General features: G+C 42.3%; 1 protein-coding gene across 4 annotated transcripts; it reads left to right on the forward strand.

The window, feature by feature from the left end:
* The first annotated feature begins 9,284 nt into the window (after window positions 1–9,284).
* On the forward strand, window positions 9,285–81,489 carry FBRS (fibrosin). 4 transcript variants are annotated; one of them, XM_070944581.1, is made up of 19 exons: window positions 9,285–11,298; window positions 19,195–19,380; window positions 21,842–21,877; window positions 22,639–22,668; window positions 24,043–24,091; window positions 26,921–27,326; window positions 28,430–28,665; window positions 30,935–31,128; window positions 31,589–31,633; window positions 31,781–31,876; window positions 32,453–32,521; window positions 32,608–32,637; window positions 32,830–32,901; window positions 33,204–33,336; window positions 33,734–33,814; window positions 33,910–33,993; window positions 67,196–67,264; window positions 78,015–78,234; window positions 79,526–81,489. In XM_070944581.1, exons 1-19 carry the CDS (start codon window positions 10,921–10,923, stop codon window positions 80,241–80,243), a joined length of 3,132 nt encoding a protein of 1,043 aa, XP_070800682.1. In that variant the 5' UTR covers window positions 9,285–10,920; the 3' UTR covers window positions 80,244–81,489. The 4 variants fall into 4 exon arrangements, with proteins under 4 accessions (XP_070800682.1, XP_070800683.1, XP_070800684.1 ...); XM_070944582.1 differs by lacking the exon at window positions 67,196–67,264; XM_070944583.1 differs by lacking the exon at window positions 32,830–32,901.
* Window positions 81,490–144,179: the final 62,690 nt, after the last annotated feature.

Here is a 144,179-nt window from a genome sequence, read left to right on the forward strand (position 1 = left end):
TGAGCTCAGCTGGTAAATAAAATAACGTAGTGACATTCTCTCCCCCTTTCTCTCCCCCCTCTCTCTCATTCTTTCTCCCCTCTTTCTCTCTCCCCCCTTTCTCTTTCTCTCTCTCATTCTTTCTCTCCCCCTTTCTCTCTCCCTCTCTCTCTCTCATTCTGAGTCTCTCATTCTGATTCTTTCATTTTGTCTCTCTCTCTCATTCTCTGATTCTCTTTCATTCTGTCTCTCTGTCTCTCATTCTCTCTCTCTCTCTCTCTCTCTCCTGATTCTCTGTCTCTCTCATTCTCTCTTTCATTCTGTCTTTCTCTCTTTCATTCTTTGTCTCTTTCTCTCTCTGTCTCATTCTGATTCTCTCTCTCTCTCTCTTTCATTCTTTGTCTCTTTCTCTCTCTGTCTCATTCTGATTCTCTCTCTTTCTCTCTCTCTCTCATCTCATGGGCCAGCCAGTGTCTTGGGGCTGAGAGGAAGTCAAGCATCTCCCTAAGAGACTGAGGGCCGGAAGAAGTGTGGGAGCGAAGCACTACTTGAACTTGTGCGGCATGAGCATTCGCCTTGGTATATTTGCGCCAGCCAATGGCCAAGGCAGCCCTCATCTCTCCGCTGTAAGTGCGGCATCAGGATTCTGCCTTGGTATATTTGCGGTGCAAGGCAGCCTTTGTTTCCTGCCGCTTGGGACTTGTAGCGGTAAATAGCGTCTGGTTCGGGGAGCATCCGGATTTTGCTCTCCATTGCGGATGCCAGATCGGCCCCCTGCAAGCTCTCGTCTCTCGAGGAGCCCAACCAAAGTTTCCCGCACCACTTCAGGGAGCGCTCCTCGAGAGACGAGAGCTTGCAGGGGGCCGATCTGGCATCCGCAATGGAGAGCAAAATCTGACTGCTCCCCGGACCAGTCACCATTTACCGCTCCAAGTCCCAAGCATCAGGAGATGAGGGCTGCCTTGTGCCGCAAATATACCAAGGTGGAATCTTGATGCTGCACTTACAGTGGAGAGAAGAAGCTGGATTTTGCTCTCCATTGCAGACACCAGATCGCCCCCCTGCAAGCTCTCATCTCTCGAGGAGCCCGACCAAAGTTTCCAGCCCCACTTCAGGGAGCGCTCCTCGAGAGACGAGAGCTTGCAGGGGGCCGATCTGGTGTCCAGATTAGAGAGCAAAATCCGGCTGCTTTCCGGATCAGACGCCATTTACCGCTCTGAGTCCCAGGCAGCAGGAGATGAGGGCTGCCTTGCGCCACTGGCTGGCACAAATATACCGAGGCGGAATGCTGTTGCCGTGCAAATGAAAGTAGTGCTTCGCTCCCGCAGCTTCCAGCCATCGCAAACGCTGCTTCTTCCCGCTTGTGCCGTCCCCTCCCCCACCGCCACAACAGCACCATTCATTCCGGATGGCGAGGGCTGCGCTCCTTTTTCCGTATTGCACCACCCGCAAAAATGCAAAAATAGGAAAATTTCTCCGCAGACCACCAAAGGACCACCGGTTGGTGACCACTGTCTTAGGCGACCCCTGTGAAAGGGTTGTTTGACCCCCAAAGGGGTCGTGACCCACAGGTTGAGAACCACTGCTGTAAAACAATGTGCCTAATTCAGTAAATTTGGATAAGCTTGCTTTTGAGGTCCCAGTTTTAGCTGTCTGGTGCCAGAATGGGGAGCAACCTCAGCACTTTTTAAAAAGGGTGGACTACAACTCCCACAAACCCCCACCCAGCTCAGGAATTCTGGGAGTTGCAGTCCACTCACCTTCTAGATGCAAAGATTGGGAAAAAAAACAGCCCTGAGGCACCCGAAGCAGGGGTGAAACCCAGCAGGTTCTGACAGGTTCTGGAGAACCGGTAGCGGAAATTTTGAGTAGTTCGGAGAACTGGCAAATACCACCTCTGGCTGGCCCCACCCCATCTATTCTCTGCCTCCCGAGTCCCAGCTGATAGGGAGGAAATGGGGATTTTGCAGTATCCTTCCCCTGCCACGCCCACCAAGCCACGCCCACAGAACTGGTAGTAAAAAAATTTGGATTTCACCACTGACCCGAAGCAAGAATCAGTGAAATGGGTCAGCTACTGATGTTCTATTAGGAAGAATCGCATGGAATCATTCCATTGTTGAAAGATGGGATCACATGATCGTTTGATGACGTCAACTGGGTGCTTGTCATCGGCGAGCTGCCACTCAGCAAGGCGTCAATGGGCCTTTCCTGTCAAACTAGTTGTGATCGCAACTTGAGGCAGCTATGACGTCAATGCGCGCGATTGCGGAGAGGAAGCCATTCACTTCCTCACCTTACGTTCCCCGTCAGGGCTGTGATGTCACCCCACACACAGGACGGAAGTGACTCCGGCGGGGGTTGAAATGTTGCAGGAAATGAGACGGAACCAAGCCAAGCTCTTCGATGCAGGAAAAAGTTTATTGTGCATGGTTCAAACAGTCCAAAGACTAGCAAAGGGTCTGAACAATGATGGCCTCTTCTGGTCACATATTTATACAGATTAAAGGCAGAGTTATTACAGAGAGTGAGACATTTCACACGTAGAAGCTGCCCTTTTATCTATCTATAGGAAAGTAATAACAATCCTGTTCCCACAGGCTCAAGTTCTCAGCTCCAAAGCTCAAGACACAATAAAAGAGGAGATAAGAGGTTTGAAGACGCCTCAAGGGCAATAGAGAAAGCAATATTTCTCATCTTAGGATATACATGACATTTGGGATGCAATAAACAGTAAACACCAGGATGTATCTGTTTAGGGTCAGTTTGCCCCTGTTACAATTCTGTGCTTAGGTCAAATACCTTTTGCCATCTCAGCACCTTGGCACGGAAGAGGCACTTCTGTCTTGACCAAAGATTTGGAATTATAATATTTGAGTTTTATCCCAATATTGGATCTTAGCCTAGCTCAGAAAGACGTTGAGGGAACGACCTCCCTCCTCCGCTCTCTATGAAATGGGAGTTTAATAGGAGGAACTACCCTCCCCTTGTCACTGCGTTATTTGATTTACCAGAAACAATTCATTATTTCTGGACTGTCAGACTCTCCGTAGCTTTGCCAACTTCTTATCAGTAAGCTACGTGTTTCCGTATCCACCCACATTCCTTCACTTGCTCTTCTCACACTTTTTCCTTTGTTCTCTTGCCAGAGGTCCGGCTCAGATAGCCGGCAAGAATTATTTTCAAAAATGTAACAATTAACTTTTCTTAGTTAGTGAGGTGTTTTATTTTCTTTATAACAAATAAATGAGTTTTATTAGGAACCTTTCTCGCGTTTCTTTTCAGAATATTGAAAACAAGGATAAGCCTCGATTCATCTACTCTAAACCAGGGTAATTAGTCCCAGAGCCAAACATGGGATTAATAAACGCCCTGACATTCTGATAGCACGAGGATGGTCTGATTTATGGCTTTTTCCTTGTTTTGTTACTTCTGATAAGAGCGCATAGGCAATTAGTTTTTAGCTACTGAGGTACGCTAATTATATTGCTAAGATGCCGAAACAGAAGAAAAAAGGCAAAGTGAAACCAAGACCACTCTTCGTAAATGATTTGATTGATCTTTCCAACGAAGAGGTGGCAGACAGGAGATTTTCAGATTTCCAGCCCCTTACTACAGCCACACGCCTGGAACAAGAAAAAGCCGTGGGAACAGAAATGGACGGAGATAAGACAGAAGCTGTTTTTGAAGATGATGATTTACGACTGAGGTCAGTAACATTTTCTTCTGATCTTCCAAGCTCTGAAAAAGTCTTCCCAGAACCTTCTGAATTTGTAATGCTCGATGCAAGGCTGAAGCACACTGCTGAGCAAAATTCCTCCCACGCAGAGAGAGAAATAATTCATTACTCTTCTCAAAGCCCTGAGCTCACCCAGCGTGAGGTGGCTATGAAAGCCTATCGTGACCGTATAAAACTCTATGAACAGCAGCTATCCCAGGCAAAAATGGCTATATCTATGCTTGAGCAAGATAAGGGAAATAACTTAAATTTTTCAAAAAGCGCCATATTGTCTTCTTGCTCAGAGCCAAAGACACTCCCCCTGGTGGATCCTGTGTCAGGCCAATTAAGGCAAAGAGCACTGCATACGTCACATGAAAGTCTCCCTGATCAAGTTACACATGTCTTACATAACCACTCCTACTCTAAAGCATACAATGCCACGTATGCAAAGCTGCCCGAAGCCAAAGGTGCAGCACCATCTGCTGGCAAAAGTAATTTACTACAGGAAGCTGAAATGCCACAAGTGTTTCCACAGGCCCAAACTCAAACACCCCCTGGTGGTGTTGGTGTCCTTTTAGATGGAACACAATTAAACTTTATGCAGCAAAGGCAAATGACTGCATCTCCAGCAGGTCATGCCAATATTGCAGATCAAGCACAAATGGCAACTGGAATACAGCAGATTCCAGTGCATCAGCCACAGCAGCTACAAATGCCTGCATATGTGCCCCAGCCACAAGTGCAAATAGGGCCACCTCCTGGCCCACCTCCAATGGCACAACCAAGACCATTTTTAGGTCCACAACAGGCACAGCAAATACCACAGGCATTCCTGCCAGCACAGCCAGCATATCAAGTGCAGGCTCCTTACCAGGCATTTTCTGTCTCTCCACTAACTGGTGAGTCAAAACTAAAAATGTCTGAACTCCACGGTTCGAGATTGAAACCTGGTGAACAAATTGGAGGACATTTGACCAAACTGAAAGGTCTGAGAACAGAATTGAGAGAAAGAGGCCATAACATTGAAGATATTCAAATGATCAGCATCATTATTAACTCTTTGAATTATGAATGGAAAGATGCTGTTACAAAAATTAACCAAGTCCCTATTGCTCAACGCACAGTGGACAATGTCTGTAGACTTTTAATTGAAGAAGAGGCATTCATGTTGGCCACACCACATTTGAGAGGACCACCCGCATCAAGAGCTCCAGCTAGGCGCCCCTTCCGAGGAAGAACCTACGCTCCAAGGATGCCAAGATGCAACACCTGCAATCGTGTGGGACATGCCACCCGGGATTGTCCCCAACGAGTTCCAGCTCCTGTCACATACCAGCCCAGAGGAACAGATTCCAGAGGCAGAGGCGGAAGACAAGGTCGTCGTGGTCCCCGGCGTGATCCACAAACTCCACTCGCCACACTGGCTTTAACCAATGATCCACAACCTCAACCAGAGTACGACAGACGACTCCTGTGGACTTTGGACAGTGGTGCAGCATTGCATGTTACCTACAGAAAGGAACTTTTCACAGAAATGCACGAGCCAGAACCTGAACTACGTGAACTTTATTCTTTTTCAAATCATCCTTGCCAGGTCAAAGGAAAAGGAACTGTTTATGTTGAAGAGCTCGATGCATTCATTCCTGATGTTTATTACATACCAACAGCAACCAGTAATTTGCTTAGTCAGTATCACTTGTCTAGAATGTTAAAGTTCCAAGTTCACCACCTTGAAAAAGCAAGTTACATAGTTAAAGATGGAGATATTGTTGCTGAAACCATATTAATTGGTGGTGTTTATTACTTAAAGCCAAAGCCTAAAACACAAACACAGGCAAATATGCAAACTCCAAAAAGGGAAGGCACAGGCCCAGATAGAGATGCTCCAGAGAGAGATCCTGTTGCTACCCCTAAGGCTCCTAAAGCCAACAAAAATAGAATTGGTAAACAAGTTGCTCAGAGCAAGCCTGAGGTTCCGCATAAAAATGTTAATGTTGAGAATTCACTAACTGGTAAACCTTTGCATTCCAGGTGTATCCACAAATGGCATAGAAGATTGGGGCATGCCAGTTTCCGTGTTCTTAGGAAGATGCCGGAGTTCGCAAAAGGTTTGGATCTAAAGGGGTGTAAGGTGTTTTTGGATTGTGCTGTATGCAAGAAGGCCAAATCCAAAGCAGCAGCCATTCCCAAACGCGCTACACGCCTGTCAACACGCATTTTTGATTTGGTTCACATTGACATAGTTGGTCCATTCCCGCCATCATTTGGTGGTAGAAAATATTTTCTAACAGTTGTTGATAATTACTCTAGATATGGATATGTGTATCCTATGAAAGAAAAATCAGAGACCTTTCAGATCTTTAAAGACTTTGCAACCCTTGTTTCTACCCAACACCAAGTTCGCATCGCCAGAATCCAGAGTGATCGTGGTGCCGAATTCATGTCTCAGCGTTTCCAGGACTGGATGCGTAAGAATGGAATTATTCATCAGACTTCACCCCCTGACACATCGGCTCACAACGGAGAGGTACTGCAAACCATGATGCGTTGTCTCCTAGAAGACGCCAACCTTGATATGATATACTGGGGTGAAGCTATCAAGTACGCAAATTACATTGTCAACCGTACTTGGAGCAGTGTAATAAATCAGACTCCTTTCTTCATGTTGTATGGCTACAAGCCCGATCTTAAAAACATCCATATTTTTGGTTCATATGCTATGGTGAACATTCCCTTAGCTCAAAGAAGAAAAGGAGGTCCAGCAGCAAAAAGACTGAGATTTATGGGTATTGATGATAATTCAAAGTGGAACAAATTTATTGACTCTAAACATGCAATTGTGATTTCCCAATCTGCTAATTTTGAAGAAGATATTGACTGGTCCAGGATTCATTCCAATGATCCTGGAGTTTATTTTCCCAGAGATGATACTGCTGATGCTACGCAGATTGATGATCAAGATTCCACTGATTCTTCTCAACCCGATGTTCCGTCTTCGCAAGCCGCGGATGCTGACGCTAGCGACGAAAGTGAGGACGAGGACGAAGCAGAAGAAGACTGGACAGTTGTCCCGAGACGTTCCAAGAGGGCCACAAAAGGAATCCCTCCACAACGATATTCTTGGCAACTGACAAAAGCACCCATGCCTTTGATTTGCAATGTTACACTTCCACCTGATAATTTCACACAAATCAAGCAGCTCCCTGATTCAGAGCAAGACAAATGGTATGAAGCAATGCAGGTTGAAATGGACAGTCTAAAGAAACTTAAAGTATTTACACCTGCAAAACCTCCAGCAGACAAAAAGATCATTGGCACTCGATGGGTCTACAGAATCAAAAAAGAAACCAAATGGTGAGTCACTGTACAAAGCCAGACTTGTAGCTCAGGGTTTCGCTCAACGTTATCCTGAGGACTACACAAATACTTACTCACCGACAGTCAGAACTGAGGGTGTAAAAATTGCTTTAGCAACTGCAACTATCCTTGGTTTAGAAGTTTTCCAGTTTGATGTTGACACGGCTTATCTACATGCAGACCTAGACGAAGAGATCTACGTGAGAAGTCCTCCAGGATTCCGACAGCAAGAAGGGGATACCTGGTTCCTAAACAAAAGTCTCTATGGTCTGAAACAATCTGGTTTAATGTGGTATTTATGTCTTACTGACAAACTAAATTCAATGGGCTTTATTAAGTCCGAAACTGATGAGTGCGTGTTCACAAAAAGATCTAACAATGCATATGAGATAGTTCTTGTTTATGTTGATGATATTGTTTATATTGGTCCAAATAAGCAAATGAGTGAAATTTTTGCCAAAGCTTTGCAGAGATACTTCACATTGAAATCATTAGGTCACATTAGCACTTATTTAGGTGTTCAGATTGAAAAAACACAGAAGGGGTTTAGTCTTTCACAAGAAGATAAAATTGAACAAGTTTTGCATCATTGCAACATGAAAGATGCTAACACAACAAAGACACCCATGCAAACAGATTTTCACAACTTGACACAAGAAGAAAGTCCTGAGTTCGAGGATCAAACACTTTATCGTTCAGTCATTGGGTCACTATTGTACATTAGTAGTTGGACCAGACCCGACATTGCACTTAGTGTTAATCTCTTATCACGACACGTAGGTAAGGCAAAACAGTTTCATTGGACATGTATTAAGAAATTATTGAGATACCTAAAATACACTAAACACTTGAAGTTATTGTTAGAACCAACACATACTGATTATGCAGAATTATGTTGTTATGCAGATTCTGATTGGGCAAGTGATAAGAAATCACGCAAAAGTACTTCAGGTTATATGATGTTCTTAAATGGATGTCCTGTTTATTGGCAAGTACGTAAACAGAATTTTGTTTCTTGTTCATCTACTGAAGCTGAATATGCTTGTGTTTCAGATGCATGTAATTCCCTAACTTGGTTTGATGCTTTAGTCACAGATATCTGGACACACCCGATCCGACCGATCACCGTGATGGAAGACAATGAATCGGTGGTTTATATTTCTGAATCTCATTTCACAGGTTCTAGGTCCAGACACATTGACATTCGTTACCAAAACATAAAACATTTAGTGAAAAAAGGTTTTGTCAAAATGCAATATGTTTCTACACATGATCAAATTGCTGATATGCTCAACAAACCACTTCCAGCAGCTCAACATGAGTATCTGCATAAGAAGATGTGCCTTATTTGATGATGTACTGATATTCGCTCAACTGGCAAAAGAAGGGGAATGTCACTGCGTTATTTGATTTACCAGCTGAGCTTCATTATTTCTGGACTGTCAGACTCTCCGTAGCTTTGCCAACTTCTTATCAGTAAGCTACGTGTTTCCGTATCCACCCACATTCCTTCACTTGCTCTTCTCACACTTTTTCCTTTGTTCTCTTGCCAGAGGTCCGGCTCAGATAGCCGGCATGAATTATTTTCAAAAATGTAACAATTAACTTTTCTTAGTTAGTGAGGTGTTTTATTTTCTTTATAACAAATAAATGAGTTTTATTAGGAACCTTTCTCGCGTTTCTTTTCAGAATATTGAAAACAAGGATAAGCCTCGATTCATCTACTCTAAACCAGGGTAATTAGTCCCAGAGCCAAACATGGGATTAATAAACGCCCTGACACCCCTCCCCCGCTCTCTTCCGGCGGAGGGATTCCGTCGCTTTATCCATTCACTCGGTAGCGGAAGGATATGACGCTGTGGGCGGAGTTGCGTGCCGTGCGCAGAGAGGAAAAAGATCCGGCAGAGACAGCTAGGGAGAGAGGAAGTCTGGGGGGCAGCAGCTGAGACGAAGCGAGGAAGAAAAGGCGGACGGGACCTTCCCCGCCACCGGGGAAGGGGATGCAACGCGACCAAGGCAGCTGCTCCTTCTGCGCCGCTGACCCTACAGGCCGCCGCCGCCCCTCCCCCATTCTTACCGCTCCGCCTCGGCAATCAGCTGGAGGGGCGCCAGACGAGCGGAGGAAACCGGCCTCGCTGCCCGTCAGGCGTCAGAGCGGGGGCGAGACGGGCGGCGGCAACTCGAAACTACCCTCAGCAGTCGGCGTTCTTAAAGGTACAGCCCGGGGGTGGGGTGGGGGGGACAGCGAGAAGAGGGGACACTTTTCCGCCGGAGGACAAGAAACCCCTCAAACCTCCAGCTCCTGTCAATGGATTTAAAGGGAACTCGGCCTTCGTAAAGGGGAAGTTTGTCTTCGGGCCTCATTGTGACTTAAGAGGGAGGGCCGGCTCTTAAAGGGCCGCCGGAGGATTTTGGACGCCGGATGCCCAAAGGGGAGCGCGAGCTGAGCCGAGGAAGCGCTTGGAGGCTCTTTGATGCCGATGGTGGAGGAAAAAAGTGGCTGTCTGACGAGAAGGACTTTAAAAATAATAATTTAAAAAATCAAGGTGCTTAAAGGCGAACCCGTACTTCGACAGGAAATGTGTGGCGGATTTTTAATCGGACGTTCTTAAAGGGGATGGAATGAAAGGAAGCAGATTCTCTAGCCTGGACTTTTAAAGGGCAAGGTCATACCTTTTAGGAGGAATCCGGGAGATCTTAATAATATTTTTAAAAAACCCGTAATATTTTCAAAAGGGAACGTGGCTTCGAAAGGAAATGCTGCCAGGGGAATAATTCTGGGAGCCCTCAGTCCTCAAAGCGAGGGGGAAGCCATTTGCCATTGTTGGCAGAAAAGCTGCATCTGCAGTCTTAAAGGGGAGGCTCTTGAAGCGCTTATTAGCCCTCTCTGGGTAAATGTAAAAAGTCTTCTTCCAAGCAGAAGCCCTAAGGCTAGATGATGCTTTTTAGAAACACATAAACATAAACAATATATCTCTTTAAATAAATACAGGCACTTAAATCAGAAGCTTCAAGGGAGAAGCAGCGAACTGGCAAGTACTACAAGTTGATTGGAAGGGATTGTCAGTTTTGTTGATTTCAAAGGATCCCATCTCTCCATTATTGATTCACCATCGGAGGGATGTAAAATTCCGATTAAAGCAAGGTTTTTTGGTGTTTGATTTCTTCTTCTGGACCCAAAGGTGAAGTTGTACCTTAAAGAGTTCTGTTCACCGGCACAGGCTAATTTCCTACTAAATTAGATCCATTTCCATCTTAGAATTTTCTTTCAAAAATATTTAATTTTTTAATTGACTAGTCTGGCCTTGAGGAAGTAAAAAAAAAAAATAAGTTGCCATTTGTATTTTCCTTAAGAGAGAATTAAACCTGAGCAAAAGAGTTACTTCCTTGACTTTCCATAGCAAAAAGGAACTTTTTGGCTTTTGAATGGGTTTTTACATGTAAATCAAGGAAAGTTGCTGACAGTTCAGCTATAGGAGCCAAGGACTTCTTGTAAAGCAGGGGTGTCAAACTTGCATCGTCAGGGCGGTGTCACATGACATATCGTGACTTCCCCCCCTTTGCTAAACCAGGTGTGGGCGTGGCCAGTGCGTGACGCATCCAGGCTGCAAGTTTGATAGCCCTGTTGTAAAGGAATACAAAATTTACTTTTTTTTCTCTCAAAAGCAATATAAAGGAGAACTACTTTTTCATGAGCATGGTGCTTTTCTCCCTGGCTTCCACAGAAGAGCAGAAAGACAGCAGGGACAGCTGCAATGCTTCTGGCTGGTGAGGGGTGAAGGGTGTCTCCCTTCTTTTTCGCGTGCCTGCAACAGCCATTGGACACAACACAATTTATTTTCTGTACCTCAGAGGGGAGCATAATGGAAGGAACAACAGCAGCTCCTACCCCATGTTGGAGTGGGGGAGGAGGCAGCAGTAGCCGAGCACGGAAACAGCGACGTTGCTCACGGCGGGACCGTGAGAGTCGCTGTGCACGCCATAGAGGAAGCCGTCTTGGAGACCCTCCCCATCAGGGCTTGTCCTCTTCCTCATCTTCAGCATCAGACAGTGAAGGCCCCTCTCCACCTGCCCCTGTGGCTCCTAGCAAAGGACACTCCCTACAGCAGCAACGGCGACGGCCCCTCCGACGGCGGAAGAGAGTTTCTGGATCATCTTGCAGTCGTGAGGAGGAGGAGGAGGAGGACGACCTCATTGATGGCTTTGCCATTGCGAGCTTTGTCAGTTTAGAGGCACTTGAGGTGAGGTGGTCCACAGCCTGTTCCAACAGAGGGTCATGTCCTTTCATGCATTATATGGTTAAAATAATAGATTGGTACTTGCCCTTGTCTTTGGGCCTCTGAGATGTGATATAGGAAAGAAAGAGAGTAAACTGGGAATCCACCTGTTTTTGTGGAGCTGTGCAGATAACTAATAATTATAACAGATTTTTCAGAATGATGTTTGTGAGGGTGGGTCATTTTGGAAATGAAGATTTATTTTTTCTTAATAGCAAGTAATTTTTAATGTCATATTTTGCTACCATGGATCTTCTAATTAAAGGAAACTTAAGATGATCTCAATTGTTAGTAAGAGATACCAGATGAAACTGAATTGTTGCTAAGTAGGGGTATACTTATACTCCTCAAAAAGATTGTCAGTGAAATCTCTAAGAGCAAGGCAAAATGAAATTTCCAGCTGTGATTGGTGAAGTTCAGAAATCTGAAATTGTTTTTTTTTATACCCAGACGATCAAGGGAAGATATAAAGAGAAAACATGCACATTTATAGTCTGTGGTTTCTATATCCTTAGTTATGTGACCAAAGGTTAATGCTTTTTATTTACTATGATTCTGCTTAAGCAGAGAAACACTAAGATTCTTGAGGTGAGATGGAATTAGCATATATTTTCTTGGCTAAAATAGAATCTAGACCATTCAGGTGCAGTCAGACAAGTTTCCATAATAAAAGTTGTAAGATGGTCTTGACTGACCGTGTACGCTTAGCACAATATCAGAGCTTGTTTGCAAAATCCTTGTTAATATTCTTGACAAGGTCCAGCTCACAGTAAGGATGTATCTTAATGTTCTTTCTGAATTTGTATTGTGGGCATAGTCTGTGCCACAGGACACAAAAGTGTATTATGAACATAAAGCCTGAAAATACTAAATTATTTGAGATGAGCTTGTTTCTTCCTTGATTGGGTATGAGGAACTGCCTATTTATTATGCTTGGTGAAAGAGATGTATTTTTAGGTGCGAGTTTCAGCTTACCCCTCCCAGGCATTTTTGTAGGGCTGGGATCTGTCTCTTTAAACTACATATTTCTTGGGAGGGGTTAATCAGAGGATTTCAGTAAGCAGTGCAGTTATTGGATGATATGTAAGGCCCAGCTTCTTTACCTGCTGAAGCAGAGAGAAAGCATTCCTGCTTTACTCAGGAATGTTCAAGGCTGAGCATGTAGACTAGTTTCAGACTGGATTTGCCAGTCTTTCTGGCTAGGCAGGATTGGGTGAGGAGTAGGGTGTGAATCCAGGTGTTTTTACCAAACTCTGAAGCAGTGCAGTACACTGCCAAGAAACATTACTACACCGCACACAATCAAGCATACCATTTGAAAAGTATGCAATAACCTTTAATGCAATACCCTGCCATCCAGAAATATACCATTGCTTCTATGATTTATCTTTTCTAGAGCTCTTGCCCTTCTCTGGCATCCTTCAAACGGTTGGTCTCTTCTTTGAACCAGAGGCCTTTCACAAAAATGACTACCCCTCCCAGAGAAGTGTTGATCATTATGGTTTAGGACAGCATTTGTTGCAGTGTTGCTTTATGAGTCTGTTAAATAGTTATTGACAAGCTAGCTCTTTTTTTTTTTTTTTTGAAAAAAGTTTTTTATTTTTAAACAAAACATAAAACATCCATCATCCATTTCAATTACAAGTAGTGTGTCGGTCGGTTACAAATCTTTTGTGCTTTGTCTCATATTCATCATTACAAATTCTCTAATTTCTCGCATTATCAATCTAACATATATCTTTATATCAGTATTCTCATTTGTCATTCATTTAACAATGGCATTTTCATCCCATTAAAATCATTTCCATAAATTGTATTATAACATCTATTTCATATTTCATATTTCATTTCCATGTTTTATTATCTAGCCATTGATAAAATAAATCCCATATCTTATAATATTGTTTATCTTCCTGTTCTCTAATTTCAAATGTCAATTTGCTCATTTCAGCACATTCCATAATTTTTCTAATAACTTCATCTTGTTTGGGGATTTCCTCATTTTTCCAATTTTTAGCAAACACAATTCTAGCCACTGTCAATACATTCACAATCAGGTAACTCAATTCTCTATTATATGTTTCTGGTAAGATCCCTAATAAAAAAATCTCTGGTTTGAAGTTGATGTGCTTTTTAATCATTTTTTCCAACCATGTGTGGATTTTAGTCCAATATCTTTTGGCTTCTACACATGTCCACCACATACATATGGTAATATGAGCCCGGTGTCTGATGACATTTCCAGCACTTTTCCAATTTGTTCTTGAACATTCTGGCTATTCTCGTTGTGGGTAGATGCCACCTGTAAAACATCTTATACAAATTATCCTTATATGCTGTTGACATTGTCATTTTATAATTTTGCAACCACAGTTTTTGCCATTTCTCTAAATCAATTCCATGACCAAAGTTTTTCCCCCATGCGATCATTGTTTCTTTACCTTGTTCTTCTTCCAATTTTACCTCTAATAAATAACCATATAATTTCTTAATTACATAGTCATCAGAACCTGTTAAAATTTTATCCAAATTAGTCAAATTATTATAAAAACCTACTGTTTTACAATCTTTATCATATCTAAAACATGTTTCTATATAAGAAAACCAATTCATCTTAAAACCTTGTTCTTCTAGTTCTTGCTTTGATTTAAGTTCACCCTTTTCATTCAGTAGATCACTATATCTAACAATTTGTTCCCTTTTAAATGTTATTGAATGTGAAAATGCTTCAATCGTCGACACCCAGACTAGAATTTTCAAATAGTGATATTTTTTGATCTTCTCCCAGTTTAACAACAAAGCCTCTCATATGTAATGTCTTCTAAAATACCCCCGTGTTTTTGTTCCCTTATACCATAAAAAAGCATGCCACCCTAACAACAAATCATGTCCTTCTAAAGTCAATAATCTAGTATTCCTTAACATTATCCATTCTTTAATCCACATCAAACTTGTTGCTTGATAGTATAGTTCCCAATTAGGTAAACCAAAACCTCCTCTTATTCTAGCATCTTGTAACAATTTTAATTTTATCCTCACCTTTTTTCCCTGCCATATATATTTTAACACTATTTTATTCAATTCTTCAAAGTAATCTTTCCCCAATCTAATTGGGATTGTCTGGAACAAATATCAAATTCTAGGCAATATATTCATCTTAATAGTTGATATCCTCCCTATCAATGATAATTGTAACTTCTCCCATTTCGCCAAATCTGTACCAATTCCAAAGTATTCCAAAGTGTCCAGAACTATTCTCATATTGTCTCTAATCTGTCTCTTCAGCAGAAATCCATTTTGATCAGAGTGTATAAAGTTGTTTAAATATCTTTTGAGTCTTTCTGCCAATATTGAAGCAAACATTTTATAGTCTGAATTTAGCAGGGATATAGGTCTATAATTTTTGATTTGTTATAAGTCAGTATCCTCCTTTGGAACAAGAGTAATATATGCTTCTGACCATGACTTGGGTATTTTCTTCTTTAACATAACTTCATTCATAACTTCTAACAATGGAAGACTCAACGATTCCTGTAGTGTCTTATAATATTCCGCTGGCAATCCATCCGGGCCTGGCGCCTTCCCATTCTTTTGTTTTTTAATTGCTTCTGTTAAGTCCATCATTATGTTTCTTTCTAGCATTTCTTCAGTATCTTTTGAAATCTGGGGTAAATTCGTCTTTTGCAGATATTGTTTAATATTTTCCTCTTCTATATTTTCTTGTTCATACAGTTTTCTATAATAATCTTGTATAATTTTTTTCTTCTCTTTATTCCCAAATCTAATTTGTCCTTGGTCATCCATTAGCTGTGTTATTTTTCTTGATTGTCTTTCTTTTTTCAATTTATATGCTAACCATCTACCTGGTTTATTAGCATCTTCAAAATAATTCTCTTTAGCACTTCTAATTTTTTGTGCTAGATCTTCTTTCTCCATTAATCCCATTTTATGTTTTATTGTATCCATTTTTATTTTAATGTGTATAATCAATTATCAGACCTCTGGCATAGGCTTTCATTGTAACCCAAGTATTTTGCATCAATGTGTCTTCTTTTCTATTCTCTTTAAAGAAAAAAGCCAACTCTTTCTCCGTTTTCTGTACAAAGTCTTTTTCTTTTAAAACAGTATTATTTAAAGTCCATCTAGATCTTCTTCTTTGTCCTTTCCATTTCATTGTCACAGAATTATGGTCTGCCCAGGTATTTGCTTCTATTTCAATTTCTTCTATATTCGAAGTCACAGAATTATGGTCTGCCCAGGTATTTGCTTCTATTTCAATTTCTTCTATATTCGAAGTCAATTCCATTTTTGTCCAAATCATATCTACTCTAGACCATGACTCTGTCAGAATAAAAAGTGTATTGTCTATTTTTTGCATTTCTTTCTCTCCGTGTATCTTTTAAATTTATTTCCTCTGTCATCTTAAAAAAAGATTTTGGCAGTATCTTTCTACTGTGTTTTATAATCTAATTTCTCATCCACTATACCATTGAAGTCTCCCATCATGCAAATATTTTCATAGTCCAGTTCAATTATTTTCTTGTGTAGCTTTTTATAGAAGTCGTCTTGGTTGTTATTTGGAGCATATATTGCTATTAAGAATATTTTCATATTATTATCTATTATTTCCACCATCAAAATTCTTCCCTCATCATCTGTGTATATTTGCTCTGCTGGAATTGTGTTTCTAATGTATAAGACAACTCCCCTTTTCTTACATTGTGGCAATGAAGTAAAAATTTTCCCTAGTTTTGGCTGCACCAGTAACTGTTCATGTTGCTTTTTAATGTGTACTTCTTGCAAACAACTTATATCAAACTTTAATTTCTCTAATTTATGAAATACTTTTCTTCTTTTAATAGCTAAATTAAGTCCATTTATATTTATTGAAATCAATTTTTTCTCTTCCATATTCATATTTTATAAGAAGGATTTGCTGCTCTAGTAGATCTCAGCTTGTGTTCTTTGTATTCCACAATACCCCCTACTGCTCCTTCTGCTTTTTCAATCATTACTAGGTCTTCTTCTTGGAGTTCTACTATTTGCTCTGCCTTCTTGGATTCCATTTCTTTCTCTTTGAGAAATTCTGTGTAGAATGCTTTAGCTTTATCCATTGTATCAAGTCTGTATCTTTGCTGTTGCCACGTTAAGACTAATCCTTCTGGTATCGGCCATCTATAATTCACGCCTTTTTGAAGTAATATTTTAGTCAAAAATTGATATTCTCTCCTCATCTCTCTCACTCTTTTCGGTATTTGCTTCAGAACCACAACTTCTTTCTCCTTGTATTTCAATGTTTTTTCTCTAGCCATCTGCAGTATTTGTGTTTTGATCGATTTCTTAGTAAACCTTATATGAACTTCACGTGGGAGTTTATTACGCATTGCATATCTTGTATAAACTCGAAATATCTCATCAATGCCTTCCATCATCTTTTCTTTAGTGACTTCTAATGCATCTGCTAAAATTTCTATCATCACTTCTGCCAGATTTTCTCCCTTCTCTTCTTCTATATTTTGAAATCTAAGATAGAATTCTGATCTATCCATCTCCCATCTGATTAAGCCACTCTTATCTCTTTCAACTTCATCCAATCTAGTATCGATGTCTCTGATTTTTTTCTCTCTTTGCTCTTCCTTTTCCTCAATTTTTTGGAGTCTATCTTCATATTTCAACATCATTTGTTGTATGTTCTCCACTTTCTCATCTGTCTTCTCTGTTCTTTGTTCAATCTTCTGAACTACTTGTAGTATCATCTGTAATGTCGTCTCCTTTTCCTTCTCCTTCTCCTGCTGTTGCAACATCGTCTGTATGGATCATTGTCCTGATGGTGATGAAGAGGGCGTAGTTGTGGAAGAGCCAACAGTCGTTACTTTTCTACTCATCCTGTGGATTGGTCATGAAGGCTTTGAACTAATAGTAGAAAGAAAGAAGATAAAAAGGAAAAAAGAAAGAAAAAAAAGAAAAAATATATTATTCAGGTTCTTCTGTACCTTAATCCAATTGTGGATGAAGCAAATATTACTTCAAATATCTTCAAATATCAATAAAAACACAAAGTCAAAAAAGAAGAAAAACAAAAAACCATTAAACAGCTGAGTAGCAATCTTCAGGCACTTGTATACCTTAATCCAATTCAATAAAAAAAAAAAACAGTAAAAAGGAAAAAGTTAAAAGTCCTCCATCAACTCTTAGTCAAAATAAGAATACTTACACAGGGGAAGAGTACAGAGAGCCATCACTTATGAAATGAAAAAAGTAAAAAATGAAAAGAGAAAAGAGAAAAAGATAAAATGTCCAAATGGGAATCACTTCTATATAAAGTCCAAAGAAAAAAAATTTTTATTCCCCTTTTGTTTGAGTTCCAAATATTATTTACTGTTCTCTTCCAAAGTCACTGAAATCCTTCTCATTCAACAGGCTCCTGCCTTTGATAGTTTCCTGAAGAACACCTGAATAAACAATTCTACTGGTAGTTTTAAATGTTCTTCCCACTATCTCATGTATGAAAGGGCACAGAGTCCTTGAATTGCAACAATATAACACATTTGTTACTTCTTTTATTAACAAAAAGATACACAGTTCCAATCCGCTAGATGGCAGTGTTACATACTCTCCTCTTCTTCCCCTGCTATATTCAATAAACTTTAAAAAAGTCACGATAACCAAAAGGAAAAAATATAATACAAAATAGAAAAAACAAAAGCAAAAAAGAATTATAATGAAAAGGCACTAAAAGTTTAAAATGCAATAGACAATTCTGTAATCCAAACCAATCCAGTCCAGGTTTAAAAAAAAGGAAAAAACACAAATGCAGCCAGTTTAAAAATAAAAAGGAAAAAATAAAATACTTTAGACTCAGGCTTAATTCTGCCGCTTAAAATTCTTCTGTCTTCTGTTTAGTCTTACTTTCAATCTCAGGGTGCTCTCATTATATAGATTATGGTTAAAAATTTCTCACCGATTCGACACGCTTCCTATCTTCTTCCATTCCGGAGCTGTCCCAACTTCAGCAGCTGCAATGGCTGCTGCCCCACCGCTGGAAAAAAGGGCTTCTCCTGGATCAACCAGGGACTTTGCGATGTCCCTGGGATCGACAGGATGTGCCCTCCACTATCACAGTCTCAACAGGACTGTGAGGTCCAAAAAGGACCATCCAGCAACGGGGATATCGGCGGTGGTCCTGGAGCCCCGGGATCTTCTGTCCGTGCCGTAGCGATGTCAGCTGCTCCTCAACAAGCTAGCTCTTTGATGTACATTATCTAATTGTGGAATTTGGGACATAACTGACCAGATTAATTTTTTTTGCATGTATCTGTCCTTTTTTTAAAGGACCTTAGAGCAGTGTACATAGCTTCTTTCCCTTCTTTTTGCTTCTCTTTTACCATCCTAGAATGTTAAGACTTGAAAGAACAGCAATCCCGAGTTTAGGCTGTGGACCTAAAAGTTACATATGGATTTAAACCAGGTGTCCTAGCTCTTGCCTTTTAACAACTACTTCTTACTGGCTTTCAATGTGAAAGTGTTTTTATAATATTTAGGATATTATTATACAAATAACTGGGATTCCAATTTTTTTTCTAAGATGTTAGGATAATTCATTTGTGCAGTATCTACAATGCAGTGCAAAGAAATGTAAATGTTATTTCTGGATCACAAATAAATAATTGTTAGTACTGATAGGCTAGATATTTTAATTTTGTCCCAAAGTTTTGTATCACGTTTTGTAAGGTGCTTTTCCAGTTTTTATATTTAAACACACATTTCTATATCCTATAGCAGCAGCTGCGATATCATAGCTTTTATTCAGAGGGTAGATTGTCTACAGCCATTATAATGCCCACCTTGTCACTTCTGCAGAAGGATGCAACCTTGAAGACTCCAGAGCGATTGGCACTTCGGCTGAAGCATTTGGGAAAGAGGAAACGAGGTGAGGGAAACAATTCTGAGCCTGAAGATGAAGATGAAGGCTCAGAAAAACATCGCAGCCAGGGTTGTGGAGGGGAGAGAGCACTGAGGAAACGAAGCAAGAGACGGCACAAAGAGGTGAGGACTTGGGCTCAGGGAGTGGGGCAAAGGGGAGGAAACTGAAGCAGGCAGAGGTGTGTGTGTGATAAAGTTTGAAAACAGCTCAATTGAACTGGGGAAACTTGCGGGCTGGATTAAGTTTACAGAGACTTCTAGAAATCTGCTTCCGTGGAGCACCTCAGTTTCTCAATACTGTCATGTGGAAAATTACAGGATGGACAACGGGCCAGTATCACTCGCTGCATTGAAAGGTTGTTTCTTGAAGTATTTGGAAGATCCTGAGGAGCAAATAGACTGTGGCAACAGAAGGCCTGTAGCCTTCTGAGCCAGTAGGTACAGCAGCCGTCATGGGAATGAAGCCTTGCCTGTTCATAACATTGGCATTGTGGTTATTATAGCCTGTCACAAATCAGGCTATAATCACTATAATTTCAATTTCCAAAGTATTAAATGTGTTAAACACACAAGTTTGTAATATTGTTCTGTTCACAACAATGTTTAGTCACAGCTGCCAATTCTTTAGCTAGTATTGGCCTACACACGCATCAAATTCTTCCTAGGATGTCATATCAGAGTAGTATACGTGCGGATCCAAGCAGCATGGCCTTCTGCAATTGTCAGATGGTAACTTGTTGATCCACAGATTTTCCAAGTGCCATCCAAGATTTTTTTGGTATGGCACAGTTTGCTGATAACTACTGGAACCACCATGGCTGGTTTATGCCATAATCTTTCCATTTCAATTTTCCAGATCTTGATAGTGATTTTCTCCCAATTCTTTTTCTGTATTTTGCTATCCCCTGGTGTTGCCACGTTAATTACCCACACCACCTTCTCAATCAAAGTTAAAACTAGTGTATTATGAGCGCAGACTTTATTAATCTATATTTTGAAATCTCTCAATATTATTTCTGAGTATACTTGTGGTGCCGATGTGGATCCAGATGCATATTTGAAAATAAAAATAGCTTTGGCACCTGATACTGTATTTTGCAGTTTCCCATTTGTTTTTTTTTAAATAATGGAATTAAAAAGATTAGGTTCAGGTGAAGCAAGGGGCCTTGCAAATACTAAGGGTGAGGAGTGATGTGTGGCCGCCTGTGTCTAAGCAGTGGAACTACATGCTGGCAGTGCTTGCATAGAGCCAGTGCAGTTTTGTACCCAAAATGATGTTCCATTGGGGTAAACAGTGGCTTGCTCATCTATTATAATTTGCCATGCAAGGGACATAAGGATTAATACTCAGTAGGGGAAAAGCACAAAAGTGCAACGTTGACAGCAGGAAACCATCATTCTGCTCTATGCAGAATCAGAGCAGGATCATGAGCAATGAAGCCTATGACTCGTAGTCTCAGTGAAAGGAATATTATACAGTTGCAATATTTACATAACTCTCATTAATACACACACACACACATTAATATACATGCATAAAATTTGCTAAGCTTTTATTGGAAATAAGACAAAACAGCAGTTTGGGACAACTCAGGACACCTGTAGTCTTCTTGAATTTTTCTGTTCCTTTGCATATTTTTTATTTATTAACACGTTCAAAACAGCTAGTTAGTTGAATCTCTCATCATAAAATGAGTTGAATCCCAGATTTTTTCATTATGTAGTTGAAGTAAAACCAACAGCAATAGAGTTTGGAAAAAATAAAGGACAAATTGGAGAGAGTTATGTAAGAATTAAAAAATGCTTTTATAACTTTGCTTTACAAACAAAAATTGAAGAGCAAAACCAAGAAAATACATAACTAAATCTAAAGGACAGCTTCCTGAAACCTATATAATAAAAGACATAAGGTCCACTGTACCTGTACTAGGATGGCTGCATTAGCTGTTTGAATGGCATGCCAGATACATTCTTTAAATGTGGGTAGAAAGAAAATTAACTTTAATTCACATTTACTTTTAAATATTTTAATTTAAATTATTAATCATTTTCCATTATTTTATAACCATTTCCTTGTTTCACATTAGCAATTGCAGTTTTGGAGGCCTTTTTTGAAGAAGTTTTCTGGCTCCTCAGACTGTGTTCCTCAAGTACAGACAATTGGGTTTCCCTTCATGGGAGATTTGTTGTTGTTACTATTGAGAGATTCACAAATGCAGTGTTTTCTGCTTTGTAACTGAATCTGCTAAATTGTTTATACAGGAATAATCTTAGCACAATCATCAGTATGTCGTCATATGCCCAGCAAAATAGAGCAATGAGTGGAGCAGTTATTTTCCAAACAGGCTCTATTGACCTTACAGCCAACTTACAAATCAAGGTTGACCTATTTTAGAAATACTGGTCACATTTTTTGAAAGTAGGCATCTTATTTTCAGTATAGTTCTAATTTCATTAGCCTCTCAGCAAAACGAAACTTGGTATCTAGAGTTCTGGCCTGTTTGCTCCTGGAGTTGCAAGCCTCATTATTGTGAGTCTAATCAATTTCTCTCTCTCTTTTCTCTTTTTTAAAAATCAAATTTAGTCCTCTCTCCAATCTTACCTGGAAACTGGATATATAGTAAGTGGGTAGTGTGTGAATGTTCTTTCCTCAACTCTTTCAAAACACGGTTCTGCAAGACTGAATTTTAATCGCCCAAAGATTCCATCAGTGGAATTCTTTCCCTCAGACTAAAGCAGGCTTTAATTGAGTTACAAATGCCTTCCCCAGAAGAGCAGAGAAATCAGCTCCTCTTAATGAATATACTAGAGCACGAGTGTCAAACTCAATCGTATCACGTGATGTATCGCAATGTTTTTTGCCTTTGCGGAGCCGGGATGAGTGTGGCCCGCAGGATGCCAGTTTGACACCCCTGTACTAGAGCAAGTGATGGATTGTGTATAGGACAGCTAGAAGGTGCTAAAAATGCTCATTCACTCCCTTAGTTATGGTTAATTCTTGCAATGATGCCAATGTGCATGCTTTGATTTTTTTAATGATAGATTCCAATGCATTTTAGGGTCTCTTGGGGGTATCCTGACTAATTTCCTAGATTCTGTGTATAATAATAGCACATCATTCTTCCTGTGTTCTACAATTTTTAAGAATGTTTTTGTGTTCTTAATACTCTTCAAAATATATTTTGTATTGGATACAGTAAGACCTAGCTTGCTGTCACACTGTAAAAATCTCTATAGAGTTTATAGTGGATATATATATGTGTGCGTAGTGTGTGTGTGTGAATTTTATACACACACACATACACAATAGCAAAGAGGGATATTTTCCATTATATTGCTGCTTTTCACATCTGTTTCTTTTTCTCCATTGTTCTTTGACAGTGTGATACAGAAAGTGACCCAGAGGAGCAGGTAGGTAACTATAATTTTCTGGGCCTAATTTATGACATGTTCTCAGTCCTTAGCAATAGTTGCATGCTTTTCTAGAAATGACTTAGGGGCAATATTGCGAGAAATTCTATTTTATTAAAAGATATTAAGGTTGTTTCTATGTAGGTAAACTGCTTTCCATGGTTTCATTCTGCACAAACAGTGTGTGAATACTTCAACCTTATACCTTTTTCCAGAATTACACCAAAATTCCAGGCATGCACAAAATAGTCAAAACTTGAAATGGCTTTTATTAGTGTTCACAGCTCCAAACAAAACACCCCATATTTTGAGGTTTTGTGCTGAGCTGGGGACAAAATGTAGGGCTTTAGTTTCATTGTTTTACAGTGTGGAGAAGAGAAAGTAATAACAAGCGTTTGCTCCTAATTTCAAAGAAATAATTGGGTGGTAGATCAATTGACCAAAACTTTTGACCTCTCTTACCTAATCCCAATCGTACAACATAAGCCATTGAGAAAATTGTAGAAGATAAAAGCAAGGGCTTTAATCAGCATCTGGAAGTTAATAGCAAGTGAATGCAGATCAGTGGTAGTGTACATTGCAGGTAGTCCTCAATTTACGACCCCAGTTGAGCCCCAAATTTCCCTTGCTAAGTGAGACAGTGGTTAAGTGAGTTTTGCCCCATTTTACGACCTTTCTTGTCACAGTTGTTGAGGGAATCACTGCAATTGTTAGGTTAGTAGCACGGTTGCTAAGTGAATCTGGCTTCCCCGCTGACTTTGCTTTTCAGAAGGTCACAAAAGGGGATCACATGACCCTGGGACACTGCAACTGTCATAAATGCATGCCAGTTGCCGAGCATCTGAATTTTGGTCATGTGACCATAGGGATGCTGCAACAGTCATAAGTCACTTTTTTTAGTGCCGTATCTTCGAGTGATCACTAAATGAATGATTGTAAGTTGAGTTACTACTTGTAACTGTTTTCCAATGGATATTGTTCTGGAAGAAATATTGCCATATTATATTCCAGTTATGGTTATCAAGAGATATCACTGATGGCCTGGGTCAAAAACATTTCAATTTTTGTTTTGAAATGCAAAAAAGAATTGTGATGAATTAAGAGTAGTTTGACTTGGTTAACAACCATTCCTAGCCCAATTACCTGTCCTGGAAAGCAATCAGTCCTACATTAAAGATACTCAGGAATCAATCCTTCCTTGTAGGAAAAAAAAAACTTACCATGCTTCTACTTCCAAAGGAAAAATACCTGGGTCCTTGAAAAGCTCTCAGGTAGCTTTTCTGCCTGTTCCAAATAAATTTAGAAGTAGGGTTTTTTAAAAAAAAAGTATTTGTGGAGTATAACGAACCCCCTGTGTTTTTTGTCTTTCTACAGGCCTCCATTGATGACCTTGAACAGCCATTCACTGTCTCAACCAGCAAAGGTTGGGTGTGGACAAATGGGTGTGGGGGGGTGTCTGCTTGTGGTTCTGTGCACTAAAGAAAACATTGCAGCATTTCTCAGTGTGATTTGAATGAGCCCGATTTTTGGTTCTGTGGGGAGATTGGTGCGTTGTGGTTCTGTTTTACCTATACCAAGTACTTGGTCCATCTGATTTAAAGAATTGGTTAGCAAGCAGGGTGGAAAATCTTCCTCTGCCTTAGATGGTGGAGAACTGTTGTGTGTGAGAGCTACAGCTGGCAAAAGTAGCCCCTTCCATCTATGTGAGTATGGCAGCTTCCAGAATTCTCAACCTACCTGGTTATTTATCATGCCAGCTGAACATCCTTTGTTGCAATCTTCAAGGCAGCTTGGACAAACTGGGCTTGTATGCTTTAAAAAAATGAGTTTTCTCTGTTCAGTTTAGAACATAATTCTAACCAGATTTATAATAACATTATCTTCTCATCAATAAGGAATACGAAAAAACTGACTCATTTCAGAGCCTATACTAGGGTCTTCTGTCTCCTGATGCTTGTAATTATTTATTTATACAATTCATAAATTGTCCAACTCCTAATGTCTTTGGGCAGCTTACAGTTAAGTAAAAAAGACAAAAAACAAAAGAAACCAAATAGTCCCTCAAAATCCATCTAGCAGGGCCTCATCCTGCACTCTGCCCCAAAGCTTAAGAGGGAAACTAGGGCTTTAATAGGTTCCTGAACATCATCAGGCTGGGAGCCCACTGGATCTTTGGATTAGGAGGAACAACTGAACAGAAGACAGAATATACTTAAATGGGATTCTGTCAAAAAGAGGGAAGTAAGCAGTTTTTAGTTTCAGAAAAGTTTGCTTTCAGTAGTATTAAGTAGCCCTGTGCAGAACACCACTTTTTCAACACGGCAAAGAACCTCGTAGACTGGAACCACCGTGTCTTTGTGAAAAACTTAGCCAGGATCGGGGAGGGTGATGTGCTTCGTTTGGTAACTTTGATTGCAGAAATGGCTTCTCTACATGCATAGACAATATGACTTTTGCTAAGCGAGGTGTTAACACTCCCAATTAAGATGCAGGGCTCTGTGGTACCTCCATAAAGCGCTGTGAGGGAGCATTTCAGGGGTGAAATGCTCCCGGTTCGGACCGGATGTGCTGATCTGGTAGTGATGATGGTCAGTGGTTCGGAGAACCGGTAGCAATGGCAGCTCAAGGCTCCGCCCACCCGCCCAGAAGTCATTAATTCATGGTTTTAACCAGGAAGTAACTTGGTTTTTTGAGCCTCTGCGCATGTGCAGAAGGTTTTACGCATGCGCAGAGGGTGCAAGCGTATGTGAACGCCTGGTTGGCCACGGCCCCGCCCACCCGGGGTTCACAGACTGAGGGAAGAATGGTAGGCAGGAAAATGCCCCTCCCCATTTTCCTGCCTTTCATGAAAAAAGCTCCCTTCCAAACCTTCAGCGTTGCAATTCTGGGATCCACTGAAGGTTTGGAATGCCTCTGCTTCAGTGCAGAATGACTTTCACCCGTCTCTTTCTGGGCGCGTCACTTCTGCCTGTTGGGCCACTTCCTGAAGCTGGCAGCTCCGCAGCCAGCCGCTTTGCTTTTTCCCTCTTTTTCCTCATGGGAGGCTTGCGTGGTGGCACCAGCAGAAGGTGGAGGCAGAGGCATGGGGGAGGAAGAGGCGATCTGCCTCAGAGGCAGATCCCAGGATTGCAGTGCTGAAGAAGAACCTGCAACGCCCGGGCAAGGCCAGAAGGGGTGAATTCTCCAACTCCGGTTCAGCCAGCCAGGGACGGGACGTCAGGCACGGGCTGTTGCAAAAGACCAGGACCAAAGACACACACACACACACACACACACACAACCCGCACACACAGCGGTACTGGTGAGGTTTTTAGCGAGCAGCTCAAGAAGCTAGACTTGCCTTCGCAGCTACAAAAGCTTCCTCCAAATGGAAAAACTCCAGGAGCAAGCAAGTGCTTCTTTTTGCACTTGCTCCTGGCGTTTTTCCACTTGGAAGATGGAGAGGAGGAAGAAGATGAAGAGCAGGAAAATCCACAGCAGGAAGCTCGGGGTGAGTGAAAAGGGGGAGCAGCTGACCGCTTTGTTTCTCTCTCTCCCTCCTCCCCCTCCGTCATCTCCCGGACTGGGTGGCCAAGGTGGAAAGGCAGGTAATCTTCAGGGCTAGGAGGCAGTTGGGTCTGGCTTGGTGAGGTCAGGCTGGTCAGGTGCTAATTATCAGAACTTTTTTTTTTTTACTTTTTAAAGCATTTTTTTTACTAGTTACTTTAAAAAGTTTTTTAAAAAGTCACATGACCAAGCCACGCCCACCAAGCCATGCCCACAGAACTGGTGGCAAAAAATTTTAGATTTCACCACTAGAGCATTTGCACAAACCATCAAAGCAAAGTACTTCATAGTGTGGCCATGCTGATAGGTAAAGGAGTTCTTTGCTTGAAAGTTACTGCAAAAGTGTTCCTCAGAACACTTTACAGAAGTGCCACGGTATTCTGCTTCTAACTGGGGTTGCAAAGTATCAAATATGATATTCTTGCTATGACAGAGTTGCCACCTCTGTTGCTGAAAGTGTTTTGATTCATTGCGCCTCTGCTATTTTCATGAAAATTTTAAAAACATGCAATGTCAGTGGAAACTTACCACCACCACCACCCCTTTAGTTACTGTGGTTCTTGTGTACAGCAGCATTTGTAGCTGACAGATTTGTCCAGCCAGTGAAATGGGGCTCTACCCCAAAAGTTTTAAAATCCAACACAATCTGTTGGGCCTTTTCCAATAGCCTGATCCCTGTTTTCTCTGTTTGCATTTTTTCTGGCAGCCTCGGGACCCATTGGTGCATTAAATGGAAGCTGTGAAGCCAAACTCTCTGTGACCCCTAAAGTCTCTGGCCTGGAACGGAGCCAGGAGTGTAACTATGAGGCTGACTGGGACTCCCTGCTAGTGCCTTTCCTGCCTAAGGAACCCCCTTCTCAGGCAGCTACTGCCCCTATTCTGGCTCAGGCCTTGCCTCAAAGTCCTCCTGCCCCACCACCTGTCAAGACTCGGGCTCAGACACCTAACACTGTTCGTGGGACGCCCCAGCCCAAAGGCCAGCTGCTTCCAATGCCTCAGGGTGGAGCAGTTACCCACAGCCTTGCCCAGAGCCAACTGCACATGAAGGTGCCACCCTTTGCCAGCCAGACACAGGCCCCATACTCTGTAGGGCTCGACCTCAGCACTGGAGGGTGAGTCCCGATGCCCTCTGGCTACAGAGCTCTCTCTGGTTATTGGGGGGGTTTTTTACTCACTTTATCCACCTCTTTCAAGCTTTTCTTCTGTCCCCATGTTAGTCTTCTGTCCTTTTGTTCTTCGTTTCTTCTACACTTTCATTGTTTTTATTTTCTTTAACCGCTGTTGCTTCCTCTTCGAGACATTTCCCTCCCTTTCTTTATGTCTTTCTTATTAATAACTTGAAAATTTTGAGAGCTCTTTGTATATCCTTACAGCAACTCCATAGATAGTTGTATATTGTTATAGCTACATTGAAGATGAATTAACTACTTAAAATGGAGAGAATGGCCTGACTTGCTCCTTATAGTGAAGTTATGACAAGGATGAGATTGGACTGGGGGTTTCTGGCCCAAAGTTGAAGTGACTACATCACGTATTTGGACTGCATTTTCTTACAATGTTTTTCTCATCTCTTTCTTTAGAAACAGGTATATATATATATATATAAAGTTTATTCTGAGTTAGATCAGGGGTGTCAAAACTTGATTTCATTGAGGCCCACATCAGGGTTGTGTTTGACCTCGGGGGGCCTGGGTGGGAGTGGCCAGCTCGATGTCACTCATGTTGGTGCCTGTGGTGGCCCGAGTGCTCTGTCAGCAAGAACGGGCTCCCGAGCTCTGTGTTCAGCTGCGACGGCCTCCTGCAACCGTCTGCCAGCAAAAATGGAGCTCGGGAGGGCCCTCCCGAGCTCCATTTTCACTGGCAGAGGCACTGTGGGCTGGTCTTTCGCTGTTTCCAGGGCGGCCCTGCAGGCCAGATCTAAGCACCCCACAGGGCGGCCTTGAGTTTGACACCCCTGGAGTAGATAGTACCCTGGTTTGTGCTGATAACAATTCCATGAGACCTGCCATCATTGTTCCCTGTATGCTGTAACTAAGGACATGATACTGGATGAAGCTTCTAATCCAAGACATCCTAGTTGAGTCCATCACTGAACTGAGATGGAAACCCATCTCCCTTTCAGAGCCTAATGAACGGCTTTCTTGAGTGTCTCTGTTTCCATCATTATTGTCTCTTCCTGACCTAGGCATATATTTATTTTTTCTCCCTTTTTTAGGTGCAGCCACGGTGCAGCTCACCCCAAGCCCATCCTCCCGCCCTGCTCCCCCTCTTCTCAACTCCCCCATCGGCCCTCCACCCCCTCACTGGCCCTGCCCCCCCACGCCTTTCCCTCCACCCTTCGGCCCCCTTCCCACCACCACCCAGGCATGTTCACCCCCTCGCCTGGCCTCCCACCGCCACCCCCGTTGCTTCAAGTTGCTGGTCACCCAGCTGCAGCCGCTGCCATATCTGGTAAGAGAGAATTCAACGGAGGGGAACGATAGGGTGTGACAAATGCTTTGGGAAGATTAGCAGGGGCTAAATTGAAGAGAAGAAGGGAGATTGAATAAAACAGATTGAACTGTTTATGACCCATGGGTGTCCAACCTTTTGGCTTGCCTCGGCCGTATTGAGTGAAGAGGAATTGTCTTGGCACACATGTGAAGTATATAATATAGTTAATGTATATAAATAACAGAATAAGGTTAAATGTTTACTATCTTGTGGGGCTGCATTACTAGCTGTCCAGGGCTGCATGTGGCCTGCGGGCCGCTGGTTGGACATGCCTGGTTTAGCCTACATTGTGTATGTATTCAGGATACAGGATACATTTTGGTGAGAATTGTGTCAAAAAAATCAACATAAAAATGTACACTGTACAGGTAGTCCTCAACTTACAACCATTTGTTTAGTGACTGTTCAAATTAGAACAGCACTGAAAAAAGTAATTTATGTCTGTTTTTTTTACATGGCCATTGCAGCATCCCCATGGTCATGTGATCGAAATTTGGGTGCTTGGCAATTGGTTCATATTTATGACTGTTGCAGTGCCCCGGGGTCATGTAATTGCCTTTTGCAACCTTCTGACAAGCAAAGTCAATGGGGAAGCCAGATTCATTTAACGATGTTACTAACTTAATAACTGCAGTTGATTCACTTAACAGGAGGCAGGAAAGGTTAAAAAATGGGGCAAAACTCGCTTAACAACTGCCTTCCTTAGCAATGGAAATGTTGGGCTCAGTTGTCATAAATTGAGGACTACATGAATGGATGGAGAATATTTAATCTCATAAGTGTTCTTGGCCAAATTGTGCATATGGTTTAGGGAGAGGAGTACAAGCACTTCGGAGACACAAAGGTACATTTGGTATTTTGAATTGCATGCTGGAGATTGAGTTCAGGAAATAAGCATGAGAGGAGTGGGACAAAAACTAACTTTGTTTTGATATATAACTTTAATGACAGTCTGATTGGGTTCTTTAAAGACAGTTAAAGTAAACATTTCATTTCGATTTAATAATTGCACTCTTTTACTAAGCTAAACAATTTAGTGGCAACTTTGAGATTTGCTCTAGGAACCAACCTAGTTGTACAACCTGGCTTTAAGACTCTATGCAGTGGGTGTCATAAAATTATTTTAAGGAAGCTTAGAGGAATTTCTAGTCCCAATTTTGAAGGAAGAGTTTGAATACAAACTGGCAACAGGAAACAAGAAGAATGGGGGAAATCTACTTTCAAAGAGAAACTAAAATGAATAATGTTATCAGAGGATATGTGGAGGCTGTAAACTTAGAGGACTGTTACAGCCTTGGAAAATATGATAATGAATTATGGGAGAAAGACCCTGGCAAGATACAAAATCTGGACTAGTTGAATACTTGTAGAAAAATTAGGAGCTACTGTATAGGGCAGAGATATCAATAGTCCTCAACTAACAATTGTAATTGAACCTGGAATTACTGTTGTAAGTCATTGCAGTTGTAAGTCTAGGTATCAGGTGACTAGATTTGAAATTATGAGGTTTTTTTACAAGGGTGGTTAAGTGAATCGTTTCTCTCCCCCCCCCCCCCCCCCCCCCCCCGGGCCATTTTTGCCACAAACCAGAAGTAAATGCCAGAAAATGGCAAAAAAAAAAACAAAAAACAATTGCAAATCATGGTCATGTCACCACAGAACATTGCAAACAGCTGTAAAGGTGAAAGAGAGTGGAGGCAAGGAATGTTGCGGGATCCAAAAGAAGGGCCTTCTCTGTGGTGGCTCCTTCCCTTTGGAACATCATCCCCACAGAAATTAGACTTTGGCAGTCTTTCAGAAGGCCCTGAAGACGCGGTTTTGCCACCGGGCCTGGAGAACCCAGAGTGTAATTGAGCCCATCAAATGGCTTATTTAATTGTGTGCTGTTGCTGGGGGCGGGGGGGGGGGAGTATTGTGTTATTGAGCAAGTAGGTGGCTATATAAATGTTCTAAAATAAATAAATAAAATGTGCCAAAAATGTGATCACATGACCCTGGGGTGGAAGTGTGCAGCCATGTAATTCTGAAGATGGTTCCTAAGTAGTTCTGGGGTGGTCTGTCCTAACTTGATCATTAAGCAACCGGTCATAAATCAAGGATTTCCTGTATATGGAGAGATGGAGAGTTGTGGTGATGGGGGATATGAGTTAACTCTTTTCTCTCTTTTTCAGCATTGGTTCCTTTTTCTTGTGACAGTTGGCAATTATGGGTTGTTCTGTCTCCTCAGAACAAGAATTAATCCGCCAGGACTTGAGTTCCCGATTCCTCACGACGCAAGACGGGGCCGACATGGGAGCTACTGCCATTCGCCCTCTGGCTTTCCAGTTCCACCAACACAACCACCAGCACACCCACCAGCACACCCACCAGCACTTCACTCCTTTCCCGTCAAGCATGGTGCCCACACCCAGCCCAGCCATGGTAAGTGCAGTATAGACTTAGCAAGGTGGCAGGCAAGACTTCATGGCTTGTGGGTCTTGCAGCATGTAGTAGGATCAACCTGGTCTATCAGAATTTAGAGTTTAGTTTAAAAGGATTCTTGTGATGCAGTCTAGAGAGCTGGATTGCCAGGAGGGAGGAGCACATCCCAGAGGAATAAGAGGCAACTCAATCCAAATATTTTGTGTGAGAGAAAGGGGGTGAAGACAGGCCCTCCCTAATAGTCTCAGAGTGTATGCTTGATGTAGAGAATAGAGGGCTTTAGTTCGACAAGGTTCTGTCTATAGGTAGGGAACTATAAAGAACTTTGCTTGGGATAATCACCATGTCTCTTTCCTGGTCTTGGGACTTGAAAATTTTCTTTTCTTTCTCTCCCTTCTCCTGGGACCTGCCTGACCCGTTTAAACAAGGGTCTTTTCTGATTTCTTTTCTCTTTCTGCAGTATGAGAAGTACCCTGGGAAAATGGATGGGCTTCTGAGACATAATGTAAGTGCATTCATTTTGGAGGAGGGGGCTGGCCTTTTAAACGTGCACCAATGAAATTTATCAAACTGCATCCTGAGAAAGGAGCAGAACCCTCTCCTGCCTCAATTCTCTGGGTGGCACTTCCATTGCTTTCTCCTCTTCTTCCAGTTTTATCCTGCCTACCCCCCAACCGTGTCGGGGATCTCCCCAGTCCTGCCTCCTGCTGTGAATTTTGGCTCCCTGCAGGGGGCATTCCAACCTAAGGTGAACCCTCCAAACCCAATAGACCAATGGGATTTTATGGAAGTTTGAGCAGAGGGAAAACTTTAAAATTGAGAGCTTCTGGCTTTTCTGCTTACTTTCTGGTAATGGAGGCCTTTTTGCATGTTATAATGGGGGTGGGTGGGTTTGAGGACTGTGACACTTGAGTTTTCTGCACACAGTGAGTTTGGTGGGATAGATTAGGGTTGTGGAGAATCATGGTGATCCAAAAAGAATGCAGATCAATGGGTCTGAGCATGAGAGGGCAAGTCTTTGACATGCCAATTCAGCCATGAACTTTGAGAAAGAACTCATGTTTTGAAAAAAGCTGTGGGGTTGCATATGGTTCCATAGAGTGGTGCCATTTCATGTCTGCCAATAATTTGGTAGGTAAAAAAAGGAATTACAATTCCTTGGCAACTGGGTGTGAAACTAGAATATTTCAGTGGAAGAAGAGCTGAAAGCTTCGTGAACTCTGCAGTTGGAGGGGGATGATTTCAAGACGGTCTATGCTAGGGAATGCTAATCAACTGATTGTGCTTATATTCAATGGTTTGTTTTGTTTCCTTTCTTCCTCAGAGCACTAATCCTGACCTGCCTTCCCGGCTGGGTGCTGTCCCGCCCAGCATGTCCCAGAAAGGTGCCCAGGTGAGTTTACTCTCAATTCAGGAGAATGGCAGGGACAGTGGGGAGAGGATTACCCATCCCCATGTGGTTTTTCTGTCTCCTTGCAGATCACTGATCCTTTCAGAGCGACCTTGAGAGTGAGTAACATTGGGGAGACTCTTTGATCCCACTACAAAAGGGTGGATACGTGAGGTGAAAGGACTAGAAGTGGCGGGAGGGGGAGATGCACCCTGGAGTGGGGAGAGTGAAGAAGTCAGGGTATAGGGCAACACGTGCCTGGCCCTCAGGGACATATTGTGCAGAGCTGATGGTTCCCCCTTCTCTCGCAGAAGCCGGGGAAGTGGTGCGCCATGCACGTCCGTGTGGCATATATGATCCTGCGGCACCAGGAGAAAATAAAGGTAGGGTGAGCCTGGGCCACCTTTCCCCTCCACCTGCCATGTACAGTGTTGGGGTGTGGCACAGGAGGTCCCTGCAACCAAATGGAGAGGAAACCTTGCTCTTCTGATGTCTCCCATGCTGGATGCTGGATCCAAGTTGGGGTTTGTGGTGCTGGGTTAGAGGTTGGAGAGCGGAATCACGAGACTGTTCTGAGCCAGAATAGGAGAGATCTCTGCCAAAGTATATAGAGTGAGGCCATTTGGATTGACTTGTGCCTGACTGGTTGCTTACCAGGACTTCTTGCTCTTCTGTTTCCTCACAGCTGATGCAGGGCGATCCCCATAAATTGGATTTCTGGAATGACCTCCTCACTGGCTTGCCTGAGACCGGAGCCTTTGGCAGTCTGCCCCATAGCCAGGAGCTGGCACGCCCTGCCACCCTTTTCACGGCTGCTGGTCAGTGTGCTTTTTGCAAATACTGGAAGGCTTTTCCTTGACGATTAAATAACTGAGACTTGCTAAAGCTCACCCTGCCCATTTTTTTGCCACTGCTAATTGTGCCATCTAGCTGCTGTGGCACTTGGTGTTTTGATAATAAGAGCCATAATGTTAGTTTTTATGCTTTCCTCAGTTTTCTGTCTGGAAACCTGAACAGGCAGCCCTTACCTTAATACAGGGGTTATGAGAGAAAACTAATCAAGGCACTTAAAAAATGTGGTGCTTAAATTACATTTTACTCGGGAAGTATTTTTGTTTTGAGAGTCATCATTCTTTTGATGTGAAATATACTCATCATTCTCTCCCCCCCCCGTTCTTTTTATTTTAATCTATTATCCTGTCCTCTCTCTTGCAGGTGTTGTCCATCCACGCAATGCCCCCTCCTTTGGTCCTGCCACTACTCCTCATGGCTCTTTCAACCCCAGCCCCCACATTGGTAAGACTCGATGCCCCAGTGTAACGCAGCCAAGAGAACAGGATCCAGTAGCTCTCCTGTATGATTGCTCACTTCTCCACTGATTTCTTTTCCAGATCCCTTTGGCAGGCCTCCTAGCTTTGCCTGTCTGGGCACACTCTCCAATGGGGCATTTGGTGGCCTGGGCAACCCATCCTTCAGTGAGTATTTTTAAGAGAAAGGGCACAAGGCAGCTTTCTGTGGGTTATCAAAACGGCTAAGCAAAAATGGGCCTTGTTTGCGTACCACCATTTTAAAAGGTGGGGAGGGGGAAGCAACCAAGGACTATAAACTCCCCCATTATTTACTTGAATGTTAATTATTCATTCCAACCGCTGAGGTTCTTGTGAAGTCTTAGAGAACTATAGGCTCTGTTGCCATTTCAGTTGTCATCTTTCCCCTGTTCTGCAGTGGGTATGGGTGAAAATAGGACAGAAAAAAGATCCCTTGACTGCATCCGCAGTAACACTGACCCATATCATATTACTATGATTGTTTCAGCTGTAGTTAAAAAATTAAAAGGGCAGCAAAGGCTTCCTAGTCTCTGCAAGCTAAAGATGACTTGAAAAATGGCAGCCAGGATGACCGGCAGACACTGCAACTCAGGCACAGCTGGAACACAGTTAACTCTCCAGCTGCAGGGTTATCTTGGTCAACTCATGCTGCGTGAACACCTTCAGGGCCACAGTGTCATGAATGTTTAGATTAAATCTCTTTTGAGATTAGAGCATCCTTCATTTTCTTTTCTTTCTATCAAGCGCTAGGAAATTGTAGCTTTGATTTCCTAGTCGGCTGTTGCTGAATCTTGGAATTTGGCCCTTGATTTCTTTTCTCTTTTTTTTTGTACTAAGTTTTTATTTTATTTTATTTTATAACATACAAAAATTCTAATTTCAATTGAACAGTGTGTTGTCTGGGTACAAATCAATTTAGGAATAATAAACTGTTCACAACAATATTCTTTGCATTAATATCAATAATAATCATAATAATAATCATAATATTTGTTTAACCAAGTTAACATATCTTCCTTATATCACTGATCCTTCCCTATATTTCCCTGTTTCTAGCTCCTGTTTTTGTCAGCTAGCCATTGATAAAATAAGTCCCAAGTCAAAAAGTATTCAGTTTCTTTCTTTTCCTTAATTGTAAGCATTAGTTTATCCATTTCTGCACATTCTAATATTTTTCTAATCACATCATCATCTCCTGGGATCTCTTCACTTTTCCATTGTTGTGCAAATACTATTCTCGCTGCAGTTAATACATGTAAAATCAAATATACCTTCCCTTTGTTATACTTGTCTGGTAAAATGCCCAACAAAAATGTCTCTGGTTTAAAATCTATATGTTGTTTTATCATTTTTTCCAGCCATGTATGTATTTTTGTCCAATATTTTTTTGCTTTTTGACATGTTCACCACATATGAGTATGAACCAGGTGTCTGATGACATTTCCAACATTTTGCAGATTTATCCTTGAACATCTTTGCTAACCTTGGTGGAAAATGCCATCTATAAAACATTCTCCCTAGAGCTGGATCAAGAGCATGCAGAGTGGGTAGTAGCTCTATGTTCTGCATGTAGACTGAGCATGTGATCTTCATTTGCATTCCTGGTCACTCCTCCCTCACCTGGTGCTTCCCCAGTTCGGCTCAGTCTGCACTACAAACAGACGTGATCGAAGAGCGGCTTCACCTTTTTTCTCTGTGATCATCTAATCGTGAGATTGACAATAATAATTGGAGGATCACTTCAGCGATCAGACCGCTAGCTGGTCTGCCAGCTAGCGGTCTCGTTCCGGCTTCAAAGCCGAAATCTCCGCCACCGCGCAGCAGCAGTAGGGCCTCACTGGCATCGATCAGAGCCAGGGGGCCAGGCATTCCCGCCAGACGGCGGAGGAGGATTCCTGGCCAGACTGCCTGGCCAGACTGTGAAGCGGCGGGAGTGCGTGGGAGGGCTAATTTGAGCCGTGGCAGCCTCAGCTCTTCGCGAGTGGCTTGCCTTTATTAAATGGGTAATGGCGTCGCACACGCCTTCCACCAGCCAGCAGGCCCAGAAAGGGGACAAGAGGGAGCCTACTTCCTCCCCGGGCCAGAAACAAGGGGCTTACAGCCAGAGAGCTGCAGCCAAAGGGGCAACTACCAGGAGCCAGGCAGCCACTTCGTGTGGCAAGAGGGGCTCCAAATCAGCAATGCCTGCACAGTTGCAGCAACTGATTTCTCAGGCTATTACTCAGGGAATAGCCATTGGTATTGTTGTGGCCTGTCAGGTTTACATCAAAGGGACCAAACTTCTCCAGGGGTTCCACTCCATCAGCCTCCAGGCTTGCAACCTGTTCTGCAAGAGAATTGGATGGTGCCTCAAAGTATTCCATCTGTGGCCCATTCAATTAGAAGTGGAGACTCCTCGGCTGAGGAGGAGGACCTGATGGCCCTTTCTGAGGATGAAGGGAAAGATTCAGAACCTTCTCCCTTTACAGGCCTTTTCAACCCGGATCTTTTCAAACCCTTGCTTTGCAAGGCCAAATCCATTACAAACATGGAGTCTGAGACAGTCACAGAACCTGACCCCAACCCGGGGGGTTCTGGTCATTTGCTCTTTACAGAGCCAGCAGTGGAGGCTGAGGTGGTACCATCGCCCAAACTATTTTCAGACATAGTTAAACGGCAATGGCATAATCCAGGGGCAGGACTACCCCCTTCCAGAACTGAACAAAAGCTATACAATGTAGCTCCAGATTCAGCTGACATTTTGCAGGTACCCACAGTGGACAAGCCAGTGGCAGCACTGACATCAGTTGCTCTGATTCCAACGGATGCAATGGACTGTCTGAGACCTGATGACAAGAAAGCTGAGGTGTCGTTACATAAGTCCCATTAGGCAGCTGCCTGGGCAGTGAAGGCTGCCACTTCGGCTTCATTCTTTAATCGCGCCAGCTGCAGGAACGCATTCCACCAGAAGATCTGAGGGTACACCAAGATATAAATAAATTAATTGCGGCTGCTGAGTTCTCAGCTGATGCAACATTGAATGCGGCTAAGTTCGCTTCACGGTCCATAGCATCATCAATTGCCACTCGTCGCCTGTTCTGCCTTAAGCACTGGCAGGCCAACAATAAGAACAAATGGAAATTAGCCTCAGCTCCCTTTACAGGTGAAAAATTATTTGGAGAAAGTCTGGATCCCATCCTAGTGGACACCAGAAGGCATGGCCATGCCTTCCCTTTATCGATGGGGGGAACACAGGTCTTCCCCTTATTATAGGAAACAGCCCTTTCGGGCCCCTGAACCTGGCCATGACTATCAACACTTTCAATGACAGTACCCTAACCGACAGAGACAGATCAGAGTTCAGGAACCGAAATCAACCTCAGGGCAAGCGGCCCTTTTGAGGGGCAGGAAGTCGTCCTTACTGCCGTACAAAGTGACTGCAGGACCGCACCACCCATAGGTGGTCGGCTCAGCCTCCATTTCCAACAGTGGGAGGCCACAACTTCAGACACATGGGTTCTAAATATGATAAGATCAGGGTTGGCGCTGGAATTTCTCTTCCCCCCCCCCCCCCAACCTTCTTTCTCAGTTACCCTGTATCCAGGGACTCTTCCAGGCAGCGCCTGATGGAGAAAGCAATCCAGCATTTGCTGGAAATCCAGGCGATCAAGCCAGTTCCTCAAGAACAATGCCCTTGAAGTGATGTCCCGGTGCCTGGAGGCCGTACGGATCTGGATGGGGAGGAACAGGCTCAGGCTCAACCCATCCAAGACCGAGTGGCTGTGGTTTCCGACGTCCCGATATAGTCAGTTGACGCCATCTCTGACTATTGGGGGCGAATCACTGGCCCCCACGGAGAGGGCTCGCAACTTGGGCGTCCTCCTGGATTCACGATTGTCTTTAGAAGAGCACTTGACGGCCGTGACCGGGAGGATTTTCTATCAGGTTCGCCTGATTCGCCAGTTGCGTCCCTTTCTGGATCGGGACTCGTTACGCACAGTCACTCATGCCCTCGTCACCTCCCGCCTGGACTATTGTAATGCTCTCTACATGGGGCTCCCCTTGAGGAGCACCCGGAGGCTCCAACTGGTGCAGAGTGCGGCCGCGCGGGTGGTAATGGGAGCGTCATGGCGCTCCCATGTGACACCTCTCCTGCGCGAGCTGCACTGGCTCCCGGTGGTCTTCCGGGTGCGCTTCAAGGTTTTGGTTACCACCTTTAAAGCGCTCCATGGCTTAGGACCTGGTTATTTACGGGACCGCCTACTACCACCAATAGCCTCCCACCGGCCAGTACGCTCTCATAGAGAGGGACTCCTCCGGGTGCCGTCAGCCAAACAATGTCGGCTGGCGACCCCTAGGGGGAGAGCCTTCTCTGTGGGGGCACCTACTGTCTGGAATGAGCTCCCCCCAGAGATACGGAGGATCCCGGATCTGCGCACCTTCCGCCGCGCTGTGAAGACTCTTTTATTCCATCAAGCAGGCTTGGCCTAATCTCCTCCCTCTTTGAATATATAAATTTTAAATCTGTTCTTAAATTATTGGGGTGTTTTAATTTGTCTGGGCCAAAATGATTTAATTTGATTTTAACTGGTTTTTTAAATTTTTGTATTTATGTATTTTATTGCTTGGCTGTTCACCGCCCTGAGTCCTTCGGGAGTAGGGCGGTATACAAATCAAATAAAACATAAAACAAACAAACAAGAACAGCACAGACAGGGATTCTATTTGATCCTATTTGTGATCCAAAAGAATTTGGGGGGATGGAGGGCAATTTTGGATTTAAAGCGCCTGAACCAGTGTCTGGAGTTCAAACAATTCAAAATGCAGTCTCTCAAATCAATAATAGACAGCACGCGCGAGGGCGACTTCCTCTCCTCGATAGATTTAACAGAAGCATACCTTCATGTTCTGATCAAACCAGCACAGAGACAGTTCCTTCGTTTTGCCTATTCAGACAGACATTATCAGTACAGAGCCATGCCCTTCGGCCTCTCATCAGCACCGAGAGCCTTCACGAAGATTTTGGCAGCTCTGATGGCCCATCTGCGCTTGGTCCCAATAAGAGTCCAATGCTATTTGGACAACATTTTAATCCAGTCCTCTTTGGCCAGTCAGGCGGAGAGGGATCTATGGACCACAATAAAAGCGCTCCAGGACCATGGTTTCTCCATAAACCACAGGAAGAGTCAACTTTCTCCAATGACCAATCTGCTTCATCTGGGAGCCCTAATAGACACGACAACATGCCAAGTCTTCCTCTCTCCAGAGAGGCACAACAGCATACAATATCTAGTCAAGAACATTATGGCCATGAGGACAGTTCCTCTATCGCTCCTGTCACAACTCCTTGGCAAAATGATGTCATGCATCGCCATAGTTCCATGGGCGCGACTACACACCAGGACGCTGCAATGGCTCCTATTGCCATTTGAAAGATCGGGCAGGAGCAACACTCAGGACAAGGTAAGACTCCCGTCAAACGTGTGACGTTACTTACAGTGGTGGACATCAACAGCACTCCGCAAGGGTTGCCTGTTCAAGGAACCCGTCCGAGTCACCCTCACGACCGACACCAGCCTCTTCGGTTGGGGAGCACATGGCCAAAAGATGCTAGCCCAGGGCAGGTGGACCCAGGGGGACCTGACCCACAGGATCAATTGGCTGGAGCTCAGAGCAGTTCATCTGGCTCTCAAAGCCTTCATGGGCTCAATCTCTGGTTGCCATGTGTTAGTCCTAACAGAAAATGTGATGGCCAAAGCATACATCAACCATCAAGGGGGGGACATATTCCAGGTCCCTCATGGCAGAAGCAGGTCAGCTGGGTCGCTGGGCAGAGCAACACCGTCTGTCGTTGAAGGCCGAGCACATCTCAGAGGGGTTCTGAATGTACAGGCAGACAGGTTCAGCAGGGAGATGGTGGATCAAGTGGAATGGTGATTACATCCCTCGCTGTTCCAACAACTATCAGATCAATACGGGACTCCGGTCCTGGATCTGTCTGCATCCCTGGAAAATTCCCAGCTCCCTCGCTTCTTCAGCATATACCGGACACGGGGAGCAGAAGGGATAGATGCCCTCCGCTCCCCTTGGCCTCCAGGTCTTCTGTATGCCTTTCCGCCTCTTCCCCTGATTCCAGCATGTTGAGGGTAAAACTGCCCTCTGCAAAGTGGTGCAACGGACCAGACAGCGAATAGATACATTGCTTAGCAAAACACACAGATACTCACAGACTCTGAACGTTTAAAGAAAAATAAACAGTCTTTACTTGTAGTAAAAAAAAAACAAAACTTGGCTTCTCAAAACAAAGATAACACTTCTTCAAATAATCACGGTTCAACACAAAAACATAGTTTGCTTACAATTCCAGTTCTCTTCAGTACCACAGACACAGTTCCTTTCAGCAGTTCAACCTTCTAATAGCAGGAGCAGAAGTGAATGAACTTCCTGCTGCCTTTTATGTCTCCTTAGCACAGCCAATTAGTCATCTTGTAGCAGTTAAAGTTACAGAACATAGTTTTCTATATATTGCCTACCCAACCGTAGGATAAGCATCCAACATTCTCCCCTTTGGGTAGACTAATATATTTACAATCTTAAACCATACTGTTTACATGTATCTATATGTTTCCTACTTCCCTGTGCTTTTGTGAAATGATCAGCCACTTTGTCTTCTGATGCACAATATAGAAGTTCTATCATCTTGTTCATTATACATTCTCTTACATTGAGATACCGAAGATCTGTATGTTTTGTTCTAGTCTTTACAGCTATATTTGTCGCCCTTTTTATCGCTGCCTGATTATCTTCGTATACTATTATAGGATCTTGTATATCTATTCCTAAATCTAGCATCAGCTGCTTAATACTAATCAAATCTGTACATAACAAAGATAAACAAGAAAACTCTGCTTCCATTGTAGACATACTTAAATGTTTCTGTCTTATTGAACGCCACCATATCAAAGATTTTCCCAGAAATACAGCGATTCCTGAGGTTGATTTTCTTGTATTCACATCTGTTGCGAAACTAGCATCCGCATAAGCGGTTACATGCAATTCTTCTGATGGTTGTAGATATAATGCATGATGCATGGTATATTTCAGATATCTAAGAATACGTTTTGCTCCTTGCCAGTGTCTTTCTGTAGGTTCCGTGTTGAATCTAGCTAATTGGTTCACGCTATAAGAAATATCGGGTCTAGAACAATTGCTAATGTATGATAAACTGCCAATCAATGATTGGTATATCCCTTTATCAAACAACGGACTTTGCACATCAGTGTTGCAATAATCTTGAACCATAGGTGTCTTTGAAGGTTTACACAATTCCATTCTGAACTGTTTTAATAGATTATTAATTTTATCAGTTTGGGATAATTTAAATCCTCCCCTAGTTTTTTCGATCCTTACACCTAGGTATTGTTGTATCTCCCCTAGATTTTTAATCCTGACATGAGCTTTTAATCCATCAACAATCCTGTTGGCCTCTTGCTCATTCTTTGTAATCAGAGCTACAGTCAGGTCCAGAATTATTGGGACATCGACACAATTCTAACATCTTTGGCTCTATACACCACCACAATGGAGTTGGAATGAAACAAACACAATGTGCGTTAACTGCAGACTGTCAGCTTTAATTTGAGGGTATGTACATCCAACTCAGGTGAACGGTGTAGGACTTACAGCAGTTTGTATATGTGCCTCCCACTTGTTAAGGGACCAAAAGTAATGGGACAATTGGCTTCTCAGCTGTTCCATGGCCAGGTGTGTGATATTCCCTCATTACCCCAATTACAATGTGCAGATAAAAGGCCCAGAGTTCATTTCAAGTGTGCTATTTGCATTTGGAATCTGTTGCTGTCAACTCTCAAGATGAGATCCAAAGAGCTGTCACTATCAGTGAAGCAAGCCATCATTAGGCTGAAGAAACAAAACAAACCCATCAGAGAGATAGCAAGAACATTAGGCATGGCCAAAACAACTGTTTGAAACATTCTCAAAAAGAAGGAATGCACCGGTGAGCTCAGCAACACCAAAAGACCTGGGAGACCATGGAAAACAAGTGTGGTGGATGACCGAAGAATTCTTTCCCTGGTGAAGAAAACACCCTTCACAACAGTTGGCCAGATCAAGAACACTCTCCAGGAGGTAGGTGTATGTGTGTCAAAGTCAACAATCAAGAGAAGACTTCACCAGAATGAATACATAGGGTTCACCACAAGATGTAAACCATTGGTGAGCTTCAAAAACAGGAAGGCCAGATTAGAGTTTGCCAAACAACATCTAACAAACCCTTCACAGTTCTGGAACAAGATCCTATGGACAGATGAGACCAAGATCAACTTGTACCAGAGTGATGGGAAGAGAAGAGTATGGAGAAGGAAAGGAATTGCTCATGATCCTAAGCATACCACCTCATCAGTGAAGCATGGTGGTGGTAGTGTCATGGCGTGGGCATGTATGGCTGCCAATGGAACTGGTTCTCTTGTATTTATTGATGATGTGACTGCTGACAAAAGCAGCAGGATGAATTCTGAAGTGTTTCGGGCAATATTATCTGCTCACATTCAGCCAAATGCTGCAGAACTCATTGGACAGCGCTTCACAGTGCAGATGGACAATGACCCAAAGCATACTGCAAAAGCAACCAAAGAGTTTTTGAAGGGACAGAAGTGGAATGTTATGCAATGGCCAAGTCAATCACCTGACCTGAATCCCATTGAGCATGCATTTCACTTGCTGAAGACAAAACTGAAGGGAAAATGCCCCAAGAACAAGCAGGAACTGAAGACAGTTGGAGTAGAGGCCTGGCAGAGCATCACCAGGGATGAAACCCAGTGTCTGGTGATGTCTATGTGTTCCAGACTTCAGGCTGTGATTGACTGCAAAGGATTTGCAACCAAGTATTAAGAAGGAAAAGTTTGATTTATGATTATTATTCTGTCCCATTACCTTTGGTCCCTTAACAAGTGGGAGGCACATATGCAAACTGCTGTAAGTCCTACACCGTTCACCTGAGTTGGATGTACATACCCTCAAATTAAAGCTGACAGTCTGCAGTTAACGCACATTGTATTTGTTTCATTCCAACTCCATTGTGGTGGTGTATAGAGCCAAAGATGTTAGAATTGTGTCGATGTCCCAATATTTCTGGACCTGACTGTATATCGTCGGTAAAAAGTAATAATGATACTATACCATCCCTTTCCATTTTAAATAAACATGGATCTGCTAATCCTGCTTTAAATTCGATATTCTTCAATGTTTTTACAATGCACTGGTTCCATTCGTAACCTGACTGTTTTAACCCATACAGACTTTTCTTTAATAACCAACAGTCAGCCTTCCCATTTTCCTCAAATCCTGAGGGTTTCTTTAAATAAATTTCATGCTGTAATGGTGCATGCAGATATGCGGTTTCTACATCTAAATGGTTAACTATATATTTATTTTTAGCTGCCCATACCAACGCTGCTCTTAATGTAATGGCTTTTAAGCTTGGAGCGAATACTTCATCGTAATCATTAGGAGACTGATTAAATCCTTGAGCTACCAGCCTAGCTTTATATATTGGTATCCCATCTATCCCAGTCTTTAATTTATATATCCATTTACTACCGAGTATAGTTTTCCCTTTTGGAATTGTTACAGACTCATACACTTTCAAATTCTGCAAAGATTGTAGTTCTTTAGTCATTGCACCTCTCCACACTTTCTGGTCTTCAGGTGGAAATGTGGTCAACTCATTAAATGTGGTAGGGACTTTATTTACTTGATAGACTGTAGTTGCCTGATACCTATCAGGTGGTCTTGTTACTCTACTCGACCTTCTTGGGAGTTCAGGACTTACAGATTGCCTCTCCACCTTTACCTCTTCCTGTACTACGTCTTTCTCTACCTCTTCGCTCTGGATCTCTGGCATTTCATTGGTAGCTTCAGTCTGAGTTTCGATGATAACCTCATTTTCAGTACCTAATTTATTCCACCCTACATGTTCCATAAACCTGGCATTTGCACTGTTAACTACTGTTGCTGTTCCTTTTACCCAAAATCTGTAGGACCTGTGGTTTGAATTATAACCAACAAATATTAATTGTTGTGCCCTACTCTGGCCCTTACGCCTTAACTGCACTGGAATATGTACCCATGCAGGTGATCCAAATGTGTGTATGTAGCTCAAATCCAGCTTCCTTCCATGCCATACGGTATATGGAATTTTGTTAGTGGTTGTATTTATGGTGTTGTTTAAGAGTGTATTTGCACACATAATTGCTTCTCCCCATAAATTAGCTGGTAAACCTGCATCAGCTAACATTGATCTCATCATTGCTTGTAGGGTTTGTCCTCTCCTTTCAACATATGAGTTACGTTGTGGTCTATATGGAGCTGAACATTTGTGCTTTATACCAGCATTATCTAACACTGATTTAAACCTTGTGTTTACAAACTCAGTACCATTGTCAGTTACAATGGTAACTATTTTTTGATTTGTTTTTCTCTCCACAAACTTAATCCATTGAACAAAATACCAAAAAGTATCTACCTTAGTCTTCAATAGGTAGCAAAAAACATACCTGGAATAATGGTCAACTATACTGAGAACATAGCAAGCACCCCCTAAACTAGCCTTCATTGGCCCTATTAAATCAGCAAATACCACTTCCAGTGGTCTCTTTGTTTTAAACCCGTCAAACCTATTAGCAGGGATTGTTCTACTTTTCTGCTGATTACAAATATTGCAATTTAAATACTGGTTACATGGTTTCAGCTTCAACCCATCAACTAATTTTACAGTTTTCTGTAACATCTTAAAACTGATATGCCCCATATGTCTGTGAAGCAAGTGAACACATTCATCATGTGGTTTGACATTTGAGTATACAACATTTGTAACATGGTTACTAGATAATACATATAAACCATCTTTCAGTTTTCCAACAATCTTGGTTTCACCTTTTTCAATTAAACAATCATTGGTTCTAAACATTACTGTATATCCTAGCTTAACCAATACTCTAACCGAAATCAAATTAAAGTTTAGATTTGGAACATATAACATATGCATTTTTTCTTTTACATATGGACATATTGCCGTTCCCTCACCACATGCCTTTAGCTTCCACCCATTTGCTAAAGAAACCTTATTATTACTAGGCAACATTTTCACAAAATAGTTTTGTGTTCTGAAAATGCATAGCGACGCCCCACTTTCAATAACCCACGAATCGTGGTTAACTGGTTTCTTATCAGACATAGCTACATTACATTGTTTTTTATCTTTAACCATGGTTTTTTGTTTCAGCCTTCTGCAAAACTTGGCTATATGACCCTTCTTGCCACAATTAAAACAATGTTTCACAGCATATACATGGTTATTTGCATTTACATTTACATTAATCGACTCGGGTTCGTCCCTTAGTTGTTTTCTTTCTTCTCTCCTTCTGGCCTCTTCTAGGAGTCGCGAGGTTACATTGGCCAAAGTTAGTTCCTGCTGTGTGAGAATTTCAAATGATGTTACTACATCATCGTAGCTCTCATCTAGCGATGATAACAGTATATAAACCTGTTGCTGCTCGGAAAAAACCACCTCCTTCTGATGTAGCTCTCGAAAAATGCTTTTTATGCAATTCAGGTGTGTTAACATGTCACCACCCTTAAGGAGTCGTGTGCGAAACAACCTTCGTGTAATGTTAATTTGCGCCCCCACAGTGTCACGAACATAAAGACGTTTCAAATTGCCCCAGCATCTTGCAGCAGACTGTTCCCCCTCGATGTGAACAAGCTGGGTATCATCTAGAGACAAACCAATAATACACAATGCACTCTCATTTTTCCTCTGGAACTCTGCTCTCTTCCTGGCATCCTCGGCATCGTCAGCATTCCAGGAGGCCACATCTGGTGGATTCTGCACTACATCCCATAGCCCTTCTTTGTGCAATAGGAGACTGCACTTGGTGGACCAGGATTTGTAGTTGGTGCTATCCAGCCAGGTAACCAGCAATCAGTTGGGAGCTTGACCTTGTGCCATCCTCACCAGGATATTAAATATGAACGTCTGGAGCAATAATGTGTGTCGCAACTCTCTTATTGCTGTAACCGGTACACACACACTGGTACTGGGCCCATAACCAGTGTTGACGGTAAAACTGCCCTCTGCAAAGTGGTGCAACGGACCAGACAGCGAATAGATACGTTGCTTAGCAAAACACACAGATACTCACAGACTCTGAACGTTTAAAGAAAAATAAACAGTCTTTACTTGTAGTAAAAAAAAAACAAACTTGGCTTCTCAAAACAAAGATAACACTTCTTCAAATAATCACGGTTCAACACAAAAACATAGTTTGCTTACAATTCCAGTTCTCTTCAGTACCACAGACACAGTTCCTTTCAGCAGTTCAACCTTCTAATAGCAGGATCAGAAGTGAATGAACTTCCTGCCTTCTTTTATGTCTGCTTAGCAGAGCCAATTAGTCATCTTGTAGCAGTTAAAGTTACAGAACATAGTTTTCTATATATTACCTACCCAACCGTAGGATAAGCATCCAACACAGCATTCATCAGGAAGCTGTTGGAGGAAAAGGCAAAGGTGATCCTCCTGGCTCTTCATTGGCCCAGGAGGTTCGCTGATCTGATGAGTATCGGTAGAACGGCCTTGGAGAATTCCGGACGACAGAATCCATCTCACTCAAGGGGCCTTGAACTACCCACAACCCCAGTGTCTACAACTGACTGCCTGGCAGTTGAGTGGCGGGCCCTGAGGAGCAAACATTTCTCTCCCAGGGTTATTCACACCATTCAGGCATCCAGACGACAATCCACATCTAGAATATACAACGCGACCTGGCGGTCTTTCTGCACATGGTGCTCCAGGCTACAAATTGATCCATCGAGAACCTCGGTGGCCCAGGTTCTGGAGTTCCTCCAGGAGGGGTTAGATAAATGGTTGACACCCAACACCATCAAAAGACAGGTTGCAGTGTTGTCTTCCGTTTTATCCCTAGGAACACGGGAATCACTTTCTAGACATCCCACGGTATGCAGATTTCTTAGGGGGGCCACTAATTTGTGCCCTCCAGTCATCCACAGGTATCCCACCTGGGATCTGACTATGGTCCTGCAAGCCCTCACTGGCAGCCCCTTTGCACCTTTACGGTCAGCCACACTGCGTTTTCTAACACTCAAGGTGGCGGTCCTCATTGCCTTCTCCTCAGCCTGCAGGATCTCAGAACTGGCAGCCTTATCAATAAGACAGGACTTATGCAACTTTCACCAGGACAGGGTCGTACTGCGGCTGGACCCTTCTTTCATACCCAAGGTTAACACTTGGTTTCACAGGGCGCAGGAGTTGGTCCTACCAAACTTCTGCCCAGAGCCACGACATGCCCTTGAACACAGGTGGCATGCCTTGGATGTCAGAAGGGCCCTCCGTATTTATATCAAACGTACGGCTTCATTCTGACGGACAGAGTCATTATTTGTTTCATTCCAACCATCAACATTAGGCAACAGGGTCACTCCTGCAACAGTGGGTTGGTGGCTGAGGGCCTGCATAGCCTAGGTGTATGAGGTACAGGCCCTCCCAACTCCCAGCCAAATAACGGCCCACTCCACCAGGAGTGTGGCTACCACAGCAACATGGGCGACACAGGCCTCTGTTGAGAAGGTGTGTCGAGCGGCCACATTGTCCTCCCCCCACACCATTCATTCGGCATTATAAATTGGACACCTTCGCTTCGGCGGAAGCGGCCTTTGGGAGGAGGGTCCTCCAGAGGGTCCATAATGCCGGGGGGACTTAGGACCAGATGCTACCCACCCGTTAAAGGGACAGGCCGGCTTTGGTATGTCCCACTCTGGATGCTCTCGATCTAGCTCTAGGGAGAATGGGCGTTGTTCCTACCTGAATGCCATTTCTAGTAGAGCTGGAAGAAAGCATCCAGCCCCACCCTTACTAAGGTCTGGTCCACAGTCTGGGGGGGGCTCCTCTTTTACAGGACACAAGTCTATGCATCGCTTGACCTTCGCCGAACTGGGGAAGCACCAGGCGAGGGAGGAGTGACCAGGAATGTAAATGAAGATCACGTGCTCAGTCTACATGCTGTTCTGCCCCAGCTACGGACCACAAAGAATGCAGCACACACAAAGTCCGTACAAACCTTAGTTTACTAATTAAGGACTACTAATGAGCTTTCTTAGTAGTTGTTCAAACACAAGTACAGTTTAAATCAGTCTTTTCTGAACAAGGGCTGTTAGTTTAACTTCATTAACAGCCGACAAGAGTCCAAGAAATAATAACTCAATTCTGAGGTACAGTCTTTCAGATAACCGTAAGCTTACTGTGGTTGGCAGAATGCCCAGAAGCAATTTGCAGGAAAAATGACAAGAGAGAAGCAAGAGCCGATCAGACGTTTCTGGAGTCAATTATTTTTATTTATTATTTATTACATTTCTATACCGCCCTTCTCCCGAACGACTCAGGGTGGTATACAGCCATGGTAAAATAATACCAACACAAAAATTAAAAATTTAAAATAATTTAAAGCATTGGCCGTATTTAAAACCCCTAGCTAAAACCCCTTTAAAACCATTAAAACCCACTTAAGTTAATTCATTCGGTCAGGCTGGCTTGTTGAAACAATAAAGTCTTCAGCGCACGACGGAAGATGCGGAGGTCGGGGATCCTTCTTATGTCTGGGGGCAGCTCATTCCATAGGGCAGGAGCCCCCACAGAGAAGGCTCTCCCCCTGGGGGTCGCCAGCCGACATTGTTTGGCTGACAGCACCCTGAGGAGGCCCTCTCTGTGGGAGCGTATCGGGCGGTGGGAGGCATGCAGTGTCAGAAGGCAGTCCTGTAAGTATCCCGGTCCTAAGCCATGGAGCGCTTTGAAGATGGTGACTAGCACCTTGAAACGCACCCGGAAGACCACTGGGAGCCAGTGCAGCTCACGCAAGAGAGGTGTTACATGGGAGCGACAGGTCGCCCCCATAACCACTTGCGCGGCTGTGTTCTGGACCAGTTGGAGCCTCCGGGTGCTCCTCAAGGGGAGCCCCATGTAGAGAGCGTTACAGTAGTCCAGACGGGAAGTGACAAGGGCATGACTGACCGTGCATAAGGCGTCCCGATCCAGAAAGGGACGCAACTGGGAAATCAGGCGAACTGGATAAAAAGCCCCCCTGGCCATGGCCGTCATATGATCGTCTAAAGACAGCCGCGTATCCAGGAGGACACCCAAGTTGCGAACCCTCTCTGAGGGGGGTAAGAACTCATCCCCAATAGCCAGCGATGGTACCAGCTGGCTATATCGGGGCACCGGAAACCACAGCCACTCAGTCTTGGAGGGGTTGAGTCTGAGCCTGTTCCTCCCCATCCAGATCCGCACGGCCTCCAGGCATTGGGACATCACGTCAAGGGCATCATTGGGGTGGTCCGGGGTAGAAATGTACAACTGCGTGTCATCGGCATACAGTTGACATTTCACCCCAAAACCACGGATCTCACCCAGCGGCTTCACATAAATGTTGAACAGGAGGGGCGAGAGGGCTGACCCTTGCGGTACCCCACAAGTAAGGTGCCTCGAGGTCGACCTCTGCCCCCCTCGTCAACACAGATTGCGTACGGTCGGAGAGAAAGGAGGAGAACCACCGCAACACAGTGCCTCCCAGTCCCCCCAACCGACGCAGCATGATACCATGATTGATGGTATCAAAAGCCGCTGAGAGATCTAGGAGGACCAGGACTGAGGAGCATCCCCTGTCCCGAGCCCTCCAGAGATCATCGACCAATGTGATCAATGCCGTTTCCGTGCTGTAACACGTCCTGAAGCCCGACTGGCACGGATCTAGTTAGACAGTTTCATCCAGGTATTGAGGAAGCTGTAGCGCCACCACACTCTCAACAACCTTCGCCGCAAAGCGGAGGTTGGAGACCGGATGGTAATTAGCTAATATAGCCAGGTCCAGGGAGGGCTCCTTGAGGAGGGGCCTCACCACCGCTTCTTTCAAAGCGGCTGGGAAGACACCCTCACTCAAAGAAGCATTAATAATCCCCTGAAACCAGCCTCGTGTAACCTCCCGGGAGGCCAGCACCAACCAGGAGGGACACGGGTCCAATAAACATGTGGCAGCGTTGAGTCTCCCCAAAATCCTGTCCACGTCCTCAGGAGCCACAGGGTCAAACTCCCAGTTAACACTCTCAAGATCCGCCCCTATCATCCCATCCGAGGCTACCCAATCGGAGTCCAGGCCGTCCCAAATCTGAGCGATTTTATCATGCAGATATTGCATAAAATCCTCAGCTCTACCCTGCAAGGGATCATCCCGCGCTCCCATCTGAAGTAGGGAGCGGGTCACCCTAAACAGGGCAGCTGGGTGGTTCTCTGCAGATGCAATAAGAGCGGAAAAATAATTAGATTTCGCCACTCTTATTGCCACTAGGTAGGACTTGATATAAGACCTCACCAGTGTCCGGTCGGATTCAGTGCGGCTGGCCCTCCAATCACTCTCTAGGCGTCTTTTCCGGCGCTTCATCTCTCTCAGCTCTCGGAAAACCAAGGAGCTGATTGAGATCTGCACCGGGTCAGAGGCCGCAAAGGCACGATGCGGTCCAAAGCTCCAGCAGCTGCTCTATCCCAGGCGGCTACCAGTTCTTCAGCCAAGTCGTGAGTCAGAGCCTCTGGGAATGGCCCAAGCTCCGTCAGGAACCTGTCCGGATCCATCAGGCGCCTGGGACGGAACCACCTGGTCGGTTCCTTCTCCCTGCGACGAAGGGGAGCGGCCTGAAAGTCTAACCGAAGGAGCGAATGATCTGTCCATGACAAGGGCTTGATGACTAACTCCCCTAATGGATCATTCATCCACTGACCAGAGGCAAAAATCAAGTCCAGTGTGTGTCCCCCAATGTGGGTGGGGTCATGAACTAACTGGGTCAGGTCCATGGCTGTCATGGAAGCCACAAACTCCCGAGCTGCTTCTGACGTCTCACCGACGGATGGCAGGTTGAAATCCCCCATGACCATAAGTCGGGGGGTATCCACCGCCACCCCGGCTATTACGTCGAGCAGCTCAGGTAGGGCTGCTGCCACGTGGCAGGGAGCCAGGTACGTGATCAGCAAGCCCACCTGCACCCCATGACCCCACTTCACAAGGAGGGACTCACAGCCGGCTACCTGAGGAACAGTGGCCTCCCTCGGACAAAGACTTTCCTTAATAACCGCTACACCCCCCCCGCCCCTTCCCTGAGCCCTCGGCTGATGAAATGCGTGGAAACCTGGTGGGCACATCTCCACGAGGGGAACCCCCCCTCCTGGCCCAACCAGGTTTCCGTAATCCCTACCAGGTCCGCACCCCCCTCCTGAATTAGATCGTAAATGAGGGGGGCTTTATTTACTGCAGACCTGACATTGCACAGCATCAGCCGGAGGCTCGGGCCTTGAGGCTCTGCACAACCAGGGTTACAGGAAGCGCCTTGGGCGCCGGAGCACGCCACCGCTCGCAAATAGCGGGTGCGTACTCCCCGAACATGATACGGCCCCCTGCGCCTGCCATATCTGCCCCTCCCACCCACTGTAGTGATGGAATGGCCCTACGCGAAAGAATATGAACGAAGTTGCTTTCTGCAAATTGCCTCAGTCGTCATCATTCCTTAAATAGGCTAGGGGAGTGGCCAATTAGCCCCAAGCCTTACTCTCAAGGAGACCTCCTCCTGAGGAGCCATTCCTGCCTTTTGGCAGCTCTGCGCGCCCGTGCATTGAGCTCCTCCTCTTCTTCCTCTTCACTTATGGGAGCTTCTGGAGGTTCTGAAGGCCCTGGCTGAATCCCCGCCTCTGGCACCAACTCTTCTTCAGCCTCCTCATTCTCTGACTTGGGTGCCAGCTGCACAGGCTGCTGGCGAATCACCACACCAGCCTCCTCGCTGTCGGAATCAGCTACCAGCTGCACAGGCCACTGGCGGGCCACAACACATGCAGAACATAGAGCTACTACCCACTCTGGATGCTCTCTTCCAGCTCTACTAGAAATGGTGTTCAGGTAGGACCAGCGCCCATTTTATAAAGATTTTCTTTGTATGCAGTAGACATTGCTAATTTATAATTTCTATCCCATAATTTCTGCCATTTTTCTAACTCAATTTTCTAACATCTTAATACTTAACAAATAGCTATATATTTTCTTTATTAATTTTTCATCTGTCCCTGTTAATATCTGATCTAATTCTGTTAATTCTTTATACAAACCATACATTTTAACATCCTTCTCGTATCTAGATTGTATCTGCACATATGACCACCATGTTATCTCAATCCCTTGCTCACTCAGTTCCTGCTTAGTTTTAAGTTTCCCCTTTTCATTTAAAACATCTTTATATCTGGTAACATTCTCTATATCAATAACCTTTGGGTAAATCAGTGCCTCCATTGTGGAGAGCCAGACCGGTATTTTCAAATAATGTTGTTCTTTAATTTTCTCCCATAATAATAATAATGCATTCCTAACATAGTGTCTTTGGAAATAGCTATGTATTTTGTTTCTTCCATAACATAAAAAAGCATGCCAACCTAATTCAAGAGCCTTGGTAGTACAGGGGTTTAAGGCACCCTGTTATTAAGCTTATTAAGACCAGCTGCCTGCAATTACTGCAGGGTTCGAATCTCGCCAAGGCTCAAGGTTGACTCAGCCTTCCATCCTTTCTAAGGTAGGTGAAATGAGGACCCAGTTTGTGGGGGCAATAAGCTGACTTTGTATAAATATACAAAAGGATGAAGGCTATTGCTGAGCACATTGTAAGCCGCCCTGAGTCTTCGGAGAAGGGCGGCATATAAATCAAATTAAAAAAAATAATAAAAAAAAATAATAAAAAAAAAGATCATGTCCCTCCAAGGTCAATAGTCTTTTGTTTCTCAAGCCAATCCATTCTTTCACCCAAGTAAGTATCGAAGCCTGGTAGTACGATTCCCAATTTGGTAGCCCAAAACCACCTCTATTTTTAGAATCTTGCAACATTTTCAAAGTTATCCTTGTTTTTTTCCCTTGCCAAATATATTTTAATATTGCTTTATTTAATTCTTCAAAATATTTTCCCCCCAATTTTATTGGTATTGTTTGAAATAAATATAGTAATCTTGGCAAGATATTCATTTTTATAGTGACTACTCTTCCCATCAATGATAATTGTAGATTTTTCCACTTCTCCAAATCCATTTTAATTTGTTGTGCCAATTTATAATAGTTATCTTCTTTCATCGTTACACACCTTGCCGTTAATTGAATTCCTAAATATTTAATTTTCTTAACTATCTGTATACCTATTTTCCTCATTAGTTCTTTTTTCTGTATGTCTGTAACATTTTAAACTATTGTTTTGGTTTTTTCTTTATTTATTTTCAGTCCTGCAACTTCACCATATTCTTCTATTTTCCTAATTAGTTTAAGTCCATTTTCTTGTGGGTCTTCCAAGATAAAGACCAAATCATCTGCGAATGCCTGTAGTTTATATTGTTCCTTTTTTATTTCCATATCTTTAATTTCTATAATTTTGTCTAATATTTCTATTTAACACTTCCAAGGTCAATATAAATAGTAAAGGAGATAGTGGACATCCTTGTCTTGTACCTTTTTTTATATTAAAATTCTCTGTCGTATCTCCATTTACCATCACCTTTGCCATTTGTTTATTGTATATTGCCTTTATCATGTTAATAAATCTCTCACCAAAGTCCCTTGGGAGTTGGGCGGCATAGAAATGCGACAAAATAATAAATAAATAATAAATAAATAAATAAATAAATAAATAAATAAATAAATAAATAAATAAATAAATAAACTTTAGTTGTGACAGCATAAATTGACAATTCACGTTGTCAAATGCTTTCTGCGCATCTAAGAAGATCAACTCCATTTGTTTTCCAGGATGTGCTTCATAATATTCCAACGTATTTAAAATCATTCTCATATTGTTTTCAATTGTTCTCTTAGGCAAGAAACCATTTTGGTCTGGATGTATAAATTCATTCAAAAACCTTTTTAGTCTCTCTGCTATTATTGAAGCATATATTTTGTAATCAGCATTCAATAAGGATATGGGTCTATAGTTTTTTGTCTGCATTAAATCTGAGTCTTCTTTCGGAATCAGTAATATTTGCTTCCATCCACGAATTTGGTACCTTCGCATCAATCAGTACTTCATTATAGACTTCGAACACTGATGGGCCTAGAGTATCTTGTAAACATTTATAAAATTCTGCCGGTAGCCCATCTGGTCCTGGTGTTTTATTGTTCTTTTGTCTCTTAATTGCTTCTGACAATTCCATCATTGATATTCATTCATTTAACATAGCTTTCACTGTTGCTGGTACTTTAGGTAGTTCCGCTTTTTCCAAATATTCTTTAATTTTCTCTTCTGGAACTTTCTCTTGCTCATACAGCTTTTCATAATAATTTTGAATTATTATTTTTTTATCCTCATTTTGGTAATATAAAGTTCCTTTCTCATCTACCAGCCTATGTATCAATTTCTTCTCTTTCTCTATTTTCAATTTATATGCCAACCATCTTCCTGGTTTATTCGCATTTTCAAAAAAATTCTGTTTAGCATTTTTGATTTTTTTTTGTGCCAATTTTTCTTTAGTAGATTCATTTTATGTTTTATTAGTTCCATTTGATTTTTTAAGATCCTTCTTGTTTGGTTCTTTCTGTAATTCTAATGCCAGTCTCTTGTGTTCTTCTGCTAACATCTTTTGGTTTTGTTTCTTTTTCTTGTTTTTTTCCCCTGTATATGTTATAGCTAGTCCCAGTGGTGGGATTCAAATTTTTTAACAACCAGTTCTGTGGGCGTGGCTTGGTGGTTAAGTGACTGGGTGGGAGTGGTTGGGTGGTCATGTGATTGGGTGGGCGTGGCCAATTTGACGTCACTCACGTCAAGGGGTGCCTTGCCTGGCCTCTCCTTGCCTCAAAGGCCTCAACGAGATACAGTTTCCCTGTCTATTTATTTACTACTACTGAACATCCAAAATACACTATTTAATCCTATGTATATATGCCATATGCGTACATACATATTACATAGTATAGACTGTGTATAGGCACACAAAAAGATAAATTATCTACTATATATACTGTATGTGTATGGACACACACACACACACGCGCACAGAGCTCTTCTAAAACTATTCAAATTCAATCTCACTGCATTTGGAAAAACACACCCAGAGTCCACTTTCTGCCACAGATTTAACTATAACTTTTTTTTTAAAGTTTTTTTTTTTTATATTGTTTATACATATCAATGCGTGAATAGCGTGATATCTGGGTATCATACATTTCAAAACAATAAACATAATGTTATTATTCCTTACATTTCATTTTCATTGTTTCATATACAGGTGAAACTCGAAAAATTAGAATATCGTGCAAAAGTTCATTTATTTCAGTAATGCAACTTAAAAGGTGAAACTAATATATGAGATAGACTCATTACATGCAAAGCGAGATAGTTCAAGCCTTGATTTGTCATACTTTTGATGATTATGGCTTACAGCTCATGAAAACCCCAAATTCACAATCTCAGAAAATTAGAATATTACATGAAATCAATAAAACAAGGATTGTACATAGAACAATATCGGACCTCTGAAAAGTATAAGCATGAATATGTACTCAGTACTTGGTTTGGGCCCCTTTTGCATCAATTACTGCCTCAATGCGGCGTGGCATGGATGCTATCAGCCTGTGGCACTGCTGAGGTGTTATGGAAGACCAGGATGCTTCAATAGCAGCCTTCAGCTCTTCTGCATTGTTCGGTCTCATGTCTCTCATCTTTCTCTTGGCAATGTCCCATAGATTCTCTATGGGGTTCAGGTCAGGCAAGTTTGCTGGCCAATCAAGCACAGTAGTCCCATGGTCATTGAACCAGGTTTTGGTACTTTTGGCAGTGTGGGCAGGTGCCAAGTCCTGCTGGAAAATGAAGTCAGCATCCCCATAAAGCTCGTCTGCGGAAGGAAGCATGGAGTGCTCCAAAATCTCCTGGTAGACGGCTGCATTGACCCTGGACTTAATGAAGCACAATGGACCAACACCAGCAGATGACATGGCTCCCCAAATCAACACAGACTGTGGAAACTTCACACTGGACTTCAAGCATCTTGCAGTGTGTGCCTCTCCATTCTTCCTCCAGACTCTGGGTCCTTGGTTTCCAAATGAGATGCAAAAGCTGCTCTCATCAGAAAAGAGGACTTTGGACCACTGAGCAACAGACCAGTTCTTTTTTTCTTTAGCCCAGGTAAGACGCTTCTGACGTTGTTTGTTGTTCAGGAGTGGCTTGATGAAGAATACAACATTTGAAGCCCATGTCCAGGATCCGTCTGTGTGTGGTGGCTCTTGATGCACTGACTCCAGTCTCTGTTCACTTTTTGTGAAAGTCCCCAACACTTTTGAATGGCCTTTTCCTGACAATCCTCGCCAGGCTGCAGTCATCCCTGCTGCTTGTGCACCTTTTTCTTCCACACTTTTCCCTTCCACATAACTTTCTATTAATGTGCTTTGATACAGCACTTTGGGAATATCCAACTTCTTTTGCAATTACCTTTTGAGGCTTTCCCTCCTTATGGAGGGTGTCAATGATGGTTTTCTGCACAACTGTCAGGTCAGCAGTCTTTCCCATGATTGTGATTCCTACTGAACCAGACTGAGAGACCATTTAAAGGCTCAGGAACCCTTTGCAGGTGTTATGGCTTAATTAGCTGATTAGAGTGGGACACTTTGAGCCTAGAATATGGAACCTTTTCACAATATTCTAATTTTCTGAGATTGTGAATGTGGGGTTTTCATGAGCTGTAAGCCATAATCATCAAAAGTATGACAAATCAAGGCTTGAACTATCTCGCTTTGAATGTAATGAGTCTATCTCATATATTAGTTTCACCTTTTATGTTGCATTACTGAAATAAATGAACTTTTGCACGATATTCTAATTTTTCGAGTTTCACCTGTACATATATCTTTTACTATCACCCTTCAATTCTAAACCATCCTTTTCTTCTTTCATATACTTTCATGTCAATTTATCTATATATCTATATTTATTATTATTCCCCTCTTGTTTCTATCTCAATTTTATTTTGTTTTTTCCCCCTTCCAATATCGCTATGATATTCAAAGTCGTGGTTTTTTTTCACTTCCTTTAGTTAACTCTTCACATCAATTTATAGCAAAAATTCATCCTTCAGTCTTTCATTATACATTGCCTCAATATACACTCCTAGTACCAATCACAATCATTAATACATAATTCTATAGTATATTTATTTATTTATTGTTTATTTATTTATTGGTTCAATTTATATGCCGCCCTTCTCCGGAGACTCAGGACGGCTTACAATGCATTAAGCAATAGCCTTCATACTTTTGTATATACTTGCTTAGTAGGGCTTTCGCCGCCCCCCCCAGCAGTGTTCTTTTTTATACAAAGTCAGCTTATTGCCCCCACAATCCGGGTCCTCATTTTACCTACCTCGAAAGGATGGAAGGCTGAGTCAACCTTGAGCCTGGTGAGATTTGAACTTGCAGTAATTGCAGGCAGCTGGTGCTATTTAACAGCACTTTAGTCTGCTGTGCCACCAAGTATAGAGCAGGGGTCGGCAACCCGCAGCTCCGGAGCCACAAGCGGCTCTTTGGGCCCTCTGCCGTGGCTCCCTGTCCCATCACTGGTTCTCCCCACACTTCTTATTTCTTTTTTGGCTGCCCGCCCCGTGCACGCCTTTCCTGAGCTTTGGTGCTTGCTTGAGGAGGGTCTCCCCATGCGTGTGCACACTCCCAGCTCAGCCACAGCTGGCCCGGGCAACCTGAGAGGAGGAGGGGGAAGAGGGTCACCGGAGAGTGCAGGAGTGAAGCTGCCCTGTACCTGGCTTTGCGCCACATTTGCACATAAGGCAGCCTTCGCTTCCTGCCACTTCAGGCTGGAGTCCAAAAAAGAAATGAGGGGCAGGGCCAACCAGTGATGGGACAGGAATGGAAACTCCTCACTTTGAAATGGCAATACAAATCCCCAAGGTAATTACTATTTATGTTGTATAAGAGAGAGGGTAACATATTGCTTTGGCAATTCACATGACTTCCTAATATGCAACTATTACACATCCACATGGACTTTTCAATTGCCTCAACAGAGTTAAAGTTACTACCTCAGGAAAGACACGTGTGTTCTCTCTCTCCGCGCTCAGCCGAAGAGCTGCCGAGGGTAGGCGATGACATGGCAAGGCGATGGCTGGAGCATTAGTGCAGGAGAGAAGCCGCGTCCTGTTAAGACCCTCCTGAAGTGAGTGGCTGCCCACCCCGTGCACGCCTTTGCTGCGCTTTGGCACTCGCTTGAGGAGGGTCTCCCTGCGCGTGCGAACACTCCTGGCTCAGCCACAGCCGGCCAGGGAGTTACGAGAGGAGGACGGTCACCCGAAGGGAGGGGGGAGAGAGAGACACACAAACACACATACAGAGAGAGAAAGAGAGACATAGAGAGAGACACAGAGTGATACACGGGGTGAGAGAGAGACATAGAGACACACATACAGAGTGATACATAGGGGGTGAGAGAGGGGAAGAGAGGGAGAGAGAGAGACACGGAAGAGGGACAGAGACAGATACAGAAAGAGGGGGAGAGAGACAGAAAATAGTTTTGTGGCTGGATAGGTGTGACTAGGTGGTCATGTGACTGGGTGGGAGTGAGTGACATCGAGTTGGCCACGCCCACCCAGGTTTTGTGGCTCCCGGTGTGTTTTTTTTCTGTAGGAAACGGGTCCAAGTGGCTCTTTGAGTGTTTAAGGTTGCCAACCCCTGGTATAGAGTATAGTATAGAGTATAATTCTATTAATTTGTTGTTGTTAGTTGCGAAGTCGTGTCCGACCCATCGCGACCCCATGGACAACGTTCCTCCAGGCCTTCCTGTCCTCTACCATCCTCTGGAGTCCATTTAAGCTCACGCCTACTGCTTCAGTTTCTCCATCCAGCCACCTTGTTCTCTGTTGTCCCCTTCTTCTTTTGCCCTCAATCTTTCCCAAATCTCCGTTTTAAATGTCTCATCAATAATCCAGTCAATCCAGTCAATTTAAATTCACCAGAGGGTTATCCACATCTCTTCAAGTAATTTTTATCTGTTCAATAGTATTCAGGGGTCTCTTAGCTGAAATTCTTGTTTAATATTCAAATCTCTAGTGGTCTTAGGGCAGATACTTATCCAGCAAATAGTTTCTGTCTCTTTAAATAGTTAGTTCCCTTTTCATCAGCAGATGGCGCTCTCGCTTCAGTCTCCTCAGCCTCTCTGCTATGTTATTAGTAAGTATGATTTAATTATTTTAAATTGTAAGTCCTGCAATTGAGCCAATGGTAGAAAGATAAAATTTGGGATTGTAATTCCAGCATTTTAAAAATGCCTCTTCAATGCCACGTCTTTAATTTTGAGAGTCCAAGTTTCTATTCATTTTAAAAAGTAATTTTTCATCTTAAATCGTTCGGTATTTTCCCAAGTGCCTGGTATGCCACGTCACCAAATAGTTCTAAATGTACTTCCCCCTTAGATTTCTTGGGGTCCAATTTCAACAAAAAATATTTTCTCACCCAGTTCACACACCATTCACTTTCTCTGCTCCTACACTGTCTTAGTTTTTCAGACTGTTCCCGACTTCATGGCAGCCATTTTGACTGCCGCTGCTCTTCATCTTCGGAGGGGGCTTTCCGAGTCAGGGAGGAGAGATGCGGCTCTCCTCGACCTGCATGGCAGTCCCCCTTTACTTCGCCTCCCCTCCAGGAAGGAGGGAAGTATAACTTCTGTACATTAGAACATTACACACTCCTTCAGATTTTCTTCCCTAGCTTGCACATGACTGTTAGAGCCAGGAAATGTCATGGATTGAGTAAAATGTGGTGAAACTCACTTAACAACATTTTGGGCTCAATTGTGGTCATAGGTCAAAAGCTATCTCTGCCTTTCTCTGCATGGCAGCTTTTTCCTAGTAAACTCCTTCTCCTTTCTGGCAATTTTCCTCTCTGTTAGAGGCACCAAAATAATCCAGACGATATAGGTTTTCCTGCTGGAGCAGGGGGTTGGACTAGATGGCCTCCAAGGTCCCTTCTAACCCTGCTATTCTATGATTCTGTATGGATCTCCTGCTGGAGCAGGGGGTTGGACTAGATGACCTCTGAGATCCCTTCCAGCCCTAGATTGCTGTGCTGTTTCAAAGCATCTTCTGAAGCCACGTCTAGTGCCAGGGTTTGTGGTCCTTCCTTCCTCTCCTTTTTTTCTCTCTCTCCGCCTTCCTTCCTTCCTCCCTCCCTCCATGTATCTATCTATCTATCCATCCATACATCCAAGTATATCTCATTCACTTTCCCCTCCCCCTCCCTCCCTCTTTCTTTCTCTTCTTTCCTTCCTTCCCTCCCTTTCTTGTCTAACCCTTTTCTTTCTTTCTCTTTCTTTCTCTTTCTTTTCTTTTTTTGTCTCCTCTCTCTTTCTTTTCTTTCTTCTTTCTCTTCCTTCTTGTCTTTTTTCTCTTTCTTTCTTTCTTTCCTTCCTTCCTTCCTTCCTTTCTTTTTCTTTCTCTCTCTCTCTCTCTCTTTCTCTCCCTTCCTCCTTCCCTCTCTCCTTCTAAGGCTAGGAGACCAACCCGACCCAGCCGAGGACCCAGGGGAGGGGTGGGGGGGGTGGCGGTTGTTATCAGGGAGGCCCATGATCCGCGGGAGGTCACTGCTCCTCAGATAGACGGATGTGAGTCCCTCCTCATGAGATGGGGACCGCAAAGTCAGTTGGCCCTGTTGATTACGTACCTATCTCCCAGCTGCGTATCAACAGCCCTGCCTGGGCTGCTAGACGCCATATCGGGGCTGGTGGTTGAGTTTCCCAGACTCATTGTGCTGGGGGACTTTAACCTACCCTCACTGGGGGAGGTGTCGGGAGCTTCCCGGGAGTTCATGGCTTCCATGGCAGCCATGGACCTGACCCAGATAATACAGGCCCCGACTCATCTGGGGGGACACACGCCCGATCTAGTTTTTATCTCGGAGCAGTGGCGGAGTGAGTTCGGTGGGGGTATGCCAGCTATTTACCCCCTGTCATGGACCAATCACTATCTCCTTAGGCTGGGCTTCCATTATGCCACCCCCCGCTGCTGGGAGGTGGAACCGACCACCTGGTTCTGCCCCAGGCGCCTGATGGACCCTGAGCGGTTCCAGACGGAGCTTGGGACTATACCTCTCTCTCTTTCCCACGCCCCAGTCGAGACTCTGGTGGATGCCTGGGAAAAGGCGGCTGCCGGGGCTCTCGACCGGGTTGTGCCTTTGCAACCTCTTTTTTTTTTTTATTGAAAAAGTTTTACAAGTACAAATTTTCCCATTTCCCCCCCCTTCCCTCCCTAACCCTCCCTAGCCCTCCCCTCCTCCCATGACTTCCGCAAGGTGAAATCCAAATCCACATCCTATTATATCATACTTTACCGCCCTTCTAATCTCCCCCCTGTGTACTATACATTTCTACATAACATTAAACTGTTCTACCCCCTATATACTATACATTTCTACACAACATTCAACTAAAAGCTATCTGATACTTCCTCGGTTGGTATTTATTCTGGACATAATCTATCCATTTCTTCCACTCCCATGCATAAGTCTCTTGAGTCCGGTCTTTTAAGTATGCTGATACCTTCGCCATTTCTGCAAAACTGGCCACCTTCAAAGTCCATTCTTCAATAGTAGGCAAAACATCCCTTTTCCAATATTGACCAATCAATAACCTAGCTGCTGTCACCATGTACAATATCAATTTTGTTTCACCCATTGAAAAACCCTTAACTATACCCAATAAAAACAATTGAGGAGAAAATTGGAGTTTTTTCTTCAAAACATTTTGCATAACCCACCAAATTTTTATCCAGAAAGCCTTCACTTTCTTGCAAGTCCACCATATATGATAATATGTAGCATCCAAACAATCACATCTTCAACATTTTGGTTGAACATTAGGATACATGCATGACAATTTCTTAGGATCTAAATGCCATCTATAAAACATTTTATAAAAATTTTCCCTCAAGTTCTGTGACTGCGTGAATTTAACATTCTGAACCCATATTTTTTCCCACGTTTCCATCATAACTGGTTCTGCAAAATTTTGCGCCCATTTTGTCATACAATCTTTAACCAGTTCATTTTCTGAGTCTCTTTCTAACAAAACATTATAAACCCTCTTGATATCCATTGGGCCTTTCTCTTTTATCTGTCTAACCAATTCTTCTTCATGCAACATTAAACCAATTTTTTGATCTTCTCTCCATCTCAGTTGAAGTTGATTATACTGTAACCAAGTTAAATTAATCCCTTCTTCCAACAGTGTGTTCAATGTCTTTAGTTGCCATCTGCCCCCATCATTAAAAAGTACTTCTTTGTATAAAACCCCCCCGAGTGACTTTATATTTATATTCCGTATGATATGACCAAGATCCAACCACAACAGTATTTTATAATCCCATTTGAACCGGTGCTTCTTCCATACTCTCATCAAGGAGTTTCTAAGCATATGGCTGTTAAATACTTTATCCACTTTATTTTCATAGAATAAATATGCATGCCAACCAAATTCAAGATCATAACTCTCTATATTCAATATTCCAGTCTTTATCCTTCCAAACCAATCACTTGCTTGTGTCAACGCTGCTGCTTCATAGTACAATCGCAGGTTTGGAAGTTTAAAACCACCCCTTTCACGAACATCTTGCATAATTTTCAATTTCACTCTTGGCTTTTTCTCATTCCAAACAAATTTATTCACTCCTTTTTGCCATTCCATCAACTGTTTATCACTTTTAAGCACCGGAATCATTTGAAACAAAAATAAAAATCTAGGTAGAACATTCATTTTAACTGCTGCTATTCTTCCAAGTAGAGACAGCTGCAGTTTTTTCCAAGTTTCCATATCCTTTTGTACCTTTCGCCACAACACCTCATAATTGTTTTGGAACAGTTTTATATTTGAATCTGCAACTTGAACTCCTAGATATCTCACCTTTGATACTATTTCAAAGCCTGCCTTCCTTTCAAGTTCTTTCTTTTGATCAACTGTCATATTTTTAACTATCATCTTGGTTTTTTTCTGATTCAGTCTAAATCCTGATACCATACCATATTCTTCTATAATGTCTTTCATCTGAATTATTGATTCCATCGGCTGTGTTAGGGTAACAACCAGATCATCTGCAAATGCCCTTGTTCTGTAGTCCTCTTGCCTTATAACTATTCCATTCAAAGTACTCGAGTCCCGTATTGTATTCAACAAGACTTCTAGAGTTAAAATAAACAACGGGGATAATGGACAACCTTGTCTTGTGCCTTTTTCTATACTGAAGTTTGTAGTTAAGCTTCCATTAATGATAATTTGTGCCGTTTGCTCTTGGTAAATTGCTGAAACTGCCTGCACAAACTGCTCCCCAAAATCCATCTTTCTTAAAATCTTTAATAGAAAGTTCCAGTTCACTCGATCAAAGGCCTTCTCCGCATCCAAAAACACCAGCACTGCAGAGGTCTATTTATTCTTCTCAAGATATTCCAATAAATCTATAATTTGCCTCACATTGTCCTTCATGTATCTGCCTTCTATAAATCCTGCTTGATCATGATGAATCACCTCTTGAATAACTGGCATTAATCTGTTGGCTAGTACTTTTGCAAAAATTTTATAATCCGTATTCAGGAGAGATATTGGTCTAAAATTTTCCGGTTTTGTAGAACCTGCTTCCTCTTTCGGTATCAAAGAAACAAAAGCTGCTTTCCATGAAGGGGGTATTTTACCCCCTTGTTGTATGCTACAAAATAAATCTTTAAGATGTTCAATCATTTCTACTTGTAAAGTTTTATAATACATTGCAGTTAAACCATCCGTTCCTGGAGCTTTAACTGTTTTCAATTGTTTAATAGCAGCAATAATCTCCTCAGCTGTTATTGGCAAACTCGTTCTTTCCTTTTGATCACTAGAAATTTTCATAACTCTCCTTTCTTCTAGATATTTATAAGTTCATTCTGTATATCATCTTTGGCATATAATTTGGTATAATAATCTAAGAAGGCTTCTTTAATTAGTCTTTGTTGAAGAATTTCCTTCCCTCCATACTCAATACTGCCAGTAGTCCGATTACTCTGTTGTTTCCTCAGTGTGTAAGCTAACCACCTGCCCGGCTTATTAGCGTTGCAAAATGTATTATGTTTCGCAAATTGTAGATTAGTTGCTGCTTGTTCCGCTGTAAGCATTTGAAATTGGTCTTTCAAAAGTTTTATAATTCCTTGTAATTTTTCATCTGTTGGATTTTTTATAAGCATCTGTTCTTTTTTCTTTATCTCTCCTTCCAATTCTAATCTTTTTCTTTGTTTGTTTGATTTATGTTTAGAATTCATATGGATCAGTACCCCCCGCATATACGCCTTACTCGCATCCCAAACAATTTCAATAGGGGTACCCTTATTCAAGTTCATTTCAAAAAATTCCTTCATTTGTTTTTTAAGTTCATTTACATTCTTTTCATATCTAAACAAGTTTTCATTTACTCTCCACGATCTTCTCTCATTCTTTCCCATTTCTATTTCTATCCATACCGGGCTATGGTCAGTTAAAGTCTTCGGAAATATCTTTGTTTTCTTTGTTTTTAAAAGCAAATCAGCCGTAAGTAGAATAAAATCAATCCTAGAGAAGGATCTATGTCTATCTGAATAAAAAGTAAAGTCCAATTCTTTTGAGTTATGCATTCTCCATATATCTTTCAATTCCAAATCTTCTTTCATATCAAAAAAGATCTGTGGTAATTTAACACATGACTTTGCCAAACTCTTTTTATCTTTTTTAGGATCTATTACTCCATTCCAATTTTCCATAAGTAAAATAGATCTGAAGTCCCACTGTAATATTTTAGCCTTTGCGACCTCTGACCCGACACAGATCCCGGTTGGCCCCTTGGTGTACTGAGGAGCTCCAGGAGATGAAGCGTCGGAGGAGAGGCCTGGAGAGCTGTTGGAGATCCAGCCGTTCCGAGTCTGACCGAACGCAGTTGAGATCCTTCACTCGATCTTATCTGGTGGCGATGGAGGTGGCGAAACGTGTTCACTTCTCCGCCCTCATTGCGTCCGCAGATAATCGCCCGGCCGCCCTGTTTAAGGTGTCTCGCTCCCTTCTGAATCAGGGAGCGGGGGATGACCCTATGCGGGGACAGGCCGAGGAGTATATTCAATATCTGCAGGACAAGATCGCTCAGATTCAGGATGGGCTGGACTCCGACTGGGCAGGGTCGGTCGGGGAGGTGGTGGCAGGACTGGTGATTTGGGACGAGTTCAATCCTGTTACTTCCGAGGAAGTGGACAGGATCATGGGGAAGCTGAGTACCACCACGTGTTTGTTGGACCTGTGTCCCTCCTGGCTCGTTTATTCGGCCCGGGAGGTTACACATGGCTGGATCCAGGCAGTGATTACTGCCTCCTTGGGTGAGGGGAGTTTCCCAGCCGCCTTGAAGGAGGCGGTGGTGAGACCCCTCCTCAAGAAACCTGCCTTGGATCCAGCTATTTTGAATAACTTTCGTCCTGTCTCCAACCTTCGCTTTATTGCAAAGGTTGTTGAGAGTGTGGTGGCACATCAGCTCCCGTTGGTGCTGGATGAAACACTATATCTGGACCCGTGCCAGTCGGGTTTCAGGCCCGGGTACAGCACGGAGACGGCATTGGTCGCACTGGTGGATGATCTCTGGAGGGCTCGGGACAAGGGATATTCCTCTGTCCTGGTCCTATTAGATCTCTCAGCGGCTTTTGATACCATCGACCATGGTATCCTACTGCGACGCCTTGAGGGGTTGGGAGTGGGAGGCACTGTTCTACGGTGGTTCTCCTCCTACCTCTCCGGGCGTTCGCAAGCGGTGTTGGCGGGGGGACAGAGGTCTGCCCCGAGGCCCCTTACGTGTGGGGTCCCTCAGGGGTCAGTCCTCTCTCCCCTTCTGTTCAACATCTATATGAAGCCGCTGGGGGAGATCATCCGTGGTTTTGGGGTGGGGTATCATCAGTATGCTGATGATACCCAACTTTTTATATCCACCCCGAATCAGCCCAGTGATGCCCTCGACGTGATGTCCCGGTGCCTGGAAGCGATGCGGCTCTGGATGGGGAGGAACAGGCTTCAGCTCAACCCTGCCAAGTCGGAGTGGCTGTGGATACCGGCATCTCGGTTCCAAGGGAATATTCCATCGCTGGTTATAGTGGGTGAGGTGTTGCCCCCTGTTGATAGGGCGGGCAACTTAGGCGTCGTCCTGGATTCACGGCTGACTCTGGAAGATCATGTTACAACCGTGACCAGGGGGGCATTTGCCCAGATTTGTCTGATGCGCCAGTTGCGCCCCTACCTGGACCGTGATGCCTTACGCACAGTCACTCATGCGCTCGTCACCTCCCGGATCGACTACTGCAATGCTCTCTACATGGGGCTGCCCCTGAAGACCACTCGGAGGCTTCAGCTGGTGCAGAATGTGGCCACGCAGGTAGTGATGGGAGTGTCCCGACACTCTCATGTTACACCCCTCCTGCGGGACCTCCATTGGCTACCAGTTGCCCTCTGGGTGAGATTCAAGGTGCTGGTAATCACCTATAAAGCCCTACATGGCTTAGGCCTGGGGTATTTGGCGGACCATCTGCGGACAGCGACAGCTCCCCATCGCCCAGTGCGTTCCCACAGGGAGGGCCTCCTTGGGGTGCTGTCAGGCAGACAATGTCGGCTGGCAACCCCTAGGGAGCGGGCCTTCTCTGTGGGCGCACCTACCCTGTGGAATCAGCTCCCCCTGAAGCTCCGGGTGGCCCCTGACCTTCGCTCTTTCCGCCGTGGCCTTAAAACATGGCTATTTCGCCTGGCCGGCTTGGACTGAAGGAGTTTTAGAGCGGATTTTAATGGTTTTTATAGTTTTATTGGGTATTTTTTTAAAAAAAAAAAAATTGAACTTTGTGTGTTTTATTGTTGTGAGCCGCCCTGAGTCCTTTTGGAGATAAGGCGGCATATAAGTCCAAATAATAAATAAATAATAAATAAATAAATAAACCCGAAACAAAAACTCCTTTGGATGAAACCGGCCATTGCCATTAGGCGTATTTAACCCAAGACACACACACATACACACTCCAACAAACTTCTGTGATGTCTTCCTCTCCATTGTCACAGCGCCGGGCTGCAAGGGGGGAGACCTTAGGTGCGCACGGACACCCCCCCTCCCACACACACACATACACACTCAAACAAACTTCTGTGATGCTGCTAGGCTGCAAAGTGCAAACTACCGGTAACTCTTTTTTTGCAATGCTTGTTTTCCTCTCCATTGTCACAGTGCCAGGCTGCAAGGGGGGAGACCTTAGGCGCACATGCACACACAGACACACGTGCACCGGTTGGAGAGGTGAGCTGAGAGTCACACAGAGATCCGTCAGGCACAGAGGCAACGACAGGGTAAGGGGATCAAAATGGGAAACCTCCCCATTTAAAAAAAAAAAAAAACTTGCGGAGCTTCCCTTTTTATTCACCCTCCCCTCCATTGCCTCCATGCCTGATGCCAAAAGGACAGTTCTGCTTCCACCCCCAACCCCTGCAATGCCAGAAGCCGAACGCCACCGCCGTTTGCCTTCCACTTCCCCCCCAGAGCCCTTGCGGCTTGCGATCTCCTATGGCTACTGCCCATGGCGCGCTGGCAGACAGAAGCCCCCTGGGTCCCATGCCCTCTCCTTCCTACCTCTTTCTTCCTCCACGCACAGGTAGGGACGTGACTTTCCCACGTGGGGGTGGGGCAGTCCTAGGGAAAGGCCAGCGAGCAGGGCATGGAGGCACTGGTGCCACCCGTCCCGTGGTCAGCCTTAGATGATCCACGCTGCCACCTTGGCCCCACCCCCTGGGCATGAGCACAGGAGGCTCAAAGCGCACGCAGGCTGGGCTGGCATCCTGGGTGAAGGGCAGCACTCAGCAAGCAGTCCCCAGGGATGCCAGTCCCTGCGTGCTCGCCACCTGTGCACATGCTGGGTGAGGTGCCTGGGCGAGGAACCAGAGAGCAGCTGGGCCACGGGCGTGACTCTAGGCCAGCAGCCAAGGCAAGATAAGGAGTGGCTAGGAGGGGCCAGGCAGGGTGGGTCGGGGCCAACCAGTGGTGTGATCAACCGGTTTGCCGAACTAGGCAAAAAGTTAACAAGGGGTTTGGCCGAACTGGACATAACTGGCTGAATCCCACCCCTGGCTAGTCCCCGAATATATGCCTTAGCCGTATCTCATACATTTTGTAATGAGGTTTCTTCTATTCTCTTTGGAGAAAAAAGTCTCTTTTTCTCCAAAGAGAATTTCTTTTTCCATACTTTGTATAAATTCCTTGTCTTTTAGTATTGATTGAGTCAATGTCCATCTCCATTTTCTATTTTGTCCTTTCCACTTAACTCCAATTGGATTATGAACTGCCCAAGTGCGTGCTTCTATTTCTATTTCTTGCACATTTGACTTTAACTCAGGTGACGTCCATATCATATCTATTCTTGACCATGACATGTCTATTCGAATAAAATGAGTATTGATTTCTTTTAGGATTTATTTCTCTCCATACATCTTGAATACCTATTTCTTCCACCATTTTAAAGAAAGTTTTTGGAAGTGTTTTTCTAGCTTTTTTACTTACTTTATTACTTTTATAGTCCAATTCTGCGTGTACAATTGCGTTGAAATCTACCACACAAATATTTTCATATTCCAATTCAGTAATTTTCTTATGCCATTTTTCATAAAAATTTTCTTGTTTATAATTTCACAGAAGATAACGTTGAAAAGGCACTACGCAGACTAAAACCATCTCTATCTATCAGACCTGATGGACTACAGTCATGGCCGTAAATGTTGGCACCCCTGAAATTTTTCCAGAAAATGAAGTATTTCTCACAGAAAAGTATTGCAGTAACACATGTTTTGCTATACACATGTTTATTCCCTTTGTGTGTATTGGGACAAAACCAAAAAAGGGAGGAAAAAAAACAAATTGGACATAATGTCACACAAAACTCCAAAAATGGGCTGGACAAAATCATTGGCACCCTTTCAAAATTGTGGATAAATAAGATTGTTTCAAGCATGTGATGCTCCTTTAAACTCACCTGGGGCAAGTAACAGGTGTGGGCAATATAAAACTCACACCTGAAAGCAAATAAAAAGGAGAGAAGTTCACTTAGTCTTTGCATTGTGTGTCTGTGTGTGCCACACTAAGCATGGACAACAGAAAGAGGAGAAGAGAACTGTCTGAGGACTTGAGAACCAAAACTGTGGAAAAATATCACCAATCTCAAGGTTACAAGTCCATCTCCAGAGATCTAGATTTGCCTTTGTCCACAGTACGCAACATTATCAAGAAGTTTGCAACCCACATATCTGTGTAGTGGGAGATTTTAATGCTATAGAGGATAAAAGCAAAGATTATACATCTGGAAAGAGGAAGCAGGAAGGGGGAAAGAATATGGTAAAGAAAAGGTTGCCTTCTATCTGGCATCAAATACAAGAAGAATTTGGACTCAGAGACATTTGGAGGGAAAAGCACCCAGATGATAAACAATATACATACTTCTCCGCCAGGCACTCATCTTGGTCGCGGATAGATGCGGCGTGGCTGTCAGGGGAATTGAGTCAGGGGATACAGAAAGCAGAAATAGGCGTCAATGAGTGGGCAAACCACAACCCTCTTTGGATAACATGGGGAAGCCGGAAAATAAGGCCTAAGTGGAGACTGGACATAAGAGTTTTTAAAGATGAGTTATTTTTAAAACATTTAAAGAAAGATATGGGGTTCTTTTTTCAGGAAAACAACAGGGAGGATGCAAGCCTTTTCAACGTATGGGACACAGCGAAGGCTGTGTTTCGTGGTTTGGTGATCAACTATATGGCAGGGAAACGAAAGAAGGAAAGGGCTGAGCGCAATAAATTATTGGATGACCTGGTAAGAAGTGAGGCTATGTTACAACAGGATCCAAGCAATATAGGACTTAAAATGAACTTGAAATTAGCACGACACCAAATTAATTTATTAGATCAACAGGATTTGGAGAAAAAAATAAGGTGGATGAAGCAAAGATACTTCGAAAGGGCAAACAAACAAGGGAGGTGGCTCACTTACCGTCTAAATAAAAGGAAAAGAATAGAATCCATAACTTGAGAGATGGGAAAGGCAATTGGATTACAGGGGAAGAAGGGGAGAAAATAATTGCACAGGAATTTTATTCTAACCTATATTGTAAGGAAGATAAGTCTGAGCAGGAAATAATGAAATACTTAGAGGAATCAGACATACCCAAAATACCAGGTTTATCTAGGGAAGTATTGGATGAAGAAATTACGGAGGGGGAAATCGAAAGGGTCATGGGAAAACAAAAGACAGGGAAAACTCCCGGTACAGATGGCCTACCGATTGAATATTACAAGCACTTTGGGAAATACTAGGTACGCATATGACTGAGTTATTTAATGGGGTGATTCGGGAGGGACAGACCCCGAAATCATGGACAGAAGCACTAATAACTCTTTTGCCAAAGGACGATAGTGACCTATCTCAGATTCAGAACTATAGGCCCATCTCGCTCCTTAACGCAGATTATAAATTATTCGCAGCAGTTCTAGCAGAGAGACTTAAAGGGTTTCTTAATCAATTTATACATGAAGACCAAAATGGCTTTTTACCAGGCAGACAGATTAGAGACAACGTAAGAATAGTTATGAATGTTTTGGAATACTACGAAACCCATATTGATAAACAACTGGCCCTGGTATTCATGGATGCACATAAGGCCTTTGATCGTGTGAACTGGAGCTTTTTAATAGGTTTACTGCAACACATATTGCTGAGCACATTGTAAGCCGCCCTGAGTCTTCGGAGAAGGGCGGCATATAAATCAAATTAAAAAAAAAACAAAACAAAAAAAACATGCAATTTGGAGAAAGATTTATTCGGGCAATCCGTGCAATTTACTCGAAGCAGACTGCTAAAATTTCAATTAATGGTGATATATCCGGTCAAATTGATATTGAGAAAGGAACTAGACAAGGATGTCTGCTTTCCCCGTTGTTATTTATCTTGTCATTAGAACCCTTACTGAGGGAAATTAGACGTAATACGGGGATAAAAGGTCTTTATATCCAAAATCAACAATATAAGGTGCAGGCTTACGCTGATGATTTAGTATTTATATTAGAAGATCCGTTGATATCGGGACCGTGTCTGACCCAGGAAATAGAAAAATATGGTAAGGTGGCGGGATTAAAAGTCAATAGGGAAAAAACTAAAATTATTGCCAAAAATCTGACAGTAAAGCAAGGGAAAGAATTAGAAGCGAATTTGGGGTTCCAAATTGTAAATAAACTAAAATATTTAGGTATTATTATATCAGCCAAATGCTCCACGATTAAAGAAGACAACTATCTGAACCTTCTCAAGAGAACAGGTCAGGATCTAGAGAAGTGGAAGAACATGCAGATATCCCTACTAGGTAGAATAGCAATTATAAAAATTTACATACTCCCGAAATGGATATACCTATTCTATACAGCACCAGCTAGATTGGATAATAATTTTTTTAAAAAACTAAATTACTATGTCCTTAAATTCATTTGGCAAAACAAAAAACCCAGAATCAAACTTAAAATGCTTCAAGAGCTTAAAGAAAGAGGAGGATTTGGTGTTCCAAAATGGGAATATTACTATCAGGCTGCAAATTTAGTCTGGATCAGGGATTGGATATTGTTGAGAAGAAGGAGGTTGTTGATCCTGGAAGGTGAGGGGCTACATCAAGGTTGGCATTATTTTCTTTGGCAAAACAAAATCCCAAAGCACAGGTGCCTTGCAGGACATTATGTGAGGAATATTCTAATTGAGTCCTGGAGGAAAATTAAGGGCAAATTTTACTTTTCAATCCCCGCTTGGCTGGTCCCACTCGAAGCTATAACGTATAGGCCTCTATATAACAAAGAAAATCACCTCCCTTACCAGGAACTTTTGGACCCCCATGGTAGTCTGAAATCAAGAAATGAGTTGGAGTTGCAGGGAAAACAACTGGATTGGTGGGTTTATGCCCAAATTTGCTCGAAATTTAAAAAAGATAGGGAACAAGATGGTATTAATTTGAATCAGCATGATCTGGACAATATCATTCTAGGAAAAGAGGACAAAATGTTATCAAGGATATATAAACTTTTAATAGACTATTGGATAGGGGATGAAATAGTTAAAGACTCTATGATTGCCTGGGGGAGAAATATTGGCTATCCAATTGATATGACAAAATGGGAAGAAATCTGGCTTAAACATATGAAATTCCTGTGGGCAACATCATACAAAGAAAATGTGTACAAGATGCTGTATAGATGGCACCTTCCACCTGCTCGTCTTTCTAAAATGTATTCAAATCTCTCACCAAACTTGGAAGTGTGGGGAGATTGGCACCTATTTCCACATGTGGTGGACCTGTTCCAGGACGACTGAATTCTGGAAAATCATACAGGCATGGATCATGGAAATCACAGGTTATAACCTAATTCTGAAACCAGAGTACTACCTACTGAACATTAGGCCAGACAACATAGGCACAAATATATGGTGTCTGTGTGTTTTTATCACCACGTCAGCAAGAATATGTTTCGCCCAATATTGGAAGGGGAAAGACCTGCCGGCTGAAGACTTGATTTTGGAGAAAATTTTGGATTATGCAGAAGCCGACAGACTGACTAAAGCATTGAGAGATCAAAAGGACTCCGTATATTTCCAATGTTGGGACAAATGGTATGTTTGGTTGAACAACAAACGCCCAAAAAGTCAAATATAACCAGGATTATGTTTAATATTTGTTAAATCTGACTGAAGTCTACATACCGTAGAAAGTGTAAATATCATGTAAAGTTCCTGTCGCGATCATTTGTTTGACTATTTCTTTTTCTTGATGTATTTTTTTAAATAAATTAAAAAAAAAGAAGAAGAAGTTTGCAACCCATGGCACTGTAGCTAATCTCCCTGGGCGTGGACGGAAGAGAAAAATTGATGAAAGGTGCCAACGCAGGATAGTCCAGATGGTGGATAAGCAGCCCCAAACAAGTTCCAAAGCAATTCAAGCTGTCCTGCAGGCTCAGGGAGCATCAGAGTCAGCGCAAACTATCCGTCGACATTTAAATGAAATGAAATGCTATGGCAGGAGACCCAGGAGGACCCCGCTGCTGACACAGAGACATAAAAAAGCAAGACTACAGTTTGCCAACATGTACTTGAGTAAGCCAAAATCCTTCTGGGCAAACGTCTTATGGACAGATGAGACCAAGATAGAGCTTTTTGGTAAAGCACATCATTCTACTGTTTACCGCAAATGGAATGAGGCCTACAAAGAAAAGAACACAGTACCTACAGTGAAATATGGTGGAGGTTCACTGATGTTTTGGGGTTGTTTTGCTGCCTCTGGCACTGGGTGCCTTGAAAGTGTGCAAGGCATCATGAAATCTGAGGATTACCAACAGATTTTGGGTTGCACTGTAGAGCCCAGTGTCAGAAAGCTGGGTTTGCGTCGGAGATCTTGGGTCTTCCAGCAGGACAATGACCCCAAACATACATCAAAAAGCACCCAGAAATGGATGGCAACAAAGCGCTGGAGAGTTCTGAAGTGGCCAGCAATGAGTCCAGATCTCAATCCCATTGAACACCTGTGGAGAGATCTTAAAATTGCTGTTGGGAAGAGGCGCCCTTCCAATAAGAGAGACCTGGAGCAGTTTGCAAAGAAAGAGTGGTCCATAATTCCGGGTGAGAGGTGTAAGAAGCTTATTGATGGTTATCGGAAGCGACTGATTTCAGTTATTTATTCCAAAGGGTGTGCAACCAAATATTAAGTAAAGGGTGCCAATGATTTTGTCCAGCCCATTTTTGGAGTTTTGTGTGACATTATGTCCAATTTGCTTTTTTTCCTCCCTTTTTTGGTTTTGTTCCAATACACACACAGGGAATAAACATGTGTATAGCAAAACATGTGTTACTGCAATACTTTTCTGTGAGAAATACTTCATTTTCTGGAAAAATTTCAGGGGTGCCAACATTTACGGCCATGACTGTATGTGCATACTTCTTAAAAAAGCTTTCCACTGCTATAGCTGAACCCCTAAGCATAATCTTTGAAAAATCTTTCAAGACCAGCTCCCTACCCAACCTATGGTCACTAGCCACGGCCATCCCTATCTTCAAAAAGGGAGACCCCAGCCTAGTTGAAAATTACAGACCAATCTCTTTATGCTGTGTCACCTGCAAAGTCATGGAATCAATCATTAACCAATCCATTACCCTCCACTTAGAAACAACCAACCTACTCTCTAACAAACAATTTGGTTTCAGAAAAAAAATGTCCTGTAATCTACAACTTCTACACTGCAAAAACATATGGACTACCAATCTCGATCAGGGCAAAGCAATAGATGCAATTTACATAGACTTCTTTAAAGTCTTTGATTCAGTGGTACACGACAAACTACTAAAACTAAAATCCTATGGCATCTCCGGACCTCTACATAATTGGATAGCCGCGTTCCTGTGAAACAGACAAGTGGTCAAAATAGGGAGCGCCCTATCAAATCCTGCACCTGTTGATAGCGGTGTCCCCCAAGGCAGCGTTCTAGGACCAACACTCTTCATACTATACATAAATGACCTTTGCGATCATATTTTAAGTAACTGCGTTCTCTTCGCCAATGATGTAAAACTACTTAACACCACCAACAATGCTTCTACCCTTCAAAAAGACCTTGACTTTGTGTCAGAATGGTCAAAACAATTGGCAACTCCAAATCTCAACCAACAAATGCTCTGTCTTACATATTGGCAAAAAGAATCAGAATACAAAATACAAGCTGAGTGGACACGGCCTTGTAGATGACCCTCACTCTGTCAAGGACCTTGGAGTACTCATATGTAATGATCTAAGTGCCAAAGCCCACTGTAACAACATTGCCAAAAAGGCATTAAGAGTTGTAAACCTAATCTTACGTAGCTTCTTGTCCGGTAATATCACACTACTAACCAGAGCATACAAAACATTTGCTAGACAAAATTCTCGAATACAGCTCATCTGTCTGGAACCCGCACTGCATATCGGACATTAATATAATTGAGCGTGTCCAGAAATATTTCACAAGAAGAGTCCTCCACTCCTCTTCTCGCAACAAAATACCTTATGCCACCAGACTTGAAATTCTGGGTTTAGACAACTTAGAACTACGCCGCCTTTGGTATGACCTAAGTGTACCTCATAAAATTATCTGCTACAATGTCCTACCTGTCAATGACTACTTCAGCTTCAACCACAATAACACACGAGCACACAATAGATACAAACTTAAAGTGAACCGCTCCAAACTCGACTGCAGAAAATATGACTTCAGCAACAGAGTGGTCAATGCCTGGAATGCACTACCTGACTCTTTGGTTTCATCCCCAAACCCCCAAAATTTTAACCTAAGACTGTCTACTGTTGACCTCACCCCATTCCTAAGAGGTCTGTAAGGGGCGTGCATAAGAGCACCAGCGTGCCTACTGTCCCTGTTCTAATGTTCCTATTGTGGTCCGCCAGAAGCCTGCAGAGCTGGCAGTGGAGTCGGACAGTGAGGAGGCTGAGGAAGAACATGGGCCAGTCCTGGAGGCTGGGGAAGGCCCGGATGAGGGCTCTGCGTCGGAGGCAGAGATGGGGCCAGGGCCATCTGGGAGTGATGTGCGGACTCCGGAGCCTCCAGAGGCTGACAGCAGAGAGGCAGAGGAACAGGAGGAGCCTGTTCCTTGTGCACGTATGAGAAGAGCTGCCAGAAGGCAAGAGCAGCTAAAGCAAAAAGGACGATTCGGGAGTAAGGCCAAGAGATGATTGGCCCCTCCCATAAGGCTTAAAAGACCAGCAACGGCTCTTGGGCTCTTTGCAGACTGCCACCAGACGACTGAAGACTGTCTGGGCCTATTACAGCCGCCACGCAACCCTTGCGCCTGACCATCGGGTCTCATGAGGAGGCCATTCAGTTTTATATTACCTCCGGCCTGCATTTTCCCATGGTTTTGGGCTTGGCTTGGCTCCGGACACACAACCCGCAGATCTATTGGTCCCAGAACTTCATCTCTTTTCCGAGCCTGCAATGTGTGGACCACACGTGCCAAGTTTGCGCAGGCCAGCTGCTGGGTCCAACCGGGGTGTCCTTGCTTTCTGACCTCGAGGACTTTGCAGATGTTTTCAGCGAGCAGGAGGCGGACCAATTGCCCCTGCACCGGCCATACGACTGCCCCATTGATTTGATTCCGGACACACCACTCCCAGTGGGGCGTTTGTATTCGATGTAGGACCCTGAGTTGGCCGCATTGCAGGACTTTGTGGACAAAAACCTGGCTCGGGGTTTTATCTGGCCCTTGTCGCCATTGTCCGCCCTGGTCCTGTTCGTGAAAAAGAAGACCAGAGACTTGCGGCTTTGTTGCAAATACCGCAAGTTAAACGCCATCACGGTGCGCAACCAGTATCCTCTGCCCCTTATTCCTAAACTCTTGGAACAGCTTCGGGAGGCTACCGTGTTCACTAAATTGGACTTGTGAGGGGCTTATAATCTTGTTCCGATCCGTCCCGGGGATGAATGGAAGATGGCGTTTGGCACCCGTTACGGACATTTTGAGTATACGGTCATGCCATTTGGGCTGACCAATGCTCCTGCCGTCTTCCAACATTTCATGAATGACATTTTTAGGGACCTCTTGGACAGGTTTGTTGTAATTTATTTAGATGACATTCTGATCTACTCTCCTTCCCGGAAGAGCCACCAACAGCACCTCCGCCTGGTCCTGCAACGTCTTCGGGAGCATCATCTGTATGCTAAACTGGAGAAATGCCAGTTTTTCCAGTCCACCATCGAGTTCTTGGCTAATGTGGGATATCATCCTCAGTTCTTTCCCTTTTGGAGCTTGTTAAGGAGGACCGCTCCTCCACCCCAGCCATGCGTTTTCAAGCCCGGGCTGCTTGGAGTGAAAAGCTATTGCAATAGCCTGGGCTTGAAAAGGCATGGCTGGGGCAGAGGAGTGGTCCTCCTTTGCAACCTCCAAAACTGCTCCAAGCCTCGGTTCCTCGTGGGCGCTGGCTTGCCTTCCCCTCTGCCACCAGCCGTGGGAGGAAGGTAAGGTCGCAAGCCTGGTGGGGACGGTGGGGGGCCCGCAGCAAGCTAGGCTGCAGCCATGTGGCTGCGGCGCCAGCGGCTTTGTGAGGTACGCAACCCCAGGGACAGTGGGGGAGGCTAGCGAGTGCTTACCTGTAGGTAGGCGGAGGCAGCTCCGTTGGAGCGCAGGCATTGCGGAAGGCGAAGTCAGTTTAGGCAGGGAAGCTACAGAGCAGACTGTGCATGCGTAAACGATAGCGCTACGGAGTGACTGACAACGCGAGGCGAGTAGCTGGGCCGCATGGTGGAGCGAAGGCAACATATATAGCGCTGGGATGGCCGGGGTGAGCGGCGAGCAGATGGGGTGAGTGAGCGGCGACCGGGAGGGAGGCGTGGCCAGCCAGAAGTCACTACTGGTTCGGCGACCCAGGCCAAATTTCCCCTACCAGTTCGCCCGGACCGGTGCAAACCGGCTGAATACCACCTCTGATCCCGGGGTCATGTGAACATCTTTTGCAACCATCTGACAAACAAAGTCAATGGGTAACCAAGATTCACTTAACAGCCATGTTACTAACTTAATAACTGCAGCGATTCACTTAACAAATGTGGCAAGAAGAGTCGTAAAATGGGGCAAAACTCAACAAATGTTTCACTTAGCAACATAAATTTTGGGCTCAGTTTCGGTCATAAATCAAGGATTACCTGTAATAGCTCCCAATAGCTCCCAATGTGTTGACAATTTTTTTGTGAATGAGCATTCTCATCCTTCCTCCTTTGAATGAATCATTCCACCAGCATTTAGAAGTAGAATGATTTAATAAGACTGTGCCATGTGCTTTTCTAAGTGTGGATTGCTCTATGCACTAGTATGATAATTATTATCATTCTTTTAATGAGATAATTCAGTTCCTTCCATATCTACTTGTCATTGATCCTTGGGCTGTAGGGGCAACATTGCATCTAGCATAGCCACCTGATCTTTCTTCTCTCCTTCCCAGACTCAAGTGCAGTCTTTGGGCAGAAGGACAGTCCTGGAGCTCCTGCCTTCCCTAGTCCACATGAGGCATGGAATCGCTTACACTGTACACCACCTTCCTTCCCTACTGCCCCAGCCTGGCCCAAAGGTGGCGGCAGTGATGGAACTAAACGTGGAAGCAGCCAGCTTGACAAGGACAGCAAGAGGTCTGAAGGGCCGGTGATCAAGGATGAGAAGGACAGGTAAGAGGCAAAGGAGAAAAGAGACATGGATGAATGACAGAGGCTTGATATGCAGCAGAGTCCAATTCACCATTACAGAGATAGGTGACTATAGGTGCCTACATAAATATATATACTGTATATATATAAAAAAATTATATTTTGCTTATAAAGAAATGAAGGGAAACTAGTATAGATCTATTTCAAGCTATTTAGCTCTCATCAGCTAGCCATACCCTTACTTGGATTCGAATTTGGGCTGCCTGCATGTTAGGTTGTTGTATTAACCTCTGAGGCACAAGTTCTCCTCCCTTCCATCAGCTTGAGCCAGGGGAGAGATTAAATGTTTTTCTATCGAGACACCTGGTCTACCCCAGCATATGATGTGGGAGGGAGCATACTGCATCCCTTTCGCCTTTCAGCTCCAATCCAGGAGCCCTCAAGCAGTCGCATTCACGACAAACCATTTTATACCAAATTTATATTTCGCTGATAAAGAAATAAAGGCGAAAGGGATGCAGTATAATTATATATAAATATATAATTATATGGTGCCATTCAGAACCAGGTTTTCCTAGAACAGGGGGTTTCAAACTGGCGGTCTGCGGGCCGGATGCATCACACGCAGACCCGCCCACCCCGGCTCCGCAAAAGCAAAAAACATCACAATATGTCATGTGATGTCACACTACGCGATCAAGTTTGATACCCATGTCCTAGACTTATATAACGGGAAGCTAGTATACAGTACAAGCACACAAGAATCCTTCTGGGCTCCACAGGTATTTTTGAAAACAAAAAAGCATAGGCAATCTCAGTTAAATGTGAAGAGTATTCCAAAACAAAGAAAGAAACTGAACCAGCAGGAAGCATCCTGAGGGATTAGGTGGATGACCAGGAGCAACCTCACCGATTTATCTTTAAAACAAAACATTTTGCGATGGTCACATCCACCCTAGCAGCTATTTTGTAAACTGGCAAACCTCTCCCCTGCAGCCATTTTGTAAGGACTGTCAGCACTACGGTCTCTTCACGTCCATGTGTCCACCAGCCTCAGAAAGCTGCCTACTGCTGTTGGGTTGGGGATTGCTGAACACTTAACACTTTTTTCAGGGATAAGTCTGGCAAAAAAAAAAAAAAGGAAATATAGATAACTTTTCTGAAAGGGTGGAGGAGAAGGTCTTTTGATTATTTAGGTACACAGGCGGGGCCAGGCTGCTGCATGCAATAGGTGACTGCTGGTCAGTGATTCAGTGCCAGGTTGCACAGGAAGTCTTGACCCTCCCATTTTATGTTTCTGTGTGTGATTCAGGGATTCTGGCTTCTTCTCCCGTCATTCGCTGCGCTCCTCTCCAGCTACTCCCACCTCAAAGAACCCATCGCTGATCCACAAGGAGCCTCCAAGCCAACCCCATGTACAAGCAGAACGAGAACATCGCTATGGCAGCCCAAGTTCAGGGCATGCCTCCCACTCCCCTTACCCAGAGTTGCCTCTCAAGAAAGAAGTGAAGGTCAAGGAAGAGCCAGAGTTGCCTGACTTTGAGGGAGCTGTACACACGGGTGCTTCCTATCATAGTACCCTACATGTCTCCCACCCCCTTGGGACCCTGGCTGTGTTTGAGAGACCCCAAGCTGGGACTGGAGGAAGCGTCTCTCCCTACTTGGTGGCTGCCCCACCCTCAGCTGCCTCCTATGCTGTGCTTGAGGCATGGCAAGAGCCCTACCACCGGGGACTGGAGTTGCACCCGCTACAGCGCCTGCCCCGCTACTTGGAGACCCCATCGCCTGCTGCCGAGGACTATGAAAGAGCCCAGTTGTATGGTTTGGCTCCCCCACCGCACCCCAGCCTCATGGCTTATCCCCGCCATCAAAACGGACTGCTGGCAAAAGTCACACCCTCAGCAGCTGTGGGACTGCTGAGCGCCCCACCTCCTCTCATCCCAGTTTCCAACATTCGGCCCTGCTCCCCTCGACGAGCTCCCGATATCCGAGAACTGGCGGCCTTCTACAAGGACCAGGACTCCAGATAATGGTGCTCTGGTCACTCTATCAAGCAGCCTCCCTGATCTCCAGGAACTGATGGGACAGGGTCAGGGGAGTCTAGGACGCCCGTCTAAATTAGCGGGGAGAGGAATGTGGCTTCTTGGTCACTATAGCCTGAATTAGGGATATGCTGCTGTCATCACCTGGAAGGACTTTGACGTTGGAGTTGAATAACGGGGTGCATTTGGGGGAAGAGGTCAGGAATGCAGGTGCCTGTCATCGTTCCTGATTTCTGCAAAGGCATCCTCTTCTGGCCTCTGAAGGTGTCGGGATTTCTGTCCTTCCAGCATTCCTGCTGGGCTAAAAACAGACTCGGTGTGTTCTTTATCCTCAGTGGACTGATGGAAAGGCTGCTTTCAGGGGAAAGGGGAGGGCTTGAATCTTGGGACACCTCCCCCATGAGGCAATGTAAATATATATTCTCCCCTAGGCAGATGGGGAAAAGGTTTTTGTACATTTATAAAAGGTTTGAGATTGTGATTTTAAAAGTGACTTCTCTTTCTCCTCCCCCCTCCTTCCCTCTTTTGTTCCCCCCTTGTTTTTACTGTACTGCTCTTTTCTATACCTGTATTCATTCACTCCTGCCCAATCTCCTGATTCCTTTCCTTCTGTAATTAATGGAATGGTGCAACACACTTGTCCAGTGCCCTTTTCTTCCCCAGGCTGGTTAATTAAACTCCAAACTGGTGCTTCTCAATTCCTTGCTTGTGTATGTGTTAGTTGAGGAAAAGGGAGGGGAGGATACAGCAGAGAGCAAATGAGAGGGTGCGGAATACAAGGTGAAATTCTTGGATGGGAAAACTGCTCTCTTGGATAGTTTTAATTATTGCAGTCTGAAGAGCGTACATGGAGCTAGGTACAGAATCCCTCTATATAGTGTTTTAATGCAAACGCACTTGTGGTGCTGAAAATATTCACAGAGCACAGCTATCGTAAATTTAGAGCTGCTGTTTGTGAGGAGGTGGAAACAGGCAGAATCGGCAGTGCTTTGGGGAAAGAATCAGAACCTGTTTTTGTCAAGTATTTGCAAGCCATTGGCACATGTATCATACAGACACTAGTGGAGGCAGAAAGTGCCCCCACCCCTATGTGGAGAGGAGGGGCTTACACTGAGTATAAAACCCCCTCTAACCTTTCCACCATGCTCTCTTTTACGTTTGTTCTCCATGAGACATCATCTTTGATAAGGGTAGTCACACACGCTGTGTGCCCCCTATCCTAATGGATATTAAGACAGCCTTTGTATATAGTTAATATGTTTTGTTATATGAATAAATACATTTATCACATTTATTCATGCATCTGCCTTTGGACTCTTCTATGCTCCTGGGTGTTTCTACGATCCCAATTTCCACAGAATGGTAGCAGAGGGAATGGTAGCAGAACTCCACTCCAGGAGCTGTTGAAAAGGCGAGATGCCCTCCAAAATAACCTGTGAGAGAAGCTCCCCTGTTGTGACCAGAGGCCTTCAACGGAGGAGAACTTCACAGCAGCCCCAGTCTGAATCAACGATGGAAAACATTGAAGGGGGTTTCCATCCAGCTACACCCTGGCAGCCAGAGGCCACCCAGATGCAGCAAGAGATCCCAGGGGCCGAGCCAGGCAATGTTGGAGAAGGCTTCTTCAGCACTGACGAAGAAGGGGCAGAAGGACCAGATGAAAACCTGGACAGGCAAGTGGCTGAAATGTCAGAAGAGGAGTGCCGAGCAGCGCTCGCCTTCCTCCTGAAGACAAGGGCAGCAGCCAGAAAGAGGCCTGAGGAGGCAGCACCAGAGATGCCTGCCATCCCGGTAAGGACTCCCTTGCCTGATCTCTCCAAGATGGCGCCTGCCGCCAGAGAGACTCCCCCCCCCAGTTTCCCGCCAAACAAAATGGCCGCCAGGCCACTTCCGGAGGCAACTTCCTCCAAGATGGCTGCTCCCCTGGGCACTTTGCCAGAACCACGAGCCAGGCCATCCCCAGCTCCACAGCCCAGGCCTACAACGCCAGCCAGTCAGTTCAGCATTCCAGCGGCCCAGAGGACCACTCCGAACCCACAAGCCCCTTGCCAGGCCCCGCCTGCCAAGGCAAACATCAAAGAGGCCATAGAGGCCCTGGTCGCCACCCTGGAACTTATGGAGCAACCACCCACTGGCCGCCCCGAGGTCCCAGAACCAGCTGCCCACTTAAGGAGGGTCCCAAATCCAACCTCCCACCCCCGGAGGAACCCAGATGGACCTGCAGCCTCCCACCCCCCACTGCAGAGGCGCTCACCATTCACTGAATGCTCCACGGAGGCCCAGGCTGAGGCCTCTGCACCTTTCCGGTCCTGCTGGGATGATCCGGAGCTGCAATCCTGCTCCTCTGATGGAGAAGAGGAGATCCAGAGACATTTCCAGGCCTATCCAGCCCATGGACCTCATCTGATGGGCCTCCGGTCTCCAGAAAGATCTCCAGGCCTTCTTCCCACTCCTCCAAGGTTTCCCCGCCACACCGCTGATGTCCGGGCCTATGCTGAAGCTCCAGCCAGACTTGACTTCAGAGCTCAGAGAGGGAGATCGGAGCTCCAACAAGAAAAGGCTTTGGAGCATGCTCCATTTCCTGCACGTGCCCAGTTGCTTCAAACTACAGAAGGACTACAAAAAGGAGCCAGACCTAAGCAATCAATCCCAGGCTTAGGGATCCCAATGCCATTCACAACAGGCTCTTTTCAGCCATTTGAACAACTCCCCATGCAGTTTAATGGCAATAATTTTGTAACTTTGCCAAATAATTTTGAAAAATTACATTTAAGTGGTCAGAATTTTAAAAAATGGTGTAAAGAGATTCAGATAATTCTCTTAAGAGAAAATACTCTGGACATGATCAAAAGACCACCCCCTTTACCTTGGAGCCCTGAAATTGAGTTCCTGCATAAAAGAGCTTACACAACCCTGTTAAGTTCTATAGACACAGCTCTGTATGCCAGTCTTTCAGACGGCCTCACAGCTCAGGAAGTTTGGACTGCCCTATATAATTTGTTCCATAGTGACAATATGGCTGCAACCAGCAGATTGTCAAGAATTTTCCACAACTATAAACTCAAACCTGGTGTCAAAATGGGGGAACATTTGGCAACGCTTAAAGCCATGAGGGATGAGCTTATACAGAGGGGGGAGCCTGTTTCTGAATCCACTTTAATTAGTGTGATGTTGAACTCCCTAGACAAATCCTGGAGTCCCTTTATTATTTCTCTAGAAGGGGTTTCTAGGGAACAAAGAAATATAGAATACTTTTCTGGCCGCTTTATTGAGGAAGATTTAAGGCGCAGAGATGAGGAACAAGAAATGAAGGAGGCATATCACAGGCCTAGGCCTCAGAGGAGGCGCCAGGACACAAGTGAAAGGATTAATACCCTTCCCACCTGCTTTGACTGTGGCATACAAGGTCACTTTAAAAGGGAGTGCCCTCGCTCTAGGGCCAACACAGCTGGACTTAAGCACAATAAAAATAAAAGAGGCCGTGGAAGAGGGGGAGGTGGTCATAAAGGATACCAATTCTGTAGTGTCACTAGTGACAATCACACCTCCCAGGTAAAGGATGCTGAGGGGCTGTGGCTTCTTGATTCAGGTGCATCAACGCATATAGCCAACACGAAGCAACGATTTAAGGTTTTACACCCACTCAAGTCCTCAGTAAAAGTTGCCACTGGGGACAAGGCAGAGGTAACTGGGGAAGGCGTGATCAATGTGCCTGGTATAGGAGATGTCACAGGGGCACTGTATGTTCCCTCAATCAAGAACAACCTTTTAAGCATCTTAAAATTGACTGAGGATAAAAATGTAAAACTGGTTTTTGAGAAGGGTGGAGGTTATGTTTTCGAAAATGGGGGTGTTGTTGGCGATATTGTAAAAATCAACAATTTGCCTTATTTTTCCCCAAAAGCAAAGGTCAAAAGGCACAAGAAACCTAACAAGAGGGCTCAGGGAGCTAACGCCCAGATAGAGCAGAAAGCTTCTGTGCCAGCCCCCAGGTTGTCCAAACTCAAGGACCCTGGACCTAAAACCAATGAAGCTTTTAAACCAGCTCCTAGGACATCCAAAGCCATTAAGGCTGAGCCCATTAAGGTCACAACTCCTCAGCCAACCCTGAGGAACTCTAAGGTGACCATTAATCCAGTGCCTACTCTCATTACTGAACAGACCAAGGCTTGTAATGGTAAGATACATAAGGTTGACAAAGTATGCATGGGTAAACCTTTACATTTGGATTGTGCTCATATATTACACCGCAGGCTTGGCCATGCCAGCTTCCCGGTTATTAAGAAAATGCAAGATTTTTCTGATGGGCTTAAGATAAAGAATTGTAATACCTATTTGGAATGTGCCATCTGTAAGGCAGCAAAATCTAAAACTGCTGCTATACCTAAGGTCTCTTCCCGTCGTGCAAGGTACCCTTATCAGCTGGTACACATGGATTTGGTTGGTCCTTTTAGACCCTCCCTTGGGTGGGGGCGTTATTTTTTAACAGTAGTAGATGATTACTCTCGTTATGGCCATGTATTTATTTTAAAGGACAAAACTGAAGTCTTTACCAACTTCAAATATCTTTACAACCAGATCCAAACGCAACACAAGGTGTGCATCGCCCAGGTGCAGAGTGATAGGGGGACTGAGTTTACATCCAAGATTTTTGAAAAGTGGATGAAGGAGAGAGGTATCCTCCCTTTTAAATCATCCCCTCGAACTCCGTCCGAGAATGGCATTGTAGAAAGGAGAAATGGCGTGCTGCAGAATGTCATGAACTGCCTACTTGCAGATGCTGACATGAGCCAAGTTTTTTGGGCAGAAGCGGTCAAAATGGCTAATTATCTAGTCAACAGGACGTGGAGTAGTGCCATTAACCAAACCCCATACTTCCTGGTCCATGGAAGGAAACCTAGCCTCTCACACCTGAGAATTTTTGGTTCCTATGCCTGGGTCCATATTCCCAAGCACCTCAGAAGAAAGGGGGGCAAGGCATCAAGGAGGCTCAGATTTATAGGTTATGCAACCAGCAGAAAAGCCTCTAGGTTTGTAGATGTAAATAACCTTGTCATTGTCTCAAGATCAGCTTCCTCTGAGGAGGGGTCAAATTGGTCAAAAATTCATTCCAATGAACCCGGTTATTCCCCTATTAGAAGTGACACTGAACAAGCAGCACCACCTGAAGAGGATGAACCAACAAACTCCAAGCAACTGACCAGTGAAGATCCGGATGGTGATGAATCCCTACCTGACTGACGATTCAGACAAGGAATCCCTGGGTGACTTCACACCTCCTGCCTCACCTAAACGACCATATCTTCGCAGCGCCTGGGACAGAGGCCCGCCCCATTTTGATTGGAAAGATACCTCCGGCAGCTCCAATTCTGACACCGATGCTCCGGATGACGATGATGGTGAGTGGCAATTTCCCAGACGATCAAAACGCTCCAATAAAGGGGTGCCACCCAAAAGGTTGGACATTGGCTGTGTTGCCTCGGTCAACAGCGTTACCATGGCCCCTAAAACGTACTCAGATGTCCTCCAGCTTCCCGAGGAAGAACAGCGCAGGTGGAGGGTGGCAATGGAGCGGGAAATGGACAGTCTCAAAAAATTGAAAGTCTTCATCCCCATGGAAGTCCCCAAAAAGAGGAAAGCAATTGGCACCCGTTGGGTCTACAAGGTCAAGCCAATGCCCAACAACAAACTCCTCTATAAGGCCCGGCTGGTAGCACAAGGCTACGCACAGCGCTACTTGCAGGACTTTGATGAAACATACTCCCCCACCGTGAGAGTGGAAAGTGTGAGGGCTGCTTTGGTCACCGCAGCAGCACATGGGGAACACATTTTTCAATTTGATGTGCAAACTGCTTATTTACACGCACATCTAAAACAAGAAATTTACGTCAGAGGTGCCCCTGGATTTCAACGGCAGGAAGGCCACACCTGGCTTCTGAAGAAAAGTTTGTACGGCCTCAAACAATCAGGCAGACTGTGGTACAAATGCCTGACTAAAACTCTCAAATCACTGGGTTTCCATCCATCTCCAGCTGATAAATGTACCTTCACAAGGGATACCAAAGGGGGGCTGGAGAAAATCCTAGTGTATGTCGATGACCTTTTATATATAGGGCCTGACAAGGGGGGAAGTATTATATTTGCCAGGACCCTACAAAAAAAGTTCACTCTAAAGTCTTTAGGATATGTGGACAAGTACCTAGGCGTACAAATCATCACTACACCAAAAGGTTTTGCTCTCTCCCAAAAGGAAAAGATAGAGGAACTCTTGGTGAAATGTAAAATGGAAGATAGCAAGCCAACGGCTATCCCAATGCAGACCGACTATTATGGATTGGCACACAAGGATAGCCCAGAGTTCCAAAATAATACTCTATTTAGGTCAGTGATCAGCTCATTACTATATATAAGTAACTGGAGCCGTCCAGATATTGCCCTGGCTGTAAACTTGCTATCTAGAAAAGTGGAACATCCTACCCAGTTCCACTGGCCATTAAAAAGCTATTAAGGTATCTCAAGACCACAGCAGATTACGTGCTTCGCTTGGAACCTGAGAATAGAGACAAGGCCCAATTAAAATGCTTCGCGGATGTGGACTGGGCCGGAGATACCAAGACACGTAGGAGTACTTCGGGCTTCTTGGTACTATTAAATGAGGCACCCATCCATTGGCATGTGGGGCAACAGAAATTTGTTTCGTGCTCCACCGCTGAGGCCGAATATGCATGCTTATCAGAGGCAGGGAACGATCTGATATGGTTTGATGCCTTAATTTCTAGCATCTGGACACCACCGACTTTGCCCATCCAAATTATAGAAGACAACACCGGGGCCATAGGCATTGCCAAAGCCTATGCGGTGGGAAAAAGGTCCAGACATATTGATATCCGCTATCAAAATGTTAGGCAACTAGTAGAGATGGAGTTTATATCTTTATCACATTGTCAGACCAAATATCAAACAGCTGATATTTTCACAAAACCTCTACCAGCAGATAGGCACAAAGATCTGTGTAAAAAGTTATGTCTCACAGGGTAAAATCTGTGGTGCATTGCATTTGTATGTTTGCATGCCATTGGCTCGCAAGGAGGGGAACTGTCAAGTATTTGCAAGCCATTGGCACATGTATCATACAGACACTAGTGGAGGCAGAAAGTGCCCCCACCCCTATGTGGAGAGGAGGGGCTTACACTGAGTATAAAACCCCCTCTAACCTTTCCACCATGCTCTCTTTTACGTTTGTTCTCCATGAGACATGATCTTTGATAAGGGTAGTCACACACGCTGTGTGCCCCCTATCCTAATGGATATTAAGACAGCCTTTGTATATAGTTAATATGTTTTGTTATATGAATAAATACATTTATCACATTTATTCATGCATCTGCCTTTGGACTCTTCTATGCTCCTGGGTGTTTCTACGATCCCAATTTCCACATTTTTTCTTTCCACCATTTCAAGGTAGAGCTGCTCAACATGCAGTTCCTTCAGGTACTGTCTGCAGTCTCCAAGTATCACTAAAAAGTGCCCTGGATTGGATTTGTTAATACAGAAAAGGGGCAGAATTATTAAATACACGGGGAATAATCGTATATACTATTCTTGGTTTTTTTTTAAAAAAAAGTAGTTTTTCCTGCACTACCTGCTTTGTTATGACTTAGCCCACTGTTTGAAGAGTGTTCCCCATCTGCACAGATTTGGCCTTTGTTGTCATCCTGAAGAATAAATGAAGTTCTGCATATGGTTCTGCATATAATTGCAATTAAAAATTTAATTTCCTCCACCCTCATCTTTTTTGTATTAAACCATAGAGTATCTTAATCTCTTAATTTTCACAATACAATATATTTTTTTAAAAAAAATAGATCTTTATTAATTATTTACAAATAAAAAAACATATAATGTAATTTTCAAACAGATATAAATTATATATAGGTACACAACACAACACATAAAGACAACCACAAAGAAGGACTAACCGGGGGTCATATCGAACCCCCAGATACTTATTCGTAGTTACATCCCGGTAAATCCTTTTGTTCAAATAGCGTTGACTATTTTAAATACCAAACGCTATCTCATTATCACTAAGCATATATTTAATACTATGTTATTTATTCTATGTTTGTCCTCTTCTTTAGCCATATATACCAGCGTTCCCAGTTACTGTAGTATATGGATTCTTTTTTCTCTCTTAGGAGAAGTGGGGGGGGCAGAGGTCGACCTCGAGGTGCCTTGTTTGTGGGGTGCCACAAGGGTCGGTCCTCTCGCCACTCCTGTTCAACATTTATGTGAAGCCGCTGGGTGAGATCATCCGTGGATTTGGGGTGCGATGCCATCTGTACGCTGCCATCTGTATGCTGATGACACTCAGCTGTACATCTCCACCCCAAACCACCCCAATGATGCCCTTGAAGTGATGTCCCAGTGTCTGGAGGCCGTGCGGGTCTGGATGGGGAGGAACAGGCTTCGACTCAACCCTTCCAAGACCGAGTGGCTGTGGATGCCGGCATCCCGATATAGCCAGCTGGCGCCATCGCTGGCTATTGGGGGCGAGTCATTGACCCCCACAGAGGGGGCTCGCAACTTGGGCGTCCTCCTGGACACATGGCTGTCTTTAGAAGAGCATATGACGGCCGTGGCCAGGGGGGCTTTTTATCAGGTTCGCCTGATACGCCAGTTGCGCCCCTTTCTGAGTCGGGATTCCTTATGCACAGTCACTCATGCTCTCGTCACTTCTCGCCTGGACTACGCTAACGCTCTCTAAATGGGGCTCCCCTTGAGGAGCACCCGGAGGCTCCAACTGGTCCAGAATGCGGCCGCGCGGGTGATCATGGGAGCGACATGGCGCTCCCATATAACACCTCTCCTGCGCTAGCTGCACTGGCTCCCGGTGGTCTTCCAAGTGCGCTTCAAGGTGTTGGTTCTCACCTTTAAAGCGCTCCATGGCTTAGGGCCAGGGTATTTACGAGACCGCCTGCTGCTACCGATAACCTCCCACCGGCCAATACGCTCTCACAGAGAGGGCCTCCTCAGGGTGCTGTCGGTCAAGCAATGTCGGCTGGAGGCCCCCAGGGGGAGGGCCTTCTCTGTGGGAGCACCCACCCTCTGGAACGAGCTACCTCCCAGAATACGGATGATTCCGGATCTCCGCACTTTCCGTAAGGCCCTGAAGACGTTTTTATTTCAGCAAGCCGGCCTGGCCTGAATAGGTTTTAGGGGTTTTTAATTGTATTGCTAGAGGTTTTAAATTGGGGCGGCCGTTTAATTTAATTTATTTTAATTATTTTAACTTTTATATTGCATGTGATTTTAATTCTCGGCTGTTCACCGCCCTGAGTCCCTTCGGGGAGAAGGGCGGGATATAAATTTAATAAATAAATAAATAGGATATACGTTAATTTGTCCAATTCGGCACAATTCAATATCTTATTTATTATAAGTTGATCTGATGGTGTATTTGCATTTTTCCAATGCTGGGCAAGTGCCATTCTCGCTGCTGTTGTAATATGGATGAATAGGTGCCAGTCTTGTTTGCCCACGTCTTTTATTTTGATTCCGAGTAAGTAAGAATCTGGAGTTAGGGGGAAACTTGCACCTGTTATCTCGTTCAACCATTTTTGAATCTTTTCCCAAAATTTCCTGATCTGAGGGCAGGTCCACCATTGGTGAAAGAAAGTACCCCTGGCCGAATTACACTTCCAACATTTGTCCGAGGATCCAGGAAACATTTTAGCTATCCTATCTGGTGGGAGGTACCACCTATAGATCATTTTATAAAAATTCTCCTTAAATGCCGCTGATAATGTCAATTTCATTGATCTATTCCATATTCCCTGCCATTCTTCAAGTTGCATCGGTCTTCCTAAGTTTCTCTCCCAGGCAATCATCGTATCCTTTACTATCTCCTCAGCTGTATAGCTTGATAGCAAAAGATTATAGGTCTTAGATATAAATTTTGTTTCAACATCCAGAAGGAGTCTATCCAGCGGTTGTGTCGTTTGGTAAATTCCATACTCTTGTTTGTCTTTTCTGAATCTAGCTTGAATTTGGGCATACGACCACCAATCTATATTCCTTTTACTTGAAGTTCCTTTCTTGATATTAAGTTCCCTCCTCTATCCATCAGGATATTGTAGGTCCAATTTCTTTTTATATTATAAACAGTCGGGTAGGTTGCCATCTCCAATGGGACCACCCATTTAGGAACTTGGGTATAAGTTTGTTTCTTCACCTTTTCCCATATTTTTATTAAAGTTCTTCTAATATAGTGGTTAGTAAAATACTTAGATTGTTTTCCTTGTTGTGCCCACAAAGCTGAATGCCAGCCTTGGTGAAGATCAATTCCCTCAACCGTTAATATGTGTTTTCTCGAAAGGGATACCCAGTCTCTTATCCAAAGAAGGGACGAGACTTGGTAATATAACTCCCAATTTGGGAGCCCCAAGCCCCCCCTCGTTTTGTGTTCCTGTAGCATTTTTCTCTTAATTCGTGGTTTTTTCCCTTGCCAAATAAATTTGCTTATTGCCTGATCCAATTTCCTAAAGAAATTTTTATCCAAATTTACAGGAGCTGTTTGAAATAGAAAAATCCACCGTGGGAGGATATGGGTTTTGATTGCAGCAACCCTGCCCAAAAGTGAAAGCTGTATATTCTTCCATCTAGCTAGGTCCTCTACTGTATCAGCCAATAGTTTAAAGTAATTGGTCTCTTTAATATTAGAGCATTTGTTTGTCAGCCAAATCCCTAGGTATTTTACCTTCTTAGTAAATTTAAGTCCCATGGCTTCTTGCACCTTATTTTTTTGATCCTCTGTTAAGTTTTTGGATATCATTTTAGTTTTATCTTTGTTAATTTTTAATCCTGCTATTTCTCCATATTCTTCAATTCTCCTTAGAAATATCGGACCTGAAGTTAGAGGATCTTCCAAGATGAATACAAGATCATCAGCAAAAGCTTGAAGCTTGTATTCTTCTCCCCTAATCCTTAGGCCTCTAATATCCTTGTCTTGCCTGATTATGTTGAGAAGTGGTTCCAAAGTTAAAACGAATAATAACGGTGAGAGAGGGCAACCCTATCTGGTCCCTGGAGATTTTAATCTCATCAGAGATTGTTCCATTAAATAGCAACCTGGCCGACTGTTTAGTATATATAGCCTGAATTGCAATTATAAATTTAGAGCCAAATTCCATAATTTTTAATTGTTGTGTAATAAAATTCCAATTGACCCTATCAAAGGCCTTTTGGGCGTCTACGAATACCATTGCCATATCTTTGTCTGAATACCTTTCATAATACTCCATTACATTTAAAATTACTCTTACGTTGTCTCGAAGTTGTCTATAAGGTAGAAAGCCATTTTGGTCCTGATGGATGAAGTGGGAAAGAAATATTTTGAGTCTTTCTGCTAGTACTGTCATAAAGATCTTACAATCGACATTTAAGAGTGAGATTGATCTGTAGTTCTGAATTAGTGATCAGTCCGAGTTGGGCTTTGAAATCAACGAAATATAAGCTTCCCTCCAGGATTGAGGTATCTTGGCATCTGTTAAGGCCTCGTTAAATACATCCTTTAGTTGAGGACTCAGCAAGTCAATAATACCTTTGTATAATTCACTTGGGAGACCATCAGGCCCAGGGGTCTTTCCCCCCGCTTGCTTCTTTTTTTTTTTGTAAATATTTTTTTTATTTTTTTCCAAACATAAACATAAAATATAACTTTCAAGAACAGAGTTTCGATCCGGTCATAGATGGTTAACATGCTTACATTCTTTTAACACTCTCTATTCCACTTTTCCATTACATCTTTTAAAAGTTTAAAACAGAAAAAAAAAAAATTTAAACATAAAATTCTAACATTTTCATCTAAACAAATCTAATATATCAATACAGTTTTAGCTTCAAATTAAATTTTAACTCATTATCTCTGTATCTATATCTCATCAATATCCAATTAGTTGTTAACAATATTCTAGTCTCTTATTCTAATTATATACCTTACAATTTTATCACCAGAATTATCAAGTTCAATTTCAATACAACTCCCATTTTGTTAAAATTTATAAAACACAATTTTATCAACATCTTAATTATTTGACCCTTTTTATCAAATCAAAATATCTTAAACTTTCCAATTTAATATCCCACTTATTACACAGTTTTATCACAAGAACATATTACTTATTCTTTCCCAAGTTATCAACTCTTTTGAGATTATTCCCAATATTATCTCCTCCCAATCTCCCCATGTTATAGGCTGATTTCCAGCATATTGTATTTGGCTAGTTTCTAGCATAATCTTCTCCCAGACTCCCTCCATTGTTTGGCTGACTTCCAGCATTTTATTGGCTGATTTCCAGCATTTTGTGTTTGGCTGATTTACAGCATAGTCTCCTCCAACTCTCCTGCCATTGTTTGGCTGATTTCCAGCATTTTAGTTATTTTCCCACTTATTTCCTCCGAATCTCTAACTCTTATCTAGTTAGTATCCTTCACCTCATTATTTTAGTTTTCCCTTACATCATAATTATCTATTTGATCTTTATGTCTCAACATATTCATCAAAATTAATTCTCATTATATTTCATAGTAATCATCATTTCCAGTATTTGTTGAATTATTTTTTTTTTAATTTTATTTCCAATTTATATACCGCCCTTCTCCCTGAGGACTCAGGGCGGTGTACAAGAACATATTACTTATTCTTTCCCAAGTTATCAACTCTTTTGAGATTATTCCCAATATTATCTCCTCCCAATCTCCCCATGTTATAGGCTGATTTCCAGCATATTGTATTTGGCTAGTTTCTAGCATAATCTTCTCCCAGACTCCCTCCATTGTTTGGCTGACTTCCAGCATTTTATTGGCTGATTTCCAGCATTTTGTGTTTGGCTGATTTACAGCATAGTCTCCTCCAACTCTCCTGCCATTGTTTGGCTGATTTCCAGCATTTTAGTTATTTTCCCACTTATTTCCTCCGAATCTCTAACTCTTATCTAGTTAGTATCCTTCACCTCATTATTTTAGTTTTCCCTTACATCATAATTATCTATTTGATCTTTATGTCTCAACATATTCATCAAAATTAATTCTCATTATATTTCATAGTAATCATCATTTCCAGTATTTGTTGAATTATTTTTTTTTTAATTTTATTTCCAATTTATATACCGCCCTTCTCCCTGAGGACTCAGGGCGGTGTACAGCCAGAATTAAGAACATGAAATACAAATATTAAAAAACAATTAAAATATATATAAATTTGGCCCAAAAATTAAAAATCACAAACCAATTAAAACATTTAAAAATTTCTTCTTAAGCCAGCCCGGCTTGCTGGAAAAAGTGGGTTTTAAGGGCACGGCGGAAGGCACTGAGGTCTTGGATTCTCCTTATCTCTGGGGGCAACTGATTCCAGAGGGTAGATGCCCCCACAGAGAAGGCCCTCCCCCTGGGGGTCACCAGCCTACATTGTTTGGCTGATGGCACCCTGAGGAGGCCCTCTCTGTGGGAGCGCACGGGTCGATGGGAGGTTGTCGGTAGCAGCAGGCGGTCTCGAAGATAGCTAGGCCCTATGCCATGGAGCGCTTTAAAGGTGATGACCAACACCTTGGTCATAAATCACAATTTATCATCTGTGTATTTCATAGTTTCATTCAATAATATGTTAATCAATCATAGTCACCAGTCTAACTTTGTTTGCAGAGTATAGCGTATTACAACAAATAATAGGTTTTCTTAAAGTTATCTCACGTTAGTATACACTTCTCATTGTAATTTTTAACCACTTAGCATATAAATCCCTATTTTAATTGCCATTTATTATTTTATTATTCCCAAAACCTTCCTGTTTTAATCCAAAAAAAAAAGAAAAACAAAAACCTTTTATTCCTTTAGGCTTTTAAGCATTACATTACAATTTAATTACATTTAGTTTAAATCTATTTTGTTTCTTCTTTTTCCTGCCTGTCCACCTGTTCCACTTCAAAGTTCATCTATTCAAATTAAAAGTGCTACATATCACTTTAATGCTCTTAAAATGTCTGCTCCAAGCGTGATGTATCCACTTCCTGTCTTGTATTCATGCGCCACACCTTCCTTTTGCTAAGTCTGTAAATTTCCATTATAGAAAGGGTCCAGGATCTTTCTTCTTTCTTCTTAAAATCACCCAGAACAGAATAAAAATTTCCAAAATCCATTAGTCTAATGTTAATTCCAAAGTAATCATAAAGTAATCATAATAATCCAAAGTAGAAAACCATTTAGGCCAGCGGTTATCAACCTGGGGGTCGCGACCCCTTTGGGGGTCAAACGGCCATTTCCCAGGGGTCGCCAAAGCCCTCTCTCCCCCCCGCCTTCACTCACCCTCTGCCTCTGCTGGATCGCCCGGTGGCCGTTCGCTTACCCCGCCTACTCCCAATCTATTGCTGCCTCCGGAGTCCCAGCTGGTGGCTAGAGGGAAAAAAAACTTTAAATTCTTGCCGCGGGGCTTCAAAGAGCTACCTGCAAAGAGGTAAATTCCTGGAGCAGATTTTTTTCCCCCTAGCTATACTGAAAAGAGAAAGCGAAAGCAGGGTCTTAGCTGCAACGTGACAAAATGAGGCAGAGAGGTTTCTTTTTCTTTTTCCTCACCAAAAAAGGTAGGTACAAAACTGCAAACAATGGGAAATTTAGGGCAAGAGGAGGTTCAAGATTTTAAAACACAAAAGAAAAAAAGCTCTATTTAACTAGGGAATTGTAATAATTGAGATACTATTAATTGTATATTGTGTTGAAAGCAGAAATGGTTAAGTTGTGGTTTGGAGGAATATATGGGGGAAATTATTTGGTTTATTATTATTGGTAAATATAATTAATTGATTTGTAAGAAATTGGATTGCATGGAAATAATTGGAATATTCATGTTCATATTGATAAATATACAAAAAAGATAGTTATATAACTAATTGATTTATATTAAAATGTTGAATTTGTATTAAACAACTGTATTACATAATTAACCAATGTGAGGATGGATATAAAAATAGATGACAATGCGAAGGGGTATAATATAGAATAGAAGGGAAAAATTGAATTTGATTAAGATTAGAGACTTCCGGTTTCCTTGTCTTCGGCGACGGCGGTGCCTTTTGAAGGACCGCCAGCCCCGCCGCTTGTAGAGCTGCTTCGCGATCGAGAAGCGGCTCGAAAACTTCAAAATCCATAGGATTATTGGAGGAGAGATCGCAGGGCACAGGTTGAGCCCCTGTAACCCCCCAGGGAATTGTTTCTGGGGAGGAAACAGGCGCGGCTCCCTCCCAACCTGCTGAAACTCCGGGCGGCGTGGGACGATTCTGCTTTTGCAGAACAAGCCGGCTGCAGGAAACATTTAAAGCGAAAGGAACCAACCTTAATAAGCAGCGAAAATTTACTTGGACTCTCAAACTGAATTGCAAGTATTAGCGCTTTGTTGATTCTTTAACTTGAGAAAAAATGCGAATGAGTGAAAGTGATTTGAAAAAAACATGGCGCTCGGCTTTAGAGTTAACGAGCCAGCGAGTGTGGATTGGTGAAGTCATCTTGCTTTGTTACAAAGTTACCAAGTTGTTACAAAGTTGCTTCGCTTGTAACAAGAGAAACAAGAGAAAAATTTCTCCCTTTTTAATACTTGACTTTGTTTTACTTTAGTTCCTATTTGATTAAATCTGGGGGACTTTTTTAGAAGTCTCTGTGGAGGTGGGAGAGGAAAAGGAACTTCCCTCTTCAGAAAAACTAGCCTACGTGGCAGGATGGCCTCAAAGAAGCAAGAAGGGAAGGCAGCAGGGGGGGGATCTCCCACACACAAACATGCAACGCAGCCTCCCCCTGCTCAACAGTTACAGACTCAGAAAAAAGATTTTGATGTGGGAGATTTAAAAGAATTTATTTCTAAAGTTTTGGATGATAAATTTCAAAAATCCCAACAGGAAATAGATGATAAACTTCAAAAGTCTCAACAGGAAATTATGCAGGAAATTAATGAAGTTAAAGATATGGTGAAACAGAATCAAAACAAGGTGACTAAAAAAATATCAGAGGTGGCGTCTGGCCTTGCAGAATTTATTATTAAAGTTGATTCTAAAGTGGAAGAATTTAAATCAGAAGTCAATGTTAAGATGAAAGACAATGATTATAAAATTTCTGATGTTGATGATAAAATGCAGAGAGTTGAAAATGAAATTGTTATGATGCAATTCAGGGCAATGGAATTTGCAATAAGGCTTCGAGGAATTAGAGAAGATGACAGACAAGATTTGAGACAGGTCTGCGCTGAGGCACTGGCTGTGATTCTAAAAATTAATCCTGATGTGGTTTTTTACAAAATAGATAAAATTTACAGAGTGAATTCTTGGGTGGCCAGACAAAGGCAATTGCCTAGAGATGTGGTCATATGTTTTACGGACAGAGCAATAAGAAATGACATCCTGCAAAAATCTTTTCATACTACTGTGCAAGTGGGGGGCTCACAAATTGGAGTCTACAAAGAATTACCACCAAAAATGTTGAAAACCAGAAAAGATTTTGGCTTTCTTGTTAAAGAATTGCAAAATCAACAGATACCATTTCGGTGGGATGCCCTAACTGGTATAATTTTGAGATACAAGGGAGAAAGACATCGTTTGAACACTGTGGAGAAGGCGGAGCATTTTTATACTACTATCTTTAAAGAAAGAATACCATCTCCGCGTACATCCACAGTTCTGGAGATTAAGGAGAGTGATAAGAAGCAACTTCAACAAGAATCTCAAGAACAGTCTAAGCAGGAACCAGAGGAAACGCAGGGCGCTGAAGGAGGTTTTTTGGATGAGCCTTTGTTGGAATCTTCTCCAATCTTGGACCCGGTTCAGATGGTTGAAGTTAAGGATCAGCGTATAACTCGAGCTAAGTCTAAGCAACTTAAAGAAAAGCAACAACAGGAAAGACAAGATAAAAAGGGAGCTAAGAGTACTACACAAGAGACTGGAGCCATGGGGGGAGCAAGACCGAAGATTCTGGAAGACATTCGGTTATTCTGCTCTTTGCTCCAGAAAGATAAAGATGACGATTAAGTGTTTATCTTGGAATGTGAATGGGTTGAATTCAGCACAGAAAAGGAAGAAACTATTTGCATATTTGAAACAATTTAATAATGATATAATTTGTTTACAAGAAACGCATATCACAACTCAAGATCAAAAGTATTTGATAAATTCCAAATTAGGAACACATTTTATATCTTCAACTTCGCAAAAAAAGAATGGTGTGGTTATTTATGTAAATAAAAAGTTAACAGCTAAAGTTATAGAAGCAGATGAAGATGGTAGGTTTGTAGCAATTGAATTGCCTACAGCAAATGGCCAAATTCTTCTGATTTTTTTTTTTTTAATTTGATTTATATGCCGCCCTTCTCCGAAGACTCAGGGCGGCTTACAATGTGCTCAGCAATAGCCTTCATCCTTTTGTATATTTATACAAAGTCAGCTTATTGCCCCCACAAACTGGATTGGAATTTATGCTCCCAATCAACAACAGGACCATTTCTATAAAATGTTACATACTAAAATACTGCAATGGGATTACAGATCTATTTTAATTATGGGAGACTGGAATGGAGTAATTGATTCTAAATTAGATAAAAAGAGTTTGGCAAAGTCTAGAATTAGATTACCACAGACCTTTTTTGACATGAAAGAAGATATGGAACTAAAAGATGTTTGGAGAATACATAATCCAAAAGAATTGGACTACACTTTTTTTTCTGACAGACACAGATCCTTCTCTAGGATTGACTTCATTTTGTTGTCAGATGATTTACTTGTTAAGACAAAAAGAACAAAGATTTTTCCAAGAACTTTGACTGACCATAGCCCAGTATGGATAGAAATTGAGATAGGCAAGACTGAAAGACGCTCTTGGAGATTAAATGAGAACTTGTTCAGATACGAAAAAAATATAATAGAACTTAAAAAGTACCTGAAAGAATTTTTTGAAATAAATTTGAATAAAGGTACCCCAATTGAAATTGTGTGGGATGCAAGCAAAGCTTATATGAGAGGGGTGCTTATTTATATGAACTCTAAACATAGACTGAATCGACAAAAGAAAAGACTTGAATTGGAAGCAGAAATAAAGAATAAAGATCAGTTACTTATTAAAAACCCAACAGATGAAAGAATACGTGGTGCTATAAAAATTTTGAAAGACCAATTTCAAATGCTTAGGCGGAACAAGTTGCAACAAACTTACAATATGCGAAGCATAATACATTTTGTAATGCCAATAAACCGGGCAGATGGTTGGCCTATACATTGAGGAAAAAACAGAGTATACGGACTATTGATAGTATTGATATTGGAGGGAAAGAAATTTTTCAACAAAAATTAATTAAAGAAGTTTTTGTGGACTATTACACCAAACTATATGCTAAAGAGGATGTGCAGAATGGACTTATAGAAAAATACTTAGTTAATACAAGAGTTACAAAAATTACTGACCAACAAAAGGAAAGAATGAATCATCCTATAACAGAGGAGGAGATATTAGTAGCAATTAAACAATTAAAAACAGCCAAAGCTCCTGGAACGGATGGTTTGACTGCAGTGTATTATAAAACTTTGCAAGCAGAAATGGTGGAACAACTCAGAGATCTATTTTGTAATATTCAACAAGGGGGTAAAATACCCCCATCATGGACAACAGCTTATATATCTCTGATACCAAAAGAGCAAGCAGGTCCTAGAAAACCGGAGAATTATAGACCAATATCTCTTCTGAATACTGATTACAAAATTTATGCAAAAGTATTAGCCAACAGGTTGATGCCAGTAATCCAAAAGGTGATTCATGATGATCAAGCGGGATTTATCGAGGGTAGATACATGAAGGACAACGTAAGGCAAGTAATAGATTTATTGGAATATCTTGAGAAGAATAAGCAGATCCCTGCAGTGCTGGTTTTCTTGGATGCAGAGAAGGCCTTTGATAGAGTGGATTGGAATTTTCTACTAAAGACTTTAAAAAAGATGGACTTTGGGGATCAATTTATACAGGCGATTTCAGCAATTTATCAAGAGCAAAAGGCACAGATTATTATTAATGGAAGTTTGACAACAGAGTTTAAAATTGAAAAAGGAACAAGACAGGGATGTCTGTTGTCCCCACTCTTATTTATTTTAACACTAGAAGTCTTGTTAAACACAATACGGGACTCTAATATCTTGAAAGGTATAATGATAAGGCAAGAGGATTACAGAATAAAGGCATTTGCAGATGATCTGGTTGTTACCCTAACACAGCCAATGGAATCAATAATCCTGATGAAGGACATTATACAAGACTATGGTAAAGTTTCAGGTTTTAGACTGAATCAAAAAAAAACTAAGATGATAGTTAAAAATATGACACAAGATCGTAAACACGAGCTTGAGAGGAGGGCAGGTTTTGAGATTGTACCAAAGGTAAAATATCTAGGAGTTCAGGTTGCAGAATCAAACACGAAATTGTTTCAAAATAATTATGAGGTGTTGTGGCGAGAGTTGCAAAAAGATATGGAGACTTGGAAAAAACTGCAGCTCTCTCTACTTGGAAGAATAGCAGCAGTTAAGATGAACATTTTGCCAAGATTTCTTTTTTTGTTTCAAATGATTCCGGTGCTTAAAAGTGATAAACAACTGAAAGTGTGGCAAACTGGAGTGAATAAGTTTGTCTGGAACGAGAAAAAACCGAGAGTGAAATTGAAAATTATGCAAGATGTTCCAGAAAGGGGAGGTCTTAAACTTCCAAACCTACAGTTATATTATGATGCAGCAGCTTTGACTCTAACAAGTGATTGGTTTGGAAGGAAAAAGACTGGAATATTGAATATAGAAAGTTTTGATCTTGAATTTGGATGGCATGCTTACTTATTCTATGACAACAAAGTGGATAAAGTATTTAAAAGCCATATACTTAGAGACTCTTTGATGAGAGTTTGGAAGAAGCACCGATTCAAATGGGATTATAAAATACCGCTATGGCTGGATCTTGGTCATACTTTGTGGAATACAAATATAATGTCACTCGGGGGGGGGGGGGGTTATACAAAGAAGTTCTTTTTACAGATGCGGGCAGATGGCAGCTGAAGACATTACAGACACTGTTGGCTGAAGGGATTAACTTAACTTGGCTACAATATAATCAACTACAATTGAGATGGAAAGAGGACCAAAAAACTGGTATTATGTTGCATGAGGAAGAATTGGTTAGACATATAAAAGAGAAAGGTCCAATGCATATTAAAAGGCTTTATAATGTTTTGTTAGAAAGGGATTCAGAAACAGAGTTAGTTAAAGATTGTATGATTAAGTGGGCACAAAATTTTGAAGAACCAGTGATGTTGGAAACATGGGAAAAAATTTGGGTTCAGAATGTAAAATTTACACAGTCGCAAAATCTGAGGGAAAATTTCTATAAAATGTTTTATAGATGGCACCTAGACCCCAAAAAATTGTCGTGTATGTACCCTAATTGTGGAAATTGGGATCGTAGAAACACCCAGGAGCATAGAAGAGTCCAAAGGCAGATGCATGAATAAATATGATAAATGTATTTATTCATATAACAAAACATATTAACTATATACAAAGGCTGTCTTAATATCCATTAGGATAGGGGGCACACAGCGTGTGTGACTACCCCTATCAAAGATCATGTCTCATGGAGAACAAACGTAAAAGAGAGCTTGGTGGAAAGGTTAGAGGGGGTTTTATACTCAGTGTAAGCCCTCCTCTCCACATAGGGGTGGGGGCACTTTCTGCCTCCACTAGTGTCTGTATGATATATGTGCCAATGGCTTGCAAATACTTGACAGTTCCCCTCCTTGCGAGCCAATGGCATGCAAACATACAAATGCAATGCACAACAGATTTTACCCTGTGAGACATAACTTTTTACACAGATCTTTGTGCCTATCTGCTGGTAGAGGTTTTGTGAAAATATCAGCTGTTTGATATTTGGTCTGACAATGTGATAAAGATATAAACCCCATCTCTACTAGTTGCCTAACATTTTGATAGCGGATATCAATATGTGTGGACCTTTTTCCCACCGCATAGGCTTTGGCAATGCCTATGGCCCCGGTGTTGTCTTCTATAATTTGGATGGGCAAAGTCGGTGGTGTCCAGATGCTAGAAATTAAGGCATCAAACCATATCAGATCGTTCCCTGCCTCTGATAGGCATGCATATTCGGCCTCAGCGGTGGAGCACGAAACAAATTTCTGTTGCCCCACATGCCAATGGATGGGTGCCTCATTTAATAGTACCAAGAAGCCCGAAGTACTCCTACGTGTCTTGGTATCTCCGGCCCAGTCCGCATCCGCGAAGCATTTTAATTGGGCCTTGTCTCTATTCTCAGGTTCCAAGCGAAGCACATAATCTGCTGTGGTCTTGAGATACCTTAATAGCTTTTTAATGGCCAACCAGTGGAACTGGGTAGGATGTTCCACTTGTCTAGATAGCAGGTTTACGGCCAGGGCAATATCTGGATGGCTCCAGTTACTTATATATAGTAATGAGCCTATCACTGACCTAAATAGAGTATTATTTTGGAACTCTGGGCTATCCTTGTGTGCCAATCCATAATAGTCGGTCTGCATTGGGATAGCCGTTGGCTTGCTATCTTCCATTTTACATTTCACCAAGAGTTCCTCTATCTTTTCCTTTTGGGAGAGAGCAAAACCTTTTGGTGTAGTGATGATTTGTACGCCTAGGTACTTGTCCACATATCCTAAAGACTTTAGAGTGAACTTTTTTTGTAGGGTCCTGGCAAATATAATACTTCCCCCCTTGTCAGGCCCTATATATAAAAGGTCATCGACATACACTAGGACTTTCTCCAGCCCCCCCTTTGGTATCCCTTGTGAAGGTACATTTATCAGCTGGAGATGGATGGAAACCCAGTGATATGAGAGTTTTAGTCAGGCATTTGTACCACAGTCTGCCTGATTGTTTGAGGCCGTACAAACTTTTCTTCAGAAGCCAGGTGTGGCCTTCCTGCCGTTGAAATCCAGGGGCACCTCTGACGTAAATTTCTTGTTTTAGATGTGCGTGTAAATAAGCAGTTTGCACATCAAATTGAAAAATGTGTTCCCCATGTGCTGCTGCGGTGACCAAAGCAGCCCTCACACTTTCCGCTCTCACGGTGGGGGAGTATGTTTCATCAAAGTCCTGCAAGTAGCGCTGTGCGTAGCCTTGTGCTACCAGCCGGGCCTTGTAGAGGAGTTTGTTGTTGGGCATTGGCTTGACCTTGTAGACCCAACGGGTGCCAATTGCTTTCCTCTTTTTGGGGACTTCCATGGGGATGAAGACTTTCAATTTTTTGAGACTGTCCATTTCCCGCTCCATTGCCACCCTCCACCTGCGCTGTTCTTCCTCGGGAAGCTGAAGGACATCTGAGTACGTTTTAGGGGCCATGGTAACGCTGTTGACCGAGGCAACACAGCCAATGTCCAACCTTTTGGGTGGCACCCCTTTATTGGAGCGTTTTGACCGTCTGGGAAATTGCCACTCACCATCATCATTGTCATCCGGAGCATCGGTGTCAGAATTGGAGCTGCCGGAGGTATCTTTCCAATCAAAATGGGGCGGGCCTCTGTCCCAGGTGCTGCGAAGATATGGTCGTTTAGGTGAGGCAGGAGGTGTGAAGTCACCCAGGGATTCCTTGTCTGAATCATCAGAGTCAGGTAGGGATTCATCACCATCTGGATCTTCGCTGGTCAGTTGCTTGGAGTTTGTTGGTTCATCCTCTTCAGGTGGTGCTGCTTGTTCAGTGTCGCTTCTAATAGGGGAATAACCGGGTTCATTGGAATGAATTTTTGACCAATTTGACCCCTCCTCAAAGGAAGCTGATCTAGAGACAATGACAAGGTTATTTTTGTCTACAAACCTAGAGGCCTTGCTGCCGGTTGCATAACCTATAAATCTGAGCCTCCTTGATGCCTTGCCCCCCTTTCTTCTGAGGTGCTTGGGAATAGGGACCCAGGCATAGGAACCAAAAATTCTCAGGTGTGAGAGGCTAGGTTTCCTTCCATGGACCAGGAAGTATGGGGTTTGGTTAATGGCACTACTCCACGTCCTGTTGACTAGATAATTAGCCATTTTGACCGCTTCTGCCCAAAAAACTTGGCTCATGTCAGCATCTGCAAGTAGGCAGTTCATGACATTCTGCAGCACGCCATTTCTCCTTTCTACAATGCCATTCTCGGACGGAGTTCGAGGGGATGATTTAAAATGGAGGATACCTCTCTCCTTCATCCACTTTTCAAAAATCTTGGATGTAAACTCAGTCCCCCTATCACTCTCCACCTGAGCGATGCACACCTTGTGTTGCGTTTGGATCTGGTTGTAAAGATATTTGAAGTTGGTAAAGACTTCAGTTTTGTCCTTTAAAATAAATACATGGCCATAACGAGAGTAATCATCCACTACCGTTAAAAAACAACGCCCCCTACCAAGGGAGGGTCTAAAAGGACCAACCAAATCCATGTGTACCAGCTGATAAGGGTACTTTGCACGACGGGAAGAGACCTTAGGTATAGCAGCAGTTTTAGATTTTGCTGCCTTACAGATGGCACATTCCAAATAGGTATTACAATTCTTTATCTTAAGCCCATCAGAAAAATCTTGCATTTTCTTAATAACTGGGAAGCTGGCATGGCCAAGCCTGCGGTGTAATATATGAGCACAATCCAAATGTAAAGGTTTACCCATGCATACTTTGTCAACCTTATGTATCTTACCATTACAAGCCTTGGTCTGTTCAGTAATGAGAGTAGGCACTGGATTAATGGTCACCTTAGAGTTCCTCAGGGTTGGCTGAGGAGTTGTGACCTTAATGGGCTCAGCCTTAATGGCTTTGGATGTCCTAGGAGCTGGTTTAAAAGCTTCATTGGTTTTAGGTCCAGGGTCCTTGAGTTTGGACAACCTGGGGGCTGGAACAGAAGCTTTCTGCTCTATCTGGGCGTTAGCTCCCTGAGCCCTCTTGTTAGGTTTCTTGTGCCTTTTGACCTGTGCTTTTGGGGAAAAATAAGGCAAATTGTTGATTTTTACAATATCGCCAACAACACCCCCATTTTCGAAAACATAACCTCCACCCTTCTCAAAAACCAGTTTTACATTTTTATCCTCAGTCAATTTTAAGATGCTTAAAAGGTTGTTCTTGATTGAGGGAACATACAGTGCCCCTGTGACATCTCCTATACCAGGCACATTGATCACGCCTTCCCCAGTTACCTCTGCCTTGTCCCCAGTGGCAACTTTTACTGAGGACTTGAGTGGGTGTAAAACCTTAAATCGTTGCTTCGTGTTGGCTATATGCGTTGATGCACCTGAATCAAGAAGCCACAGCCCCTCAGCATCCTTTACCTGGGAGGTGTGATTGTCACTAGTGACACTACAGAATTGGTATCCTTTATGACCACCTCCCCCTCTTCCACGGCCTCTTTTATTTTTATTGTGCTTAAGTCCAGCCGTGTTGGCCCTAGAGCGAGGGCACTCCCTTTTAAAGTGACCTTGTATGCCACAGTCAAAGCAGGTGGGAAGGGTATTAATCCTTTCACTTGTGTCCTGGCGCCTCCTCTGAGGCCTAGGCCTGTGATATGCCTCCTTCATTTCTTGTTGTTCCTCATCTCTGCGCCTTAAATCTTCCTCAATAAAGCGGCCAGAAAAGTATTCTATATTTCTTTGTTCCCTAGAAACCCCTTCTAGAGAAATAATAAAGGGACTCCAGGATTTGTCTAGGGAGTTCAACATCACACTAATTAAAGTGGATTCAGAAACAGGCTCCCCCCTCTGTATAAGCTCATCCCTCATGGCTTTAAGCGTTGCCAAATGTTCCCCCATTTTGACACCAGGTTTGAGTTTATAATTGTGAAAAATTCTTGACAATCTGCTGGTTGCAGCCATATTGTCACTATGGAACAAATTATATAGGGCAGTCCAAACTTCCTGAGCTGTGAGGCCGTCTGAAAAACTGGCATACAGAGCTGTGTCTATAGAACTTAACAGGGTTGTGTAAGCTCTTTTATGCAGGAACTCAATTTCAGGGCTCCAAGGTAAAGGGGGTGGTCTTTTGATCATGTCCAGAGTATTTTCTCTTAAGAGAATTATCTGAATCTCTTTACACCATTTTTTAAAATTCTGACCACTTAAATGTAATTTTTCAAAATTATTTGGCAAAGTTACAAAATTATTGCCATTAAACTGCATGGGGAGTTGTTCAAATGGCTGAAAAGAGCCTGTTGTGAATGGCATTGGGATCCCTAAGCCTGGGATCGATTGCTTAGGACTGGCTCCTTTTTGTAGTCCTTCTGTAGTTTGAAGCAACTGGGCACGTGCAGGAAATGGAGCATGCTCCAAAGCCTTTTCTTGTTGGAGCTCCAATCTCCCTCTCTGAGCTCTGAAGTCAGGTCTGGCTGGAGCTTCAGGGTACGCCCGAACATCATCTGGGTGGCGGGGAAGCCTTGGAGGAGTGGGAAGAAGGCCTGGAGATCTTTCTGGAGACTGGAGGCCCATCAGATGAGGTCCATGGGCTGGGTAGGCCTGGAAATGTCTCTGGATCTCCTCTTCTCCATCAGAGGAGCAGGATTGCAGCTCCGGATCATCCCAGCAGGGCCGGAAAGGTGCGGAGGCCTCAGCCTGGGCCTCCCTGGAGCATTCAGTGAATGGTGAGCGCCTCTGCAGTGGGGGGTGGGAGGCTGCAGGTCCATCTGGGTTCCTCCGGGGGTGGGAGGTTGGATTTGGGGCCCTCCTTGAGTGGGCAGCTGAGTCTGGGACCTCGGGGGGGCCAGTGGGTGGTTGCTCCATAAGTTCCAGGGCAGCGACCGGGGCCTCTATGGCCTCTTTGATGTTTGCCGTGGCAGGCGGGGCCTGGCAAGGGTCTTGTGGGTTCGGAGTGGTCCTCTGGGCCGCTGGAATGCTGAACTGACTGGCTGGCGTTGTAGGCCTGGGCTGTGGAGCTGGGGATGGCCTGGCTCGTGGTGCTGGCAAAGTGCCCAGGGGAGCAGCCATCTTGGAGGAAGTTGCCTCCGGAAGTGGCCTGGTGGCCATTTTGTTTGGCGGGAAACCGGGGGGGGGAGTCTCTCTGGCGGCAGGCGCCATCTTGGAGAGATCAGGCAGGGGAGTCCTTACCGGGATGGCAGGCATCTCTGGTGCTGCCTTCTCAGGCCTCTTTCTCGCTGCTGCCCTTGTCTTCAAGAGGAAGGCGAGCGCTGCTCTGCACTCCTCTTCTGACATCTCAGCCACTTGCCTGTCCAGGCTTTCATCTGGTCCTTCTGCCCCCTCTTCGTCAGTGCTGAAGAAACCTTCTCCAACATTGCCTGGCTCGGCCCCTGGGATCTCTTGCTGCATCTGGGTGGCCTCTGGCTGCCAGAGTGTAGCTGGATGGAAACCCCCTTCAATGTTTTCCATCGTTGATTCAGTCTGGGGCTGCTGTGAAGTTCTCCTCCGTTGAAGGCCTCTGGTCACAACAGGGGAGCTTCTCTCACAGGTTATTTTGGAGGGCATCTCGCCTTTTGAACAGCTCCTGGAATGGAGTTCTGCTACCATTCCCTCTGCTACCATTCTGTGGATGTTGGGATCGTAGAAACACCCAGGAGCATAGAAGAGTCCAAAGGCAGATGCATGAATAAATATGATAAATGTATTTATTCATATAACAAAACATATTAACTATATACAAAGGCTGTCTTAATATCCATTAGGATAGGGGGCACACAGCGTGTGTGACTACCCCTATCAAAGATCATGTCTCATGGAGAACAAACGTAAAAGAGAGCTTGGTGGAAAGGTTAGGGGGGGTTTTATACTCAGTGTAAGCCCTCCTCTCCACATAGGGGTGGGGGCACTTTCTGCCTCCACTAGTGTCTGTATGATATATGTGCCAATGGCTTGCAAATACTTGACACTAATGTTCAGCCAAAATGTTGGAGATGTGATTGTTTAGATGCTACATATTATTATGTTTGGTGGACTTGTAGGAAAGTTAAGGCTTTTTGGATAAAAATTTGGTGGGTTATGCAGAATGTTTTAAAGAAAAAAATTCAATTTTCTCCACAATTGTTTTTATTGGGTATAGTTAAGGGTTTTACATTGGGTGAAACAAAGTTGATATTGTATATGATAACAGCAGCAAGATTATTGATAGGTAAATACTGGAAAAATGAAGTTTTGCCCACTATCGAGGAATGGACTATGAAGATGGCCAGTTTTGCAGAGATGGCGAAGATTTCAGCATATCTAAAAGACTGTTTACAAGAGACCTATGAATGGGAATGGAAAAAGTGGATAGATTATGTTCAGAACAAATATCAAACTAGGAAGTATCAAATAGCTTTCATTTGAAAATGATATATTAAGATAGAAATATGTTAATGTAATGAAGATAAAAAAGAAAATTATAAGGGGGAGGGAGGGGTTCAAGTTTTATATAAGTTTTATACAAAGGGGGGGGTTACTTGATATGAGTATACTGTGTGGAAGTCCGGGGGGAGGGGAGGGTTAGGGAGGGTTAGGGAGGTTGGGAAGGCTGGGGTGGGTTGAGGGGGGGGGGAAAGGGGTGAAAATGTAATTGTAAAACTTTTGCAATAAAAAAAAAAAGATTAGAGATGAGGATGAAGGGTAATATTGGTTTTTTTAAAAAATAGTTGAGGAATAAATATGGTAAAAAGGAAATATAGAAATTGTAAATTTAATTGAAATGACTAAATACTGTGTTGGAAGAAATATCCTTCTGGGTTCTGCTCCAAGTGGGGAAAAAGACACTGGAAACATGGGGACTGTTTGGAAAGATGTTTTAATAGTGGACAGGATCACATGGCTTGATGGGGCCCATTGTGTTAGTTTCTGTTGCTATTGTGTTGCAAATGTCCTTTCACAAAGGATTGACTTTCTGCCTCTGGCCCATTAACAAAGGGTGGGGGGCAGGAAGGTGGGAGCTGCTTTGTCTGTAAAATATGCTTCTCCATTTCTCATCCAGGGAAATATAATATTCTGCCTTTTTAATATTTCCCAAAATATTTCATTCTTCTAGGAAAGGGGTGGCTGCTAACCTCCTACAACTGTTTAAATTTGTGGACCGGCCAAATACTCTGTTCAAAGAAAATATGTTGTATGTTTGTATGTGTGTTTCTAATTATTGCTATTTATTCCTATTTGTTCTCTTTTATTCTTTAAAGTTTAACAATTCATTCTTTATCTTAATATCTTTATATTTGTTTGGGGTTGTCTTTCTTCCCTTTCATCTTTTTTATTGTACAGCAATCTTTCTCCTCAAACCTACCACCTCTGTCTTTTCTTTCTTAGTTACTTTCTCTCCCCCCCCTCTTCTTCTTCTCCCTACTTCCTCTTTCTCCTTCTCCTCCTCTCTTCCTCCCTCTCTTACCTTCACTCCTATTCTAATTTCCCTTCCCTTCCTTCATCCCTCTCTATTGCTGTATCCTTTTATGCATATGGACTACTCAGAGGGCTGAAAAAGTTATTTTTGACTGGTCCTCGCACTTTTGACCAGTCCTCGAACTTACGACTGTCCTCACAATTTATGTTTTTGCCCTATCTTGTCACCATGGTGAAGAGAAGCAGTTGTGAAATGAGTGACACGGTTGTTAAGAATGGTACAATGGGCATAAATGATGACCAGTCATAACTGCGAAGACCGGTCAAAAGTGCGAGGACCTGTCAGAAATCACATTTTTCAGCCCTCTGGGTAGTCCTTTTGTGCACAGGGACTACTCAGAGGGCTGAAAAAGTTATTTTTGACTGGTCCTCGCACTTTTGACCAGTCCTCGAATTTACGACTGTCCTCACATTTTACGTTTTTTGCCCTATCTTATACCATGTTGAAGAGAAGCAGTTGTGAAATGAGTGACATGGTTGTTAAGAATGCTGCACAGGCATAAATGTGAGGATGGTCATAAGTGTGAGGACCAGTCAAAAGTGCGAGGACCTGTCAGAAATGACTTTTTTTCAGCCCTCTGAGTAGTCCCTATACACATAGCCACGCCCACCCGGTCACATGACCAGCTAGCCACGCCCACCCGGTCACATGACCTCCAAGCCACGCCCACAAAATAAGCCACGCCCACAGAACCGGTAGTAAAAGAAATTTAGAACCCACCCCTGGTTGGGGGTCACCACAACATGAGGAACTGTATTAAAGGGTCGCGGCATTAGGAAGGTTGAGAACCACTGATTTAGGCTATTTCTTTTACAAGCAGAAAGTAAAGTCTCTTCAATCAAACCCCCCACACCTTTTTCTTGCTAGGCCAGTTAGTTTCATTTCTAGTAAATCCAGAGTGTTTCTTCTTTCTTCTTTTTAAAATCACCCAGCGACAGAACAGGAATCTCCAAAATCCTTAAGTCTAAAGTTAATTTCAAAATAATCCAAAGTAAAACTCCATTCATAGTGTTTCTTTTCCAAATAGAAGGGAAATTTCTTTAATCCACATTCCGCCTAGTCACTGCAGACTCCATAGCTACAATGTAGCCGTTCATCTGCCTTTCTTCATTAACTTTCCAAAGTTGTTAACTCCCAAAAAAAAAGGCACACAAAAAAAAAATGTTTCTCCAATCCATTCCAATTAGAAAAATAGGGAAAATAAAATCCAATTTTCTAATTCAGGGTGAGACATCTTCTGTGTCAAGTTTCCGAAAGATGCCCTAATTAATTCATGAGCCATGATCCAAACTTCAAAGGAAATATAGTGATTTATTTGGAGCACCATTCCGGCAATACTTGGATGTAGTCAGGACTGACCCCACGTAGATTTACGTTCCCCTATGACCCTGTCTCTCCCCTCCCCCCTGGCCATGTCATAAATCACATTCTCCAATTAACCACTTTGGCTGTCTGTGAAACCTAACACCCTCCTTCTGCTTGCGATCAGAAAAAGTTAGTTGTAGAGTAAATCCCAGGATTGACCACTAGATGGCAATCGAAGAGCAACGTATGTTCACTTTCGCGTTCAGAAGGCTGTTCCAAATTGACAGCTCATGCAAATGGCATCTTACTTGTAGCTTCCAGGGTAAATTTCCAAAATAGCTTGAACGAATCAGTATTCCCCTTCACCGAATCTTCAGAGAGCCCAGATTTACGAACAGCAGAGAGATTGTTTTATTAAGAATAACAAAGTCCGGCCTTCCTCTTTTACGATCTTATCCAAGACAATGTCACTCTCTCTCTTTCGGTTCGCCTCCAAAACCCTTTTGCCACCCTTCTTAATTTTAACTTAAATACGATGAGCAAAATCAAAGTTCATGGTAGAAATGCCTTTCAAAGTTCCCTTGTTTTTCTTCCGATTTAAAACCGAATCAAGTTAAATGCGATTACCGGGATGTCCTGACTTCCTGCTTAGATGTAGTCACGGCTTTGGGACGCCATTCCAGGCATCCTCTTGATGCGTCGGCCCCGGGGAGTTCCTCAGCTTCTTCCAGTAGCTTGCATCTCTACTTCGGAGCTGGAATGCTCCCCTCTCTTTCCCCGAGCTTTTCCCGCTCGAGAATGGCTTTAATCAGCCGTCAGACGCAGCAAACGGAGCTGTCAGCTTCGGGAGAGAATCCCTTGCTTGCTCCAGCCGCTGTGACGTCATTGGAAGCCCCTGACGTCATCGGAAGCCCCTCAATACAATATAATTTCAAATGCTTTAACTGAATTCCATAATTACAATTAAAGACATTCCACGTATTACAATCTCCTGTATTGCACTTACTACAATTCATTTATGCTTATAAATCTTACTTCAATTTATTTATAATTCTAAGTAATTTTCCATTGCTTTATATATAATTTAAACAGAGTTCATTTTCAACTTTTCCCTTTCCCTTCTCCTATTATTTAATAATCCATTAATCTCTTTTCGCAATACACTATAATTTAAATTGCTTTAGCTAAATTCCATTAGTACAATTAAAAACATTCCAAGTATTACAATCTCATATATTGAATTTACTTCAATTCATTTATAATTCTAAATATCTAAAACATAGTTTCCTTTTTCCTTTCCAACAGCTACTCCTTTCTCGCTTCATCCCATTTTCTTATTTTTTTCTTTTTCCCTTTTCCCCCCTAATTTTAAAGTCCTTTACTCTCCTAATTTGCCCTGTATTTCCAACTGGTCTCCTCCTTCCCCTTTTCATCTTTCTTATTTTCCCACTGTTAATCCCAATGTAATCTTTAAGGTTCACCTTTATTCCTAATCTTATCCCTTTTCTCCCAGTTCTCCTTTTTTTCCTTGTTACTCCCTACATAATCATTTGATTTTTCATAGTCAATGTCTTTGTCTTTCTCTTCAGTGTCACTTTCTTGCTTCTCATTCATAGTTTCTTTCTCCACTTGGGTATGTTCTAACCAGAGGTGGGTTTCAGCAGGTTCTGACCAGTTCTGGAGAACCGGTAGCAGAAATTTTGAGTAGTTCAGAGAACTGGTAGTAAAAATTCTGACTGGCCCCGCCCCCGTCTATTCTCTGCTTCCCAAGTCCCAGCTGATCGGGAGGAAATATGGATTTTGCAGTAACCTTCCCCTGGAGTGGGGTGGGAATGGAAATTTTACAGTATCCTTCCCCTGCCATGCCCACCAAGGCATGCCACGCCCACCAAGCCACACCCACAGAACCGGTAGTAAAAAAATTTGAAACCCACCACTGATTCTAACGCAATTATTAGTTTATCAGGTTTAGGTTTTCCATGCATCGTTGTAATCATTTCATTTAATTCCACTTTGAGTGATATATGCATCCTTTTAATAATTTCACTTCAATTTCGGAGTATAAGACACACCTTTTTCCCCCTTAAAAGGGAGTGAAAATTTAGGTGCGTCTTATACACCGAATGTAGCCCTGCCCACCCACTGGCCCCCACCCTTTGGCCTGTGCCTCACAGCAGTTACCTCCTTGCAAGCAAACAGCAAGGAAAAACAGCTCCTTTCAGCTTCAGCATAGACTAATTAGCACAAGTTGATTAGATCGGCCTCCCGACTCTCAGCTGATTTGCTCTCAGCTGTTTTGCACAGGCTCTGCTGCTTGCTGCAAAGAGATAAATTGCTGGAGCAGATTTTTTTTCCTTGTGCTAATCAAGCTATGCTGAAAATGAAACTGAAAGTAAAGCAGGTGTTCTGCCCCAGCTCCGGATTTCTGAGGATATTGACACACACCAACGGTCGTAGCAAGAATAAACCAAAGTCCGGCAAAGGTTGGCAACCAGCCCAGAAAACAAAATACTCTCGGCTCTTCTGATCCACGTCTGGGTGGCTCTTCAGATGAATCACCAAACAGGAAAACAGGGTTTAGTCAAGCAATCTTTAATCTGCAACAGTCAGGTATCAAGGAAAAACCAAGTACGAAAGTAACAAAGTCAGCGCTGAATGTTGGGTTTCGTCAGCGCTTTTTAAAGCAGCGTGCCGGCCGCGCCCATGCCCCACCCACATGCAATTGTCTTTCACAGCTGTTCCTTATTTCCTCCTTCCCGAGCCGACAGTACTTCCGCATTTGAGAGTTGCAGTCGGCGTTGCAGATGACGATTCTTCAGAGGCGACCCTGACCCGCAGCCTATGCGCAGATATTAGCAACCACCACCACCAGAACCCATTGAACCTGTCACCACTACTAACCCGAATGTCTAATAAACATCCCCACTGCCTGTCTGTGGATTCGCTAGTCAGCCTTGGATGCCTCTCCCACCGACATATGTGTCGAGCTGATGTCGGGCTCGACAAATACGATAAGACTTTTCCAAAAATGCTCTGATGATAATTACAAGTTTTTTCCAGCAAGAAACTTACAAACCGCGTGTGACTTAAATAGGCTAAGGGAGTGGCCAATTATCCTCAAGCCTTACTCTCGAGGAGACCTCCTCCTCCTCAGTAGCCACTCCTGACTTTTGGCAGCCCTGTGTGCTCGAGCATTGAGAAGAGGCTCCTCCACTTTGCTCTCTCCACTTGAAGGAGCCTCTGGAGGTTCTGAAGGCCCTGGCTGAGTCTCTGCCTCTGGCACCACTTCCTCTTCAGCCTCCTCGCTGTCCGATGCGAGCGCCGGCTGCACAGGCTGCTGGCGCGACACCACACCAGCCTCCTCATCGTTGGGATCAGCCACGATCCGTGCAGGCCGCTGGCGGGCCACAACAGCAGGCTGTTTGCTGTTTGCTGCAACAAGGCAAAATTAGGCAGAGGCAGAGGGAGATTACTTTTTCTTCTTTTTCCTCACCAAAAAAGGTAGGTGCAAACAATGGGAAATTTAGGGCAAAAGAGGAGAGTTCAAGATTTTAAACACAAAAGAAAAAAAGGAGAAAGAAAAAGGCAAAAATAAAAATGGGAAGGGAGAAAAAGAAATGAAAGAGAAAAATGTTATACATATTTAGAATTGAAACATGAATAGTAGTAAGAAATAAATGAGAAATCTTGATTGTAAAAATGAAATGAATAATAATTGGCATATTTGTCTTTGTATTTTTGAAATCTAGACAATGATAAGTTTTTCTCTTTTTCTTTTTTTTAAAAATGAATAAGTATAAACTCTAACAATTGAAATACCTTTAATGGTATATGGTGGTGAAAGTAAAAAGGATTAAATTATAGCTTGGATAACAGCTAGAACATTTTTAAATTTAATTAGGGAAATTGTAATGATTGAAATATTTTTAATTATATATTGTGATGAAAGTATAAATGATTAAGTTGTGATTTGGAGGATTATATGGGCAAAACTATGTGGGTTATTGGGAGAGTTTAAGATGTGAAAATGAGTAACATAAGAGGGGAAAATTATTTGGGTTATTATTATTGGTAAATATAATTAATTGATTTGTAAGAAATTGGATTGCATGGAAATAATTGGAATATTCATGTTCATATTTATTTATTTATTTATTTATTTATTTATTTATTTATTTATTAGTTTGATTTATATGCCGCCCTTCTCCGGAGACTCAGGGCGGCTTACAATGCGTTAAGCAATAGCCTTCATACTTTTGTATATACCTACTTAGTAGGGCTTTTTTTGGGGCCCCCTAAGCGGTGTTCTATTTTATACAAAGTCAGCTTATTGCCCCCACAAACCGGGTCCTCATTTTACCTACCTTGAAAGGATGGAAGGCTGAGTCAACCTTGAGCCTGGTGAGAATTGAACTCGCAGTAATTGCAGGCAGCTGGCAGCTAAATGCTACTTTTAACAGTAGTTTAGTCTGCTGCGCCACCAGGCTAATTGATTAATATACCAAAAAAAGATAGTTATATAACTAATTGATTCATATTAAAATGTTGAATTTGTATTAAACAATTGTAATATTACATAATTAACCAATGTGAGGATGGATATAAAAATAGATGACAATGGGAAGGGGTATAATATAGAATAGAAGGGAAAAATTGAATTTGATTAAGATTAGAGATGAGGATGAAGGGTAATATTGTTTTTTTTAAAAAATAGATGAGGAATAAATATGGCAAAAAGGAAATATAGAAATTGTAAATTTAATTGAAATGACTAAACATTGTTTAAATTTGTGAACCAGCCAAATACTCTGTTCAAAGAAAATACATTGTATGTTTGTATGTGTGTTTGTCTAAAAAATAAAAAAAAACTTTAAAAAAAAGCACCAAAAAAGGTCTTATACTCCGGTGCGTCTTATACTCCGAAAAATATGGTAGTTCCTGCACCATCTTGTTTCTGAGTTGTCGTTATTCCAATTTTAAGTTTTATTATAATCCACCTTCTTTCATTATTGAGGTCAAACAGTTTGCAAGCAAACAAATCCTCAAAAGTTCCCACCACTCTGTTGGACAGTATTACTTGGTCTGTTGTGTAGATGTTTGGGTGGTTTAGGGGTGGGGAATTTTGCTGGGTGGGAGTGTGTTTGGGGATTGTTATGTGTGTTGGACCTGGTCTTTGTGTGTTAAGTGAATTTCGTTGTATGGGTATACTGTGTATACACGTACAATGACAATAAAGTTATTATTATTATCACTTTAAAAAGTTTTTTTTCCCCAAAATACAAGTTAAGTGTTGTAATGTTTTTTTTCCGCCTGTAGATGTCTCTCTCCAATCCACAATTCCGATCAACAAATTAAGAAAGTGTCCATTTTATTTATTAAATCCACGTTGCCAATATTTGCCAATTTCTATCTTTTTCTTCTTAATTTTATGTTTCCCAAAATCCAATTTAAAATCCAGTTCCAAATCCAATTTAAAAAAAGAATCTTCTGTTACAGGGCTTTAGTTTTAAGTTTTCCTTTATTCTTCCTTCAATGGTCAAAAAAAATTTTTAAAGTTCTTTCCAATCCTCTTCACATCTATTATGGGTTTTTTCTTCTAATATTTTAATTATCTCCACACATTCTAATCCAAAAGTCAAGTTTTCTTTCAGGCTTTGACACTTTAAACTTCTACTTTGTTCTTCCTTCATTCACATTCCCCCACGCCCATTAGCTGCTGTTTCTTCGTTGGGGCACCTTTTAGCAATTTAAAAATATTTCTTTTTAACCTGTGAGCTGGCAATCACTCACCTGGCATCAGTACTCCATCCAAATCACTGCTCCTGCTCAGAACGTGGTCCGGTTGCCCCAACTTTATGGTGGCCACAATGGCCGCCACCCCTGCTGCCAAGTCGAAGAGTTTCCTCGAACCTCCGAGGAATTTGCCTGTTCCTCTTGGTCGTCTGAGGTGCCTCTCCTTCTTCTCCGTCCCTACAGGACAGATCCAGTCCTAAGACCCCTCGATAGTGGTTTGTCAGCCCGGGATTTCGCAAGGCTCATCAGAGCCCGCTATTCCTCAACTGTCTCGTCGCGGCGCTTCTGGTCGAATCCCGCGATGCTTCTGGTAGAATCCTCCTACTAAATTACTATTATTTAATATTTTAAGAATCACTCATCATTCCACCATAACTTCAATATTCCAAATGTGTAGGATTACTAATAACGCCAAATATTAACAATATTTAATCAATCCTGGGAATGTATCTCAAAAGCCCCACAATTTCTAACCCTTAATATTTTAAATTCACAATATACTTTAACACACTATTAATGTTAATAATACAATTAAATTACCTAATCCTAAATTTCCATCTACTAATCTTAGCATATTTTTAGTTATAATAAGTTGTATTATCTATTAATATATATACTACAATATTCCCTATTTGTATTTTCCCATTTTATTAATATATTTTCTCATTATCCATCATCTCTTAACCTTTTTAAAATTCCATCATTTATTGACTTTTTAGTCAGCCTTTTATCTCTCTCTCTTGGAATCTTGTAGCTCTTTTTGATATTTTTGTGCCTACTGAACATTCCCTTCTGGATACCCTTTGTCTCTTGCTGCTGTATTATTTGAACACCCATCAACAAGACTTCCTTTTTTTAAAGAGATTTTTCTTTTCTTTTCTCTAAATTTTTCCTTTTTTTGCAGAGATTTTTCTCTTTTCTCTCTGTTCTATTATAAGCTTTTGAGGAGTTATCTAATTGATTCCTATTTATTAATCCTTTCTCTTCTGTATTTTTAGCTTCTTGCATCTCATTTTGATTTTTCCCTTCCACTGCTTCTTTTAATTTCTCATCTATTTCTTGAATATTGTGTTCCTCTTTTTCCCCCAATTGTTGAGTGACTTCTACATTCATTTCTGTGTCTTTAAACAATCCCCTTGTCTCCTTATTGTTCTTTAGTTTCACACACACTTTTTAGCATCAAGAATATTTCTTCATATGCCCCATTATCCCCTGTAAATCCATTTTATAACAATTTAATAAAAATTACTCAGTATATTGCTATAGTTCCAACGTCTCAATATTTAAAAACTCCTGCTTAATAAAATTTCATCAATCCCATAATTATACCTCCAAAACCCCTAAGTTTATAATTTTAAAATTCTTTAGTAATTTACAGCCTTATAGTTTTCCAATTATATATCTTCCTAATTGTCCAAGTTTTAAAGTCTTATTTAACTTTCCTTCTTTTCTCTTTTCTTCTATTACCTTTCTTCTTTTGTCTTGTAGAATGTTCTGTTGTATAACATTAATAGTACAAATCCAAGTTAATCCACTATATTCCTCCAATCTTTCAAATCCATAATCCAATAGCCAATTTTAATAAAGTTTAGTTATTTGCAAGTTAGTTCCTTTTAAAAATCTTCAGAAGGGGGAAAAAACCCTCATTAAATATTCTCAAATTATCCAAGTCGTCTTCTAACATAAAGTCAAGGTCAGGCCCTCTTCCAGATGTTATTACTTCTATTCTGTGTATTAGACTTTGTGTCTATTGAGTTGACTTTCACTGAGTATACTGCGGCTATAGTGCTGTAGTACTTCTCTTCTTCCAGTAGATGGCTCTCTTATTCCCAAATCCAACATTAAACAGTCTGTCAAAAACAGCTGATTATCCAATAAATCCAGGGGGTTTAAAAATACAAATAAACAAGACAGTTTCTCCCAAAAACCACCTTTCAAATTGTTTAAGATTTTTTTGAGCTTTCTGTGTTTTAAAGCTTCCCTTGGGCTACTTTCACCTCTTGATTTTCAGGGGGTTTTTTTGTCTACGTGTATTTGATCACCGCTTTCTTAGGCTTGGAACTTATCTTTTAAAATTCTTGTACTTAAATCAGGTCTTTATAGTAAAAGTTGGTAATTATCTCACCCAGTTTCAATGCTCTGTCCACGAACTGCTCCAGCACAAATCTTGTGGTCCCGGTTGTCCCAGCTTGTGACTGACAAAAATGGCTGTCGCCCCTGCTGTCGTTCGGGAGACCTTGCTTCGAACCTAACGAGGAAATTGCGAGTTTCTCGTGGTCAGCGAAGTGCCTCTCCTTTCTTCACCACCCCTACAAGGTGGCTATGACCCCATAGGGTCTCCCGACAGCGGTTACCGGCTAGATCTTGCAAGGCTTGGCAGAGCCCGCTATTTTCCAGCCGTTCTCACTGCAATGTCAACAGGAAGTCCTGAATTCCTTCTGCTCTTGAACACATCTTTTTTTGACCTCATTTAAGTCTGTGAGACTTGGTTGAATGCATCTTTTCTAGACACTTCTTTTACCGCAAGTGATTATCATGTTTTTCAGTCTGACCGTGAAAATCGCAGAGGTGGTGTTGTTGCAATTTTTTATAAAAAGTCCCTAGGATTGAAAAAGATTGTTACTCCTGAGCTTGCTTTCTCAGAGTCCATTGTCTGTGACCTGACTCTAAATACTACAGTTCACTTTTTGTTATGCTACAGAGCCCCTGATTGTGATCTTGGTCATATGAATAAGTTAATTGAACTATTAACCTGGGCGGCTCCTTGCCCACATCATTTTGTTCTTGGTGATTTTAATTTGCCATTAATTAATTGGACGTTAAACGAATCAAGAAATGAACCTATACATGTAACTTTTTACAATGCTGTTACAACTTTGGGGCTGGAGCAGTTAGTTGTTGACACTAGGCTCAACAATTGTCTAGATCTAATTCTTTGTAATAGCTTAAATTTAATTTATGGTCTATACATTAAAGAACCCTTTTCTAACAGCAATCATAATATGATTGACTTTTGTATTAATCTGCATCCTTCTGAACTGGGTCTTAAAGACTGTTCTTCGAATTATAATTTTAAAAAAGCAAACTATGATTTAATAGCTGCTGATCTAGCATCTTTAAATTGGCACCATCTGTTTTCAGGTTGTAAAAATGTAGATGATTTTTATAACTTTTTTTGCTTGAAATTAATTGAGCTATAAATTTATACGTACCAAGAAAAATCAAAAAAGTTATAAAGAATAAATTACCCAAGACAATAAGAAAATTACAATCTAAGAAAAAATCTCTTTGGCGGAACAACAAGACAGGCTACTTTGCCAACTTCAAAAGCCACTACAAAGCCTTATGTCATCAAATTAAAGATGAATGCACTAATTTCTGTAAACAGGAGGAACGCCTGTATCTGGCAGATATAGTCTAATCTACCTGGATAACGCCAGGTATCTGGCGGATCACCTGCAGCCAGCAACAGCTTCCCATTGCCCGGTGCGCTCACACAGAGGCGGCCTACTTGGGGTTCCGTCGGCCAAGCAATGTCAGCTGACGGCCCCTAGAGAGCGAGCCTTCTCTGTAGGCGCACCTACCCTCTGGAATCAGCTCCCCTTGGAGTTCTGGGTGGCCCCCGACCTTCGTTCTTTCCGCTGTGACCTTAAAACATGGTTGTTTTGCCAGGCTGGCCTGGACTGAAGGGGTTTTAATGGGAATTTTAGATTCTTTTATTTTTTGAATTTTAATTTGGACTTGTTGCTTATTGCTGTGAGCCACCCTGAGTCCTTGTGGAGAAAGGGTGGCATATAAGTCCGATAAATAAATAAATAAATAAATAAATAAATAAATAAAAGCTGTTAAACTCAAACTCTACGCAAGCCTTTTACAACTTTGTTAACTCGAAACTTAAAGACTCGCAAATGATTCCACCTTTAAAAGGGCAAAACGAGGTTGATTGTAATGACAATGTTGGTCAGGCCAATCTTTTCAATACATTTTTTAGTTCAGTTTTTGTGGACAGCAATGGTTGCAGTCCCTCATTTGCAAGTCGAACCACAAATAGTTGTAGCAAATTGCTGAATATTAAATTTACAGTAGATAATGTTGATCTAGCATTATGTAATCTAAAGCCATCACTAACCACAGGTCCAGATGGATTATGTGTTTTTTTCTTGAAAAAGCTTGTTACTGTGTGAACCTTTGTGTACAATTTTTGAAGTATCGTTTCGAACTAGTTCTCTGCCTGATCTATGGTCATCAGCTATAGTTATACCAATCTTTAAAAAGGGTGACCCTAGTTCAGTTGAAAATTATAGACCAATTTCTTTGTGTTGTGTTACATGCAAAGTTTTGGAATCAATCATAAACTAATCCATTGTTCACCACTTAGAGACATATAACTTGCTATCCGACAAACAGTTTGGCTTTAGGAAAAACTCGTCCTGTAATTTACAACTTTTGCACTGTAAAAATATCTGGACTACATGTCTTGATCAAGGTAAAGCTGTAGGTGCAATTTACATAGATTTTGTAAGGCTTTTGATACAGTAGTACATGATAAACTGCTGTTGAAATTAAATTCTTATGGCATTTCTGGACCTTTGCACAAGTGGATTGCTGCTTTCTTGTCTAACAGACTGCAGAAAGTCAAAATAGGGAACTCGCTGTCTAAACCTGCATCAGTTAACAGTGGTGTTCCGCAAGGCAGTGTTTTAGGTCCCACGCTTTTCTTTCTCTATATCAACGATTTATGTGATCAACTTAAAAGCAATTGCTTCCTTTTTGCCGATGACATAAAATCAATAGTGGTAACTGTGAGAGGGATCTTGGAGTCCTAGTGGACAACCATTTAGATATGAGCCAGCAGTGTGCAGCAGCTGCCAAAAAAGCCAACACAGTTCTGGGCTGCATAAACAGAGGGATAGAATCAAGATCACGTGAAGTGTTAATACCACTTTATAATGCCTTGGTAAGGCCACACTTGGAATATTGCATTCAGTTTTGGTCGCCACGATGTAAAAAAGATGTGGAGACTCTAGAAAGAGTGCAGAGAAGAGCAACAAAGATGATTAGGGGACTGGAGGCTAAAACATATGAAGAACGGTTGCAGGAACTGGGTATGTCTAGTTTAATGAAAAGAAGGACTAGGGGAGACATGATAGCAGTGTTCCAATATCTCAGGGGTTGCCACAAAGAATAGGGAGTCAAACTATTCTTCAAAGCACCTGAGGGTAGAACAAGAAGCAATGGGTGGAAACTAATCAAGGAGAGAAGCAACTTAGAACTAAGGAGAAATTTCCTGACAGTTAGAACAATTAAGAAGTGGAACTTCTTGCCTCCAGAAGTTGTGAATGCTCCAACACTGGAAATTTTTAAGAAGATGTTGGATAACCATTTGTCTGAAGTGGTGTAGGGTTTCCACTTTCCTGCCTGGGCAGGGGGTTGGACTAGAAGACCTCCAAGGTCCCTTCCAAGTCTGTTATTCTATTTCTATTTCTATTTAATACTACAGATAATTCTGTTGTTTTGCAAAGTGATTTCAACTATGTGTCTGAATGGTCATCCATTTTGCAACTTCAAATTTCGAGTAATAAATGCTCTGTCTTACATATTGGTAAATGTAATCAGAATGTCAAGTATAAGCTGGGTGGTATTGATCTAGCAGATGACCCTCACTTTGTTAAGGACCTAGGTGTCCTTATCTCTGACGATCTATGCTCCAAAGTTCACTGTAACAGCGTTGCTAAAAAAGCACTAAGAGTTGTAAACTTAATTCTACAAAGCTTATTTTCTGGAAACATTGTATTGCTAACTAGAGCTTATAAAACCTACGCTAGACCAATCTTAGAATACTGTTCAACTGTTTGGAATCCCTACCATATATCTGACATTTAGTACAATCGAGCGGGTTCAGAAGTATTTTACGAGAAAAGTTTTGCACTCTTCTGTACATAATAGAATTTTCTATGCTACTATGCTATGCTTCCCTATGCTCATACTTAAGAAGTCCGTAGAGGGGGCATGCATAAGCGCACTAACTATCATCCTTGTCATTGTATTTTTATATTATTCCTGTTATCGTTTCTGTTTGACAAATTACAATAAATAAAAATAAAAAATAAAATAAAGTATTAGATGCAATCTAATCTAACTCATGAGAGCAGGAAAAAATAGAGGTATAAAGCACAGTAAAAAAAAAGTACTAATTTTCCCCTTCTACTTCTGCCAATCCAGAAATTAAAAGGTCTTAAATATCTAGAATAGGCCTAACTAATGGTGGCAAAAGCTTCCACAAATCTTTAAATCCTGAAATGTCTGGGACCTCAGCATCCATCTATTTTTCTAAATCTCAATTTTTAAGAATATATATATACACACGTGCACAAAATTTATAAATTTATTTTAAAAAATGAAATGGAAAACATACAAGCACTCCTACTATCGTACAAAATTACTTGTATTAACACATTAAAATAAACTGCAACATTTAATATTCTGAGCCGACAGTTCCAGTAGTAGACATAAAAATACTCTAACATGCAAATTCTTATTTTCCTATAAACTTCATAATTCTTGTGCATTGTTTACCAAATGATTTGTAGTCGGTCTGAAGTGGGTAAATTGGTGCAAGTTCAATTACAAGCTATAATAAATTTCTTATCGAAAAGCTTCTAGTTCTAGAAGATCAGATCTCAATCATCAAATGTATCTGAATAACCATATTTTGCATCTTTCTGAATCAAAACATCCAAAATATCAAGTATAGTCCTATGCATTTCCATTTAAGTGCCATTGGGATCAGTGGATTTAACTCAAGTATATTAAAAAAAATGTAGAAATATTTAATACGAAGAACCTCTACACAGAATTCTAATTAAATAAAACAACTATCCATTTGGTGTAGCTTCTTACAGGTCCAAAATATTACACAAAAATTGTACTTTTTTGAGATTGGAATAAAAATACATTAAAATGTCCTTAAAAAACCCAGTCACTTTGAATTTAAATAATATTAAACACAGGATTAAGGGTTTATTTCATTTATTTATATCCCGCCTGTATTATTTTTACAAATGACTCAAGGTAGCGAACATATCCAATGCACTTTCTTCCTCTTTTCCCCACAATTCACTTGGACTAAGAGTGTGAGGTCACCCAGCCAGCTTTCATGGCTAAGGCAGGACCAGAACTCACAGTCTCCCACTTTCTAGCCTGGTGACTTAACCACTACATTTTTGTTGTCAAGAGTATATTCAGAAAGTGAATCGAGCAGTAGGGTTTAATGGAGAAAAACATGCTTCAGCAGGAGAAAATGTAGCTTCAATTCAATTCAATTCAAACCTTTATTGTCAGAGTACGACATGTGTATAATGAGATTGGCTGAGCCTCCCTTTGTGCACCCCCCCCAACCCAATACAGCTCACAGTGACGACAGTAAAGAAAAAAAAATCCCTAACCCAGTGAATCCTACTAACAAACACACAATCCTACTGCACCATGAGAACTTATTGCACATCACGCTGGCCCCACAAGTCAATCGTACTATGTTGTTGTAAAGTTATTTTCCATTCAGAAGCCTGACAGCCCATGGATAAAAACTGTTCTTCACCTTGTTTGTGCAGCTGCCTATGCTTCTATATCTCCTTCCCGATGGCAGGAAAATGAAGAAGCGCTGACCAGGGTGTGAGTCGTCCCTGAGGATTTTCCTCACTCTTCTAAGGCAGCGAGCCCTAGCGATGTCATCTAGTGATATCAGGGGACAGCCCACGATGTTTTGTGTTGTGCTCACCACCCTCTGTAATATCTTTCTATCCATGGCTGTCAAGCCAGCATACCACACCATAATGCACTGAGTGAGGACGCTTTCTATTGTAGACCGGTAAAAGGTGGTCATCAGTTGTTGTTCCTGTTGCGTAATTTTAAGGATCAGACTCAATAAATGATTCAAGAATGAAGTATTCAAACATTAACACTATTTATTTACATTAGGCATTCTATATTCTCTGAGAGATAGTAGATAGAAGCTAGGAGGAGGTGCATACAACTCCTTTTATATTAACAAGGCGGAGTAAAGGATGGGAGTGGTTACATATGAATAAATTAGGAGAGGAAGAATAAATTAACCCCTAATACCCCGTGTATATACAATTCCCCTATTAGAGAATAAGGCATTTACTTGTGACAAATCCCCCTCTAAATGCCGATTCGATATACAACAATAATTACATTCAGATTCAGAACAATACAAAACTTGCAATTTAGAAGTTAAATATTTGTGCTGTTTAGATGGTAAAGGCTTAGTTAAAATGTCAGCTATTTGTTCTGATGTTTCGCAATGAACTGCTTTAATAAATCCATCTTGAGATAATTGTCTCACGTGCTTGAATTTTATATCTATATGCCTGGATCTTTGTCCAATAGCATCAGATCTAGATATCTCAATAGCAGCTTTATTATCTTCATGTATGACAAATGGTAATGAAGGATTTTTCCAAATATTTGATAACAAATCATTAAACCATACAAGATTGTTGGAGGCTTTAGATAAACAAACATATTCTGCCTCAGTTGTTGATGTAGCTACTAAATCCTGTTTTCCAGTATACCAGTAAACTGGACAATCGTTAAGAAAAAATATGTAACCTGATGTGCTTTTTCTACATATGGTATCACCTGCCCAATCCGCATCAGCGTAACAAGTGAGGACGGGCTCTTTGACATTATTAGGTTCCAGTAGTAAACAAAAGTCTAAGCTGTGCTTTAAGTACCTTAATATTCTTTTAACAGCTTCCCAATGATACATTAAGGGTTTGCTAACGTACCTGGATAATAGATTGAGGGGCAAAGCAATATCAGGTCTAGTCCAATTAGAAATATACAAAAGGGAACCAATAACTGATCTGTAAAGTGTATTATCCTTAAATTCAGGGGATGATTCATCTATGTTCCTTAAGAAATCTGTTTGCATAGGGGTATCACAAGACTTAGCATCATTCAAATTGCACTTGTTTAGGAGCTCTATAATTTTATCTTTCTGAGAAAGTTTGAATCCTTTTTTAGTTTTACTGATTTGAACTCCAAGATATTTATTTACCTTCCCCAATGATTTTAAAGAAAAATGTTCATTTAATTTTGTTACAAATGTATCTCTTTTTTCTTTATGTTTACCGATATACAAAATATCATCCACATAAATTAACACAAATTCTAAGGAATCACCCTCCTTTTTGACAAAGAAACAGTTGTCTGCAGTGGTGGCATCGAAATTCATAGTTTTGAGTACTTTGACTAAACATTCATACCAACGTTTGCCGGATTGTTTCAATCCGTACAAACTTTTATTCAATAACCAAGTTTCATTTTTGTTTGTGTATTGACTATGAGATGCCCTTACATATATCTCTTTATCAAGTTTTGCATGTAGATACGCAGTCTGTATGTCATATTGAAATACATCAAGGTTAAGTGCAGATGCTATAACTAAAGCTGTCTTGACACTCTCAGTTCTTACTGTGAGAGAATACGTGTCTGTGTAATCCTCAGGATATTTCTGAGCATAACCTTGTGCAACTAATCTAGCTTTGTACAATGTGTTGCCTTCTTCTAGATTTTTAATTTTGTATATCCACCTGGTGCCTATAATAGTTTTATCCTTAGGTGCAGGAGTAGGTGTGAATACATTTAATTCTCGTAGACTGTCCATCTCCTTAGCCATGGCTGATTCCCATCTTTTTCTTTCTTCAGTGGGGAGCTTTAATACTTCCTCGTATGTATTTGGCGTTGATGCTTTGCTATCCATGTACATTACGTAATCTTTGTATTTGCTTGGCACCTGATTTCTGTTACATCTGATTGTTTTTTCTAGTTTGCTATCGTTATCGTGTAGGTATCTTGCCTCTTTTTTTGTTAATGAATCTGTCTTTATTCTGTGTTGACTATTTGTCCATGTTTTATTTTTGTTTCTATGTGTGTTGTGATTGCGTTCTTCTCTATTTATTTTATCTTTATGCTCAGTGTCTAAATTTGTGTTTGGGAATATTTCATTAAGATGTATTTTAGACCAATTGGCCTGTTCATGAAATACAGCCGTTCTAGAAATTATAAATTTGTTGTTACTATCAATAAATCTGTACCCTTTTGTGCCTGTTTCGTATCCCATGAATCTAAGTCTTCTGGATACGTTCTCCCCTTTACGCCTCAATTGTTTTGGTATGTGTACATACGCTGTGACTCCAAATATGTGCATGTGTGTTATTTTGGGTTTTCTATTGTACATTAATTCGTATGGTGTCTTGTTTATAATGCTGGACCAAGTCCTATTTTGCGTATAATTGGAGTATTGTAATGCTTCTGACCAGAATTGTTTTCCTAAGCCAGCATCTTCTAATGTGCATCTAATCATGGTTTGTAGTGTTGAATTCTTTCTCTCTACTACTCCATTTTGGAATGCAGAGAAAGGGCTAGACGTGAAATGTAGCATCCCTTTGTCTTTTAACCATTGAGAGAATTCTTTTGACATGAATTCAGATCCCCTATCTGTCATGATTTGTTTTATTTTAATATTATGTTGTGTTTCTACACGTTTGTAAAACTCTTTAAATTTTTGAAATGTTTCATCTTTGTGTTTTAAAGTGTAGACAAATCCATAACGACTATAGTCATCTACAATAGTCAGAAAGTATCGTTTTCTATATGTGATTGATGGTGTTAATGGACCAACCAGATCCATGTGTACCAAATCAAAAATTTGATTAGTTGATCTTGTTGCCTTTCTTGGTTTGGGACTAGTTTTGAGTTTTGTGGACTTACATACTGAGCATTCCAAATAGTTTTTACAATTTTTTATTTTAACACCTTCAGCATGTTCAATCATTTTTTGTACTACAGGAAAACTAGCATGTCCTAATTTCCTATGTAAAATATGCGCACATTCATCGTGAATTGGTTTTCCAATTGTAGGTTTTTTGTTATTAGATGTGTCATTAATAGATGTGTCTTTGTGGCTATGAATTGTTTCATGTTCCTCATTATCACTATTGCTATTGTCTTCATTCTCTATGTTATTGTCATCTTCCATGTTAGAATCAATATTGTGTAACCATTTTTCTTTTATAACTAAATATGGTAGACCTCCTTTGATAGTCACACTACCCAAGCTTGTTTTGTCTTTCTCTAATGTTGCTTTTCCTTTTGAGAATACTATGTTTATGTCAGAATCTCTACTTAGTTTTATTGCACTAAGTATGTTATGAGGTATTTCTGGTATTAATAATACCCCCTCTATTTTTCCTAGACCGGGTAAGTTTACATTTCCTCTACCAATAACTTGGACCTTTTCTTGATTGGCTACCTTAATTACAAATTTATCTTCTACAAATGAAGATAATATATTTTTGTTATGTGTTGTGTGATTAGTTGCCCCAGAATCAATGAGCCAATCATTATCCCCTGAATGTTGTATGTTAGTTATATTATGTTTATTTAATCCATTTAGTGATCCAGACTTTTTATCTCTCGAATTATCCCTGCCCCCTCTATGTTCTCTAAAATTAGGTGAGCTTCTATATCTAAGTCTATCAATGGATGATTGTCTGTTATGGTATCTACTTCTATAGTCATGTTTTTGTCTTTCTCTAAGAAATTTAGTACAATCTCTTCTACAATGTTCTTTGGATCCACAATTGTGACATTCAATTGAATCTCGATATTTCTCTTGAAATACTACTCTCTTATTTTGTTTATGTTCTATGTGATTATTATAGCGACTCCTTCTTGAATTATCTTCAGCTATTAGCTTATTTGATAAATTCTCTATGGATAAGTATCCTAAATTAATTGTGTCTAAATGTGATATATAGTTATCCCACGATGGGTCTAATGAATTAATGATAACACTTTTCATTGTTTGATCTGAAATTACCTCTCCCCTTAAATGCAGCTCTGCTCTGATTTTGTTTAGAGATATCAGATGTTCACTTATAGTAACCCCTGGCTTTATCCTAGCAGAGAAGAAATCTTTAGACATTCTTGTAATAGTTGCTACACTTTCACTATGAAACAATTTAAACATGCATTGAATAATTTCTGAGACAGTCAAATTATGCTTAATACTATGGTACATAGCAGGAGATATACTAGATATTAATAAGTAGAATGCTCTGTGGTGCAGGCAGTCCAATTTTAGAGTCCAAGGTCTTTTGGGGGGGTTAGTTATAAAGAATAATAAGTTCTCTTTTAGAAAAACAACCTGAAGTTGTTGACACCATTCCTGCAAATTAATACCATCTATTCTCAGTTTTGGGAAATCATTGGGCAAGTTCCCAATATTATTTGTTCCATTACTTACAACTGGAGGTAGTCCGTGATCTTGCAAGTGTTGATAGTTGCAGAATGGTGTGGGTATGCTTGCAATGAGTCTGAATGGCTCTCGCTGCTCTTCATGTCTTCTGTAGTTGTCTGCGTGTGTTTGCGCATGCGCGTTGCTCATTTCGCTTCTGAAGCTGTCGGAAGAGGTTCTCGCTGCTGCAGCTCCCTCGTAGTGTTCCTCCTCTGATGATTCGGTCTCTGGTTCGATCTTGGGTGTTCAGGTGACGGCAGGCGCTTGTTTCTTTTCGCTGAAGTAGTTCTTGTTGAGGTCTCTGGTTCCTGGAATCGTCTGTGGCGTGGGGGAGTATTTGCAGGGTTCTCTGGGTTCAGGCGTCGGTGCTCTCGTCGTCTGGATAGAAGCGGGTAGATTCTGAGATGTTTGCTTGCTTGCTTGTCTTTTCTTTATTTCTCGATTGTTAGCTTTTGTTGTTTCTTTTGTAATTCTTAATTTTGGACCGAATGTTGCAAAAAGAGTTTTCATTGCTGATTCTATTTGCATTTCGATTGAAGTTTCTTCGATGTCTGTGTCAGATTCTTCTGAAGAATAGATTTTTTCTTTTTTGTCTTTTGCATTATGTAGGGCTTTTCATGCCAGACATTTTGAATTCTGTTTTCTGATTGGCTCTGCTTCGCTCATTTTAGTGGTCTGTTGAAACCAAGATGGCTGCCATTCAAAATTTTGTGTGGGACCGTTAGTCTTCTTTTTTGTTATATTCTTATCTACGGGCAATTCGCTCACCATTTTTGATTCTTTAGATTTATCTGTTACGATGTGTTTTTCTCTCGCTGCTCCGCTGTTCTTTATGATGTCTCGGAGGTTCGCGATGAGATTTTCGTCATCCTTTTGACTTTTCAAAAGTCTCAGTATCTCTGACCTGAGTTCGTTGTTTTCTATCTCGTTCTCTTCTTGGTCATCAGTTTCATCAATTATCTCCTCGTTGTCTGTAGTGCTGTCTTCAGATTCTTTTGATATTATAGTTGTGGATTCATCGATCATTTCTTGATCCGTTTCCATCTCTTTACTGTGTGCCCTGGTGTTGGATCTTTCTCTTTTGTTTGTGGAGTTTTCTCTCTTAGGCATATTTGATTTTTATTGAGTCAATTCAACCATCCTCTGCTACCAGATTGTTGCGTAATTTTAAGGATCAGACTCAATAAATGATTCAAGAATGAAGTATTCAAACATTAACACTATTTATTTACATTAGGCATTCTATATTCTCTGAGAGATAGTAGATAGAAGCTAGGAGGAGGTGCATACAACTCCTTTTATATTAACAAGGCGGAGTAAAGGATGGGAGTGGTTACATATGAATAAATTAGGAGAGGAAGAATAAATTAACCCCTAATACCCCGTGTATATACAATTCCCCTATTAGAGAATAAGGCATTTACTTGTGACAGTTCCACTTCGTTTTTTCGCAACTCTAAGGAAGTGGAGTCTTTGTTGGGCCTTTCTGGCCACCTGGGTCCTGTTGATTTTCCAGGTGAGCTCTTCACTGAGGTAGGCTCCCAGGAATTTAAAGGAGGAAACTCTCTCCACACAGCCCCCCTTGATGTAAAGTGGGGCAGGTTCCTCTCTCTTCTTCTGGAAGTCTAACACCATCTCCTTTGTCTTGCTGATGTTCAGGTGCAGGTTGTTTTCCACGCACCATGTGGATCATTTTTGAACCTCCCCCCGTACGCTGTTTCATCTCCACCTGTAATAAGACCCAATACAAAGGTATCATCTGCGAACTTAATGATCACAGTGGATAGGTCAGATGATACACAATCATGTGTACAGTGAATACAGGTAGAGACTGAGCACACAGCCCTGTGGGGAGCCAGTGCTAAGCTTCAGGGAGATGGATATGACAGACCCAACCCTCACTGTTTGTGGCCGGTCCCTCAGAAAGTCTTTGATCCAGACTAAATATACCCCCTCCCCCCAAAATAACCCCCTCTCTCTCTCACACACACACACACGCACACACAGGTCCCTCACCCCCCCACCCTCCCAAGGCAGCCACATCCCTGCGAACTCCTGCACCCCCACCCCTTTCGCCGCCCACGGCACCTACCATAGACCTCGAGCACCTGCTCCTGCTCCATAGTGGCGGCTCACCCGCTCTCGCTCTCGCCCCCATGCCCAGGTGCCGTGTCCACATAGCCTGCGCTACCGAGCCCCCGCCACAGCAGCCACAGCGCAAGCATCGCCTCCCCAGGGCTTCCTTGGCAGGGTGGCCACCAGCGGCAGAGAGGCCTTCATGTGTGGCGGGCAGGCACAGAGGACTACAACGGCAGGCCTGGTGCATCCCGCAGCTAGGCGCAGGTCTCGGTGGGGATGGCTGAGGCGCTGCAGGTGTTGCTGCTGCTGCCGCCAGCAGCTGCGGAGGCCCAGCGGCCCCCTGCGGCCAAGCTCAGCCACGGGCGAGGAGCATTGGCTGTGGCTGGGCCAGCCGAGCTATGTCTGTCAGGGATGCCCTCAGCGCAGCTGCCTGGCGTCTCACTGCCGAGCGCCTGGAAAGAGTAAACTGGACCTGCGGGAGGGAGGGCGGGCAACAGTCCCGCGAAGCTCCCTTCCCAGGAAGAGTCTGGCTTGATCGCTGTCCAGCCCGGTGACTCCTGAGGCGGAGGGGTTTCCTGGGCTCGCTGGCGGGCGCTCCGGTCGGTCAGCGCTCGGGTGGGGGGACCGCGGGGTGATCAGAGCGGAGAGGAGCAGGGGGGAAGGGGAGGCCTCTGGCGACCATCATCATAGAGTGGGAAGCACGCTCCCAGAGTGACTGCTGCCCTGGCTGGGGTTTGGAAGCCGCAGAGGCAGAGTTTGGGGGAGAGAAAGAAAGACTTCTGCTGCTTCTGCTTTTGGCTGCATGCAAGGAAACCAGCAGAAGCAGCAGAAGTGTTTCTTTCTCTCCCCCAAACTCTGCCTCTGCGGCTTCCAAACCCCAGCCAGGGCAGCGGCCACTTTGGGAGTGTGCTTCCCACTCTATGGTGACGGCTGGAGCTGGACCCTGTAGGGAGAGGTGGCCCAGGCCGTGGCTTCCACGCAGGTGCTAGTAGTGGGTGCCGGCGGCATTGGCTATGAGCTCCTCAAGGACCTGGTGATCACCGGCTTCGCCCACATCGACGTGGTGAGGCCTGGGAGGTGCGTGAGTGGGGGTTGGGGACAGGCACTCGTGTGGCTTGGTGCCTTCCGGCCACTCGCGTTCTACACACACACTCCACGGGAGGGGAGGGGCTTGATGGCAGCACGCGAAGGGAGCCTCTCTCTGCCAGACTCCCGGCTGTGAGTGTCCAGGCCGATAATAAGACCCTTGATAATAAGGCCAAGTCCTTATTTTGGAGTTCAAAAGAAAATAAGACCCTGTCTTATTTTCAGGGAAACACAGTAGATGAGGTAGTCTCATTTGGAGCCACAATTACATCCAGTGGTTTCAAACTGACTCATGTAACTAACAGACTTTTAGATAATATTCAGAATGATGCTAAAATATTCATCAAAGAAAATTAGATACTTCAAAATTGAAGGAATTTGTTTTTGCATATGCTTTGATAGAAGTACCAAGCAAAGCAGTTAAGGTTGTCCTTTTCTGTCGCATCAGTTTTTTCCTGCCACAGCTTTTGCATTATGCAGACTTTGGATTTAGCTGCTACAGTTATTGTATAATCTGTAGAAAGTTTTCACAAGCATTAATTAAGTTCACAACAAAAATTCAGGTAATCCTTGACTTATGACCACAATTGGGACCAGAATTTCTGTTAAGCAAAGTGGTTAAGTGAGTCACGCCTGATTTTACCACCTTTTTATGACACAGTTAAGTGAATCATTGCCATTGTTAAGATACCATATTTTTCAGAGTATAAGATGCACCTACCTTTTTTTGGGAGGAAAACAAGATATACGCTAGTGCATGGATATGGGAAATAATATGAAATTTTACCAGTTTGGAACTGTTTTAAGTTTTTTTCTTTGCATAGATTGGTATAGTAATCAGAATCAGTAAGTTATTCAGCACACAATCTGTTAGATGTAAAACTTTTCCCCCCTCTCTTTATTTTCCTTCAGGTAACATTTTAATTAAGTTAGTGAAATGCTTTTTAAATTCCAGCTAATTGTTGATTCTAGACAGAAATTTTACAACAAAAGGACACAAAGAAGAAAATAAAAAAGACTCATAAAACACTCACAATAACTCTGCCTCTGCCTCCCAGCACAGCAGTCTGCTTTAGTTTCATTTTCAGCACAGCTTGATTAGCACAAGAAAAAAAAATCTGCCTCCCAGCAATTTGCCTGCTTGCAGGAGGCCCGCGTGGCAATAGGCAATGGCAAATTCCTGCCTGCCTGAAACAGCTGAGGGTTGGGAGGCTGATCCAACAGACAATCAACTGCTTGTGCTAATCAGGCTGTGCTGAAGCGGGCTGTTTGCAGTTTGCTGCAAGGAGGTAAATTGCTGGGAGGCAGAGGCCAAAGGGTGGGGGCCAGCGGGTGGGCGGGGCTACATTCGGTGTATAAGACGCACCCAAATTTCCACCCTCTTTTAGAGGGGGAAAAAGTGTGTCTTATACTCTGAAAAATACGGTAATCTGTCTTTGCATGTGGGAAGCTGAGTGAGAAGGTTGCAAATGGTGATCACATGATCCTGGGACAATGCAACTGTTGTAAATACATGCCCGTTGCCAAGCACCTAACTTTTGATCATGTGACCCCGGGGAATGCTGCAATGGCTATAAGTGTGAGGACTGGTCGTCACTTTTTTCAGCGCCACTGTAACTTTGAACGGTTGTTAAATGAATGGTTGTAAGTTGAGGACTACCAAACTCAAACATTCTGTTGGAATAACATTGCATTAAATATTTTTTCTCCTTGGAATGTGTTTAGGGAAGCTGAATTAAGCAATTTAAATATCCTTTGGATAAAAAGATGGGTTACCGAAGAATGGAATCATATGCAGTCATCCTCAAGAAACCTATGATTTTTCAAACCAATGCCACTTTTCTAATTCAGAAAATGGTCACAGACATAGGCCTGGAGCAAAAATATTGTGAGTTGGACACGTACAAGAAATTACGTACACAAAACTGAATGACCAAAACTACCATATCTCCCATGTATAACCTATTTTATAAAATAATATTCTAATAAATTGGAAATGTCTTTCAAAATCAGCAAAAAAGATAACAATGCATAGTATAATTTTTTTATTATAACTATATATGACTATGAAAACAAACAGCTTAGCTGCAGAACACTACTTTTTACCTAGACGTAAGCCCTTTTGAACCATGTAACTTAAAATATTAAAATGATGCTCTATCTATAATACATTTCTGTTGTTAAGTGAGACATTTGTTAAGTGAGTTTTGCCCCATTTTACGACCGTTCTTGCCACAGTTGTTAAATGAATCATTGCAGTTGATAAGTTAGTAACCCGGGTGGTAAGTGAATCTGGCTTCCCCACTGACTTTGTCAGGTCACAAAAAGTGATCACATGACCTTGAGACACAGCAACGGTCATAAGTATGAAAGTTGCCAAGCATTTGAATTTTGATCACATGATCATCAGGATGCTACAAAGGTTGTAACTGTGAAAAATGGTCATGTCACTTTTTTTCAGTGCCATTGTAACTTTGAACAATCACTAAATGAACTGTTGTAAGTCAAGGATGACCTGTATATAAAGTCCACGCTGAGAATTTGTTGTCAGGAAATATTTCAAGTATTGGCAGTTTTATAGTCCTTCATGCTGATAACCAGCCCCACTAAAGTAGGACGTAAAGTGAAATTTGGACATATGAGTGAAATAATACGGGGTCAGCCTGGATGATCTCTGAAGGGCCCCTTTGACTTGAGACAGTTGCAGAGTTCAAGAAGTCAAACCGCAGGCAAAGAGACAGTTGCTGGGTTCAAAAAGTCAAACCACAAGAATTAGCTAACTTCCTGGTACCATGTTAAAATGCAGAACTAAACCACATGGATCAGCGTGAAGGGAAGGGGGTGAGCCTAGCACGTAGGTGGTTTATTTCACAAATTTCCTGTTTTGCTACTATTGAAGGGTATAAAAATGTGTGTCTTAATCAGAACTTTGTTCAGAATGTAACAGATTAATTAATCTGTCTGAACCTATTTTGGCCAAAATAAAGTTTCTCTTGATTTCAAAATTCATCTCCTTTATTTTTCTGCAACATTTTTGGTGAGCCAGCCAGGAGGTGAAGCGAGATTTCGCTAAGGGATGGAACGGAACACCTGGTGGCTGGATGGGACCGTCTTGCCCACCCTTCAGGCGCCACTGAGAGTTTTTCTCTGGAAGGAAGCAGACAGCCCCTCTGGACACCCGGTGGCCTCCACCGGTCCAAAGAACTAGACGAAATCAAGACAAGCTAACAAATAACACTGGCAGAGAAAAGAAGACGCCTGCAGGCAAGTATTGTGGGAATTGTAGGCCCACTCCTTGAGAGTGGAAGAGGGAGCCTGATCACCTCCCTGGGTCCAGGAAACGTCCCTTCCTAATGGAACCGGCGTGTCCTAATGAGACTCTAGAACTGTGTGGGTGGTTAAGCCATTGCAGTTCCTGTTGGTGGCCGTTGGAACGTCCGGCACCGCAGGTCAGTGGCAGTGTCTTAGAAAATGGGTGGCAAATAGTAGTGAAACAGAACCCTGACTGAGTTCACAAATGCCGAGTAGAAGTTATGCGAGTCTGCGTGGCTCGAGTGAGAGGAAATCCCAAATGTCAGGTCAGAAAGAGTCACCCTGAAAAGAAACCTATCTTAAAGACTGCAACCTATGAAGAGGAGAGACCACCCTGATATGACAGCTTGTGTAGCATTGCAAATGCTAAGGGGACTGAGCCCGAGATATTCTAAAGCAGAAGCACTTCAGTGCATAGCTTACATTGAACGCCTCCACTCACTATGTGCCCATGCAAGTGGGAAAAAAAAAAAGAGAAAATCTGTTGTTGTTTTTTCCTGTGAAAATCCCAAAAGCAAACCCCAGGATTTTTAGGAAATTGTGAAGCTGTGAAGTGTAGGAGGTGTCCGTAGTCTGTGTTGGGGGCAGCAGGTCCTCCCAGATTTCCGTTTTGAGAGGGGTCTGAAAATCAGTGGGAGAACTGATGTTGTGTAGCCCAGCTGAACCAAAGTGTGAAACCCCACATCAGAAGGGGAAACATGGGAAGTTGCAGCTTGAGGGTGGTAGATACCCCTTTAGGAAACTTGTTTGAGGCATGGGTCAAGAGGCAGATGCCTGTCCTGGCCAGCCTGAAGAAGAGAGAGGAAAACAGATGTAGGAAATGGGCTTTGCTGAGGGATGACACAGGAAAACCAAATTGGCTAAATAAAGGTCCTTAAAAGAAAAGTGGAGTTCAAACTTGCTCATGAGAGCCCTGGCCAAGTGCAAATGATGTGTGAACAAAAGTCTCTATACATTTTGGATCTTTAAAAATAGGCCAGCGACTGCTGGGAGATCCAAACTAGAAAGAGCTAGACAGAACATCCCCAGGGCAGAGACAATCCAGTGCTTGAGGAGATAGAACAATGGATGTAACTTTGAGTAAAAGTGAGAAGTTCACTAAAACAATTAGAAAGAATCCCAAACTGCAAAGTAAAAGTGAGAAGTTCACTAAAACAATTAGTGAACAATTAACTTTGAGTAAAAGTGAGAAGTTCACTAAAACAATTAGAAAGAATCCCAAACTGCAAATAGACCCGACTAGTCCTTAAAGGAAAAATATTTAGAAGTTGAGAAGCCCCACCATACATTAAGATGATACAGATGTTGGGGCTGAACAAAGAAGATATGGTTAGTTTATGCTGTTATGTGTGGTAGGAGGACTCCAGAGTAGGAAAAAAGAAATACTGCAGTGTTATAAAGATTCTGATAATTTACCATTCTTAAAAAAGCCAGAGAACTCTGAAAGAACTAAGAATAGAGAAGAAATTGTTTATTGTTCTTCCCACCCGGGGTTTAGCAGGTAATAAAAAAGATAAAAGCCTGTCTAAATGGGAAGACTCAGATAATTTGAATTGGTTAATTTTGTTGTGGAATGATGAGACCAAACAACATTCCTAGGTCAGCCAGAGACAGTTTTATTGCGCAAGGTTCAGAGCCAGATTTGTACCTGAAGCTTTGAACAAGGAAAGAGCTTTGATACTTCTGTTTTTATACATTTCTAAGACAAAAAATTCAGTGAGATCATGCATTTTCCATATATGGTTAACATGAGATCATGCATTTTCCATATATGGTTAACATACACTTGTTATATGATAATTGACACACTTCCTAATTACTAAACCATTACTTGCTAGTTTTATAAGATTATCTTTAGCTAAACAACCTTTCTTAAGTGCTGTAGTTGCTAATGGAAAATTTACTGCTGTCCTTGGGTAAGTTTATTGGATTAAGTAACTCTTTGTAACATATATATCCTTGTGTCATTCACAGTGAGGTCACTCAGATGTTTTCCATATGGCTGTCCTTCTGTGACATCTAGGTCTCATCAGAAGATATATTACCACTTAATGGGGTTTAGCTGATTTTTAATATAATCTCCAAGCAAGCACTTTTCTATCTTATAATAATGTGAATAGAGAGGGTTTCCTAGAGTTCATGTATCTGACTCTGTATGATTCCTTCTTTTATCCACATAATTCCTCCCTTTGAAAGTTTTTCCATGCAGAAACTTTCACTACTCCCTACATAACATTCTATTTCTTTTAATAAACAAGGCTAACATATAATATCTAACAAAATATGATTAATCTAGGCAAGAGATAGGTATTTCTTGATCTTCACTCTCTTAATCTTTGGAGGTACTCCCTCCATTCTTTCCCAGACTCCATTTCTACATATGTGTCTGTTTCAGAGTCTTTATCTTCAAGAAAGCGCTCTGTCAAAATTAATTCCTTCGCAGTCTGTATCTCTTTCACTGCTCTGATAGATAGCTGTTTCAGCACAGGGATTGCACAAGGAATAAAAGCTAGGCCTGCCACAGCACATATCAACAAGAGTAACATTTGTTTAATCCAGCCGGATCCAGGCAACCAAGAAAACCACCTGTCAGTTGTTTGTAACCTCTGACTTATCTTGGAAGCCCTATCCTGCAAATCCTTGGCAACTTCCCTGACCACACCTGATTTATTCATATAGAAACAACAATCTTCTCCCAGAAATACACACACACCTCCTCTCTCTGCGGTTAGGAGGTCTAAGGCACATTGATTTTGTAGGACCACTGCTGCCAATGAATCTATCTGGTCTTGGACTTCTACCAGGGTTTCAGCAATTTGGTTCAGGCTTTCTTGGAACTCCTCTGATAATTGCTGAAACTGTATTACTGAGTGTGTCACTCCACCTATACCTGTTCCAACTGCAGTTCCTATCCCCATGATTACTAATAGTGGGACTAGGATTGGTGCCCGTTTCTGAACATGCCCCATGAGAGGAACAGGGATGGTATGTTCTCCACTGACAACACCTATTTTAGGAAAAAGGTGTACTAGTGTGCATGTTCCGGTCCAATTTGTTGGCAAACATAAATAAGCATCCTTCCCGCAGAAGAAGAAAACTCCTTTTTCCCCTACACACACACCTATGTTCATGGAGAAAGCATGGGTCCGATGGTTCTTTTCATTAGTCCAGACCCCCAAAGTCCCCGCCACAAACATTCCAGCAAGCGGCTGTAATGGGACTTCTAGTGAAGGGTCCTTTTGCTTATCTCTGAGGATTGGACCTTCAAAAAGATACCAGGAGGTAGTATTCCCAGAGGGAAAGAGGATACAGAAACCTGTGCTGGACCTAATGGAAAGCCAGATAGGGAAGCGAGGGGGCTGGAATAGACTGGGGCACCTTTCCTTGGATACATTCCAGGACCCCTTCCATCCTCCCCATCTTGTGATAGTGGCAGTTGGTGGTAGTGAGAAAGTGACCTTATGGTGAACTGAGTGGTGTGCAGAAGGAAAAAGATCTTTGGTTAGTTTTACATCCCTAAAGTTCGTTCTAGGACCAAGGTACACTTCTGATGGACATTGTTCTTCTGTCAGGGATCCTACAGGCCTACCAGGTTTCTGATGTCTCTTTATACACAGGGAAGGTGACCCTATGAGTTCCACACCTGTGGCTATTGGGCCAGCAATAGGGAGGCGGCTTTTTCCCAGCCGTTGGAATGCCTTATAAAAATCTCCTTGTATCGGAGATACTGGTGCTTTGTTTCTACTATCTTTTTCAAGGACTATTGTAGCCTTTGTCCTAGCCCAGAGATCTTGCTCAGCTGGGACAGCATGATAAGATGAAGGACTAGCAGATAAACACAACCAGCAGTTTTGACCTAGGGTAGGGTCATACTGATTAACAAGGTTTTGACCCAATTCCAGTATCCTTGATATGTAGTCCCCTCTTCTCAATTGTTGCAGGGGCCCGTTCTCCTTTTCTATTCCTCCCTTTACCGGGATTGTCAAACTCTTAACCTCAGGTCTAGGGGTTGGTTTAGGACTAAGGTACCCACTCCACCTTCTGATGCCACGTTGTTGGTGGGAGTGGACTTGACCCAAAGTGTCCCCATTCAGTGTCCTGATGCTGCTAGGTCCCCTGGGATTCCTGACATCTTCAAATCCTTCCGCAGGGACAAGGGGGTTTTCTTGGACACTGACGCAACATTGGGAACTACTGTTCAAGATAGTATCACTCACTAGGCCTTTAGCTAATAGTACCCAAAGCCATAAATAAATCATAATGACCTAATTCCTACACCCACAAGGCCTTAAGAGCGCAAGACCTGTAGTTTACAAATTCACCATGTCAGGAAGAGGGTTAGGGGTATGTGTAACTTGGGGTAGGGCAATATCAATCGTATTCCTAGGTTTCCCACAGAGCCGGTCCTTATATATATATATAACAATACCACCAGAAGGGCTAAAATAGTTGTTGCCCAGAGTCCCCACACCCAATCTTCCTCAAACATGAGTGTCTTTAAGAATTGCTCATGGGATTCTATCACAGTTAATGAGTTTTACATTACAAATTACAGTCATGGAATGTTGTCTTCCTCCGTTCCAAGCTTCGGCCGTGTGCAGGGAACCAGCTTCCCGGGTGGTTCAGCAAGGCTGACGATCACCACCGTGCGTTGAGAGTCCGTTGCTGGTAGGACTCAGCAGGGTGTATTCTTCTTGAACTCCAGCACCAATGGCCTGTCAGTTTTTGTTACCTGGTATGTGACCGGATCACTCTGGTCTGCGGGCTTCAGTCTCGTCCAGTGGATCCAGGATCTTCCTTCTAAGGTCTTAAAAGCACAATTACAAAACCAATACATCTGGGAGAGCGCGCAAAGGAATCTGATCAGTTGTAGTCCTCTTCAGTTGGGGAAACAGCATAGGCAACCACTCAGTCCTAAGAAAGAAAAATACAAAAATAGTCCAGATGATGAAGAACGCTATTCCCACTGGTTACTGCCCACCAGTCCATTGGATTCTTTGGATCGTCCACTTCAATGGATCTCCTTGGTGAGATTCCACCTTCCACTCCTTTGGGGCTGGCACGGGCCCTTTCACTTGGGGTTTAACTTCCTTCCAGCTCTGGATCAACACCCAATCATCGTGGTGGAATTTGTGGACTGGAAACTTCAAAGGTGGTGTTTGGGCTAATAGTCCTTGTTCCCTAAGAACTTCAAAATATCTGGACAGTTTATACACATATTGTTTCAATACTTTGTCTCTGGTTTCCGGTCGGCACCGCAGGCTTTGTGGATGGTCTTTTTAGACCGCCAGCCCTGCGTCTTCGTAAAAGCCGCTTTGACAGCGCAAACCGGCTGTCTGGCGGCTGAAAAACCTCCCCTTCGGGAAAAGAAGGAGAGGAGAGCCAGTGGGTGAGAGTAGAGCTCCCCGAAAGCCCTCTGGAATATTTCCAGAGGCTTGGAGGGTGATAGCTCCCCAGCCAGCCCGCCAAGAAGCTCCGAAGCCAGGACGACTCTGCGAAAGCAGAGCGAGAAGCCGCGATCCGATCCTGCTTTCAAAAGTGAGTTTGACTGATTACAAGCGCAGGCAGAGCGGAAACAGGAGAACAAGCTTTAAAAGTACAGAGCTTAACTCCGAAGTTACTTTGTTTCAAACTGAATTTCATTGAGCTGGAGGCTGAAGATGGCGTCTTTGTTATGGTTTTGAAAGTGAAAGCCAGAAACGAAAGTACTTATTGAGAACTTTGCGCTGGGAGAGTGGATTAGCTGCTTATTAACTGCTGGGAAGTGAGAGCTTGTGGAGAAAAAAAAAAAACTATCCTGCCTGATAAATTAGAGACTATAAATTACAAACATTTTAAAGCTGTTTAAGGGACTTTGTGGCTTTGGGAAAAAAAAAAGAAGAAGATCTCTTTAGAAGGGGAAAAAAATGGCTTCTAAACAAGTGAAACCAGGAGTTGTTAAAGGAGGGGGAGGTTCTCCAGTTGTGTCAGTGGTGACACAGAAAGCACAACTTCCGGCTGATTCACCGAGTCAGAGTCAGAGTCAGGAGGCAGCACTTAATGATTTTAAAGAATTTATGAAAGAAGCCATGAATAATCAAGCAACAGCAATGAAAGAAGCTATGAATAATCAAGCCACAGCAATGAATAACTTAACATTACTTGTGGAAGGGAAATTAAAGAAAGTTGAGGAGGACATAAGATCAATTAAGGAAGTGGTTGCAGAGAAACACAATGAAATAAGAGATGATATTGTTTATGCTGTATCAGGATTGTCAAACCTTGTTATCCAGCTTGATGGGAAAGTTGAAGAAATTAATGAAGCCAATTTAAATTTGGAAAGCAAAATGGGAGATGTTATGACCAGAACAGAGAAAGTGGATGATGAATTGGTAATGTTACAATACAGGTCCATGGAGTTTGCTTTGAGATTGAGAGGCCTGAAAGAAAATAGCAAAGAAAATTTAAAAGATATTTGTGCTGATGCTATTGCAGAGATAATTAAAGAAAGACCAGAAGAAGTGGCAAGCCAAATTGATAAAATTTACAGGGTTAATTCCTGGCTGGCAAAACAAAGACAGCTGCCAAGAGATGTGGTGATTTACTTTACAACCAGGAGGATCAGAAACGATATTTTACAAGCTTCCTACAAGAATAAAGTTCAGGTGGCTGGGCAAGAGGTGGTGGTTTTGAAAGAGATTCCTCCAAAGATGCTGACAAGTAGAAAAGACTTTGGCTTTTTGGTAAATGAGCTGAGAAATCAACAAGTGGCATACAGATGGGACGTTCCAATTGGTCTAATAGTGACTTATAATGGAGAAAGATACCGGTTAAACACAGTCTGGAAGGCAAAAGACTTTTATGTAAATGTTTTATAAAGGCTGGATACCCACCCTCACCGGGGGGGGGGGGGGGAAGGAAGAAAATGGAGATGTTACAACAAGAAAAAGATGGAAAACAGATACAAACTTATGCTGAAGTTGCAGCTGGAGGAATTATCATGGAAGAAGATTTGGATCTTGGGGGTTTACCCCCAACTTTGGAACCACCTAAGAAGGGAGAGCCGAAAGTACAACGACTGACCCGATCAACTTATAAACTTCAAGAACAACAATCAAAAAGGCAACAATCTCAAGATTTATCTCAAGAAGTTCAAAAAACAGAAGCAGTGGGGGGGGGCTAGGCCGAAGAGTAAGGTGGAGGAGGAGCTTCAGCTGATGCTCATACGGCTTCGAAAGGCTAAAGATGGCAACTAAATTCCTATCTTGGAATGTCAATGGCCTAAATTCACCACAAAAAAGAAAGAAAGTATTTCACTACTTGAAACATTTTAACAATGATGTTATTTGCTTGCAAGAAACACATATTAGATTATTAGACCAAAAATATTTGATAAATTCAAGATTAGGAACACATTTTGTGGCATCAGTGCCAGAGAAGAAAAATGGGCTAGTCATATATGTAAGGAAAGGACTATCAGCTAATTTAATTGAGGCAGATGTTCAAGGAAGATATATTGCAATTGAATTATCAACACAGACTGGAAAAATGCTTTTTATTGGAATATATGCCCCTAATCAGCAACAAGACAAGTTTTATAAATTTTTACACACTAAAATAATACAATGGGATTATAAATCTCTTATATTAATGGGTGACTGGAATGGAGTAATAGACACACAGAAAGATAAAAAAAGTTTATCAAAGATAAACGTGCAAAATTACCTAAATCTTTTTTTGATATGATGGAAGATATAGAACTGAGAGATATTTGGAGAGAACGTAATGTGGAGGAAAGAGACTTTACTTTCTTTTCTGATAGACATCAATCCTTCTCCAGGATTGATTTTATACTAACCACAAATGATTTTATTTCCAGGGTGATGAAGACGAAGATATGTCCAAGAACTTTAACTGATCACAGTCCGGTTTGGGTGGAATTTGAACAGGAGAGGGGAGAAAGGAGGTCTTGGAGGTTAAATGAAAATTTATTTAGATATGAAGAAAATGTGAAAGAGCTTAAAAAACAAATGAAAGAATTTTTTGTAATTAATATGAATAAGGGTACTTCTATGGAAATGGTCTGGGATGCTAGTAAGGCTTATATGAGGGGTATGTTAATACATATGAATAATAAATATAGACTAAAACAACAAAAGAAGTGGAAAGAGATAGAGGAAGAAATAAAAAAGAAAGAACAACTACTTATATTTAATCCAGGAGACAAGAAAGTAAAAGAAACAATAAATATACTACGAGGGCAATTTAATATGTTAATGGCTGATCAGGTGGCAACTAGCTTACAATATGCTAAACATAATACATTTTGTAATGCCAATAAACCAGGTAGGTGGTTGGCCTACATGTTGAGGAAAAAACAGAAATCACAAGTCATTGGTAAGATAGAATTTAGAGGTAAGCAAGTTTACCAACAGAATATGATCAAAAAGGCTTTTTTAGAATTTTATACAAAGTTATATGCTAGTGAGTCAATACAAGGTATAGACATAGATAGATACTTAAAGGAAGGGAATACTCCTGAATTAACGTTGGAACAGAGGGAAGGATTGAATCAACCAATAACTTCTGAGGAGATTACTGATGCAATTAAGCAATTAAAAATAGGGAAAGCTCCGGGAACAGATGGATTAACAGTTGTTTATTATAAGAATTTACAGCTTGAAATGGTAGAACCGCTTAGAGTTCTATTTTGTAAAATTCAATTGGGGGAGGAGTCCCACCCTCTTGGCGAACAGCTTTTGTTTCACTGATCCCGAAGGAAGATCAAAATTGTACTAAACCTGAAAATTTTGGGCCAATTTCACTTCTGAACACGGATTATAAAATTTTTGCTAAGATATTAGCGAATAGACTAATGCCAATTATGCAACAAACAATTCATAATGATCAATCAGGCTTTATAAAAGGCAGGCAAATGAAATATAATGTTAAACAAATTATAAACTTATTGGAATATCTGGAAAAAAACAACCAGGTCCCTGCAGCATTCATATTTTTGGATGCAGAGAAAGCATTTGATCGATTGAATTGGCAATTTCTGTTTAAGATAATAGAAGAAATGCATTTTGGGGAGTATTTTATACATTCAATTAGAGCAATATATCAGGAACAAACAGCACAAATAATAGTTAATGGAGGTTTAACAGAAGTGTTTAAAATTGAGAAAGGTACGAGGCAGGGTTGTCCTTTGTCGCCATTGTTGTTTATTTTAACTTTAGAAGTTTTGTTGAATAAGTTACATGACTCTGATAAAATAAAAGGAATTGTAATTAGACAGCAGGATTATAGATTAAGAGCGTTTGCAGATGACCTGGTTGTTACTTTATCTCAACCTATAGAAGCGGCTCCCTATATGTTGGACATAGTAGCTCAATATGGCAAAGTATCTGGATTTAAAGTAAATCTACATAAGACAAAGATGATAACTAAAAATATGTCCATAACTCAAAGAGAAGACTTAGGGAGAATAACGGGGTTTGAAATAGTTAAAAAGGTTAAGTATCTAGGAGTATATATTGCAGCCTCAAACACAAAATTGTTTAAAAATAATTATGAAACTCTTTGGCAAAAAGTACAGAAAGAAATGGAAAATTGGAAAAAGT

This window comes from Pituophis catenifer, unplaced genomic scaffold, assembly GCF_029215685.1.
Source record: "Pituophis catenifer annectens isolate HBS135680 unplaced genomic scaffold, rPitCat1.0.hap2 SCAF_5, whole genome shotgun sequence".
Classification (NCBI taxonomy): domain Eukaryota; kingdom Metazoa; phylum Chordata; class Lepidosauria; order Squamata; family Colubridae; genus Pituophis; species Pituophis catenifer.

Coding starts and splice junctions, on each gene's coding strand:
- FBRS (XM_070944581.1), top strand. CDS start 10,921: ATGGAAGGAACAACAGCAGCTCCTACCCCATGTTGGAGTGGGGGAGGA. Junction 19,381..21,841: donor GCAAGAGACGGCACAAAGAG/GTGAGGACTTGG, acceptor AATCAAATTTAG/TCCTCTCTCCAATCTTACCT. Junction 33,994..67,195: donor CCTGGGCAACCCATCCTTCA/GTGAGTATTTTT, acceptor CCATTGTCACAG/TGCCAGGCTGCAAGGGGGGA.